Source organism: Mustelus asterias, unplaced genomic scaffold, assembly GCF_964213995.1.
Source record: "Mustelus asterias unplaced genomic scaffold, sMusAst1.hap1.1 HAP1_SCAFFOLD_491, whole genome shotgun sequence".
Taxonomy (NCBI): Eukaryota; Metazoa; Chordata; class Chondrichthyes; order Carcharhiniformes; family Triakidae; genus Mustelus; species Mustelus asterias.
Window position 1 is genome coordinate 5,888 of NW_027590443.1, and position 144,179 is coordinate 150,066.

Here is a 144,179-nt window from a genome sequence, read left to right on the forward strand (position 1 = left end):
TCAAGTCCGTGATGCGCATCAGTTCCTTGCAGAAGGTGAGATGTAGAAGGATTAGAGGTGACATATGGAAAAACATTTTCACCCAGAGGGTGGCTGGTGTCTGAAATTTACTGCCTGAATGGGTTGAGGCTGAAACACTCCACTTACTTAAAAGGTAGCTGGATCTGCACCTGAAGTGTTTTAACCTGCAAGACTACAGACAAGGTGCTGGAAAGTGGGATTAAAATGAGCAGCTAGTTTCTTTGTTTCTCTCTTTTGGCTGGTGCAGACACGATGGGCCGAATGGCCACTTTCTGCACCACAACTTTTCTATGGTTCTATGTTCTAAGTCCTGACAAGTGCATAAGCACTGTAACTGTCCAGGAAGTTTAAGTTTCCAATGGGCTAATTTGTGCTATCCTGGACTTCACGCAAATATCGCAAACTGATTTCAATGACAGAGGTGCACTAGATATGCACTATTTACCTGAATACTTAACCGAGACATGTTACACTGTTTAGCATTTGATATAACTCAGTGTTCAACAATTTAACCCAACCCACCACTCTCCCCACACGTAGGTCCTCTCACATCCCCGACCCAATTACTGCCTGAACCAACAAGAACCCCCAGCACCAAAACAATGACCAATATGACACTCCAATCCTCACTTCCCCCACCACTGACCTGAACCAACTGTCCACTCCCATTCCTCCATCCATTTGCCCACAAAAGCCTTCAAACATTTAGATGAAACGGCCACTAATGTGGTAAAAAGAGGGCGTGTCATATGCACCTCTTCTACCATTCGTCTCTAGCCTTCACCTTGAAAGGTTGCGCTGATGCATCGCCTGGTGCAGACAGGATCTGAAACCCAGGCTGGAAGAGTGCAAAAAGGTCAGGGTGCAGAGATATTTACAGGCAGCAGCAATACGCTCAGTATCGCCGCTGACCACAAGGTCTGGGTTGTGCGTTTCCATTTCAGACTAAGCCTGAATTGATATGAAAGCATACTTTTGGGGGCAAAAGTGAGCATTCACGTCTCAAAATACTAAAAGAGTGGAGACACTATAATTTTCCAAAAAAAATTTATGCCCAAAACTTTTTTTTAATGCTTCTGATTAGAGTGGACTGACAGCTACAATTCATAACTTGCAATCCTGCACCACGCGAGAACTTCATGTTTCATGCATCTCGAAATGAAACTGAGGATTTCAGATTGAGGAGCAGCTGGGCTTCACTGCTAGGCTGACAAATGGTTGAATGTTTTCTCCAAGTTAAGTTCCAAGAGATTGTCAACCCACAGTCGGACAGAGTTCAGAGCAACAAGTAGAAATGTGATTGCCAGGGGAAGAAACAGGCAGTTCTGATACCATCAATGCAAGTCCTGTATGGTACATTGCATCCCTGGTGCCAAGCTGAGAAACATCACAGAGATGGTACAGCATATTATACAGGAGGAGCAGGATGAACCACAAGTCTTGGGCCAAGTCGCGGTACAGAATAGGCTTGAGATGCTGCATTCAAGAGCTTAAGTTGCAAGTTAAAAAGCAGGACCTAACTAATCCCTATTTAACACCCAGTGTCACATACGTGAGACTAGAAATAGAACAATGTGTCACGTTAATGCGTAGCCGAAGACATACAGTATAGGAGCAGTCTTCAGACTCTTGGGATATTAACAGCAGTTTAGTAGCAAGAAATATTTGTTCAAGATGCAGAGTTGGGACAAATATCCCCATAGACAGGTTAACTTGTGCTGTCGGAGAGAACTTAAACCCTTGGCAGAGGTGTGGGCACCAAGGCAAAGTCTTAAGCAATTTCTCTTCCAATCCTCTGTGCACTGGAAATGATTCAATGTGGTCTAATTTAGGGTAGAGTGCATGCATATCAATGCCTTAAGTATAGCTAACAAGGTTGGCGAGCTGCAGCTGCAAATGTCCACATCCAAATTCAAAATTCAAAAAAAGTGACAATAACAGATAGATGGCACAAAAAAGGGGGGGATGTTTGCGCAAAAATCTTTGAAGGTGGCATGAGAGGTTAACAAAGTAGTTGATAAATCTTTTGGGATCCTTGGCTTTACAAATAGAGGTACAGAGTACAAAAGCCAGGATTTTAACGCTGAACCGATAGAAAATACTGGTTCAACCCCAGCTCATGTCAAACTTTAGGGAGGGTAGAGAAGAGATTTACCAGGATGGTTCCAGGGATGAGGGGAATTACAATTTCACGGAGAGACTGTAGAAGCAGTTATGCTTGGAAAAGGTATGGCTTAGAGGAGATTTGATTGAAGTGTTTAAAAATCATGAAGGGTTTAGAGAGAGCAAATAAAGAGAAATTATCTCCAGTGGCCGAAGAATCAATCAATAACCAGAGAGCACAGATTTAATTGGCAGAAAAACCAGACGAGCTTTTTTTTAAAGAAAAAATGAGTAGTTAGGATTTAAATTGCACTGTGATAGGGTGGTGAAAAGAAATTTCACAGCAGGTTTCAGAAGGGAATTTGATAAATACTTAAAAGAGAAAAAACTACTGGGATATGGGGAGAGAACAGTGCGAACAGGATTGAAGAGGCAGCATTGACTGTGTGGACTAAATGGCCTCCACGTGTGCTGTACAGTTCTATGATTCTATAAACGGCCACAGATTCAGGCAGTAAAATGTTCAACTCAAATGTGCTTCCGGCTACTGAAAATAAGCAATCAGTTGCATGCCAGGCTACTGATGGAGCTTTGTACTACTGCAGAATTTCTCGAAAACGAGAGGTGTGTACAAAAAACCTCAATGGATTGCTTTACAATGAAGTGGTATAAAAGTTTATTACGTTTTGGGAATGTCTGTTTAAATTTCAGGTAAAATGAAAAAGGTCATGCAACTTGTGCTGAAGTTTGCCTGACAACCGATCTGGGTGATGGGGCTGTTGAAAATTAAAGGAAAGCCCAGATTATTTTACTGGAAAAAAGGTGCAAGGTATTCACACTTGCACGCAATGTCAAAGGCAGCTGTGATGCTGCTGATGGATGGACTGAGAGTTTCCAAACCCTGGGCAAGTTTTAAGAATGTCAAGTTTTAAAAGGGTGCACGTTGAACTGCTTTCCTGATTCCAGGGCAGGATAGGGTTGGGGGCCCATACAATAGATAGTCAGCATTTCTACCTGGATACAAAGCCCATGTGATTCATGCTGCCGTGAGGAAGAGTTCAGAGAAAGCTATTTCATACATCAGGCTTTCCCAAAATATCACAAATTGTCACAGGTAGGTGGGTTAGTCTGCCATGGTCTGGGAAAGAGAGCAGCTGGAGGATCAGCTTCTCTCTTTCCCAGACCACGGCAGACTAACCCACCTACCTGTGACAATAGTTCACAGCACTGCATTACGCGTGGCAGCTCAAGCTTGGATTGGAAAGACCAAATGTGTGAGGTGTTAAAATGAAGCTGAAACATTTGCCTAGTTTACACTTGACTAGAGCGAGGATCTTCAGTAATAACCTCACTATGAATGACAGTTCTGGAGTAATGAGTTACCAGGCTAAGGAAAAAAAGTAAATCCTCAGGAGCGAAGGACCACTTTGGATTGATTTCAGGAATACTGAATGTCTACTCAAAGAACAATGCAACGCATACCTATGAAGTGTCAGTGCTGTGCTAAAATCATCACGGGGGGGGGGGGGGGGGGTATTCCATTCTGTGGTTTAAAATAAAAGTTGCCTATAAGATACTACTTAGTCATTAGAGCATTTACTTTTCAGGTGCAGTAAATGCCTCAAAGTATGAAATCTTACTGTGTTATTCTTTCAGCTATTAAGAGTCAGTTTGAATGTATTTTTAAAAGTTATCAGTCTGTTTGGGGGATTACAATTGGTACCATGTGAACAAACAGACAAGGCATAATTGACTGCATTATGGAGTAATCCATGTTGAAAAATCTTCTGAAAGGTAGTTTGTCTCAAGGCACCTTTTTGATTATAGAGGTCTACAGCATGGAAACAGACCTTTCGGCCCAACTTGTCCATGCCGCCCTTTTTTTAAAATCCCTAAGCTGGTCCCAATTGCCCGCATTTGGCCCATATCCCTCTATACCCATCTTTCCCACATAACTGACTAAGTGCTTTTTAAAAGAAAAAATTGTACCTGCCTCTACCACTACCTCTGGCAGCTTGTTCCAGACACACACCACCGTGTGAAACAATTGCCCCTCTGAACCCTTTTGTATCTCTCCCCGCTCACCTTAAACCTATGCCCTCTAGTTTTAGACACCCCTACCGTTGGGAAAAGATATTGACTATCTAGCTGATCTACGCCCCTCATTATTTTGTAGACCTTTATAAGATCACCCCTCAGCCTCCAATGCTCCAGAGAAAAAAGTCCCAGTCTATCCAGCCTCTCCTTATAACTCAAACTATCAAATCCCGGTAGCATCCTAGTAGATCTTTTCTGCACTCTTTCTAGTTTAATAATATCCTTTCTAGAATAGGGTGACCAGAACTGTACACAGTATTCCAAGTGCGGCCTTACCAATCTCTTATATAACTTCAACAAGACGTCCCAACTCCTGTATTCAACGTTCTGACCAATGAAACCAATCAAGCATGCTGAATGCCTTCTTCACCACTCTGCCCACCTGTGACTCCACTTTCAAGGAGCAATGAACCTGTATCCCTACATCACTTTGTTCTGTAACTCTCCCCAACGCCCTACCATTAACTGAGTAAGTCCTGCTAAGTCCTGCCCTGGTTCAATCTACCAAAATGCATCACCTCGCATTTATCTGAATTAAACTCCATTTGCCATTCGTCAGTCCACTGGCCCAATTGATCAAGATTCTGTTGCAATCCGAGATAATCTTCTTCACTGTCCGCTATGCCACCAATCGATGTCATCTGCAAACTTACTAACCATGCCTCCTATATTCTCATCCAAATCATTAATATAAATGACAAATAACAGTGGACCCAGCACCAATCCCTGAGGCACACCGCTGGTCACAGGCCTCCAGTTTGAAACCACCCTCTACCTTCTGTCATCAAGCCAATTTTGTATCCATTTAGCTACCTCACCCTGGATCCCATGAGATTTAACCTTATGCAACAACCTACCATGCGGTACCTTGTAAAAGGCCTTGCTAAAGTCCATGTAGACAACATCAACAGCACTGCCCTCATCTACCTTCTTGGTTACCCCTTCAAAAAACTCAATTAAATTTGTGAGACATGATTTTCCACTCTCAAAGCCTTGCTGACTGTCCCCAATCAGTCCTTGCTTCTCTAAATGCCTATAGATCCTGTCTCTCAAAATACCTTCCAACAACTTACCCACCACAGATGTGAGACTCACCGGCCTGTAGTTCCCAGGCTTTTCCCTGCAGCCCTTTTTAAACAAAGGCACAATATTTGCCACCCTCCAATCTTCAGGCACCTATCAATGTGACTATCGATGATACAAATATCTCTGCTAGGGACCCGCAATTTTCTCCCTAGCCTCCCACAATGTCCTGGGATACATTTCATCAGGTCCCGGGGATTTATCTAATTTGATGCGGTTTAAGACTTCCAGCACCACCTCCTCTGTAATATGTACACTCCTCAAGACATCACTATTTATTTCCCCAAGTTCCCTAACATCCATGCTTTTCTCAACAGTAAATACGGATGAGAAATATTCACTTAGGATCTCACCCATCTCTTGTGGATCCGCACATAGATGACCTTGTTGATCCTTAAGAGGTGCTACTCTCTCCCTAGTTACTCTTTTGGCCTTTATGCCTATTTGTAGAAGCTCTTTGGATTCTCCTTTGCCTTATCTGCCAAAACAATTTCGTGTCCCCTTTTTGCCCTCCTGATTTCTCTCTCAACCTGGATCATTTAAACATCTTTTTGCTTTGTAAACTACTTTGCGTAAATGACCTTTGAAAAATTAGTGTTAAGAAACGTTCATGCCCAAACGGATCGGACTTTATGTTTTTCAACATATTAAATAAGGGTAAAACAAAAAGGACAAAAATTGCATTTCAGAGATTTAATTTAGCTTTAGGTTTAATATCTCAGTAGTAAATCCACTAATGCTTGAGTAGCATTATAGAAGTCGGCCATTAAGCCCATCACACCTGCTCCACCATTCAATGTGATCAGTCAGGGCTAATCCTCCATCTCAATATCATAGTCCTGCTCTCTTTCTGCACCCACTGACCCATCCCTGCATCCAGTCTGATTTTTACATGTTTCATGAGATCTTCTCTCATTCTTTTAAACTCCAGTGAATACAGGTCTAATCAACTCAATCTCTCCTCATATGACAATCCTGCCATCCCAGGAATCAAACTGGTCAACCTTTACTGCACTCCTTCTCTGGCAAGTATATTTTCTTTGGTAAGGAAATCAAAATTGAACACAACACTCCAAATGGGGTCCCACCAAGGCCCTGTACGGCTGCAGTAAGACATCCTTGCTCCTGTACTCAAATCCTCTTGCAATGAAGGCTAACATACCATTTGCTAACTGCTTGCTGCACCTGCATGCTTGCTTTCAAAGACTGGTGTACAAGGACACACAGGTCCCTTTGTACAAAATTCCACAATCTATCACCATTTAAATAATATTCTGCATTCTGTTTTTCCTGCCGAAGTGAATAACCTCACACCAATCCACATAATACTGCATCTGCTATGTATTTGCTCACTCAAATTGTCTAAATCATCCTGAAGCCTCTCTACTTCCTCTTCACCACTCAAAATTCCACCTAGTTTTGTATTGTCGGTAAACTTGGAAATATTACATTTAATTCCCTCATCCAAATTGTTGATTTATATTGCGAATAGTTGGGGCCCCAAGCATCCTGTGGGTTTTTCTTCATTTCTTCATGGGCTGCGATTATCACTGGCTGGGCGAGAACTTATTGCCCATTCCTCAGGGCATCTAAGAGTAAAGCACACTGCTGTGCATTTGCAAAGCCCAGACCAGACAAGGATGACAGATTTTCTTCCATGAAAGGATATTAGTGAATCAGATGGTTTTTACAAAAGTTTCATGGTCATCATTAGACTTGTAATTCCAGATCTCTGTTGAATTCAGGCAATTAGATTTGCTAGAGTGACTCAGGAGGGTTTAAACCAGTATGACAGGGGGGTGGGAAGCAGGAGAAATAACTGAGGGACAGCTACAGACAAAGGCCTGTAAGACTAAGAGGAAGAGCAGGCAAGGAGTAGTTGATGAACACAGCGGGACTGCTGGTCTGAAGTACATTTGTTTCAATGCGAGGAGCATAACAAGACAGACAGATGAATTTAGAACGTGGATTAGTACTTGCAACTCTGATGTTGTTGCTGTTAGAGACTTGGTTGAAAGGGGAGCAGGATTGGCAGCTGAACAATCCAGGGTTTAGAGGCTTCAGGCAGGATAGAGGGGGATATAAAAGGGGTGGGGGAGTTGCATTACTGCTTAAAGAGAATATCACAGCTATACTGAAGGAGGGTTCAGGCAGCGAGACAATATGGGTAGAGCTCAGGTATAGGAAGGGTGCAGTCACAATATTGGGAGTTTATTACAGGCCTCCCAACAGCCAGCAGGAGATAGAGGAGCAGATATGTGGACAGATTTTGGAAAGATGCAAAAACAACAGGGTTGTTGTGGTGGATGATTTTAACTTTCCCTATATTGACTGGGACTCACTTAGTGCTAGGGGCTTGGATGGGGCAGAATTTGTAAAGAGCGTCCAGGACAGTTTCTTGAAACAGTATGTAAATATCCCACTCAGGAAGGAGCCATATTGGACCTAGTATTGGGGAATGAGCCTGGCTAGGTGATCAAAGTTTCAGTAGGAGTGCATTTCAGGAACAATGATCATAACTCCGTAAGTTTTAAGGTGCTTGTGGATAAGGACAAGAGTGGTCCTCGGGCGAAGGTGTTAAATTGGGGAAAGGCCAACTACGACAACATTGGGCAGGATCTGAAGAGTTCAGATTGGGGGAGACTGCTTAAAGGTAAATCAACATCCAACGTGTGGGAGTCTTTCAAATGCCAGTTGATTGGAACTCAGGACTGGCATGTACTTGTGAGGATGAAGGATAAGTGTGGCAAGTATCAGGATATCCCTGGATAATGAGGGATATTATGAGCTTTGTCAAAAAGAAAAAGGAAGCATTCGTAAGGTCTAAAAAGGCTCAAGACAGATGAAGCCCTTGAAGAATATAAAGAAAGTTGAAACGAACTTAAGGAAACAGTTAAGAGGGCCAAAAGTGGTCATGAAAAGTCCTTAGCAAACAGGATTAAGGAAAATCCGGAGGCATTTTATACGTATGTAAAGAGTAAGAGGATAGCCAGGGCAAGGGTTGGTCCACTCAAGGATAGTGGAGGGAATCTATGCATGGAGCCAGAGGAAATGGACAAGATACTCAATGAATACTTTGCCTCAGTATTCACCAAAGAGAAGGACTTGGTGGATGAGCCTAGGGCAGGGTGTGTAGATATTCTGGGTCATGTCAATATCAAAAAGGTGTTAGGCATCTTAAAAAAACATTAAAGTAGCTGAGTCCCCAGGGCCTGATGGAATCTACCCCAGAATACTGAGGGAGGCAAGGGAGTAAATTGCTGGGCCCTGGACAGAAATCTTTGTATCCTCATTGGCTACAGGTGAAGTTCCAGAGGACTGGAGGACAGCCAATGTTGCTCCATTGTTTAAGGGCAGCAGGGATAATCCAGGAAATTATAGACTGGTGAGCTTTACGCCAGTGGTAGGAAATTATTGGAAAAGATATATGAGACAGGATTTACTCACATTTGGAAACAAATGAACTTATTAGTGATAGACAGCATGGTTTTGTGAAGGGGAGGTCTTGCCTCACTAATTTGATCAAGTTTTTTGAGGAAATGACAAAATGATAGATAAGGGAAAGGCAGTGGATGTTGTATACATGGACTTCAGTAAAGCCTTTGACAAGGTACCTCATGGTGAAGTCACACAATATCAGAGGAGAGCTGGCAAGATGGATACAACACTGGCTTGGGCGTAGAAGACAGAGGGTAGCAGTTGAGGGATGCTTTTCTGAATGGAAGGTTGTTACTAGTGGTGTTCCACAGGGATCAGTTCTGGGACCTTCGTTGTTTATAGTATATATAAACGATTTGGAGGAAAATGCAGCTGGTCTGATTAGTAAGTTTGCAGATGACACAAAAATTGATGGAGTTGCGGATAGTGAAGAGGATTGTCAGAGGATACAGCAAGATATAGATCAGTTAGAGACTTGGGCAGAGAAATGGCAGATAGAGTTTAATCCGAACAAATGTGAGGTATTGCATTTTGGAAGGTCCAACATATATAGGAATTATACAGTAAATGGTAGAATCCTTAGGAGTATTGACAGGCAGAGAGGTCTGGGCGTACATGTCCACCGATCACTGAAAGTGGCAATGCAGGTGGATAAGGTAGTCAAGAAAGCATACAGCATGCTTGCCTTCATTGGTCAGGGCATTGAGTACAAAAATTGGCAGATCATGCTGCAGCTGTACAGAACCTTGGGTCTCATTTGGAATAGTGTATACAATGCTGGTCGCCACAATACCAGAAGAATGTGGATGCTTTGGAGAGAGTACAGAAGAGGTTTAACCAGGATGTTGCCTGGCCTGGAAGGTATTAGCTATTAGGAGAGGTTGGATAAACTCGGTTTGTTCTCACTGGAACAATGGAGGTTGAGGAGTGACCTGAGAGATGTTTACAAGATTATGAGTGGCATGGACAGAGTGAATAGTTAGATGCTCTTTCCTAGGGTAGAAAAGTCAAGTACTAGGGGACATAGGTTTAAGATGCGTGGGGAAAAGTTTAGAGGAGATATGCGAGGCAAGTTTTTTTTTTAATCAGAGGGTGGTGAATGTCTGGAACGCGCTGCCCGGGGAGGTGGTGGGAGCAGGTACAATAGCAGCATTTAAGGGGCATCTTGACGAATATATGAATAGGATGGGAATGGAAAGATATTGACTCCATAAGTACATATGATTTTAGTTTAGGCAGGAATCATGATTGGCACAGGCTTGGAGGGCCGAAGGGTCTGTTCCTGTGCTGTACTGTTCTTTGTTCTTTACCATCTGCCATAGTAGGATTCAAACCCAATTCCCCAGGGTATTACCTTGGATTTCTGGATCACTAGTCCAGTGATAATACCACTATACCACTGCGTCTCCTGTGGTACTGCCACTAGTCACCGCCTTCCATTCCAAATAAGACCCATTTATTCCTTTTCTGCTTCCTGTCTGCTAACCAATTTAAAATCCATGCCAGTATATCGTTGTTTCCCAGTATATTACCCCTAATCCCATGCGCTTTAATTTTGCACACTAACCTATTTTATGGGACTATATCAAAAACTCAAATTCCAAATTCACCACATCCACTAGTTCTCCACTATCTTTTCTATTAGTTGCTCTTAAAACTGTACTCTAACTCTTAAAATATTACGCTGATCTTTTGCTACACCCTATAGCTATGACTATAACACCATATTCTGCACCCTCTCCTTTCCTTCTCCCCTATGTACTCTTACGGATGGTATGTTTTGTCTTTATAGCGCAAGAAATAATACTTCTCACTGCATCCCAATACATGTGAAAATAAACTAACTTCAGTAAGCTTGTCAAACATGATTTCCCTTTCATAAATCCATGTTGACATTGTCTAATCCCATTGATATTTTCTAAGTGTCTTGTTATCATATTCTTTATAATTTACTAGCATTTTCCCTACTAATGATTTGAAACTAACTGGTCAGTAATTCTGTTTTCTCCATCCCTCCTTTCTTAACTAGTGGTTTTAAATTTTCCATTCTCCAGTCTGCTGGGACTGTTCCAGAATCTATAGAAATTCATAACAATTATCATGTTTCTTTCAACACCAGTGTGCAAGAGATTAAAACGAACAAAACTGAATAGATTTTCTGGAGTTAAGGACAGTTATATAAAAATTCCCCATTTTAAAAACAGCAGTTTTCATTACTTACTCAGATGAACGCTCCATTCTAACAAACTAGTTAGTGCAATAAAAGAAAGAAAATATCAAGCTTAATCTGGTCAAACAACAATGAAAGCACAGTTCAGTAATTCAATGTTGTACCTGTGTTGAAGTTGGACCCTGCTGAGCAACATGCATCTGGGTCTGACTTATAGACAGGGCCTGGGGTTGAGGAACTACTTGGCCTGGAACTGAGCCAGTGGGTCCTATCTGTGCAAGTGAATACTGCACAGGCTGCTGCTGTACTATCTGGGGAGAGAGGGGGAGAGAGAGAAAAATCCGATATCATACCTGCAAATACATCTTGCTCAGTGTAATTTAGCCAGAATAAACATCCTCAAATAGACTTTTTCAACTGAACTTGGAAAGATGGTCAAAATATAAACATGAAGAATTTGATCATCTTTCATCTGTATAATTTCCAAAACACTCTTCTCCCACAGCACACACCTAGTCTTTAGAACATAAATACTGAGATGCCCAAAGACCAACTGGACCACTTACTGCACTTACAAGCATCCTTTCAATGAGGCACTAGCCGTGCAGTCAGGCAACCTGCCCTTTATCAAATTAAAACGCATGCAACACCAGCCTTGGTAAAATCGCAAGATTTTGCAACTTTGAAAGCATTCTGCGGTCTCAGCTCAGTCTCCCTGACAGTGTATTTATTTAACATTTGAAAATTATCTATGGTGAGTTATGCTTGTGATAAAGTGCAACATTAGAATATTCTCCTCCTCCATTCCCTCCCACAGAGTACTTGTGGGAGCATTATTGGCCCAGATTTTGGAGTCAGCAGCAAAGGGTGCTCACCACTGACTTCAAAGCAGGCCTGAGAGATTTGGTGATCTCATGGACAAGACTTGAATTTATTTGGCATGCAACGGATTGTTGTGTTTTTTAATTGGAATTCCTAGCATCCAGCTTCAGTGATGTTGTCAAGCTATTCACACAGCTAACCAGTAAACGAAAAACGTAAGCAAATAACTTCATAAAATGTACAGGAAGTGACAAAGATTGGAATATGCACATGGGGTTAAGCTTAAAGCTGATTTATCATGTACAAACCTTAAAGAAAACTAATGTTTCATAATAAAGATATTTAGAAAATTCAACAAATATGAAGTTAATTTCTCAGGGACAGATAAGCTGTTCAGCAGGAGTTATTACTTGGATCAAGTTATACTCAGTAATTGAACAAGCTTTTTTCTAATATACAGGCTAACAGTGACATAAGGAACGTTCTCACATCATCAACTGACTTCACTGATGTTGGACATAGGTGTGTGTCTGCATGCATTATAGGGCACAGAGCAGCCTGTGGTAGAGCAGTGAATGACAGACTGCAATGTAGCATTTCCCTGTTAATGTGCACCTATGCTAAATCCTGAAATGGCTGTCAGAATGCTGACAATTCACTGTCAAAATGCTGACAGTATACTGTCAAACGGCCTGCAAATCCGAGGCCATTGTTCCAGCTTTGGATAGCAGAAGCCAATCAAATGGAACTTAAATCAAGTTGCACTAGGTCATAAGGAAATTTCATACAATATACTTACCTAGCAAATGCCCATAAATCAATACCATTTGGTCTAAGTAAAGACAGCCCTGTTAACAAATAGACAAGCTGCAATCTGTACCTACTTATAGTCTTAGTATAATAAACACAAGCTTTTGAAAACAAAGGAACAGGTATTTTTGACGAAAAGAAAAGAACTCAAACTTTAAGCATGGACTCTGCTGCATTGTTGAGTGTGACAACTGTGCATACACAACCAAAGGGGGGCAAAATGATTAAGAAGAATGAAATTCTCTACCTGTGGAAGATACGTTGGGGTGTAGTAACTGCCAAACTACAAGAAACAAACATAACAAAGTATGAGACACAGTACCAGCTGAAAGACAGTCCTATCAATCTAACTAAAAACTGAAATTAGAGAAGCCAGGAGAAATATTTTATCAGAAAGAACAAAGTGAAAAAGCCAAATTCTCATCACAAGTCTCTCTCCTGGAATTTCCCAGTTCGTTCTCAGCTATGAAAATGAAACTGGATTTTTTTTGCCAACCACACTAGCAACTTGCCAATCTACCACCAGACTTCTTGAATAGTTGTCCCTAGTACAAGACTCAATTGCAAATTTATCCTTACATGCCACTCCTTGTAGCACCTGATTATTACCTTGTTTGTCTGCTGTATGGATCCTGGTGGGGGTTGTGGGGGTGCCTGCTGAGACGTCACAGTCAGAGGAAGGCTGGTAGGAGGCGGCTGACTCTGCATTTGGACCTGCTTGATATTTAGACATGACAGAATTAATCCATGACACGAATATTATATGCAAGGGAAGTATCTCCTGAATTAATCAGGCATTTAGGTTGGATGATTATACACACTCAGATCAGCTGTACCCTACACAAATTCAGTGATTAAGTCAATTACGATTAAATAAATTTTATTACAATTTTAAATGGGAGCTATTATTTCTGAATAGAGTAGGATACCCTCCTCACTGATTCAGCTCAAACATTATAAATAACTTTATAAAAATTTCAACATTTAATTGAACTGAATAATTTCTTTCGAACACTACAGAATCTGAAGCATCTAAATTAGAAGCTTTTAGTTGAAACAAAATGACTAATTTATGCAAGTCATGGAGCAATAGAAACTACTCCTAATTTGCAGGCTGCTATGCAATTTTTCCAGTAATCAAATTTGCCTTGTTAAACACTAAACACACTTCAGCAAAAGGCATGAACACCTGAAACTCAAGTACCAAAGGTAGACTGTGCCCATCTGCAGAACTGTGATCCAGTGGCAAGTTCTGCTGGGATGAAACAGGATGGGACCAGGATCCTTCCATGACTTGAAGATACAAGCCAGCTGTTCCTGAAGTTGCTGGAAAGGGCTCAGTGTTGGTCAGCATTAACATAGGTGGTTGTGCGGCTAGTGAAACAGGCACACCTTGCAATGTTTCATAATGCATGCCATGCTTCTGCAAAACCTGTTGTTGCTCGCAATACAATGATAAACCGGAGTATGGTGCCAGGAAACCCAAAGGTGGTGGTGACTGGAACTCTCTGGTCTCTGAGGAAGTCGACTGACCAGAGTCACTTGAACACTGTGGACTAAGATTCTGAGGAAGTTCTTCTGACACTGGCTGCCTGCTTCGCAGGTGGTCACCTGGTAGTACCACAGTATCAGAACTAAAATAAACCACCTGCTCTTCAGTCACCGGCTGAAGCCTGCTGTACACTCCAGTCCCTTGATTGTCCTCCAGGCTTAGATCCATTGAAGCCCGCCGATTTCTGTAAATTCTGTGAGTTAATGGTGGAACAGGAATGTGGATATCATTACTTTCCACCTGTACTGCAGGAACTTGAAATTCAAAGATCGACCCTGTTCTGCTCTCATTTACCTGTGCAAGAATAGGAGGTGCAGAATGAGGGACAGTCAAATGCTGAACAGTTAGCATTGTATTAGCATTTTCAACAGGATTTCTTGCGAAAACACTTGTCAGCGCAGGTTCACTTTGAACATCTTTATCTTCCTTTAAGGGTAGAAACACTTTACCGGTCAGTGGAAATACTGCCTGTGGGTCTCCAACCTTCCAATGTTGTCTATGCTTCTGCATCATGTCCTGTGTCATTTGAAGATGAGAAGCTAAGTTTGAAATTTGAGCTGGTACTGTACGAGAAGTCACCTGCACCATTTGAGGCATTTGACCCATCACATTTTGTATTGGGCAGGGCAAAAAATTCTGACCACTCTGGGATTCCTCACAACTCGAGGGCTGGGAATAATTCTGTTGCTGCTGTAGATTTACTTCTGTTGGAATTCGATGCAAAGGAAATGTACAAGATGAAACGTCATTGTAAGTTACTGCCTCGTATGGATCCTGCGAAGTTTGCTGTAACTTCACACAACATGGATACATTGTTGGGTGACACAAAAGTGGAATTTCCTCAAACTGACCCGATCTTGACCTGTTTTCAAAAAAGGCATGGATTTGTTCTGCTTGCACCTGACCTTCACTGGCAGATCTATGAGTAACCAAACCCATCATGGTTGCGTTTTCAGCATTCCAACTTGCAAAATCACCAGCAGAAGGAACATTTTGACCTATGGTCTTCAGTATTGGCTGAAAATGGTGAGTGTGGGCTTCCAGGATGGAAGTACTTTTGCGGCGTTGAGCATTAGCAACGTTCAGAGAAAAACTTGGTGGTGGTGAAAAAGAAAATGGTCGTTCAGGAATAGATGGATATGAAACGGTCTCTGGTAGTGATGGAACTCCCCCACAAGGATGCACTAGAGATGGGGACTGCTTTAACATGAAGACAAAAATCTCAAATCAGAGTCGGGAAAATTAAAAATTCATCAGAAAATGAGCTTTTGTTTGAATTTCACTAATTACATTACAGAACAACAATAGCAAAAGAATTCGACAAACACAGAAGACATTTAAAAGAACTGAATGAATGCATTAAACACATCCGTGGGCACAAGTTTTACATTAAAGTGCAGCATTTAAATTCCATCTGCACGTGAAGAGATTTATTTCTTGCAAGTTTACATCTAAAACGGAATGCCAAAAGTACTAGGAATGAATGATTTGATCCAGAAGTAAGTATTGCCGTACAGTAAGTAAGAGGACAGCCGATTGAATATTTTCACCGGACTTCAGAATGAAAAGACCCATCTGTCTAACAGTTCCGGAGGACTCCACAGAAAGGAATTAAAATTTGTTGCTATTACATAGGTATATTCTGCCAACAAACTTTTGTATTCTGCCAGATGAATTATATGTATTTAGGCCAAAAACGTCAAAGTACTTATGGATTAGGCCAAAACTCTTTCAAATTAACCATTCAAAAAAAATAATTTCAGACACCATACTCTACTAAGTAGTTATAGCAGCCAATTATGTGAGGATAAAAGTTTTGAAAAAGAAAATGAATATTTTGTTCCAGTAGGAAGTAGTATTTCTCTAAATTTTATGATGACTTTGCTCGATATCACAGGTAAACTGGTAATGTGGTTATAAGCAGCATTGCTTATTCCAAGTAGTAGATAATTCCTGAAGGATGTAGAATTGCTCCAGGTGGTTTGTATAAATGTGACAGTTAAATATAAGATTTTACAACATTACATTTTCCCATTTTAAATTCTGCCCAAATGGTTGGATCATTTAATTAAATACATAAAATTGTGAATCAAGGTACATTTCAATTTCATCAAAGCTTGCCTACACATCCCACTTCCAAAAAGCAGAATTGGTAGCTAAGACTGAAAATACCAATATAACATCGAACTAAATCTCATCTTAATTGTAAAACTAAGTGCCCAGAACAGTTTGTATTTAATGACAACTTATCCTCATGAGTCACAGACAACATACAGGGTTGAAACTAATACACGGAAGGCTGGAGCGGCGCAGTTTGCGTGGAGGAGCTGAGTGCATAGGGAGGATACTTTCCAATGCTTTTGACAGTTTTTCTGCAAAGGTTTCTTCAGGGATAGTCCAAACAGGTGGGAAGAGAGGTGCAGAGAGAACTGGTGGCGGAGTGAAGGATAGTCTAGGAATGTAGGGTGAATCGGGGATGGTGGAAAGGTGGGGAACACATACAGACATGCTACGACCTCGTTGAAGCTAAAAGAAAATGAAGAAATAAATAAAAGAAAAATAAATAACACTTATCAACTGACCCACAGTAAACGGGATGTCAACATGTACACGAGACGAACTCAGCTGTTTTGAATGTAGCATTCATTATGACATTTTGTAAATGAGCGCTAGAAAGAAATGAAATGGGGTGTTGTGCACTGTGATGACGCAAATTCCCTTCAACTTCATGAAAAATGAGTTGGCTAGAACCTGAAGTCCATGTATTTGAAGAAATTTAGCTGCACAGGACACATTGAGGCAGCTATTTTACTGCTACTGGTGCAGATTAACTGGTTAGAATTAGCACTACATAAGTCTCAACCAAATATACCAACATTGATCCTACAGATGTTATTAAGTTTACTACTGGTCAGTATTAGATTGTATCCAAGAATATCCAAAAAGAGAAAAGAAAATCCAATGCGCACTTTTTGGATAGAAGAATAAAGTACTGCAAGCAGCCTGCAAACTCCGTCTGACACCAATAAAGGTACATTTCGAAATTTTAAAAATGCAAGGGTTACAGGGTGGATCACAATTTGCATGAGGGTGGATGAAAGGTTTATGCATATAAGCAGGATTGATATCGATAAAATGTCACGTGCTTCAGTCAATAATGCATTAAAATGCATCTACATGCCAGAAGAATGTCATATTTTCAGCAATAAAGCTCCACACCATCAAGTCCACAGGCACCTTATACACCTTTCAATATTGTTACTGTACCATGTTTTGACATTGTGTTTTAACTAATTCACTGCAACATTACTCTTCTAGGAGTTTGAATAAATACAGGGCATCACAATTATCACAAGGACTATATTTTACCTCTGGACATTACCACTGGTGCCTTTGGTGTTAAGTGTGCAAGCTTCAACCTCAAAGAAAATGTAGCAAATATGAGATAAATAAACTCTAGTTATGAAGGTGAAAAATAGTTTCAGGTCAGACAAATTCAAGAAAAATACTCAACAGCACCTTCGCCAGTGTACAAGTTGATGGTGGAAACTATTTAAGGTAATTTCAAAGTAAACAGAATTTCTTTTAAGTTAGTTACATAATAAAATTACATACAAACTGATATAGAAAGTTACAGAGGAAATGGTAAAAAGTATTTTGAAACAACCAAGGCTGTTCAAACCTATGCTATAAATACATCAAAATGCTCGAGTCAGTTTCATGGATTTACAAATACTGTTTACTAAGGAGCATCCAGCCCAATGTACTTACCCCTGTAGGCTGCTGAAGGCCACCAAGCTGCTGAGATGTTGACTGGGCATTTGGAGGCACCTGGCTTGATGAAATATGCTGTTCTTGAGCAGAACCATAAGAAACAGTTTGACTGCCATAGGAATCTGAAAATCCAGATGAACTCTGGCCACTGTCAAACGTGCCATCAGCTAAACAAAAAAAAATAATTAGTTTTTAAATCAAAATTTAACTTTGATAATATATCAAAAATATACACAATTTTAATGGAATGGTGTTTTTGATTCTTTAAGCATTTCTTACTGATGAAACCCACAACAAATCTGGGTTAGACTGCAGCTTTGGATTTGAACTTCTGATTTGAAACCACGACATCAAGGCATCAACAAAACCAAAAATCACCAGAAACAAATTACTGAAATCTAATCATATTCATCAACTAGCGTACTTTTCAATTTTAAAATGTTAGCATCCTTTCAGTACATAGATTCAATTTGGTTCAACGACAAACACCCATTCCGTTCTACTTGCCTACAACACTGGAGTTCAACTGTATTTGAAAACACATTATTTCTCAGGTTTTGAACTGAAAACACTGGAAAAATATCGACAACATATTCAAATAAATTAACACTATGGTTCTTTTATGCTTAGAAGGTAATTTAGTAAAGCCACTAGGGCATTTGTAACACTTGTCAATGGTCTTCTTGCATCTCTGCCCTCACATACATTCAACTTTTGGTGGAGGGAATGGGAATCTAAGATGACTGCAGTTGTAAACTACTAAGCATACCAAAGTAGATTATAAAGCTGCATTATTGTTCATGGGGTCACTTTGAAAGTTTAACCTTCTTACACAAGATAAATTTGCTGTCACCTACAGGTGAAAAATAAAATCACCTTCTGAAGTATATTACAGACCAGCAAAAGATTTGCATATGGAACTTGTGTTTTTTTGCCTCTAAATTGCTGTTGTGCCTATCTTTCCCTCTGCAAAATACAATGGAGAAGTCCAAACTGTCTTGTTTACATGTGAAAAAGCGGAGTATGGCAAATGTGTTATTTTATTTAAGTACAAAGCCAAGATTTTGCATAGCAAAGATGCAACTTACAAATAGAAAAAAAATGAGGCAAGAGATAAAAGTTTGATACTTCTTCAAATTTCAGCAATACGAATTATACTCATTGCTGCTCTGAACGGATGCTGAATCCACCACCATGCAGTACATCAATCCTTCATGTCAAAAACAGGACTTTCAAAGTAATAGCTTCAAATAAGAAACTAAAGATAATCTAAGTCTGTGTTTCAAATACTTCAGACAGATTTACTTAAACCCAAACTCGAATCTTAAAAGATAAAATATGCAACAATTTGTATGTCCTGCTACTCAACACAGGTTAAGTCGAGACAGTGATCAATTTGCTATGGATGCATTCTATAATGAAGCAAGCCAAGTAGCTTAGAGGTGGAGTGTGTTTCATATCTTTGAAAGAATCTGAGCTTCTTTCAGCCTGTTTTTCCAGGAAGGCATCTAGTCAGACAATGATGGGATGGAGTGAGCTACAGTCTATAGCACATTATAACATAGAACATAGAAAAGCTACAGCACAAACATAACACAAATGCCACCTCATAAATGGTATTGACTTCTTTGATAATATTACAATGGCCTCAGAGGAGATCTGGTCACAGCAAAATTTAGGTATCGCTAAATTAAATTGTAATCAAATACAGAACCACAAAGCATTCGAGCAATCAATGAAATACTTCAATCATCAGGATCCAGACTCAACAGTAAATCTTGCTGTGAATTTTAGGATAAACCTGTCTCATTAAAAAGCAAAGTGGCTTTATCAGATGTCTGTGACACCCTAAAGCTATTCTGATGGACAGCTGTCCAGATATAATGAGGGGAACAATCTCCAAGCAGTACTCAGAGATAACTCCTAGAACTTGGTAAAGGATCAATGGGGATCAAAATTCTCAGCACCCATATTGTACAACATTATGTTGAATACTGCTGCATGCAACAATATTCATGAAAATTGTTTGAATGGTTCAATAGCTTTCGAAAAAATATCTACATTAGATTGGAAATAAGAACATAAGAACATAAGAAATAGGAGCAGGAGTAGGCCATCTAGCCCCTCGAGCCTGCCCCGCCATTCAATAAGATCATGGCTGATCTGACGTGGATCAGTACCACTTACCCGCCTGATCCCCATAACCCTTAATTCCCTTACCGATCAGGAATCCATCCATCTGCGCTTTAAACATATTCAGCGAGGTAGCCTCCACCACCTCAGTGGGCAGAGAATTCCAGAGATTCACGACCCTCTGGGAGAAGTTCCTCCTCAACTCTGTCTTAAACCGACCCCCCTTTATTTTGAGGCTGTGTCCTCTAGTTTTAACTTCCTTACTAAGTGGAAAGAATCTCTCCGCCTCCACCCTATCCAGCCCCCGCATTATCTTATAAGTCTCCATAAGATCCCCCCTCATCCTTCTAAACTCCAACGAGTACAAACCCAATCTCCTCAGCCTCTCCTCATAATCCAAACCCCTCATCTCCGGTATCAACCTGGTGAACCTTCTCTGCACTCCCTCCAATGCCAATATATCCTTCCTCATATAAGGGGACCAATACTGCACACAGTATTCCAGCTGCGGCCTCACCAATGCCCTGTACAGGTGCATCAAGACATCCCTGCTTTTATATTCTATCCCCCTCGCAATATAGGCCAACATCCCATTTGCCTTCTTGATCACCTGTTGTACCTGCAGACTGGGCTTTTGCGTCTCATGCACAAGGACCCCCAGGTCCCTTTGCACGGTAGCATGTTTTAATTTGTTTCCATTGAGATAGTAATCCCATTTGTTATTATTTCCTCCAAAGTGTATAACCTCGCATTTCTCAACGTTATACTCCATTTGCCATATCCTCGCCCACTCACTCAGCCTGTCCAAATCTCTCTGCAGATCTTCTCCGTCCTCCACACGATTCACTTTTCCACTTATCTTTGTGTCGTCTGCAAACTTCGTTACCCTACACTCCGTCCCCTCCTCCAGATCATCTATATAAATGGTAAACAGTTGCGGCCCGAGTACCGATCCCTGCGGCACGCCACTAGTTACCTTCCTCCAACCGGAAAAACACCCATTTATTCCGACTCTTTGCTTCCTGTCGGATAGCCAGTCCCCAATCCTCTTTAACACACTACCCCCAACTCCGTCTGCCCTAATCTTCTTCAGCAGCCTTTTATGGGGCACCTTATCAAACGCCTTTTGGAAATCCAAAAACACCGCATCCACCGGTTCTCCTCCATCAACCGCCCTCGTCACATCTTCATAAAAATCCAACATGTTCGTCAAGCACGACTTTCCCCTCATGAATCCATGCTGCGTCTGATTGATCGAACCATTTCTATCCAGATGCCCTGCTATCTCCTCTTTAATAATGGATTCCAGCATTTTCCCTACTACAGACGTTAAGCTGACCGGCCTATAGTTACCCGCCTTTTGTCTCCTTCCTTTTTTAAACAGCGGCGTAACATTAGCCGTTTTCCAATCAACCGGCACTACCCCAGAATGCAACGCGTTTTGATAAATAATCACTAACGCATCCACTATTACCTCTGACATTTCTTTCAATACCCTGGGATGCATTCCATCCGGACCCGGGGACTTGTCCACCTTCAGTCCCATTAGTCTACCCAGCACTGCCTCTCTGGTAACATTAATCGTATTAAGTATTTCTCCTGCTGCCAACCCTCTATCGTTAATATTTGGCAAACTATTTGTGTCCTCCACCGTGAAGACCGACACAAAAAACGTATTTAAAGACTCAGCCATATCCTCATTTCCCACTATTAACTCCCCCCTCTCGTCCTCCAAGGGTCCAGCATTCACTCTAGCCACTCTATTCCTTTTTATATATTTATAAAAACTTTTACTATCATTTTTTATATTAATTGCTAGCCTAGCTTCATAGTCTATCCTTCCTTTCTTTATCGCTTTCTTAGTCTCTCTTTGTTGTTTCTTAAATTTTTCCCAATCACTTGTTTCTCCACTATTTTTGGCCACTCTGTACGCAGCTGTTTTTATTTTAATACTCTCCTTTATTTCCTTCGTTATCCACGGCTGGTTCTCCCTTTTCTTACAATCCTTGTTTTTTGCTGGAATATACTTTTGCTGAGAACTGAAAAGGATCTCCTTAAAAATCCTCCACTGTTCCTCAGCTATCCTACCTGCCAGCCTGCTCTCCCAGTCTACCTTAGCCAATTCATCCCTCATCCTATCATATTTCCCTCTGTTCAAACAGAGGACACTGGTTTGAGACCAAACTTTCTCCTCTTCCATCTGAATCAGAAATTCGACCATATTGTGGTCACTAGACCCAAGAGGGTCCTTCACAATAAGATCCTTAATTCTACCTACCTCGTTACACAATACCAGATCCAAAATAGCTCGTTCCCTCGTCGGTTCCGTAACATGCTGTTCAAGGAAACTATCCCGACAGCATTCTAAGAACTCTTCCTCCATTCCACCCTTACCGACTTGAGTCTGCCAGTCAATGTGCATGTTGAAGTCCCCCATGATTATTGCCGTTCCGTTTTTACACGCATCCCTTATCTGCTTGTTTATAGCCCTCCCTACCTCAACATTATTATTTGGGGGCCTATATACCACACCTACTAGTGTCTTTCTCCCTCTACTATTCCTCATCTCTACCCATAATGATTCCACGTTTTGTTCCTCAGAGCCTATGTCATCCCTCAGTACTACCCTGATATTATCTCTTATTAATAGCGCGACCCCACCACCTTTTCCTTCCTGTCTATTCTTCCTAAACGCCTGATACCCCTGGATATTCATCTCCCAGTCCTGGTCACCTTTCAGCCACGTTTCTGTAATGGCCACTAGATCGTACCCACTTGTGCTGATTTGCACCATCAACTCATTCACCTTGTTCCGAATGCTTCGTGCATTCAGGCAAAGTGTCCTTATTCCAGCTTTTATCTGGACCCGCTTTGATGAGTCGCGAACACCGTCTCCCTCTACTCCCTTATCTAAATTACCGCCTTCATTCACTTGCACCCTCTCCTCTACCATTAATTTTGTAATTCCCCTTACCCCTGCATCCTCCCCCCCATCAATTAGTTCCTTGATCCTAGTCAACTCTTCTAGCTCCCCTCCCCCCAACCTATCTAGTTTAAATTCTCCCCAGTAGCCTTAGCCAACCTACCGGCCAGGATATTGGTCCCCGTGTGATTCAAGTTCCACCCGTTTTTTGTATACAGATCACCCCTGCCCCTAAAGAGGTCCCAATGGTCCAGGAACCTGAATCCCTGCCCCCTGCACCAGTCCCTCAGCCACACATTCATCCTCCACCTCACTCCATTCCTGCCCTCACCTTCCCGTGGCACAGGCAGTAATCCTGAGATTACTACCTTTGCTTTCCTCTTTCTCAGCTGTCTCCCTAATTCCCTGTACTCCCTTTTCATGACCCCTTCTCCCTTCCTACCCACATCAGCGGTACCAATATGTACCGCTACCTCAGGCTCCTCTCCCTCCCACCTCAGGATTTCCGGGACGCGACTAGCGACATCCTGGATCCCGGCCCCAGGGAGGCAGACCACCATGCGAGAATCCCGCCTACCTCCGCAGAAACGCCTGTCTGTCCCCTTCACCATCGAGTCCCCGATTAATACCGCCTTCCTCCTCTTTTCCTTAGCCCTCTGAGTTACAGGGCTGGACTCCACTGCGGAGACACGGCCACTGCTGCTTCCCCCAGGCGGGCTGTCCCCCCCAGCAGTACTCAAGCAGGAGTACTTGTTGTGCAGGGGCAAATCCACCGGGGTGCTCTCAACCACCCTAGCCTTACCCTTCCTGGCCGTCACCCACTTGGCCTCTTCCCGTGGCCCTGGTGTGACCACCTGATGATAGCTCTTGTCTATCACCTCCTCATTCTCCCTCATCAGCCTAAGATCCTCGAGTTGTAGTTCCAGCTCCCTAACACGGTCTCTCAGGAACCGCAGCTCGACACACCCCTCACAGATGTGGATGTCCGGGAGGCCAGATGCCTCCAGGACCTCCCACATCCTACACTGGGAACAACACATTGGTTTCACACTCATACTGGACACTTTATGTCAAGTAAGACAGTGAAAAGTTAATAAGAGTGTAAGGAAACAAAAACTCACCCCTGCTCGTCCAAGCCCTGTGAGCCAAAGCCCTGACAGCTCACTCAACTTCCCACTCACTCTGCTGCCCGCTACGATGCTGCCCGCTGTATACTTTGGTGCACTTTTAAACCCTCCAAAAACTTCCCCTGGCCACTCCTGGCCTGACTTCCGGTTTTGAAAAAAACCTCCGATTTTAAACCCAAAATTAACTGAAAAAATAAATAATTAATTACAGTCAGAAAACCCACTCTCTTACCCTCAGCCTGCTCCTGGGAACAATGTCCTTGATTACCACAGATGTGTATGATATGGCTATATTAATCAGTTTCACGGCATTTAAATTTCATAATAAGCTTGGCACAAAGTAATTCAGTTGCAAGAAGCTTTTCCCAAAATTTTCTTTCAATGTTTTTCTGCAGGACTGGACAATTAGTCCATAAATGACTCTCATTAATGGGTTAACAGCATGTATAAACCAACTGAAAAGTTTAATTTTTAAAAGGGCTATTTAAAAGGGCTTTACCATGGCTATTGGAACTCTCAAATTGACGCTTATCCAGTTTTGGTAACGCAATATAAAGGAAAGATGGGTGTTTAAATTCTAGGAACACCATGTGTTGAACAAAAAAATTGGACAATAATCAGCTGCCTAAAATAGGAAGCTTAGCTTACAATTTTGGGGGCAAGTATGTTATGCTTGCCACTTGCTGACATTCTTAATTCCTTATGAAGTAGAGTGATTTGGGATTTCTGAGCAGTGGTAAATATGTAGAATTGCATTAAAAGGACACAACGTTAAAGGAAATGGGTTTTCAATATCAAACCATTTTTCTTTGGCTTTCATTTGCTGGCACTTGGGTTCTTGTGCCTTTGTGCCCAGCCTTCAAAAGAAGCACAGTGAAAATTAAAGGAATAAAACTGGCTAAAAGGCTCCACCAATGGCTCAAGTTTGCTTAGTGAACAATTTTTTTATTTAGTTTCAGAAGGTTCCAGGTTTGATCCCCATTCTATGCTGAGTTATTTCAGTAATGACATTAGTAAGGGAGCTATGATTGGCCTCAGCACAACTGTATGAAAGAGAAGAGTGAGTGTTGGTGGGGAGAAATTGCTCGTGTCCTGTTTACAGCTGATGTCCAACAGGCTTTGATGGAAGTACAAGTGGGGTTCTTAGGTGAGACAGGACAGTTTTTAGTGTGATTCAAATGTGAAACTTGCTATCAGAAGGAGTAGTCGAGGTGAAAAGCATGGATACATTTACGTTACATTAGCATGAGAAAGAATAGTTTATGCTGATAGATAGATTAAGCAGAATGGAAGGAACCATGTGGAGTAGAAATGTGGCACAGACCATCTAGGCTGAATGAAATGCTTCTCTGCTTGAAATTTTTTTTTTGCCCAGTACCACCATCATCTACACAAATCCCCAATGCAAGAGTTTAGAAGAGGAAGGATTCCAAACAAACATCTTAATTAGGAGCAGGCCATTTAGTCCCTCAAGCCTGCTCCATCATTCAGTGAGACCATGGCTGATCTGATTGCAACCTCAACCCCACATCCCTGCCTACCCTGGGCAATCTTTCACCCTATTGTTAATCAAGAATCTATCTAACTCTGCCTTAAAAATATTCAAAGATTCTACTACCACTGCCTTTTAAGGAAGAGTTCTAGAGATTCAGACCTCAGAAAAAAAGTTCTAATTTCCATCTTAAATGATTAACTCATTTTTAAACAGTGATCCCTAGTTCTAGATTCTCCAACAAGAAGAAACATCCACTCCACATCCACCCTGCCAATACTGCTCAGGATCTTAAAGGTTTCAATCAAGTCACCTTTTACCTCTTAAAACTCTAGTGGATACAAACCTAACCCTTTCACCTTTCCCCATAAGACAAATCCACTCATGCCTGGTGTTCGTCAAATAAACCTTCTCTCACTTGTTCCTAATGCATTATACCTTTCCTTAGATAAGGAGACCAATACTGTACACTGTACTCCTTTTCTTAATTCCCTCCACCTCCAGTTTCAGCTAGCTAACAAGTATATGGAGATATCTTTCTAAAAGCTTTCAAAATTTATACCCAATATTATAATGACCCCCATTTAAATTGTGCTTATCCCTTTAAATTTCATTTACGGTATCTGCAATTTTCTGCTTCAAAAAGTACTGCACGCCTACACCTGTCCAAATTTGCACCTAAAGCTATGCTAGTTGACAAAACCCGGAATACTGATTTCAACTTAATTTCATCCTCATAAAACCCACTCAATCATTTCAGTCCAAAGTGAACCAACATTGTAACTTTAGGCAATTTAATTGAGATTGTGAGGCTATGTGCAAGTTAGAAATCTAAGAGTCAGGTTCAGAAATGGTGACAACACTCTCTAAAGTTCACTGAAAGCATAATCCTAAGTGGCTAAGCAGCTGGGCTATTTTCACATGTTGGGTTTAGGTGTGTTAGTCAATAGTAAATGGAAAAAGGACCCGAAGTCCAATCCCAATTCGTGCTGGAATCTTAGAAATCAGTACTGGAATATTTTTTAGGGGGTCAGAAATGGAATAAAGAGAGGGGAGTAGTGCTATCATGTATACAAAGTGCATATGTTGGGAAAAGTTTCCCATGTCTCCAGTAGAAGAGATCTTTCAGAACATTTTTCTAAGGGAAGAATTTTTTGCTCTTCTGTGGAAGAATGCAGGTGAATAATTTGACCATGGTTTTTATGAATCAGTATTGGGTGGGACAGGAATTTTGATCGTTAACTCAAATCCAGTGGCAGACACTGAAGCATTAATAAAACACTGACCAAAGAGCAAAGTGGCATGAACCATTTTCCAAACTGTAGATTTAAATTTCAACTACCAGGAAAAACAGGACTTGATAAACATATGCAACAGAAATTCATTATTTTGCAGCATAGTTTAAAAAATCTTTGCATATGAAATGTTTGCCTATACACGTGTGGGCAAGATCCTCAATTCATGTAGGAAAGAATAGTTCAGAACAAGAGTTTGGAACAGGCTGGATGGAAGTAAGGTTAAAAGGTGTTAGCGCCTCTATGACTACACAACAAAAAAACCTATTAAGTTTACTTAACGCAACGTCTCTTTCAACATCTCCTTACTTCCACTCAAGCCACAGATCTACTCTTTTACTGCTGGTGAAACAGGAAAACTATCAGGAGTTCCTCAGGTAGGAAACACAAATTTTTTACAGAACCTCACCATTTAACTAGAGCTTCACAGCTTTCTGGACTCAGTTCAACAATTTCAGGTTGTATTCTTTGCCCCCAAGTCCTGTCCATTTTTTGGAGAGAAGCTATTGGTGACAATTTTGCTTTTTCTATTTATAGCTCCTCAAGATATCTTTACTTTCTTTACTTGTCCCACTACCATAACCTTTTGCCTTGCATTCCTTTCATTATTCAAATCCACTGTACCACAGACCTTCCCTTTTGTTCTCTCATCCCCTCCCCCTTTCCCTGCCTTTCTTAAAAACTGTTGCATATCTCAAGTTCTACAAAGAATTATCAATCTGAAATGTTAACTTTTCCCTTCGCACAGATATTTCCAGACCTGCATAGCTTTTAGAGATCAAATTTCTTTTTGAGACATCTTTTTGCGAGGTTTAATAGAAATAACGTACATGTAACAGAGTTTCCAGCCGGCTGGTACTGCAATCTATGTTGATCTGCTTCAGGCTCTTCAGGCTCAACTTGACTTGGTAGAGTTGCAGGAAGGGCAGAAGGAACTGCTGTGGTGGGTAACTGGGCAAGATGCCCTCCTCCAGGTTGAGAGATACTGGCTCCTTGCTGAGCTTTCTGCTGCTGCAGTTGATCATGCTTCTTCTGCTGCTCCTCCAGCTTCTCTTGTTTTTCCCGAACCAACTGCCGTTGCTCTCTTTTCCGTTTGATCAGAGACACACGATCTTTAATGGCTTTTGCCATAGTTTTGTGATCTCCTTCGGATACAAATCCAGATTCCACCTGCATGAAGTACAGTAACACACCAAGTCAAAAATGTATTACCACTTTTTCCATTCAGAGAAAATGGCGATCGAAATCCTTCAATATTGAAGATAAATTTGTGTTTGGTATGTTTCTCAGTGCAACTTACACACCTTGCACAGGAACGGTTTACAGGTAAATTATTTCACTCTGTTGGTGAGCAATGACAACTACATGGTTCAGTTTCTGAATTCACATTTTTTTTGTGTGAGCTGCAGTCACAAACATAGCTGGGACTCAAATACTAGCACATAAGTTAGGTTTAGTATTAACGCAATGACTTACCATTTCCTGAGCCACATCCTCCGGAACATCTCTTTCCAAGTCAAACGAGAATTCTATGGCTTCATTATCCTTATACTTTCCTTTAAGTTTCTTAATGTCTTCAATTCGTAGCCAAAGCTTAATTGCAAGCTTTTCGCCATCATCTTCTTCTGCCAACTCTACACGAACACCAGTATCTTCTTGAAAGAAAGCATGACTCAAAAGGTCCTTAATTGCATACCTACAACCAAATACAAATAATTAAACTCACTAAGCTAACAGTGATGTTGGGGAAAAGAAATTGCATCTATTTCAAGCGATCAGCAACATTATCAAGTAAATGCAAATCAGGTACAGCACAAACTGATGCAGAGTAAAACTCCCTCTGGTCACATATCTCATTTCCAACTATAAGAGTAGGAGGCTTTTCTGCACAGGTTACACTTATTTCCAATACCAGTGAGTCTGTAGTCTCTTACATGATATTGCCAAACAATAATAATGAACCATTCTGCACTCGGGTTCTCTGCCTATGAGATTGAGGTTACCCATTTGTATGGTGCATGATCCTAGAGCCAGCAGATGAAGATGTTCATTTCATGTCAGGAGTGGATTAAAATTCACGACCTTGAGGTCAAAAGTTTTCCAAATAACTAACATTTAAAACTTTTCACAACTATCTTATACAAATTCTTATCTGGAATTTCTATTCCCCATCCAAACTTTTCTTCCTTTAGATCCTGAACCGAGCCAGTGACACCCACATCAATGAACAAATTCACTTCATGGCAATGTTCTCATTACTTTCAGCACCAATCTACTTCTCATCTGAGAAGAATGTCCTTTCTTCTCCCCAGACCTCTCAAGTGAACTACAATGCCCCAATTGAAAGTTACTTACTCTTGGATCTCTCTACTTGCATTTCCTGTTATCCATAACAATGTGGTTCAATTAACTTTTGATTTTACAACCTATCATGCCCCTTATTTTGAAAACAGCACCATAATTCGGTTTGGAACCTCCCAAGATAAAGCACCAAGATTGCTCCAGACAGTGAATTCACTCTCATTGCTAACGGCAGCATCTACCTGTGCTGCATGCTATTCTGTTTGAATACAAAGATCACTGATGAACTGGCAAACAAATTTCACAACATAAAATTGAACTTGAATGAACTTCTTCTGAACCTAACTTCATGACATGTGAATTCCAGTGAATTCACTGCTTCTGGAAAATAAATACACTCTCTCCAGGGCATTAACTTGTATTGCAATTGTAAAAAACATCACATGTGCAATTCAACTTTTAAATCCCACATCACTTTAACAGCAGCTGTCAAGACATTCACCGTTCATCTTTATTCTGGCGGATACATCCTTCGATTATTTCTTTAACTTCAGGGATTGCTACCTTGTCAAAGCTGGCTGGTTTCACCCCCTAAGGAATAAAAGGAAATAAAACATGAAACACAAAAATGAAAATCAGTAAAAAAGAGAGAAAATCTTTGAATGCACATCAGATCAAGTTTTCAGTATAACATGGATAAATATGAAGTTATTCACTTTGGAAGGAGAAACAAAATGGTAGAGTATTATTTAAATGGTGATAGAATGGGGAATGTCGAGGTACAAAGGGACCTGGGTGTCCTAGGACACAGTACTGAAAACAAGCATGCAGGTACAGCAAGCAGTCAGGAAGGCAAATGGTTTGATGACCTTCACTGTAAGGGAACTTGAGTACAGGAGCAAGAATGTCTTACTGCAGTTGTACAGGACTTTAGAGAGACCACACCTGGAGTAGTGTTTGCAGTTTTGGTCTCCTCATCTGTGAAAGTATATACTTGCCAGAGAGGGAGTGCAACAAGGGTTCACCAGACTGATTCCTGGGATAGTAGGATTGTCATACGAGGAGAGATTAGGTCGACTGAGCCTGTATTCACTGGGATTCAGAAGAATGAGAGGGGATCTGGTTGAAATGCATCAAAGTCTGACAGGGTTGAACAGACTGGATTCAGGAATGCTGTTTCCTTTGGCTGGGGTGTCTATAATAAGGGGTCACAGCCTCACGATATGGGATAGGGCATTTAGGACTGAGATGAGGAGAAACCTCTTCACTCAGAAGGTAGTGAACCTGTGAAATTCTCTACCACAGAAGGATGTGGAGGCCAAGTTATAATATATTTGGGGCAATAGATAGGTTTCTAGACTCTAAAGGTGTCAAGGAGTATGTGGCGAGCGCAGGAGTATGGTGTTGAAATTGAGGATCAGTCATGATCAAATTAAATAATGGAGCAGGCCTGAAGGGCCGAATGGTCTACTCGTGCTCCTATTTTCTGTTTGTTTCAATATACATCAGGTCAAGTTAGCATCTAAAAACATATATAGATTAATTCTGGATATAAACTTTCACTGCAACCCAAAATGTTAACTTAGCTTCCTTTCATCAATGTTGACTTTACCAGATGCATACTTTCAAGAATATTTTTTCTAAGAGAAAATAACCCATGTCCTTCAATTAGATAACCACTACAAAACTACTTCCTTATTTTAATTCTGTATGCAAAATATTAACTTGTCGGGTAAGAATAACTTTGCCAAAAGTGGTAATATTTCTTGTTTGAAGTATATTTGAAGTTGCAATATTAAAAATGTAATAAATTTTAAAATTGGGCGTGTGCGTGCACGAGGAGGGTACACACGTGTGTGTTTGGGGGAATGCACACTAGAATTGTACCAAAGGAGTGGAACGCAATTAGTGCGATTTCCTAGTTCAAAAATGTTAAGGATAAGTGAGACTACTTTGGGCCAGTTAACCTCACATTTGTAGTAGAAAATCTTCACCCGAGGGTAAACATGAGTGAACATTTGAAGATGCGGGTACACTGCGATTAGAATCAGTGCAATGTAACTCATAGTGCAAATTAGAGATAACGCAAAATGCATTAAGGGACTGGGCAGATAGGGGGCAAATGCTGTACAATGTTGATAAATGCGAAACTTCCTACTTGCAAAGGAATTGTATTGCCTTTTTCTTTCTGCCATATTACTTAATGAATTAGGATAGATACATTAATACGCATTAAGGTACAGAATTTAGTTTCTCTTCGAATGAAATACTATTGCACAAATGGTTTTACAATACTTTTTTGTATGACTCGAGGATAGTAGTGTACAGCTTCACTGAAAAAGATGGTGGTATACTCCAGGCAGGAATTCAAAACCAGCTGAGGCTAATGGGCGAGAAGCTTATTCACTGTTGGCTCACCAAGGCTCCTGAGACAGCACTTTCAAAACCCACAACCACCAACATGTAAAAGGACCAGGGCAGCAGATACAGGAGAACACCACTGCCTGGAAGTCCCTTCCAAGCCACACACCACCCTGATTTGGAAATACATCACCGTTCCTGGGTCAAAATCCTGGAACTCCCTCCTTAATAGCACTCTGCATGTGTTTACACCACATGGACTGCAGTGGTTCAAAAAGGCAGTTCACACCATCTTCAAGGGGAATTAGGGATGGGCAATAAATGCTGGCCTAGCCAGTGAAGCCCACATCCCATGAATGAAGAGAAAAAAAATCACAGAAAATCTATCTTGCATTATATGGCCTTTGGTCTTAGAAGAGGTGCAATATATAGGTTCAGTGCACAAATGACCATTAACTGTAACGCTTGGTCAGGTCACAATGATGCTAACTGTGGCAATTTTAGAAGTTTCATGGTAGGGTTTGCTCTATCAGGTTTGGGCTTAATGTTGTTCGAGAAGCAGCTAAACATTTCTGGATTGCATGATTGAAAAATGTTTATCAGCACAGCGAGACCCATCTCACCAATATTGGCTCCGGACTAGAGTTCCTCTCCATAATCTCAATCTGCTGCCTTTCCCTTGTCACTCATTTATGTTCATTTCCAAGTTTTTACCCAATTCCTTCTTAAATGCAGTTTGAACAGGGGAGCATCACAAACTGTCGAATTCTCTCCCCTCATGCCAAAGGATGGGCAAGCTTCCCAATCCTAGAACCCAACTCCCCAAATTCTTCTCCACCCTAGGACCCTCTTCAGTACCAGCTGGCCCCAAGTCTCTAATTCCTCTACTCTGCTGTGGCTTCCCACCCCACAATTGACAACAAATCCCATGATCACACTACCGAATTTTATGATATGCTGGTCCCAGTCATCTACCCAGTTCCAGCATACTGATTTGCATACAAATAGAATAGCCAAAAGAGCACAGAAGCGGCAAAGACTGACCCTACATTCACGAGATACTCACATACTTTTCCACCAGTGGATCACCGAATTGAGTAGGAGCAAGAATTATTGCAAAAATAACTTTCTCTGGACTGTAGTCAGATACTACCATTTGCCTAAACACTCTCTGGTCTGAGAGGATATTTAGGCAAATGGTAATATCTGACTACAGTCCCGGTTGGGTTCAGCCAACTGGGAATAGATATGGAGATGTTTCATTTCGGCGGCATGGTGGCACAGTGGTTAGCACTGCTGCCTCACTGCTCCAGAGACCTGGGTTCAATTCCCGGCTTTGGTCAGTGTGTGTGGAGTTTGCACATTCTCCCCATGTCTGTGTAGGTTTCCTCCATGTCCAAAGATGTGCAGGTTAGGTGCATTGGCCACGCTAAATTGCCCCCTAGTGTCCCAAGATGTGTATGTTAAAGGGATTAGCGGGGGTAAATATGTGGGATTACAGGGATAGGGCCTGGGTGGGATTGTTGTCAGTGCAGATTTAATGGGCCGAATGGCCTTTTTCTGCACTGTAGGGATTCTATGATTTATAGACCTTGTTCTCAAATTGAAGACGTCGCCCAATGTGTTACTGTCAGTGGAAACCCATAGATTCTATTTTCACTTTTCAACTGCTTTTATATGTGCATCTACTAATTCACTGTTCATCTCTAAAGTATGGTCACGTTGAGAGAGAAGAGTCATACTAAGCAATTAAAATTCTGTAACTGGAAGATCTCTCCACGCCCCACCCCCCTCCCAAAAAAACCCATGCCTGGGGGAACCATTTAATACTCCAATTTAAAATCAGAGACTTCATATATTTCCAACTCACTTAGCAGGCAAGTTACCCAGGAAGAGCTAGGTCTAAAACCACAACCCTGACGCCACACCCTCCAACCTATGGACATCTTTATATTGTCTTTGAAGATAAATTGAAAGTTAATTTTCCTATATCAAAAGCAGATTTAAGAGAAAGCGCTTTTTATTTGGTGCCACAAAGATACAGCTGTAGACCCGTCCAAAACACCAGCACATGCACCAGAAAAACCGACCTTGTTGATTGTGAACATACAAGTACTTTTGGTGCATTTCTAATAAACAAGGCTTAGTGCATCATGACAAAATGCCTGCAGTTTCCAGTTCTGGAACCAAATGTCCATACGATAGTGTAGGACATGGAATAATAATAAATTTACTTCCCATTTTGATGTCATACATCAAACATGCCCCTCAATATAATTATTTGACTCTATTATTTAGGTAATTCAAAACATTTTGGGAAGCAAAGAATTAGAGTTGCTCAGATCACAAGTTTCACAACAGCACAGGTTAAGGAAGTGAAAAGGGTAGGGCCAAGCTCGATTGTATATATATCATGTGTCTTTAGGAGGTTCCCAGACACACTAATGATGTGTTATCAGTGAGGTAATACACAAACGCAGCAGCCAATTTGCATACAGTAAGATGCCATAAGCAGTAACATGACAGTGACCATATAACCTGATTTCATAATATTGGTTGAGGGATAAATGTTAGATAGGTCTTCTTCGACCAGTGGAAAGGAGTCTTTTACACCCATGTGAGGAGGCACATTGGGTATCAGTTCAACCTGTAATCTGAAAGGGTTCCTCCAATTGTGCAGCATCCTTTCCTTCTCTATGTACAGTATACTTTGTCTGTATAGAGACCACAATACTTTTCACTGTATACTAGTGCAGGTGACAATAATAAATCTAATCAAAATCAAATAACTTTTCTCAGCACTCCATTTAAGTTATCAGCGCTACCGGTGTGACTGAAGAGATACGCACACAAAGCAGGGGCAAGTGAAGTGAGGTGCATTCCAATTGTATACAACATTACGTGGAGATGCCGGCATTGGACTGGGGTAAACACAGTGAGTAGTCTCTCAACACCAGGTTAAAGTCCAACAGGTTTATTTGGTAGCAAAAGCCACTAGCTTTCGGAGCGCGCTGCCCCTTTGTTCTGACGTTGAGGGATTTCTTACTGTGTATACAACATTGACAGCGAGAGGTGTGCGCACTGCACCCGAAGTATAAACATTTTTTTGTTTTTACCATTTGAAGTTGATGATCACTCTATTGATATATAAATGATTAAGAATTTTCTATAACTCATTGTGAAATATTCAACATGTATTTAATTTTATTCATGGGGTCATAGCAATTGAACAAGCCAGATCAAACAGGTGCTGGAGTGTGTCGACCAGGGGAATTTCACAGTAACTTCATTGCAGTGTTAATGTAAGCCTTACTTGTGATTAATAAACTTTAATTTCAGTCTTGCAGCCCACTGAGGTGAAGAAGGGCCACTCATGTGGCTCACTCACTGGCCTAGGTTTATCTCCCTCAAGTGCCAACCAATTTCTTTTTAAAATCATTGATCACCTCGGTTCCCATCCCCATTTAGGCAGTGGCCGCCATGTCATTACCATCTGCTGTGTAAAAAGAAACTCTTCCTCAGAGCTACTTTCCCTAAACCTTTCATAATTTTGTATACCATTATCAAATCTCCCTTTCTTTGCCTCAAAGAGAACCCCAGCTTCTGCAACCTAACTTTTTACATAAAATCCCATTCTAAAACGAACCCACTCAAAAATCGACATATCCTTCTCAAATTTTGGAGACCAAAAATGGGCACAATACTCTAGTTGTGGCCTAACCAGACTAAGATTCAGCATAATTCTCTTGCTTTTGTACTCCATACCTCTATTTATGAAGACAAAATCCCATGTGCTTTGCTAACTACTCTCCCATTGTGCCTGCCACCTTCAAACATCAATCACATGAACCACAACTCCCTGTTAATGGCACTGTTTTAAACTGTGTACTAAGTCTATATTACCTCTACCTGTCCCTTCTAAATGTATGTGCATCTGGCAGAAATATGGACAAGTGAGCTTACAAATGGTAAACATAAACAAGGATAATGTTTTATAGACAAGTGTGCTCAACTATAGGATCTAATATATTAATGACAAATACAAATATAATTTTTAATGCTACAAATGGTCTTATGCCCTTAAAAGAGCAACCTCTAGAATACAGCTGTAAAAAATTGATTACTCCATGTCGCAATTTACAACTTGTGATCTTGAATTAAATACACATGTAGTGCTAATTTCATTCAAGACATCCAATTGGATTCCTGTTTTCCTAATGGTGAAACTGGTCAAGTGTAGATTCTGATGGAAAGAAAAAAGTGTGCTTGGTTCAAACAAGACATTCGTTTCACGGTTTGCTCACATTCATCTTCAGGACAGCTAAGAGTTTGAGAGAATACATCGATTCCAGCTGGGTAAAGGCAACCTCAAAAGAAAGGGATCCCTCAAGTTCAAATTGCTATTCCTCTCCCAAATTTCAGCTCTGTCCACAAATTAAAAATGACTTTGGTTGAAATAGTGCCATTTCACAGCTCAGCAAAAGTTAATTAAAAGCTGGTTAGAATTTTTAAATGCTTGATTTTTTTTGACTGAATGCCTGCTATCAACCTCTATCAAAATTTGTCTCACCAAGTTCTTACTATAATTAAAGAAAATTCTTGCATGACCTCAACAAAGCAGTGTTTATTGCCTATTCTGACTTGCCCTCATGGCCTCAACTTTAAAACTGTCACTCCAGTTTTCAAATCCCTTCATGACCTGATCTCTCCCAGGCACCCGAGTGTGGTGACTAGGGGATTTTCACAGTAACTTCACTGCAGTGTTAATGTAAGCCTATTTGTGACACTAATAAATAGATATCTGTAATTTCCACCAGTATCATTACACCCCACTTCAGCCTCTCCAAGATATTTGCACTGCTCCAATGCTGGCCTCTTGGAACTTCTCGAATTGGTGGCATGGTGACACAGTGGTTAGCACTGCTGCCTCACAGCACCAGGAACCCGGATTCGATTCCTGGCATGGGTCACTGTCTATGTGGAGTCTGCACGTTCTCCCAGTGTCTGTGCTCCGGTTTTCTCCCACAGTCCAATAGACATGGTTAGGTGCATTGGCCATGCTAAACTCTCCCTCAGTGCTCCTGAACAGGTACCAGAGTGTGACGACTAGGGAATTTTCAGTTAAACTTTTAATTGCTAACCACTGACAACTGTGGCATTTCCTCCCAAGTCACTAATATTGGGAAGTCCTTCTCTACATCCCTGAATCACACTTTCCTCCTTTTAGGCACTCCTTAAAGCCTACCTCTTTTCAAATCTTTTAGTCATCTGTCCGAATATCTCAAGTGCCTTGGTGTTAAATTTTGTTTGATAGTATTCTGGTGAAGAGCCTATCCTAAAACCATACACAAGTACAAGTTTTTCTTAAGAGCCAACGACAACATAGGACTGAAGTCTCGTATAGCCAGATTAAGCAGTGGCAGCAAATCATTTCCTTTGGACATTAGAGTTGAGTTTTTATGCAAATCAGAAGTTTTCAAGGCATTTTTTCTTGTGCCATTCCAGAAATTATCTTTTATGAATTTACTTGCACAACTCGTCACCATGAGTTCTGAACTCAATCTCTGGCTTGCTAACCCAGTACCACCATAATTGTTCTATCATACATGAAGTAATCATATTAACACAAGTCTGCAAAAGCTTTTGAACAGAATGGCAACGGTACTGGCGAAAATGTCTGTTGGAATTTCTAAACTGCACTGTCCACAGAAATACAAATCAACCCAGTGTGCCTGAATCAAATATCACTAGAGTTAATCATATCTCCAACACAGTTTTCCACAACATACTAGTTGAGCCAAAACAATGCAAAACCTCAACACTCAAACAAAAATGAAGAAAGCAAATAAATCTACAAGTTAATCACAATTCTTCAGATTATTTTTAGACAGGTATCAATAGAGCTACTGCCTTTTAAAATGGGCTTAACTGAATTCAGACCAAATAAATTTTACTATCAAAAACAAAAAATTTGGAACTTAAAGCAAAAGTTAACTAAAGGTTGAGTAAACTTTTTTGACTGATGGCTTAGGATGGGCAATGCTGGCTGAGCCAGTGACACTCATCCTGTAAATGAATAAAGAAAACTTCCGCTACATCAAAATTTGTCTCACCAAGTATTTATTGGACAAATAAAATTGTTCCATGACCCCAACAAAGCAGTCTTTATTACACATTCCAAGTTGCCCTCATGTGGCCTCAACTTTGAAATTCTTACCCCAGTTTTCAAATCCCTCCATGGCCTGATCCCTCCTTATCTCTAATCTCCTCCAGTCGCACAACACTCCACAGACTGAGTTTCAAATTTGCAGTTCGGAAATACAGCAAGAAAATATTTATCATGCAAAACAAGACTACCTCAAATGCACATTGATTACCCTCCAAATGACAATTCCTTTTCTGTCATCTGTAACATGTTTGGAGTAAAAGTAGACCTAATAAACTCATCAATATCACAAAATCTGGGGTTTTTCCTCAAATATTTGATCGTCAGCATAGTTGACAGAGTAGGAGTTTCAGATTAAAAATAAAAGAGGCTTTTAAACAATACGCCCACTCTCCATTTACCATATAAAGTTTTTCTCTGAAAATTATGAACCAAATGAAAGTTTGAACTCTCAAACTGCCTTGCAAAGTAAAATTAATTTTTAGCTTTGCATAGTTATTAGGCATCATCTAACATGTCAGTGAACAGTGACTTTTAAACCACATTTATAGGAAAGCGAATCAAACTTCATAAATGTAACAATCACTCACCTCGTTAACATGGACATGATCATTTTGATGTGAGCAGCAACAGCAGTGGGAATTAATAATAAAAAACACTGGGGATCTCTCTCTATTCTCAGAATCCATCTGAGAACTTGCAATAAAGTCTAACGGGTCACAGAGGGCATTTTGGCAAAAGAGACTTGCCAATATGTGGCAAATCAATGGATACTGGTTTCTACTTTGCTAATATTAGAGTTCTTTATGCCCCCTACACTAGTAAAAGAATTTTAAAATTTCTCTCATCAATGCACCTCCTTTTCTTTGTAACAGCAAGGAGAACATATCCACTGTTTCTCCAGCCAAGTGCCTAGTACAATCCTCTACACCTCCTTTAAGGTTGTTCAGTCACATGAACAGATTTCATTAGCAACTGAAATGCGTCATACCTCCTGCAGGGTATTTCTGTCCTGTAGTCTTTCAACTATATTTTCACAAAGGCAGGAACAAATTTTGAGCAGCTTCTTCAATAAAAGGTTCCCTTAAATGCATAAGGCCTTAATTTTTGAAAAACCTAGAAGGCAAATGATGATCTATAATTTCTCTCCACGACAGAGGAAAGTTATTAAAATAATTCTCAGAAGGGTTTTTGTGATTGGCCCCTTATTCAGTTCAAACAAACAAATTTGCAACTCCATTATCCTTGAATAGTTGTACAGCAATCATTTTAATCTCAATTATTCCTGTACATATTTGTTCCTTCTAATGATTGTAGTAAATAAAGACATCTGGCCAAAATAAATGAATTCAGTAGAAAAATGCTTCATTTCATGTGACAAATTGTGATAAGAACATTTTTTTAAAAGTGAAAAAAAATTATACCTCAATCTAACCTTCCAGGTTTAACATGAGACGTGACAAAGCGTGTGTAATTATTTTCCTCTCCTATTCCCAAAATTACTTAATTCTTGGGTATTGCTCCATGAACACTTCAGCGTAAATGTCTGGTATCTCAATCAAGTGATCACTATGTGCATTTAAGACAAGGTGCAAGGATCAACAGGGAATTGAAATATATAGACCCTGATTTGATTCTCACCCAGTGTCTACACGCAAGGTCCAGCAAGCATCACAGACTACGTATCCGTAATTGGTTCTGAACTGGGATAATCATTATGGCACCAAAGGATTCCATGAAGCTATTTGGCCCAGTCAATCCCATTTCTCCATTCAATCCCAGTAGCTTTGCAAGTTATTTCCCTCATGTATTGAAGTCTTGACCCCAAGAGCATCCGGATATGTATCAAAGGCAACAGTCATCGATCACAGCAATAAGACAACATTTAAAGTTGACTAAATGTGGTTTAAGTGGCACTTCCAATCTTCAACAACAATTTTCTTACTCCTTTTCAGCTGGCCATTGTTTGGAAAGATCATTAATTGCAGTGCTAGCCAGGATACAAGTATCCACTAGCACTTTAACCAGTAGATTGACAGGTTTCTCAGCCCCATCTCTTAATAACTACCTTTCATTTCTTTGTTGTTGCATTCATTTAGTCTGAAATAGCATGGATTGGAAATTAGATCAAATTTCCCTTAATCAGTCATTTTGCAGTGTTGCCACAAGACTTTTTTTTTTAAAAGCGCATTGGCATTAATATGTTATAACTGAAATTATATGCAAGCCTTGCATCTTTTTTGAATTACGCAGAAGCACGTAGTTCAATGGCAACATCTCAGCCAAAGTTGACGTGCCAAACAATCAGCACCCCTTTTGTCCTGTAGTATAAATTGTTGTGATCATTTGAAATTTGGCATTCTTCGATTTGTCCTGAGTGCAAGATGAAAAGCCTCAGTATGTATCTTTTTTCAACAATATTCAAGTTCAGTACTACCAAGTGACTCAAATTCTATTTAAACCAATAACTTGATATAGTACTTGCATTTATGCAACTTCAGACAACTCAATTACTTTCACCATCAGATATATTTTGTATTTTGCGCTGGAAACGCACCTTTCGTGTACTTCACAGATATAGCCAGGCATTTATGACAATGTACTGGATGTGACTTCTGAATTAAACAGGACACTATGACTGCACACTGCTGGGATCACACTGAACAAGCAGCTAATATGGGGAAAAATAGAAGCCAAGATATGCAGTTTCTGACAGGAGCCAAACAAGATGCCCTCAGTCTGAAAGTATGAACTGATTTTGTTTTATTTCAATGCGATTTATGGGAGGTGATTTTCCACATCTCTGTAAATGGTGGGGTGAAGAGAGCAAAAATATGGACAAGACCAGAGTTGGAGTAATACAGTACTTCGGGGGTTGCAAAGGTACAGAATGTTAGGGAGGGAGGGGAAAAGACAAGAAAGAATTTAAGCACAAGAATGTAAATTGTAAAATGGGAAGAGTGCTTCAGAAGCAAAAAACCGAGAACTGATTTAGAGTACATGCAGATCTTGCTTTATTTAACACAAGGTTTGCATTGTTATGATGTACTGGTCACCTTCACGAAAGCATGACATCTTTCCAAAGGTCAAAACTTCAGAGTAATGGTTGTAACGTCACTGTAATTTGTTATTCCAACAGGTTGTTTGGAGAAAAAAAAACAATTCAAAACAGCTCTTTTTACCCTCTGGCCTGTTGCTTACCATTGAAGCATTTCACTTTATTGCTATAAAACACTGCCTCATGACACAGAACTGTACCCACCTGAAGCTATTGCTGAGAAAATGCAAAAATCTCACGTAAAATAGCCCCTTTAGGATCAAAGTCATTAAAGTTATAACCCAACAGTTCACTCAAACGTGATTTTGCACTGAAACAGCATTTGACAAATAACCCATTTGAACTTCAAAACCTTGGTTGAAAGCTAAATCAATAAGTCAAATGCACAACACAAAACTAACTACAATTAGCAATTGATCTTGTATCCAAATCTCAGTGCACAAAAAGGAATTTTCCAGTCCATATGGAAGTTTTTCCACTAGTGTTAAACTCTGCTGAAACTATTAAATGGTACTGAAAACCCCCCAATAATAATAGTCAAGAATATTTTTTGAAAAAGACAAGAGAACAAACTGGCTTTCAAAAAGGGAACTGGACTGAAGAAAAAAAAAGTATAACAGGAAAAATGATTCGCTGAGTTGCTTTTGCAGAGAGTCAGCACAGACGGCCGAATGGCTTTTTTCTGTGTTGTAACCAATTTATGATTCTAAACAATCAAACTTATGTGGATAAATAATTAAAACTTGAACTTTGTTTCAGAGGGTTGGCAGAGGTAGAAATGAAATCAAATCAGCCAAAAGGTGGTTCAAGCACATTTACACTTGGGCCTTTTCCCTATTTTGGATTAAATATTTGTACAGCAAAACACAAGACATCAAGGCTCGAACACAAGAAACCAACAAGATTTACTTTGATTGTCAAAGACCACTTCTGGATCATGGAGACAGGCTGGCAAAATGGCTGAGTAAAATGCACATGAACAGAGATTATACTTCGGTTTCTTTAATGTGAAGACAAGGAGGAATGCACTTTTAATAGAATAGCCATGAAAACAGATTTTGTAGGGTTGGAAATGCTGAATGTCATACTGGTCAAACTTCTCCTTCATGGATATTTGTACCATTGGCTTTATGGTCAATTAAACTGAGAAATAATTACACACTGAAATTTCTGACCTTGAACTGAACTCGCTAAACGACAGTTGTTAGTAAAGTAAATCTGATGTAAATGCACGCTGGACTTATTTTACTGAAGATTCCCATAAAGTGTGACAATACAAAATGGTTAGGACAAGTGATGGAAAGAGGAGAGGTCCTTAAGAGGGAAAAGACAATGAGTTGAGAAGCAAAAAGAGAATGATCAGGTTTCTTGGGGTGTTCTATAGGCCTCTAAATAGCGAGGGATGGCCGAACAGGTCTGCAGAGAAATCACATTGATGTGCAAGAACTATAAAGTAATGGCATGGGGCACTTTAATTATCCAAATATCAACTGGGATAATATCAAGGTTAAGGAGGAGAAGGAACTTCTAAAATGTGTTGAGAACTTCTTTGATCAAGACGTTCTTGGCCCAATTGGAAAGGAGGCATTGCTGCATCTGTGAAATGAGATGTGTCAAGTGGATCAAATGTCTGTGGGGAACATTTGAGTCAGTGTGATCATCATCATCATATCATAAGGTTTGGATCAGTAATGGAGATGAGCAAGGAACAATCTTGTGTAGGATTTCTAAATTTCAAGGCAGCTAATTTCAATGCGACAAAGGGACCTAGCCAGAGCAAAACAGAACCAGAATCAGGGAAATTTTCAATTAAACCGTGGCCGATCTTTAAGAAACAAATGCTTCAAATACAGACTAGTCACGTTTCACCAGAGGAAAAATTGAAAGGGACCCTGGATGACTCGGGATATTGAGGCCCTGGTCAAGAAGAAAGAGACACATGACATGAATAGGCAGCTGGGATCAAGTGAATCACTTGAAGAGTATAGGGGGTGTAGGAGTAGAGTTAAGAGAGAAATCAGGAGGGCAAAAAGGGGACACGAAATTATTTTGCAGATAAGGCAAAGGAGAATCCAAAGAGCTTCTACAAATACATAAAGGGAAAAAGAGTAACAAGGGAGAGAGTAGCGCCTCTTAAGGATCAACAAGGTAATGTGCGGATCCACAAGAGATGGGTGAGATCCTAAATGAATATTTCTCATCAGTATTTACTGTTGAGAAAAGCATGGATGTTAGGGAACTTGGGGAATTAAATATTGATGTTGAGGAGTGTACATATTACAGAGAAGGTGGTGCTGGAAGTCTTAAAGTGCATCAAGGTAGATAAATCCCCGGGACCTGATGTAGTGTATCCCAGGACGTTGTGGGAGGCTAGGGAGGAAATTGCTGGTCCTCTAGCAGAGATATTTGAATCATCAATGGTCACGGGTGAGATGCCTGAAGATTGAAGAGTGGCAAATGTTCTGCCTTTGTTTAAAAAGGGCTGCAGGGAAAAGCCTGGGAACTACAGGCCGGTGAGCCTCACATCTGTGGTGGGTAAATTGTTGGAAGGTATTTTGAGAGACAGGATCTACAGGCATTTGGAGATGCAAGGACTGATTAGAGACAGTCAGCATGGCTTTGAGAGTGGAAAATCATGTCTCACAAATTTGAGTTTTTTGAAGGGGTAACCAAGAAGGTAGATGAGGGCAGTGCAGTTGATGTTGTCTACATGGACTTTAGCAAGACCTTCGACAAGGTACCGCATGGTAGGTTGTTGCATAAAGTTAAATCTTACGGGATCCAGGGTGAGGTATCTAAATGGATACAAAATTGGCTTAGAGGGCGGTTGTCGAGAGTTGTTTTTCAAACTGGAGGCCTGTGACCAGCAGTCCGCCTCAGGGATCAGTGCTGGGCCCACTGTTATTTGTCATTTATATTAATGATTTGGATGAGAATATAGGGGGCATGGTTAGTAAGTTTGTAGATGACAACAAGATTGGTAGCATAGTGGACAGTGAGGAAGGTTATCTCCAATTGCAGCGGGATCTTGATCAATTGGGCCAGTGGGCTGACGAATGGCAGATGGAGTTTAATTTAGACAAATGCGAGGTAATGCATTTTGGTAGACTGAACCAGGGCAGGACTTACTCAGTTAATGGTAGGGCATTGGGGAGAGTTACAGAACAAAGAGATCTAGGGGTACAGGTTCATAGCTCCTTGAAAGTGGAGTCACAGGTGGACAGAGTGGTGAAGGCGGCATTCGGCATGCTTGGTTTCATCGGTCAGAACATTGAATACAGGAGTTGGGACGTCTTGTTAAAGTTGTACAAGACATTGGTAAGGCCACACTTGGAATACTGTGTGCAATTCTGGTCACCCTATTATAGAAAGGATATCATTAAACTAGAAAGAGTGCAGAAAAGATTTACTAGGATGCTACCGGGACTTGATGAATTGAGTTATAAGGAGAGGCTGAATAGACTGGGACTTTTTTCTCTGGAGCGTAGGAGGCTGAGGGGTGACCTCAGAGGTCTATAAAATAATGAGGGGCATAGATCAGCTAGATAGTCAATATCTTTTCCCAAAGGTAGGGGAGTCTAAAACTAGAGGGCATAGGTTTAAGGTGAGAGGGGAGATATATGCCCCCCCCCCCCCCCCAGAGGGGCAATTATTTCACACGGAGGGTGGTGAGTGTCTGGAACAAGCTGCCAGAGATAGTAGAGGGGGTACAATTTTATCTTTTAAAAAGCATTTAGATAGTTACATGGGTACGATGGGTATAGAGGGAATGCGGGCAATTGGGATTAGCTTAGGGATTTCAAACAAAAAAGGGCGGCATGGACAAGTTGGGCTGAAGGGCCTGCTTCCATGCTGTAAACCTCTATGACCCAAAATCAAGGCTCAAATGATGTGGGAAATAGGGATTACGACAAAGCAAAGAAAAGGATTGTGCATGTTAAATGAACTCCTCAAATGAGAACGAAGTAAGTTGAGAGGGGAGATGAACAAGAAAATAAGACTAGTAAAGAGAATGTATGAGAACAGAATGGCAGTCAACATGGTAGATAACCCAAAAATCTTCTACCAGCATGTAAATAGTAAGCAGGTGGTAAGAGGTGGAATGGTTGTTAGGGACAAAGTGTAATATATTAAAGTTTATTTATTAGTCACAAGTAAGGCTTATATTAACACTGCAATGATGTTACTGTGAAATTCCCCTAGTCGCCACAGTCCAGCGCCTGTTCGGGTCAATGCACCTAACCAGCACGTCTTTCAGAATGTGGGAGGAAATTGGAGCACCCAGAGGAAACCCACGCAGACACGGGGAGAACGTGCAAACTCCACACAAACAGTGACCCAAGCCAGGAATCGAACCCAGGTCCCTGGTGCTGTGAAGCAGCGGCAGTGCTCACCACGTGCTACCGTGTCACCCATGTTTAGAGGCACAGGGTCAGGCCAGAAAACCCAACATCTTAATTAAAATGTTTACTAAAGGGGAGTCTGGCAAAAGCTAATAGAAGTAGAGATCATGGAGGCAATGGGTAGAGTAAAAATTGAGTGGGAGGAAGTAATAGAAAACTGCCCGAAGCATCGCCAGTCTAAATTACCTGGCCCAGGTGGCTTGCATCCTGGTTTACTTTAAGAAGATATGAGTGTGAAGAAAGTGGAAGGGTTTGTCTTAATCTTTCAATCTTACTGAGATATGGAAAGATGCCAAAGGATGAGAAAATGGCAACTACAACACCCTTATTCAAGAAAGGGTGTAACTGTATGCTAGTTTGTCTATCAGTGGTGGGTGGGATAAGGTTTTGAAATCCATAATCTGGGGGAGGAGATCTTGGAATAGAGTAAAATTTCAAAATATCAATGTACAAACAGATGAAGTAGGGGCAGGAGTAGGCCATTCAGCCCCTTATTCCTGCTCCATTCGTCAATAAGATCATGGCTGATATGATGGTGACCTCAACTCTTTTCCTGCCTGCCCATTTAACCCTTAATACTCCTGATCAAGAATCTACTTAGTCGTAAAAATATTCAATGACCCAATATAAAAGATAACAATTTGCCAGTGATACAAGGAGTGGTAAACAATGAGGATGATATGAATTGCCTGCAACAGGACATAGGTTAGCAGAATGGGCAGACAAGTGGCAGATTGAAATTTATACAGAGAAGTGTGGTGTGATGCATTTTGGCAGAAGGGATAGGGAAGGGATAGGACTTAATGGCACATTCTGTGAGCAGAAAGAAGGGCCTGGCAGTACAAGTGCATTAATCTTGGAAGGTGCCACACTTGAAAGAGTAGTTAGCAAAGCATATGGGACCTTGGGCAAATGGATAGGCACAACTAAAAGTACTTAATCATCTTCTCTTCATTGGCAGTCCCTCAGGATCAAGGATGATTTGCTTCCACTCTGATTCGATGGGTGTTGAAATAGCAAACAAGTCCACTACGCAATCTGGAGATTGTGCCACTTGCAAGGCAGGTGGTGTTTGAAAAATTGGATTTGGTGCCCTCCCTCCAATGCCTCAACTTCACCTCTGTACATTTCTGAAGTCTCTCAATGTGTCCAGTGCCGTGGTAAATGAGCTTCTTCCATTTAAAAAAATGTATTTATTCACAAGATGTGGCTATCACTGCCTTGGCTGAACATGTTGCCCATTCCTAACTGCCCTCAAGGAGGTGATGGTGAACCACTTTCTTGTGGCTATAGTCCACAAGGCGCAGGCACACCCAGTGCTGCTAAGGGAGCTCCAGGTTTTGACCCAGCATCAGCAAAGGAACTATGAGTCAGCATGGTGTTTGGTTTGGAGGGGTGCTGTCAGGTGGTAGTGTTTCCATGCATCTGTTGCACTTGTCCTTCGAGGTGGGAAGAGGTTACAGGTTTGGAAGGTGCTTTCGAAGTAGTCTTGGTGAGTTCCAGTAGTGCATCATGTAGATGGTACACACACTGGTGTCACTGTGGTGGTGGTGGTGGGAGTGAATGAGGGGGGCACAGATTTAAAGCAATCAGTTGAATGATGAAAGGGGACCAAGAAAAATGGTTTCACACAGAGGATGATTCAAATGTGGACCTCGGTGCCTGAAAGGGTAGTAAAGGCAGAAACTCTCGCCCTGCATTTAAAAAAATACTTGAAATGCCATAATATATAGGGTTTATAGACCAAGAGCTAGAAAGTGGGATTAGGCAAATAGGTCTTTTTCAGCTGGAACAGACATGGGCCAAATGGTCTCTTTCTGTAAATTTCATATGCTTCTTCATTTGTATCCTCATCATTCCCAATCGTCTAAAACCATTTCAAGCTCAATCCAGCATCTATATCCAAATCACCTGTTATCTCTCCACCCTATGTCACGTACCTGCCTCATTTCTTACTTTGCACCTGCCCCATCACACCACCTTCTCACTCTCTACATCCTCCCATCCCATTCACTCCAGAGATCTCTCCTCTGCCAATCCTTTACCTTTGCCCTGTGCTTCCCCGCCAGGTTCAAAGGTTTTTGATGTTTTACACAAAGGCTTTTATTTATTTTTTTAAATACTTAGGCAATAGCCTACAGTTTCACTGAAGAGGGAGAAGCAGCTTCAACTCTGGGAAGGCTGGTGAGTGTTGGACAAATATTTTTTTTTACTGACTACCTCGAGAAACAAACCCAAGAGATATTAATGAGTACAACAGCACCACATAGCACAGAAAATTGAAAGTCAAGTATGCATATCTTATAATTGAAAGTAATACCCAGGTATGACGAAGAAACCATAACAGGGGAATTGAGGCAAACAGGACGTGCATGCCACTCAACCTTTTAATACATAGCTCCCTCTGTTGCTGTCTTAGTGAGTTCAAAGTTACATAAAACCAAACTTGCGGGGGGGTGCGCTCTGGTAGCACTTTCAAGTCTGGAGGGATTTTGAATGATAGCAGGGGCTCCAAGGGTGGGGAGCACTAAGAGTAGGGCGATGAAACTGGATCTTGAATCTGGAAGCCTGGCAAAGGAAGGTCCCCAATATCTGGTAGCAGTTCTGCATCAAGGATCTACAAAGTTGTGGTCATGAGGATTTCTAAGTAAAACTGTATCCCGGGACCCGAGAGAGCAAGAGGGAGAACTGAACCTGTTAACATGGTTTAGTTGTCATTCAGATCTGGTACCATTAGAGAGGCAAGATCAAGGAGCCTTAAAGGAGAATGCTGGGCGAATAGGACTCAAATAATCTTTGATCCTTTTGAATCAAGCGTCACATTACCCAGAGCAATTATGCTGCTAAAACACTAATTGCCATTGTTGTTTCCATCATCAATGGTCCCAATCTATAGGCTATCTTAAAGCATTAATATACTTAGTGAATATGCCATCTTACAATCTTTAAATGGATTAGTAGAAAAAAGGACCATCTCAAAACACTAGAAAAAATAGTGTCATTACTTCTGTATAAAATCTGCACTTGAATGTCAGAAAAATGGTTCAGCAAAGTTAAGTGTTTCAACTATATTTTCACCTGAAATACAGGGTGGCTTACCATGACTAACATGTACGCAGCAAAACAGATTAAACTAGAACTGCTGCTAATCACAGCTGTGTTAATCACACTTGTCTGAATTACCAGCTAAATTAACAGTAAAAGAGCAATATTTTAAATTATGAAACTTGCCTATAATAAATGCATATTTTGGAAATGGTGAAGAAACCTAATGGTCAGAATTGTCAACTCATATCTACTGATGCATGCTAGGAAATCAGAACAAAATACCATAATCCTAAAATGACAGCTCAGAGTGCGGAGTAAATAAGGAGTGACATCACCCCTAGGCTATTGGAACTCTGGAACATTCTTCCCCCAAAAAGCTGTGATACTGGTACAATTGAACATTTTTGATATCAAGTGTATCAAGGGATATGGAGCAAAGCAGGTAAATGAATGGAGGTACAAATCAGCTGAGAGCTAATGAATGGCAAAACAGACCCAAGGAGCTGAATGGTCTCTACCTGTTCCTGTGTGAGTATAATATTTATCTTTCGATTAGAAAACTCAATCTTTCACTTAAAAAGGTCCCCAATAACTAGATTAGGATAGACGCTGTACTGAACCAACTGAATACAGTATTGCATAGCATGTGCACATGTAACGTAACAGTGTGCAAGCAGCTGAATAAAATGTCTGCAAGGTTGAGTTGAACAGTGACTTGTGAACATTCTCCAGCACCTCTCCACCCCCTTCAAGCTCAAAACAATTCAACCTGTATTTGAATCAAGGTCAACAGCACTCATGCTGAGGAGTCTAGTCAAAAGGTTAAAGGGTGGTCACAGAACATAAAGCTGCTTTCTACTAAACAGATCACTACTTTTTGAAAATTCATCTTGCACGAACACTGCGGCAACACCACTTGAAGATCTTTTTGCAGCATTGCCATGGATTCAGATGACCGTGGATTTTATAATTGAGAAAAATGAGCCTGTAAGTAAAATTCAGAATTAAGTTTTGAAGTTCTCTCAGCCTTGTAATCCAAGACTAAAATTGCAATCAGGAAAGATGCTGTTTGATGAACAAAATTTGGAATGATGGAACTGAATTCACAAGCTAATGTTATGTGCCTGAGTGGGGAAGAAGCAGGATCAAGTCCCATTCCACTTTGTCAGTCTGTAACACGTAAAAAAGGACACATCAAATGCAGAAATCTTAGGATGTGGGAGTGATAGGTGTACAGGAAGGCAAAAATCAACAATCAGTTATGATCACATCCCAATTCTTATTTGTGTAGTAAGTTGTGGAAACTCATTTCCTCAAATGCAGGCAATATGTCAGGCAAAAGAAAGGGATTTCAATGAAGTTTAAAAACTTCCAAAACACTATTCTAATGTTTGCTGTGATATGGAACTCCTATTAGCTCTGACAGATTTCTAAGTACTTGAGTGATTATATTATTTGTTTCCTCGTTTGTTGGGAAAGAGATGGGAGGGCAAGAAACATTAAGCCCCAATCAGCATTTTCACTCAAACAGGAGGCTTTTTGAGGAAATACAAAATATCAAAGTGCATTTAATATCTTAATGTATTAATAAATTTTAAAGGAAAATCATGAGCAATTTGGAAATCTTGGAAACATTCAAAAAGGTTTACCGGATACCAATGCCTGATTTATATCAAATTAAAACCACAAGACTTGGAGATTGTAATTAATCTGAAACAATTACATGGAACATACAGCACAGAAACAGGCCGCTCATCCCAATTAGTCTGGCCAGGGTTATGCTCCATGATATCCTCAAATTCTATCAAATGCATTCAGCTTTCCAGTGAATCTTTCTATTCCCTTCTCACTTGTGAGAAGGGAGAGGGTGGTAGTGGAAGGGTCTTTTTCCAGTTGGATGCCTGTGACTAGTGGTGTTCCGCAGGGCTCTGTATTGGGACCTCTGCTGTTTGTGATTTATATAAACGATCTGGAAGAAGGTGTAACTGGGGTGATCAGTAAGTTTGCAGACGACACGAAAATGGCTGGACTTGCAGATAGTGAGGAACATTGTCAGAGGCTACAGAAGGATATAGATAGGCTGGAAATTTGGGCAAAGAAATGGCAGATGGAGTTCAATCCAGATAAATGCGAAGTGATGCATTTTGGTAGAACTAACGTAGGGGGGAGCTATACGATAAATGGCAGAACCATAAAGGGTGCAGATACGCAGAGGGACCTGGGTGTGCAAGTCCACAGATCCTTGAAGGTGACATCACAGGTGGAGAAGGTAGTGAAAAAGGCATATGGCATGCTTGCCTTTATAGGACGGGCATAGAGTATAAAAGTTAGGGTCTGATGTTGCAGTTGTATAGAACGTTGGTTCGGCTGCATTTGGAATACTGCGCCCAATTCTGATCGCCACACTACCAGAAGGACGTGGGGGCTTTAGAGTGCGGAGGTGGTTTACCAGGATGTTGCTTGGTATGGAAGGGCTTAGTTGTGAGGGGAGATTGGGTAAACTGGGGTTGTTCTCACTGGAAAGACGGAGGATGAGGGGAGACGTAATAGAGGTGTATAAAATTATGAAAGGCATAGATAGGGTGAACGGGCTTTTTCCCAGGTCGGTGGTGGGGGGGGGGGGCCTGGAATGCGCTGCCGGGCAAGGTGGTGGAGGCAGACACACTGGGAACGTTTAAGACTTATCTAGATAGCCACATGAACGGAGTGGGAATGGAGGGATACAAAAGAATGGTCTAGTTTAGACCAGGGAGCGGCACGGGCTTGGAGGGCCGAAGGGCCTGTTCCTGTGCTGTATTGTTCTTTGTTCTTCCATGGGATGTGAGCATCCCTGACAGAGGCCAGCACTTGTTGCCCATCCCTAGTTGCTCGAGAAGCTGGTGGTGAGCAACATTTTTAAACGACTGCAGCCCATCTACTCTCAGCTATACAGGCAGTGCTGTAAGGGAGGGAGGGAGTGCTAGCTTCTGGACCCAACGGCAGTACGGTTCCAAATCAGGATGGTGCTAACTTAGAGGAACATGCACGTGGTGACATTCCCACGAGTCTGCTGCCCTTGTCTTTCTAGGTGGTAGAGGATGTGGATTTGAAAGGTGCTGTCGGAAGAGGATTAACAAGTTGCTGAAGCACATTTCTATATGGTATAGACTGCTGTTGCTGCGCACTGATGGTGGAGAGATTTATTCACCTTGTTTCTTTGCATCCAAGCTATTTGTCTGAAGCAGCAAATCTCTCCCTGTGGATTTACTAGCAACTATTTTGGATTTATTTATGACCTCTGGTTTTAAATTCTCCCTTAAATGGAAATATTACCTCTACATATACTATGTTCAACCCATTCATTCATAATTTTCAATACCTCTCTTAGATCTCCTCTCTGAAGAGGAGCCCAAACTCTCTTCCAGTTTTTCCAAACAGTTGTAATCTCAGTTCTAGGTACCATCCGTGTAAATCTTTCGCTCACTTTCCTCAGTACTTCAATATCATTTTTTAGTATTTGAAGGCCAACAGTATTGCAGGGAAGGAAAATTAGAGGCAGTTTGCATCCACGACTGTACATCTTCCTAACAGCAATGGTGAAGAACCTACCATGTATGGAAAAGTAATTCTCGTGTAAAAGTCGACCCGTGATTTTTGACTCAAAAAAATCTTAAGTTCATGCAAACGTCAACCATAGTTCTCCAAAGATCAAAGCCTAAAAATTTAATTTTCCTTTTCTGTGGATTCTGAATTTGCACGAACCCACACAATGAGCTGTCCTAGTGTGTCCAACTCTGTCCCTTGTTGTGAGTTCCATGCTTGTATCTCCTGCAGCTGGCTCAAGGGGGCGCCTGTGTTACATTTGTTTAACTTTTCTCTGATGGTTTCTGAAAATCTTCGAAAACGAGGTTTTGTCGGAGAAGTGAAATAAGTTGCCTTCCAGAGTGGGGTGGGATGTGCAGCACACAGCGAGGAGCTAGACCACCATCCTGCTGTTTAATTAGAAAGTAGACTACACTGGAGTCAGCATTTTATCAAAAAGGTAAGAATTAGTCAGGAGTGCAATCATTCAAGGAATTTATTAAGGCATAGATCCTCTTTCAGCGAATGCAGAATGTTTTTACAATGCGTTCAATTGTCCAATCACTCGTGCCCACAAGGTGGGGTCCACCTTAGTGCTGTTTGTTGAAAATAAGCCTACGACTTTGCCCTTAGTTGATGGATCCGCAGTCTTTTCTGGATTTCACTCAAGACTTTGTTTTGGTCTATGTGAGCCCAAATCAAGCATGCATGTCTACCCCTCAAAATTATGTCAAAGATGATTCTTAATTTTTGGCAAAGTCATCTCAAAATTGTGACATTTACATGGGTACGCAAGCAAAGTTAAAAAAACTGCACCTGAACATGTATCTTATGTCCCGAGTATGGAAAAGGGGAATTAACTTGGACAAGCTTCAATAAAACTCACTTTTATTCAGTACATAGGTACACTTCATATTACAGAAATGGCAGCTATTGTTTTATCTTTTTAGAACCATAAATAGTTAGAACACAGAAAGAGGCCATCAGCCTATCATGCTTATGAGAGTTCTCTGCAAGAACAATTCACCACCCCCACCTTTTCCCCTGTCTTGCAAACCTCCTCCCTTCAGATTATCCAATACAATACCTTTTTTAATGTCACTAAATCTACCTCATTACACTGACTGCGAAGGCAAAGTTGTATTTATTAGTCACAAGTAGGCTTACATTAACACTGCAATGAAGTTACTGTGAAAATCCCCTAGTGGCCACACTCCGGCGCCTGTTTGGAAACGCAGAAGGAGAATTTAGCATGGCCAATGTGCCTAACCAGCACGTCTTTCAGACAGTGGGAGGAAACCGGAGCACCCAGAGGAAATCCATGCAGACACAGCAGTGTGATCCAAGCTGGGAATCAAACCCAGGTCCCTGGCGCTGTGAGGCAGCAGTGCTAACCACTGTCACCATGCCGTGTATTCCAGATCCTAACCACTTGCTGAGTAAATCAACTATTCCTCACGTCACCCTTTTCTTTTGCCATTAACCTTAAATGAGTGGCCTCTGGTACACCAACAGGAACAACTGCTCCCTACTTAGTCTGTCCAGACCCCTCAATTTTGAACAGCTCCATCAATCTCCTCTCAATTTTCTCTTCTTTAGGAGAACAGCTTCATTTTCTCCAATCTATTCTCCTAACTCAAGTCCCTCTCTCCCAGAACTATTATTGTAAATGCTTTCTACGCCTTCTAATGCCCCAAGTCCTTCCAAAAAAAATGTGATGTCTAGAATTGAACACAATACTCCACTTGAAGCAAAACTAATGTTTTAAGAAGGTTCACCACAACCTCCCTACTTTTGTTCTCCATGTCTCCATCTATAAAGCTCAGGGTCCCATCCAAAGTCTCTGCCTGCCTCACCATCTTCAACAGTGTGAGCACATGTACCCAGGTCCCACTGCTCCTGCACCCACATTAGAATCATCACCCTTTATTTTATATTGTCTCTCCCCAGTCTTTCACTTCACACTTCTCTGCATTGTCATCTGCCACACAATCCACAACCCCATCTCCATCCTTTTGACGTTTAACACTATTCTACTCACAGTTCACAATACTTCCAGTTTTGCGACATCTGCAAATTTTGAAATATGCCCTGCACATCCAAGACTAGGTCATAAATATAATCAGGAAAAGTAGTGGTCCTAATAACAATCCCAACGATACCACACTATATAACTTCCTCCAGTCCAAAAAACAACTGTTCGGCACTACTCTACATTTCCTGTTATGCAGCCAAATTCATATCTAGACTGTCACTGTCCCTTTTACTCTATGGGCTTAATCATGCTGCCGAGCCTGTTACGTGGCACTTCATCAAAAGCCTTTTGGAAGTCCACGCAAACCACAATCTCCTCATCAACCTTCCCTGTTACCTCATTAAAAAACAAAGTTGGTTAAACATGATCTGCCCTTTAATCTGTGCTGGATTTCTTTAATTAATCCACATTTTTCCAACTGTTCATTTTCTCCTGCATTATTGTTCTAAAAGTTTTGTCATTACCAGGGTTAAACTGACTGGCCTACAGTTGTGAGGCTCATCCTTACACCCTTTTTTGAACACTTTTGAACACTGAATAACTTTGCAATTTCCCCATTCTCTGACATCAACTCTGTATACAAGAAAGTTTGCAAGATTATGGCCAGTGCTTCCTTCATTTCCACCCTTGCTTCTCCTCAGTATCCTAAGGAACAGGAGTAAGCCATTCAACCCATCAAACCTGCTCTGCCATTTAGTACAATCATGGCTGATTGGACACTTCAATGCCATTTACACCCGCTATCCACATAATCCTTTATGCTGTAAAGCAGAAGTATATCAATATCTGCTTTAAACATACACAATTACGGAGCATCCACAGCCTTCTGGGGTAGTGAATTCCAAAGATTCACAACGCAATGTGTAAAAAAATTTCTCCTCATCTCCGTCCTAAGTGGCATCCCCATTATTTTGAAATCGTGCCCCCGGTTCTAGATTTCCCAACTAAGGACAACATCTTAACTGCATCTACCCTGTCTATTCCTTTAAGAATTTTGTAGCTTTTAATCCTCGGATGTTTCCCACCCAATCCTGGTGGCTTATCAACTTTAGATACAGCCGGCCTAATATTTCCTCTTCATCAATTTTTACCTCATCCGGTGTCTGAGCTATCACCTCCTTCCCTAGAACTTTGGCAGCATCATCTTCCTTTGACAAAGGCAGATGCGAAGTACGCATTTCGTAACTCAGCCATGCCCCCTACCTCCATGCGCAAATCCCTTTTTTGGTCCATAATCAAACTCACTCCTCCTTTTACCCCTTTTTACTATTTATATGCTTATAGCAGTCTTTCAAGGTTCCCTTGTGTGTCGGCCAGCAGTCTCTTCTCATGCTCTCTCTATGCTGTTCTCATTTCTTTCTTCACTTCCCATACGCAGTGTGATTCTCACTTGTATTATCAACCTAACGGGCACATACACCCTTGTTCTGCTTCATCTTACTCTCTCTCTCATTGTTATTTGTTTATCCTGCTTTCCCCTTTCAGAAATGCATCGCGACGTTACCCGAACTATCTTTTCTATAAAGGCAGCCACTGTTCCTCAATTCTTTAAGTATTTATCATATCCATACTTCGACCTATATTTAGTAACTAGGATGTTATTTAAAACTTATGGGACAAAATGGAGGAGCAGCATCTACTCATCTTCCAATTGGGCACATTGCAGCCCTCGGGACTCAATGTTGAATTCAGCAGTTTTATATTGTGACCTTCCTCCTCCATCATAAACACAGTTTTTTGTTAAATATCCCATACATGTAATGCCTCAATGCAAATCCCCCCTCCCACAACAGGCCATCTGTCTTCTGTTCTTAAAGTTACTACATTTTGTTGCAATCTCTCACAGCTACACTTTAATATCTAAACACATTCTCCCCCTCTTCAGTTCTGAAGAAGAGCCAAAACGACTTGAAGTGTTAACTCCGCTTTTTCCTCTGCCAGACTTGCAGCATCCTGATTTTGTTTAGAATTTCACGTTCTTGAAGTTTTGCATCTCATCCTATTAACTAAAGAAAAATGAAGTACTTCCCTGGTGGAACAAGGAGGTACTGCTGGATAGCAGGGACAAGATGGATGAAAGCTCAGTGATTGGACAAAACGCAATAGCAAAACACAGATGGTAATTTATAAAAACTAATCACCTAGAAGGGGAAAAAAACCAAACCTGGGAACAATTGGAAATATCTCAGCATTGGAAAACCTGTGGAGTTTGAAACTGATCAAATAGACCACCTAGATAGACCACCTGAGGGCAGCATGGTGGCAGTGGTTAGCACTGCTGCCTCACAACACGAGGGGCCTGGGTTCAATTCCGGTCACTGTGTGGAGCTTGCACATTCTCCCCGTGTCTGTGTGGGTTTCCTCCAGGTACTCTGGCGTCCTCCCACAGACCAAAGATGTGTGGGTTAGGTTGATTGGCCATGCTAATTTGACCGCGTCAGGGGATTAATAAGGTATATATGTGGAGTTGCGGAAATAGGGTCTGGGTGGGATTGTGGTTGGTGCAGACTCAATGGGCCGAATGGCCTCCTTTTGCACTGTAGGGATTCTATGAGATTTCACAGTCTTGTTCATATTGTTTGAGGGGTCTGGAAAGGAAATGGAATAAATGTCAAAGCTAAGCTTCTTATATATCATGGAAGCATCTTGATGATCTACAAGTTGAGATAAATAGCAAAGAACTAGATATCAGCAGCATACACTTGGAATTCCAATGACTGAATTATGTCAGATTCAAGAAACAGCATGAGGAAAGAAATGGCCAAAAAAGATCTAACAGATAATCGTGAAGAAATGTTATGGGGCTTGGAGATAGACCACTTGGAGTACCTTAAGGAAAAACAGAAGGTAGAGATGCAGTGAAAATTGAGCAGATAAATCGGCCCGAGTTTTGTGACAGGAGTCAGGGGTGGGGTAGATTATGGCACTTTAAGTGAATATCCAAATATATAAAAATCATAGTACCCCCTCAGTGCAGATGGAGGTTATTCAATGAAAAAAGGATTTCTGTCTCCGCCACCCTTTCAAGCTGCGTGTTCCAGGTGTCCGTCACACTCAACACCCCTCAAATCCAGATCTGTCCTCTCCTTATCTGGGCCCCTCACTATTTATACGCATCAATTAAGTCTCATCCCAGCCTTCTCTATGACAAAGAAAGCAATCTCAGCCTATCCAATCTTTCAAGTTAAATTCTCCAGCTCAGGCAATATTCTTGTCATCTCCCCTGTACGCTCTCTCACATTCTTCTTGTAATACAGTGACCAGAATAGTACACAATACTCTAGCTATAACCTAACTAGTATTTTATTCAGTTCTAGCATCACCTCCCTGTGCTAATATTCCCTGCCTCAATTAATAAAGTATCCTATATGTCTCCTTAACCACCTACTCTACCCACCCTACCTTCAGGGCTCTGCACTTCAAAGAGCTCCAGTCCCTCCCATTTGTCAGTTTCTTAACATTTAACGTGTTTTCTCTTGTTTTGTTTGTTTTCCCAAATGTATTACCTCAAAACTTCTCAGGACTGAATTCCATTTACCACTTCTGCCCACTTGACCAGTCCATTGATACCCTTCTGCAGTAATTTCTTTCCTTTCATTGACAAACACCAAAAAAGCAAAGTACCTAATAGAACGTGGAACCAGTCTTCCAGTCACAATACGCTCAACCATTTTCCTATGCGCCTGTCACGGAGCAATATTGCATCCAGCTTGCCCCTGTCCCTGGATCTCATGAGCTTTTACATTTCTGGCCAATCTTCCATATAAGACTTGTCAAAGCCTTCAAATAAATTGCTCACCACCAGTGCGAGACTTACTATCCTGTTCATTTCTTCCTTTTAAAGCCATGGTCCATTAGCAACTCTCCAGCATCATACTGATAACCAAAGGGGATTGGAAAATGGTCAGGACTTTTGCTATTTCCTCTGATGCGTCTCTTAGCTGCTTAGAAGCAATTGGCTATCTACTTTCAAAGATCTTTAACCCCTTAATATTTCCCCTCTATTGATCCTTCAAATATTTAACACTTTTTCCACAGTCTGCATTTTCCCCTCTTTTGTGAAGGCAGACAACAGGCAGCGAGGACACACAAGGGGGTGAACGACAGGGGCCAAGTGAGAGGAAAAGTGATTTTGGATGGCTGAAGTCACTGCAACCAATTATGGCAAAGGAGAACAAGAAGCAAAGGTCATAGGGAATTAGAATTCTAGTGAGGGGAGTCTGGAGGCAACGTTGAAGGGTTGGAAGAGATCATGAACAAAGGGGTGGGGAAGTGGACGACAAGGTGATGAAATTTGAACACAAGGGATGGTGGGAGGTGGGGAGGCTGTGGTGGGAGAGAGACATTTTAATATCTTAACCTAACGCCCAGCAGGAAATTCTCAACAACAGATTTGCCCAGAATTAAACACGATAATTAGATTCTTAAATTTGCAATGACAGGAACATACTGGTGATGAGTGGGGGACCTGGTACAGAATAGTCATCTGCAAGAACACTCAAGTGTATTATCTTTGCACAAAAACATAAGCCAGAGGCCCAGGCTAATGCTCTGGGTTCAAATCCAAGGTTCAAATCCTACTATGGTAACTCTTGGAATTTAAATTCAATTAATTATTGAATCCAATTTTTTTTTAAACCTGGAACTGAAAGCTACTCTCAGCAATAGTGACCATGAAACTATCCTTAATCGTCAAACCCCATTTGGTTCACCAATACCCTTTAGGAAAGGTAACTTGCCATCCTGAACTGATCTGATGTACGTGACTCCTGACCTATCATGTGGTTGACACTGAACTGCTCTCAAGGGCAATTCAAGATGGGCAACAAATGCTGGTTTTTCCAATAACGCGTACATCTCAAACAAATAAAAATGATTGCAATTCCCCAAGGATCATACTCTTAATATTGGGGGGTGGGTGATGTGGAGGATTATCATTTCTCTCCAGAACATTTTCCAGTTCAGAAAATATCCCAAGCTGCCCATTCAAGTTTTTTCTTGTCGTAAGATAGCACTTAAAATTAACCTTGTGTATCTGTGTTTCCTTTATTTTTAACAAAATACATTACTTAGTTCAATATCACTACTTCAAAATAATGCTCGAGATCAGAAACTCGCCACGTGAAGCACTTCAATTATTTCAGAATGTATTTATTCCAACTGTGTTTCTGAGGCACAAGAGAGCGGAACACCACAAACAGCAGAAGATCACCCAGAATTCTTGATCCGCAAACAGTTGTAGCAGTGTTGCTAAAAATCATATTGCTTCACTCAAATGACAACTACTGCTAGTCCCACATTTCATCACACTAATTATTTTTAAAAAGGAGAACTGAAAATCTTGCACTACCATTAGAGTTACCCCAAGTCTACAAATCAAGCATGTACTTACACTGGTTACTCTACGATAGATCTGAGCAGCATTCTGGCATTCCGAGTATGGGTATTCTGAAGTTGCCATCTCTAGCATACACATCCCAAAAGCGTAAACATCAACAGATTCATCGTATTTTTCTTCGTACATCTCAGGAGCCATGAACTCAGGGGTACCTTAAATTAAAAGAACGTTTCAGACTCTAACAGACTGTCTCAGTGAGTAGAGGCTGTCGGTACTCACCGATGGATGACGATGACCTGTGGGGGAAGACAAAGCGGAGGCGAAGGAGAGCCCTTCTCAGTTACTCAGTAACCTACCAACTCAAGCTTTCTTCTGCAAGGCATCCTACATGGTGTTCAGCAGAGTTGATCCAATTAATCCTTTACAACTGAACAAACACTCCTGCAATTACTAATAGGATCCAGTTTACCCAGAAAAAAGTGCTCAAATGTCAAATGCTTTTTGTAGTGGAAACACATCAACTACGTAATGGTTAAGTGAAATCTCATTATCTTTTTTGTTCCATCTTACAATAATGGAAAAAAATCACAAACTGCAATCTGCAAAATTCATAACTGCTTCAAACACCTTGGACATCTAAATTACTTGTACTGCAAATTACAAACTCAATATTGTTAAAATATTTAAAAGGTGCAGAGTTTTCAGTTTGAATAATGGGTCAATCTTCACAGACGGAATTAAATTTAGTTAAGGAAAAAAGGTAACTGGGCCTGAACATAGCTGGTTCCTGACCAAATATGTATTTTACACCCTGTATTAGTAACCAAGTTGCCTTGCAAATGAAAACTGGCACATAATTGATCAAGTTGAAACATTCAATAATTTTGATCTTCAAATCATCAGAAAGGCAACTCACCACAGCCTTTATCTATAGCACTTACCGTTCAACTGCAGTACTGTTAGGTCTACTGCAGCTGGGAAAAGTAGATGTCCTACAGTTGAAAATACTTAGAATACAGAAAATTGAGTAAAGAGGGCTCAGCATTATAACCAGACAAGAGACCCTATTTATAGTTTCAGGTATTCTGAAACTGGCTTTCATAACAAAGATTAGAAAGCAGATGAATATTATAGCACAGCAAAGTAGGCCAGTTTTGTTCAATCCAATAATGTACACTAATCTATTTCAAAGAAACATCTGTAAAAAAAATTCTTTCATTTTCCAAAGCCAACAGCTCACAAAGCAAACTACACTTAACGATAATCAACTTACCTATCACACTTTTAGCAAATGATGCTCTTTTTAGTGTAGCAAGGCCAAGATCCCCAACTTTAACTGATCCAGTAGGGCCTGTAATGAAGATGTTGTCACATTTCAAATCTCGGTGGATAATGGGTGGTGTACGAGTATGAAGAAAATGAAGACCCTTCAAGATTTGACGACACCAGCTTCGAAGCACCTTGATTTTCATTACCTTGAACCGCTTCAAATAACTGAAACAAAGATGAAGACATAGATATCACAAGAAAATGCTATTCCAAATTAACTGACAATATCATAGTTCTGACAATGCTGTTCTTTTAAAATCATAGAATGTCTACAGTTCAGAAGGTGGTCATTTGGCCCATCGGGTTTGCACCAACCACAAATCTTGTTAAACCTAAAGCTCAACTAACAAAACAATATTTTGATTCATTATATGCATAGGATGTTATACGCGGACCAGCACATGACTGCACAGGAGTTTTTAAAAGGCATAAACAGAAGTAGTTCAAAATCTCTCTTCTGTTAATGCAATGCTTTCCTAAATGATGGGGCACTGGATGGCAAAGTGGGTTAAAATACTGTATTTTCACTTCTGGGTTTATATCCATTCCAGAACTCTTGTTGGATTTAAGGATCAAAATGAATTTCACTAGTTCAGAATTAACAGAGAAGGGGTCACACAACCTACCGATTTAGTGCCATTAGGAATTACATGAAGTCTCAAGGATGACTGGTGGGTTTAACTGATTGTTTTGCTAAACATGACCCAAGAATGCCTTAACTGGAAATATGTTTGAATCAAGTGCATGGAATAATGTGCACACTTTTCAGTCTTACGCCTTTAATAGAGTCCCCATGAAAGTTTGCTCTCTCCCCCACCTATCCAAACAAAAGAGAACATTCAATCAATAAATACAAACTGATCAACTTCTGGGATGAATTCAAACCCAGGAAGCAAAATAGCAAGGCTTTAACCCATCATGCTATCCTGCCCTCAACATCTGCATACAAATTTATTTAATGAGAAATGAAAACACTAGCTGCAAGTCCAAGTAATTCAATTTAACACACAAGATGTTTCAGAAGCCGTGTCAATTTTTTTACTTAGTTCTTGGGGATTGCACATTAATAACTGTGAACGTTAGCTCAGTGCAGCACTATTTCCCCAAGGTGAGAAGATTGCAGTTTAAGGATAATTACACAAGTTTTATCTCCTTGCTCTGTACAGGACCTTGCTGTGCCCAAGTTGGCTACCATACTTTCCCAACATACAAAAGTAACTGTACTTCACAAAATAGTTCATTGATGGAAAGTCCTTTGGAATGTACTGGATTAGTGAAAGGCACCATATAAATGAAAGCTCATGCTCAGTTTTGCCAACTGATCACCCACTGTTTCAGTCTGAAGGTTTTAAACCCATACTGCAAAGAGATATCCTCTGATTAAATGCTTCATTTTTTATCAAATTCTGAATTTATGAGCTGTCAAAAGACAAAAGGATAGTTCCACATGACCAAGACCATTCCTTCCATCTTAATTCATCAAATCCAGCAAGATCCTGAAGTGCGGTTGTCTCAAAAATCAAATTGTTCCACAATTTATTTTAGCAATTATGCTATTTTTGGCAGGCCATTCCACACGTTCATCAATCTCTGTTAGAAAGCTTCTTGCTATTAGTCCTCAATTATGTTTTTTTAAAACTGTTGTGAACCTTTGTTTTCCCCCTACCCAACATTACTCTCAAATTTGTTTCTTTATTCTGATTTTTTTTTCATCCATCTCCTAAAACTTGTATCTAAAGATTCTCTCACAGACACCAGCTTTCTAAGATTTAAAGCCTAAGTTTTTCTTGTTTTTATCACTCAGACTTTAACACTAGGGATCAACCTCATGGCTATTCTCTGCAATGCCTCCAGCAATTCAATCTAATTTGTACCCCAGCAACCAAAATTAGACAAAGGCTCTAATCAGAACACTAGTTTAATCACATTTTTTTATCACTTAATGGTGTGTGGTTCAACATTTTATTGCCTTTGTCCAGAATTTTGGTGACTCTCTAGAAATATAGAAGACAGTTAAGTGAATGGATGAAGTAAACCCAGACTACTACTTTATCCAAGAGGACATGTACACCTGGATTCCAAAATGTCAAAAAAAAAAATTATAATGAATTAAAATATTTTTCAGAGTTGTACATATTGAGTATAAAAAGATAGAGGTCACTTTCAGGTCAATTCTCAGCTTTTGGACACCATTCATCAAGTAGAAACGCTACCTATTGTTCCTTTCAACATGCAGTGCTTCCTAACATTCTACTTTTCAACATTTTTCTTCCCAGTTATGTATTTCACTTCCCAAGGAAGGGAACTCATTTCTTCCCTTGTGAATGCTTGGAAGTCATGATTCAGAATATTATTTTTGATTATCCTCAGTTGAGTGCAGCTATACTGGCATTTTTAATACTCATCAAGCTTATGGCTGTTCTCTTCAATCTCTCTGCAGACTCTGTTCTCCTCCCATCCGACTTTGTACCACCAATTAACTTGGATATTTTATGTTCAGTTCCTTCATCTAAGTCAGCAAAAAGCAGAGGACCCAGCACTGATCCTTGTGATACTCGACTGGTAAAGTATGCCAATCTGAAAGTGATCTATTCATTCCTACTCCTTTCTATCCTTTATCCAATCTTCTATCCATGTGAATATATTAACCAGTATCTCAAGAGTCCTCACCTTGTATAATAACATTTTGTTAACTTATCAAATGTTTTTTGAAAATCCATATATACTACATACACTCGTTTCCTTTTATCCACCTTGGTAGTTACATCTTCTAAAAATTCTATGAAATGGAAATAATGTTTGACAAGTTTATTAAAACCTTGTTGACTCTGCCTAATCAGGTTAGGATTTTCCTGTACCCTTTTAGTAATGAACTCCATCCAACATTCCCCCCAATGATTAATGTTAAGCCTTCTAGTCAAAAACTGTCTGTGCAGAGACATGTTGAGCTCAAAATTCATTATGTTGGTGGTGTAAGGGCTTCAGAAAACAACAGATTGTTCAAGGTCAAGTACAAAGAGATCAAAGGGAGTGGTGAAAATATAACAAAGGTTCAATTGGAAGGAGCAGGTGGGCTGCAAGGGGCTGATCAATAATGCGACTGAAAGAGTTGTTGGCATTCTAGAGTCATGAGAGATTGTTCTTGCTGTATGAATTGCTCAGATAAATTTGTGCTTTTTCAACATAATCCATTCGAGGGCTCCTCCAAGTGATCTTTAAAGATTTTGCAGCACCACTTATAACCTTGATCAATAAACTACAAGGTAGAATCCAAATTGGAGCTTAAATTTGATTTTTCAAAGGAACTTACTGGCAATGCCTAATTCATCAGGAGCAAGAATCGCTAACTTGGGTTTAAAAACTTAGTTTAATTTTATACATTTTACTGTGGAAAAATGATCGTGACTCTATATAATGTGTTTGCAGTTATACAATACATGAAATTCACCCAAGATTTCCCTATGTTGACGTAAATATAAACCCAAGTTCACATTTCTCTGAGAACTTGTATTCTATTTTTCTTTCACCAAACATCCTGATTATCAGTTGTTTTTATTAATTGCTTCACCACATGGCCCAATCACTGAACCGAGATATCTTCGCTCCTCAAATCCTTTCCTACTTTTACTTAGCTAGTTCAATTCCATTTCTTCAATATTTGACATTGTTACAACTGTAATTGTTTATATGTATATATGTTATATATATGGGCGGTACAGTGGTAAGCACTGTTGCCTCAATGCCGGGGCTTAGGCTCGCTTGCAGCCTCGGGGGACTGTGTGGAGTTTGCACATTCTCCCAGTGTCTGTTTGGGTTTCCTCCGGGTGCACCAGTTTCTTTCCACAATCCAAAACTGTGCAGGTTAGGTGGATTGGCCATTCTAAATTGCCCTTTATGGTGTCCCAAGATGTGTAGGTTAGGGGGATTTGTGGGGTAAATGCACGGGGTTACGGAGATGGGTGGGGAACTTGAGTAGGATGCTCTATTGAAGAGTCGGTGCAGCCATTACAAAGACTTGGCTGCAAAATGACTATGGCTGGGAACTAAATATTCAAGGGTATCTAACATTTCAGAAGGACAGGAAAAAGAAAAAGGTAGTTAGCCAAGCTAATAAAAAAACGACCACCACAGGAATGAAAAACTTTCTTGATTCAGAGGATCAAGATATAGAATCAGTTTAGGTGAAGAAATAGCAAAAGAAAGAAGTCACGGGTATGAATAGTTTATAAGCCCCTTGACATAGCTACTAAGTAGGAGAGTATAAATCAAGAAATAATAGGGTCTAAGAAAGGTACTGTAATAACCGTTGGCAATTTAAATCTTCATAGAAATTGGGCAAATCTAATTGGCAAAGGTAGCCTAGAGGATGGAGTTCATAAGAGTTGATTTGAGCCACTTTTTTAGAACTGTATGTTCTCGAACCAACCAGGGAACAGCCTATTTTAGATATGGCAATGAGTATCGAGATAAGATTAATTAACAACCTCAAAGTAAAGCATCCTCTAGGTAAGAATGATCAAAACATTATTGAAATTCTGAGAAATGTGGATCTGAAACTAGTGCTTAAACAAAGGCAATTACAAGACAGAATTGGCTAAAGTGTAATGAGTTAAAAGCTAAGATGATGCAGAAGCAGTGGCACACTTTAAGGCGATACTTATAACTCTCGGCACGGTGGCACAGTGGTTAGCACTGCTGCCTCACAGCCAATTCCAGCCTCGAGTCACTGTCTGTGTAGAGTTTGCACATTCTCCCCAAGTCTGCATGGGTGTCCTCCGGGTGCTCTGGTTTCCTCCTACAGTCCAGATGTGTGGGTTAGGTTGACTGGCCATGCTAAATTGACCCTAGGTGCCAGAGGGATGAGCAGAGTAAATATGTGGGGTGACAGAAATAGGTCCTGGGTGGGGTTGTGGTTGGTGCATACTCAATGGGTTGAATGGCCTCCTTCTGCGTTGTAGAGATTCTATGATTTTCAGTACACACTTGAGAATGCATACATATTCAACTTGGTCCACTTAAAGCACCAAGTTCTATTTAAAGAGATAGCTCCACCGGTTATTTCACATCTAGGTCTCTGGACTCATGCTCAAGTAATTTTTCCTCACTCACTTTCAAAAACTTACATAAATTGATGACGGTATTAGGGATAGAAAAAAAAACAAATACTGAAGAGGTAAAGTCACAACAGAGAAAACTAGCAATGAACATTAGATCAGTCAACATCAGAAACATAGGACAATATTTTAAATGAGATCCTGCATCCCAAATGATTTCAGCGGCTGTTTAGTGTGCTGTGCATTTCCAGCTTTGAAATGAAGATACTTGGAAAATACGTAACAGTTTAAAATGTATAGATAACTCAACTTCACTTACGTTTTCAGAGTACCTGATGTCATCAATTCCGTCACCAATACTATACATTTCTTTCCCTTTAAGATCGATTCCCAAGAGTCATAAAATCTGACTATGTTTGGATGCTGCAGGCCCTTCAACATTTCAGCTTCTTCTTTAAATCTTTGCCTTTCTGACTTTGACAACTTTCGATCCTGTTAACAAAACAACAGTGGTAATGATGGCTGTGCTGTCAAGGAAATTAGCTGCATTTGTCTGTAGATAAAAATGTTTATAATTTCTAGTGCTAACATGATAAAATACCATAATCCTGTTCTTGGACAGGTTCATTATGAACTTCCCCATTCTTATAATAAGTAAATTCAATGCTTAATGAGTGAATGTATTCATTAGTACGGAACAGAGGACAGTACTGCAAACACTAAGGGAAGGGAATCAAGGGTTATGGGGATAAGACAGTTGAGGATTACATCAGATCAGCCAAGATCTCATTGCATTGTGGAGCAAATTCAATGGGCCGAATGTCCTACTTCTGCCCCCAAGTCTTATGGTCTAATTGTTTAAACAGCCCCACATTGAATAAACTGCAACATGAAGTACAATTGTACATCTTAACTGATTGACAAGTATTTCCACCACCATAGGAACATAGAGTTAAGAGAAGTGGGCAAATACAGCCCTTCGAACATGCTCTGCCATTCAATCAGATCATGGCTGATCACTCCCTGGTCTCAAATCCACCTCCCCACCTGTTCCCCATACCCCCTTAACCTTTGTTTTTTTTCTAGAAATATATCTATCTCCTTCTTGAAGTAATTCAAAGATTCAGACTCCACCGTGCTATGAGACAGCGAGTTCCACAAATTCACCACCCTCTGCGAGAAGTAGCTCTTCCTCATCTCAGTTATAAAGCTACCATCTCTCAACCTACACCTGCGACCTCTTGTTCTAGATTGTCCCACAAGGGAAAACATTTGGTCTACATTTACTTTACCAATTCCTTTTAGTATCTTATATACCTCGATCAGATCTCCTCTCATCCTTCTAAACTCCAGAAAGTATAAGCCCAAATTGTTTTACCTCTCTTCATATGTCAACCCTTTCATCCCCAGAATCAATCTGGTGAACCTCCTCTGAACTGCCTCCAAAGCCACCACACCACATCCTTCCTCAAATAAGGAGACCAAAACTGGACACAATACTCCAGATGTCAGTTTCACCGACACTCCTACACTTTTATACTCGAGTCCCTCTGCAATAAATGCCAACATCCCATTTGCCTTTTTTATTACATGCTGCACCTGCATACCAACTTTGTGATTCATGAACATAAACACCCAGATCCCTCTGCCCAGGCGCATTTTGAATCTGCTTTCCATTCAGATAGTAATTTGCTTTTCTATTTTTTACTTATCCACATTAAACTCCATCTACCAAATTTTGGCCCATTCTTCTCTCAATATCCAACAGTAAAATCTTTATATCCTCTTCACTGCCTGCTTTCCCACCTAGTTTAGCATCATCCACAAATTTTGCTGGGTTACATTCTGCCTGCGCTTGCAGATAATTTTCGAGATTGTAATCAGATTATATACAGATTAAACAGATTATATAGATTGTAAAATGGGGACAGTAGTCATCTCAAACTATTTTGCATACTTCCTACTTAATATGGAAATGAAGTAGCCTCAGCAATCACTGAAGCACGTATCCTTGGTCTTGCTGTTTCAAAATATTGAGACGTTAAACTAAATTGCAAATATTGCATAGGACACAAATATCCTACATATAAACCTTACTTTGAGTTATCACAATATCTGTTCACACTTTTCTAACATTTACACAAGGTCATTACATGACACCTGCTAAGTAATAAAACAATCCAAGGCACTTGGCAAGAAAGTGTTATCCAACAAAATTTAACATGGGTTACATAAAATATTGGGGTCAACAACTAAAGGTTTGGACAAAGTAGTAGGTTTTAAGGAGCATTTTAAAAGTAGGAAAGTAAGGAACAGAGGCAGAGGTTTAGGGAGAAAGTTCAAGGCCTGAAGGCATTGATGTCAATAGCAGAGCGATTAAATTCAGGGATGAACAAGAGGCCAGAATTGGAGGAGTGCAGATAAGGATTGCATAGCTAAAAGATATTAGAGATAGGCAGAGTTTAAAAACAAGGATGGAAATTTTAGAATTCACGTCCAGAGTAGAAGCTGATGTTGGTCAGCCAGCACAAGAATGATGGGTGATCATGTCTGGTATGACTTGACTAAAGACAGAGTTTGGGATGAACTGAATTCTATGTAGCAAGATGGAGACCAGCCAAGTCTGTAAGTAACAAATACATGGATGAGGATTTCAGCAGCAAAGCTTGGGACGGAGTCAGGGACCTGGGTTCAATTCCCAGCTTGGGTCGCTGTCTGGGCGGAATCGGCACATTCTTCCCCTGTCTGCATGGGTTTCATCCAGATGCTCCAGTTTTCTCCCACAGTCTGAAAGACGAGCTGGTTAAGTGCATTAACCATGCTAAATTCTCCCTCTGTGTACCTGAACAGGCGCCGGAGTGTGGCAACTAGAGGATTTTCACAGTAACTTAATTGCAATGTTAATGATAAGCCTACTTGTGACACTAACAAACTTTAAACCTGGAAGAACACTTTGAAAAGAGGATAGACTATGAATGGCAAGGTTTTGAGAAGTTCAGATTAGCAAGGAGATAGTGTTCATATGCACAACTTCTGAAGGGTGGCAGGGCAAGTTACTAAGGTGGTTACAAAAGCAAAGAGATCACACTAGAGCTTTATAAATCATTAGTTCGGCCTCGGCTGGAGTACTGTGGCAAATTCTAGCCACCACACTTCAAGAATGCTCTTAGAAAAAGTACGGAGAAGGTTTATCCAGGATGTTATAATGCACAAGGAAAAGCAGTCATGATTGGACAAGTTACAGCTATTCTCCTTTGAACCAAAAAGATTGATATATATAACTGAGATTTTCAGGATGACAGGAGGTCTTGTAGAGCAGAGAAAAATTCTCAGTTACCTGGGGTTATAGAATTCAAATCATGAGGAAAATTGAGATGAGGAGAATTTTTTTAACTCCGTTGTCAAGATCTGGAATGCTCCACCTGAAAAAGTGATGGAAGCGGAGTCTAGAAATAATTTATAATAGGAAACTGGAGAAGTACTCAAGAATGAGGAACTTGCTGGGTTTTGGACAAATAACGGGAAAATGTGACCAAACACCACAAGACTTTTTCTCTAAATCAATGGGCTTCCATCTTAACATGCCTCCTGTGTGACAGTTAATGGCTTCCAAAAGTTCATTTATGAAATATTTACTGCACAATGAAGGAGGCCATTTGGACCAGTGTTGTTTCTATGATTCAGAAATCACTAGCGATTTTCATTTCTGCATATTAACAGGTAGCTATATCATGCAAAGTAAGTCCCACCTCCATGTGTCCATTTAATTTAAAAGTGAACCAAATTTTATTTGACTTTCCCTATTTTTATAATATAGGATTCGTTAATTTATTTTTCCTTGTGTTTCCACAATATTTCCTTCTTCAACTGATAATCAGATGGTTGAAGGTAAAGTTCTACTACTTAAAAGTTTCCAACTTTCTACTGAGATGGATTCAGGGAATTCAGCACAAGTTATTTAAAACCATGTTTCTGACCTACAATCTTAGGGAAAGGTCCACAGACCTACAACATTAAAATTGCATTACTGACAGGCAAGCAGGCAGGGATCAACCAGAATAATACTGCAGCCTTCATGATGCTTTAAAGGCTCCTCCCTTTCCTTTTGAATGGTTGCACTGGTACACCTATATAGCACTGTTGTCAAAGTCAAACTGATCAACAGTAAAACCATACAATAAGACAAAGGACACAAATGACTTCTAATAACAGCCAAAGTAGTCATCTCACTCCCTTTGTTTATACAATAGCGCTCAGGTTTGCTTTGCAACTTGTTAAAAAGTTGTAAGTTACCAAAATACTGTAGAGATTTTTGAACACAACACCATTTGTTTACAGGATACTGTTTTTGATGACTGGAATACAGTTATATATAGAGATGTTACATTACCAGATGCACTAATGATAGTCACATTATTACATGAAATCCTATAATTTGAAGCAGACTTCAAACTAAATAATGCTGAATAGATTCAAAAACTGAATTTTGATTAACAATCTGGAATTTTATAGCCCTGTTCCACAAAGCTGCATCTTCAGATTTAACAAAGTTACAATCAATAATTCTTAATTTTAAAAAAAAATTGAAACACTAATGTCTCCAATGGCTTAAGAGGCAACAGCCACTTCACCCTGAGGCACATAAAACACAACTGTCCCATGTTCCGTTAGCAATCTGGTTTTCTCAGCCTTTCCCTTTTGCTCTTGCTCCCCGTTTCCACTTTCTCAAAACCTATTACATTTCTACCTTACCTCAGTTCTGATGGAGGTCATCCCGAGACATTAACTCAGTTTCTCTCCACAGATGCCTGACTGAAGTATTTACAGCATTTATTTTATTTCCAGCATCCACAATATTTTTTGTACCAATCCCTGCTGTTGGCTGAATTCAAGCCCAGTGCTGCAATTGGCCTCAGCATCCCTGAATTAAGGGAGCGAGGGAGGGAAAGGAGGGGGAAAAAAAACAAAGCCATGGATAACACAATCAGAAAGAGACCAAGTCTAAATCCATATAGAGGAAGGAATTGGACAATGACATGGTCAAATAATCTGTTAATACTGTGTGGGCAAAATACTGGGGGTCAGCCAGTATTTAGAACCCAAAGAGAGAAAATGCTGGAAAATCTCAGGTCTGGCAGCATCTGTGAGAGAAAAAAGCTGGTATTGAGTCCAGATGATTTTTTGTCAAAGCCAGTATTTAGCCAGCACTTTCAGCCAGTATTTAGGCTTGCATCCAAGCATGAAGCAGCACATTTATGAAAACAGCCTTTATCAATATGGTTGCCATTTTCTTGTAGGAAAAAGACAAATTCCTTATGTTATTTTACAAACAGAGCATTTTAAAAGGTTTGATATTCAGCTCCTAATCAAATCTCCAACTTTACAGAAAACAAAAGAAAATCCTACTGTCGTCTCTGACCATAAATAACCCAAGAATTCTTGGTCACCTTTCAGATTACAGAGTATTTCAGCATTTCTTCAGATTAAGTTTTAGCAATGACTGCTGGCATACAAATGTACATGGATATTAACAAAGATAGGAACCAGTTTAAACATAGATGGAATCATAACATTAGTAATTATAACAGATCAAATGGCTGGACAACAACTGTGGCATATGGATCTCAACTGCAACAAGTGGACTCTGAACCTGATCTTTCCCAAAAGGGAAGAGATCAAAGCACTTCCTAAATGGTGAAAAGTTCAGAGGTCCAAAGAGATTTAGGGGTCTACGAACTAATTGAAGTGTCATGGACAAGTACAAAGAAAATAGAAAAGGTTAATGGAATTCAGGCTCTGCTATTTAGAGAACATTGTTGAAACTTAAGTCATGTTCAAGCTGTAATCCCATACATCTGCTGCCCTTGTCCTTCTAGGTAGCAGAGGTCATGTGTTTCAAAGGTGCTGTCAAAGAAGCCAGAGTTACTGCAGTTCATCTTGTAGATGGTACATACTGCTGCCACTGTGCATCAGTGGTGGAAGTGAATGTTGAAGGTGGTGGATAGGTTGTCAAATCAAGTGGGCTACTTTGACTTGGATGGTGTTGAGCTTCTCAAGTGTTGGAGCCACACTCATCCAGGCAAGTGGAGATTATTCCATTACACTTCTGATTTTTCCTCCTTATTCCCATTGATTCCAGTTTTGCTCAGGCTCCTTGGTGCCATACTCAGTCAAATGCTGCCTTGAAGTCAAGGGCTGTCACTCTCACCTCTTTTTTCCATGTTTAGACTCAACCTGTAAACGAGGTTAGGAGTGGATTGTTAGTGAGTAGATAATTGCTGCTTGATAATCAGATGGTCAAGTGTTCATCATTGACTTAGGTTTAAACATGCGTTTTGAAGGACAGAAGTGAGGTAGAGCATTGGAGAGGTGTTGGAGGAGTTTTCTAGGGTGACCAACTCTCAGGAAATATTGTGAAGAACACTGACTATAAGGAGGTGGTGGGGTGGGGTGGGATTGGATTGAGCTGCTGGCAAAGCTGGAGACCCAGAGTTCTAGTAAAACCAGAAATCTGAAGTCTGCCTCCTCAACCCCTTCATTGCTCCCTCAGTGCTTCACACCGCTCCCCAAATGGTCTAAAATGCCAATACACCACTTTCAAACTCCAGTCCCCCCACTCACTCAGCAGCTCCTCTTCTCAACACCCCCAATCCAGGGCTGCCTCCAGGCCCAGACTCAGGCCTAAACACCGCCACCCCAAGTCTCGAGCGCCAACACTACTCTCCACCCCCAATTGCACCTACACAGCCCGGGACTGTGGGATCCTACCAATAGATAAATTTCAATGAGCTCTACCCTCTACTTCTCCCCAAGAAACATTGGCTCTAGTAAATTCAGTGGATTGGCCATACTAAATTGCCCTTCATGTCAGGGGGATGTCAGGCTTGATGGGCCAAATGGCTTCCTTCTGCACTGTGGGGATTCTACGATTCTTCCAACTCGAGGCAGATCTCCTTCTGGGTTGTGCCCAAGTGGCTGACATCATAGCAGCACATCATACTGTGCATATATGCAAACACCAAAGATACAAAGGCAGCAATAAAAGACTCCCCAGCAGTCTTACATTCACTGCCCAAGGACAAATGGTGCTCCATGTGACAAATGGTGTCCTGGCAGTCAATGGTACAGGACACACACAAGCAGCAAACAACTACAGGACAATCCCACAAAATACAGGATGGTTGATCCTGAGGTAGTCCAGAGCTTGGGGCCTATGGAACTGAAGAAGCCAATATTAGAGCACAAACATCTGAGAATTGAGGCTGAATGGGGTTATAGAGTTATGTACAGCTACAAAGATTTGACACAATACTGCAAAAACTGATGGAGTGGACTCTGAAAGACTTTTAAGACAGTTGGTACCTCAAGTAAAACTTGACAGACCCTTTTCCTCTTCCAATTAAGTGATGTGAAGTTGGAGAGACAGCGAATGAGTGCTCAATTACTTAAAGCTCAAACAAGTAAAATTTAATACAAATCATACATGCAATAAAATCTAAGTGGGGTACATAATGAATTGCATTAATTAGCTTGTGGTGAGTCTGAGAGAGATCCAGAAATGATCGTAAATCTAATACTGATTATATCCAATTGATAGAGAATAGAAGCTTACAAAGCAAACATAATTGATAACTGTGTTGTCATATCAGTAGACCTATGTTTTAAAGGAATCATGTTGAAGCTAACCAATGCTCTGGTGAGGTCAAATGTATGTTCAGCTTGTGACCAAGGCATAAGTAAAACATCCGATTGCCACAAATCTGTTAGGTTGAATGGCTTTCTTCATGCAATTCATTTAGCGAATTCTTTCCCATTCCAAAACTGAACATTGTAATGCAGGCTTGCCCAAGCCATGGGTCACAGGCCACAAGCCTGTTTCCCCCCAAACCTCTAGATGTAAAATTAGCAAAGCGAGTGTTCAAACTACAGGCAAGAATCTCAAAGGATTTGCTCCTCCAATCACGGGTGGTTTCTCGCCAAAATTTGGGGCTGACTAGTAAGTCTACCAGCAGCAAATTCGAGAAAGAAACACTCTCATTCTCTCACTGCTCCTCAAATCAGAGTCTTTGCGGTTTCCATACAGTATGAAATGCTCGAATACTGTATGGGCATTTGGCAATTAAAAAAATGATTGTATTTTATGTATAAAACTGTGCTGATAGTCAAGGGAATTTTGGATTTGTATTCAGCATAGCAAAAGCAGTATATTTTGAAAAGCTGCTCAGTACCCTGCGGAGACAGGCACTGGAAATAGTTGCTTATGTTTTGTGAGAGGCAGACATGGCTTGTTTCTTCCCCCCTCCAGAAATGTAATAGCTTAAAGATCAAATTGATAGTTCGCCAGGAATATACTAATTGGGTGTTTGGTTACAATAGTTTTGTCCAACTTTTCAGCTTGGGAAGTTGCAATCCATTTTTCTTTCCACTCGAGGGGCCATTGAGCAAATTTCAACAAAGTTTGATACAATATTCAACATGAATTTTAAAAAGTCAATGCCAAAGCAATAACCTGATGATTTACAATAAAGAAAAATTTTTAAATGACCAAAAACGCCAAGCAGCAGTGTTGACCAATAAAGCGAAACAGAAATGCTGGAAAATCTCAGCAGGTCTGACAGTACCTGTGGAGAGAGAACAGAGTTAATGTTGAGTCTGGATAACCCCAACGCTAACTTTGTTCTCGCTCCACAGATGCTGTCGGACTTGCTGAGATCTCCCAGCATTTTCTGTTTTTGCTTCAAATTCCAGCTTCTAAAGTGCTTTCTTGCCTTTTCACTTAAGATGCAGAACCAGAGAGAGCCAGACTAGACCCCAAGTGCTGGCACCAGGGAAGGATTGGGGACTGGAGTCATGCAAGAGAGTTGGGCTTAACCTTATATTCATCACTGGTGTCATGCACTCTGTGCTGGTCTCAGCAGAATTCATCAAGGTATGAAACAGATTACCTTTCAGCTTGGATTTTTCTCCCCTCCTGACCTGCTTTGTTAGGTTTCTTTTGGGCGGCGGGGGTAGAAAGAGGCGAGGAAGGAGGCAAGGTGTGTGTGTGTGTGTGTGTGTGTGTGTGTGTGCGCGCTGTGCGCGCATGTAACTCACTCCCTGCCTGAGGCTTCTCACTGTCACCTGTTCACCCACCCAGACTTGCTCACTCACACCTGCCCAAACTCACTCTCTCTCAGACCTGTTTGTTCACGCGGGCTTGCTCACATGGACTCACTTGCTCACTCATGTGGGTTTCCCACCTGGGCCTGAGTGGTTTGGACATCTAGCTGTAGCATTTCATGTTTACGTGCTTGATTGTTTTCTGCCTAAGCCAACTGTAGTGGTGCTAACAACTCTTAAGTACAAAGATAAGTGGAAAGCTAATGAAATGTCAGCTAAGATCACCATTGTACAAAGTTATCTTGCCTCAATTTACCTATTAAAAATCAAAATACACATTATAAACAATTTCAGCAGCACTCGAACACTATTATCCCACTTGCATCCAGAACTCCACTCTAACATACATTATGAAATCCGTCTCAAGGGCAATTAGAGATGGGCAACAAATGCTGGGCTTGCCAGCAATACCCACATCCCCGTAATAATTTAAAATACATGTGGAATCAAATGTTTTCAAGTATTACTCAATCAAATTCTGCTTCAACTTTACTTGCCTCGGCATTAGATTGCACCTAAAGCAGCACAAAAAAATTGCTTGCCAAAAGCAAAACTGCATATTTTATGACCTTTTCTTTACAGGGAAGCCCTTACTGAAAATAAATGTTTGGATCATCCGTTTTGCTTCATAGGGAAAACTGAAAGAAGATATAAAAGCAGAACATGCTGGAAATGTTCAGCAGGTATATTTGTACATCAATCGTCATGCACAACACAGAAGTATCTGCCTCTTCCATATTGAACCTTCGTTAGTTCCCCTTCAATTAATAGTTTGCTCTCAAGTGTGCCTAACTAAATATAAACCAAAATGCTGTGCTTGTACCTTCAGCCTGGACTTTGATAGAGACAAATTCATTGTAAACCACTTTACACTAAAATTAAATGCATTTCATAGAAATCAATCATAGAAACCCTGCAGTGCAGAAGGAGGCCATTCTGCCAATCGAGTCTGCACTGATAGCAATCCCACCCCAGGCTCTATTCCACACATTTACCCTGCTAATCCCTCTGACCTATATATCCCGGGACACTAAGGGGCAATTTAGCATGGCCAATCAACCTAACCCACACATCTTTGGAGCACCTGGAGGAAACCCATGCAGATACGGGGTGAATGTGCAAACTCCACACAGACAGTCACCCAAGCCCCAGGCACTGTGAGGCAGCAGTGCTAACCACACTGCTACTGTGCCGCCCAAACTGTTTTTATCTTTACAAAGTAACCTCGCTCTCCTGCAGATTTAAACCCTGTATTAATGGTTAATCTCTCTCTCTCAGGCAGACCTGTGTCAACATAGAACCAGGTACAAAATGCAACAACAGTGCAAAACACAATGCTGAATTATCCCCCAAAATATTGTGGATGCTGAATCAAGAAAATTAAGAAGATGATCAACATAAGGATATATAGTATGCGTTGATGGTAGGTAAATAGAGTTGAGGCCCAGATAAGCCTCAGTTGATTGATTATACTGGAGGGTCAAGATTGAGACCACAATGGTTGTGTGTGTAGAAAGTTGCTATGTTCTTTGAGGGATGGGTTTAGACAGTAATATTGTCCAGTGTACCTTCAGCTTATTTATCCTTCTATTTGGCCACCATGCCATTGGAGCTAGTGGGAGCGCGCTCTGTGTAAACTGGATACGCGCGTGCACACGCAGGGGCAATAACTAGACCAAAATGGAAGCCAAAGACAGGGAAAAAAAATAATTCTCACCATCACCATACCACTCAAGCCTCTCATCACTGTCTCCCTCTCCAGACTCCATTTCGGCTTCCCACTACCCCAACACTACCTCCAGCCCCAGTACTTCATGATTGTCCATGATACTTCATGATTGTGACTGTATTACGTTACCCTTTCTGAACCTGTCCACACTGCCTCTCTTCATCCCCAGGTATGGCTCTGGATTCAAGTACATCCCTCCAACTTTACCATCAGTGCAACCCAAAGGGACTCCTCAGTTATAAAATTCCTACTGTGCAGGAGGCCATTCAGCCCATTGAGTCTGCACCCCCCCCTCCCCACCAATCTCCCTAATCTACACATCTTGGGACACTAAAGACAATTTAGCATGGCCAATCCACCTAACCTGCAGATCTTTGGGACTTGCTCCTTCAAATAAAAAAATCTCAAAACTCTTATTCAACAGAGCTCTGGCTGTTCCTCAATTTCTTCTTTCCTGCTAAAGCAGCCATTTTCCATTGGTTGTTCAATAACTACCTGGAGACATTTTCATGCTGAAGGTGTTATATAAATGGAAGTTGTAAGCAGTCAATATAAAGACAGGATACATTGGTGTTTAAAAACCAATATTAGGTTGCAACAATAAATGACTTCAGTTCTTTATCCATTCCCTCAAGTTAATTTAGTTTAAAATGCCCTGACGAGACACAAAAGAGAGAGATTACTTCACCTAAAGCAACACAGGTTTTGTTCCAGTGCTACATTAAAGTGGAAGCTAAAATTTTCCTACGGAGATTTCAGGCTGTTAATTGTTATTGATATAATCACAACAGCATTAAAGCTAGCTGGGGTCTCAAATATTGATGATCTTCAGTTATGACATGGATGAATGGACCAACAGTATTATAGCCAAATTTGCTGATAAACAGACAGGTAGGAAAGCAAGTCATGAAGCGGATTTGAAGAGCCTGTAAATAGATATAGGTAACTTAAGTGAGTGGGTAAAAAATTGATAGATGGTGTAATATGTGGGAAAATGTCAGATTCTCCAGTTTGGTTAAAAAAATAGAAAAACAAAATATTAAACAGAATCATAGAACCCTCCCGCACAGTGTAGGAGGAGTCGGTTTGGCCCATGAAGTCTGCACTGACTCTCTAACACGAAACAATTTCAAAATAAGGGGTCTCCTATTCAGGATGCAGGTGAGGAAGAATTTCGTCTGAGGATCATTGATCTTTGGAATTCTCTTCCATGGAGAGAAGTGGAGGATAGGTAACTGAATATATTGAAGGCAGAGTTAGAAAGATTTTTGACTGACAAGGGAAACAAGGGCTATGGGGGTTAGGCAGGAAAGTAAAGGCCACAATCAGATCTGCCATGACCTTATTGAATGGTAGAGCAGACTCAAGGGGCAAAACAGCCTACTCCTGCTTCTATTTCTTTTGAACTAATTCAAACTTCAAATGACCAGATCACCGGGAAGATTAAATTAATACAAGTGCCTCTCTATAACAGAAGCAATACTCTCCAACCTTAAACTGTAACATTCACCACAAATAAAGGGGTCAAACTAAAAAAACCAAAAGCTGGACATTAGTTTCAAGTAGTGCATACCCACAAATGTTGGCTGCATCTGTGACGCCAAATATTTTGAACTCATGGCAATATTTTTTTATTTTTCATCTGTTAGGTCATATGCTCAATCTCCATTGCAGGACATGGGTACATAATCTAGATTTAGGCTTGTGCCACTGTAAACAGAGGGTGTGCTACATTGTCAGAGCTGCCATCCTTCACTTGAGACTTTAAACCAAGGCCTTGTCTCCCCATTCATGTGGACTTTAAAAAAGGAGCCCATGGCACAATTTAAAGTTCAGAAAAGTTCTCCCAGTGTCTGCGCCCACATTTATCCCTCAGCGAACACAAATTAACTGGTAATTTATCTGTGGTTTGTGACAACATGCCACCTGCAAACTGGCTGCCAATTTTACCTACAAAATAACTGTATATTTCAAAAAAGTAATTCACTGGTTGTAAAGCACTTTAGGACATCTTGAGTGTCATAAATGCAAGTATTTTTCTCTTGGAGGCAAAAAGAGCAAACACAATTTTTTCATATGAACAGTAAAGTTTTTTTTTGACAATGACTGCCCACTCAACAGTAATTCAGTTACACAAAGGTTCTGAGCTCTAGTTCAAGGATATCTGATATTTCTTCAGTTCCTCAGCTCAGCAGCTGCAGAAAATCATCCAATACATAACCTGTGTCTAGCAAGAGAATGAAGAAGAAAAAAAAAACTTTCCCTTGCAATAAGAATCTCATTTCTGCAGGCTTATATTCCAGATAGTACAGTAGCCCAGCTGGAGGAGCTTAACTTATACGCTTAAATTTTTAAATCTCTCAACTCCCTGCAATAGCATTGAAACCATAGTTTTTTTTTACAAAAGTGGTTAAAGCTCCTAATGCTATTCAGTAGCTGCAGGTGGAAAGGTTTGGGATAATACAGTATTTGGGGAAGCACCTAAACATTTTTCAATCATCCAAAACACAGTTGGTGTGGAATTCATTAAGTGAAAATTTTTATCCAGCACTAATACTGGATCATAACTTCCCATCAAGCATTGGAAAAAGTTGGCTTGCTGAAATTACCAGACTTTAAAGCACACTTACCGGCCTCAACAATTGTGCTGAAACCTCCCATGCGAGAGCTGCTAGGGGCATTCAAAAAAGAGTTCCCATGGACGCAAGCATAGTCCAGTTGTGTCAGAGTCAAGGTGGCCACACCCACTTTAGCGCAATGGCTGCAGTAAAGCAGCGAAGTTTGAAGGGCCCAGTAAAACTGATGTCTATGTTACGCAGATGGGATTTGGGTTGTCAGCATGACAACCTCAGGACTTTGTAATTTTGGCTCAACAACTGAGCCAGACAGTCCAAGACCATCCTCGGTTTGATCCCTGGTCTGTGCTGAATTCACATATCACAGCTTACCAAGCTAAGGAGAAATGAACTTGTGGAAATTTCTACACTTATCCCCATCAGTTGCTGAAATTACAGCAGAAACTATATCCATGCATCTATTCAAGGTGCTCCTATAAAAGTTCCAGTGACTACTCAGGAGAACCTCAAAAGAATCTTCCAGCAGTTTAAAGAAATAAAAGTCCAGGCCTAAATGTGCACCAGCTGGTTGAGCAGTTTTGATTTTTGCCTTGAATTTCTGTAGGGTTCCTAGTGAATTTACAATTGATTAGAGAATTTGCGATTTCTTTCCTGCATTCATTTTTCTATACAAACTCCCCTCCCCCTTTCCCAGTTCCTTCCCTCTTGCACTTCCTGTGTAAGACCCCAATGTTTACCATCACCACCATGAGTTCCTTCGACGGCTCCAGCACCAACACCATCTTCTGCTGCTAGATGCAGCCGGTCACTCTAAAACCAGGCAGCTGAGTGAACAAGCGCCACAAGCATCACCGGTGAGTGTTACTTTATTTACATTTATATTTCTTTTAAAAATAAAATTTATAAATATAAAAGTTACTTCATTTCAGAATGTACATAATTTCAACTTTCTGATGGTAACGTACAAGAGAACGTAATTCTAGTTTGAACATGAATTCTTAAGGGAAAATCTGGTTCGTTTAACATTGTTTCGCTGAAGGTCGCACAACTCAACAAAGCAACTACAACCTTAAGTGAGGAATACTTGTATGTAATTTTGCCACAGTTTCACTGGAAATACAGCTTTGAAATCAAAGGTGGGGTGGGTGTGGAGTGGGAAAATCACAGATACAGTTCGAAAAAACAAACTTTGGGAGAAAACAAGGAGATGGGAGAGGAGATTTTATATTTAAAAATTGAGTGTCACAACTTGAAAATGCAAGATTTTAAAATTAATCTAGTGAAAGAAGGCATTTCAATAATAACTGGCATTTAACTCGGCACAAAAAATGTATATCTTTGCTTATTTGCTCATACCTCTAACAGGTTTCACAAAGCAGATCAATAAGACACCAAATATTTTAGTAACATGTTGTTTCCATAATACAACTTCTTCTTCCTTGAAATATGTAGAATACAATGGACAATTATTTGGTGACGCTGGTTGAAGGAGGAATGCTTGCCAGATCTACAGGCTTTTCTTCAAAACAATGTCGTGGAATTGAAGCCCACCTGAGAATTCCATCTCAAAGACACCTCCAAAAATGCACCACTCTCCGAATACGGCACTCAAATGTCAGCTTAGACTGGCATTGCTGAATCTAGGGCCCACAGAGACTTTCCAGGGGGCCTGTAAAATAGTCAAGCAGTGCAAAAATAAATGGCAGCTCGAGACAGGTTTGTTTCAAGCCAGGAATGGACTGTGGCCACCATCTGTGGAGTGCAGAATGGAACAGCTGTTGCACTTGAGGAATAGAGAACAGCAGTCAGATTGCTAAGACGACCCATTAAACACCTGGAAAATTAAGATTCTCTTCCAACCAGTTCAATTGGCAAAAACTCGCCCATTCGATCAAGCTCAACAGCAAGATCCTGGAAATGCCGTGGACCATTTTCCATTTCTTGGGAGCCTCATTTGGATGAAGACAGCCATAGACAGCAAAAGAAATCATCATTTCCAATATGGCAGCTCAGCTTTCAACCTACTGAGAGAAAGATTTGACAGGAACTCGAACACAAGACTAAAGTTATGGTTCTAGGCAGTATGGATCCCCAAGTTCCTATGTATTTCAGAGACATGGACTACCTACAGCAAGCACCTCAAACTATTTTTTTATATCTAAAGCCTAAATTCTGTATATACAGTAACAAACTGTCTACAAACATGTGATACCTTAAAAAAACAGCTACTAGCTCAATACTCAGAAAATCATTGCTAGTTAACAACCTCCCAACATGAGCAAAGCACATTGTGACATTATTGGTTCAAGTTCTTCAAAACATGTATGTGCTTTTAATAGTTGGTTCCCAGGTCATGGTCATGCACATGTGGTGCTTTTCTTGGGCGAGAGTCAGAAATGAGGGAGAGAGGAAAGGCGTCCTTTGTGGCCCACTTAAGTAGGGCAAATAAAATATATACCTATGTTGGTAAAAAAAATAAATCTTGATCTGAAGGTTCTGTATTCAATATACAATCTGTACAGAGACAGAAGATGCTCTCAGACTCCAATTTATAGCCATGTCTCAGCTTAACAAATGGTTGTAATACAAAGTCTGAAGAAAGTTGTTATATAATTTTACAAAATGCATCCACTTTACTCACTATCAGCCTTAATGTAATCCAGGAAAATTACACTACGCAAGAAAATATATTTGAATCAGTATGTATTTTGGATGTCTAACAGCTTAATGAACTAAATACAAGTTGAGACTCCAACTACTGTTGACAAACTAAAAATATGATCACGGACAAAGATTGTTTGGCAACAAGTGCTGATAGGTCATGGTTTTAATTATGATTATGAAATTGTCCTGCCATACACTTGATTAGTTTTATTTGCTAAAGCCATAATTTATGCCCTTGTTACCTTTGGATGCAACTATTGCAAAGCTCTTTGGTCTGGACTCCTCAAATAATTAAATTCCCAAAACTCTCGCTCCCCCCACATTTCTGTAGTCTCCAACCTAACAATCAACATTCCCTCTAAATTGCACTTGTGTGCAGCAGAGAGGTTCCTGCACAGGCCAAGCTCAAGTAGGCTTCTAGATTAACAATAAGTGCATGGTTGCACATTTTATTTATGTACTTAGCATCAGCATCATCAGAGAGCCAAGTAATAGCCTCATCAGTCCTAAATGGAGTTCCTGAGGCTCACCAAGTTAGTCAGCAGTGGCAAATGTGAATTATTTGTTTGGATTGCACCACAGCTACAGCCTGGATGGTCTTGGTGACCTCACTGATGTTGGGTGGTTTCACAGAGGTCTTGATAATCCAGAAATGGTTCAAAAGTGCCCACTTTCATTGTGGAAAATCAAAGCAAGGTGGACAAGCAGGAGGTCTATGATGAGAAAGTAGTTTCTGGTGGATGTTTTCCTCTAGCAATCTTCCTGCCATAGGTCGTTGGCATGGTGAATTTTATGATATGGAGTGGTGTGAGGGAAGGCAGACTCCTTATAGTTGGAGGTCATCAAATAAGGGCAGCTTTGAATTGGAGTAGATCTTCACCAGTAGCTTGTCTGGTGCAATTACCCTCCTGGAACACTACTGATCAAGAATATTTACTCCAGCACTTAAACATGTACTACTGTATATTTGTTCAAAATAATGAATTTAACAGCTTGGAAGGGAGATTGAAGCTAATAGTTTATTACAAAGATAGGAATGATATCCAGACAATAGCCTGTGCGCTAAATTCTAAACTACATTACTAAAAGCTGCATGGTGCACATTCAACCTCTGCTGAATTAACTTTACCTTCACCAAATTGTCAAAAATGCAACAAGTGCTATTGACCAAAACCTGACATATGCTAACTTGTAGCGCAAGGGATCTAAACAATATAACTAATCTCGCTCATTTCTGCTCCACACGTCACTAAGTAATTTTAACCTACAATTGTTCCTCACCCATTTACAAACAAAGCCAAACAGGGGAAAATGTACTGTTAGCACATTTTCAGGAAATTCAAGCCTAAATGTTCTTGTCACGAGGGAGCATGACAAGATTATTTAAAAACTTAGTTTAAGCAATGCAGCTGTTGCAACTATGCAACAGAAATATTTCCCAGCACAAGTGCGTGAATTTATAAGCATGGAATTGAGAACTGTGAAATATTTCCAAACTTCGTATACCGAGAAGCAAAAGATTTCAGGAGAGAAATTTAATCTTCAAGTTTCATTAAGATTTCCCAAAAACTAGGCCATATGCATCTTAAGTCTAAAATTCTGCTGCAGAGTGCAATTTATTTTTACAACACTTGAAGCAGCTATCTAAACTGCTGTGTCAAAATACATAGTCTGTAAACAAACAAACCTGGGCTGCTCACATTAGTGGTTATTTTCACCAAGACTTTTTACAATTTCTACTGGTTTACATAATATTATCTCAATTTCATGTTCATTAATCACAGAGTTCCCAGAGGTATAATCTTACAATATAAACTTCTCCATACCAAACAACAGGCAAAGATCACAAAAAAGGTCAAACTAAATTTTTAAAACCTAGCTTCAATTGTTTAAATATAATGATTTGCAATCTCTTCCAACAGCTTTTAAGCTGTTTCTAACTGCAAACATGTGCTTGAGGCACCAAAACACAGCCAGAAATTTCAGTGGCACATTAGTTAATCTATCCCATTACAGCAATATACCGCTTTGCCAATACACGTATATTACTGTGTATTTTGTCAGTAATGTGTCAACAAGGTTCTCATTTCACCATCCTATCAGAGTTGCACCTTAGGTCTTTGTAAGACGTGCTGTAATCGCATGTCAAAATTTATTTGCAATTTCTTAGTTAATTGGAGTAGTTCAGATGTCATCTGTGGTATGCATATCTCTTCCATACAAATAAATTACTGCACCAATGATTAAGCAATAATTGGCACGTCCTTCCAATATTATTTTCACCAATTGAAGATATACAAGATTTTGTATCAGTTTTTAATTAACAAAGCCCACAAATCATGCAGTAGATGCAAACATGGAACAGGAGATCACAACACCAGGGACCCAGGTTCGATTCTCCGTCTTGGATACGGTGTGAAGATTGCACATTCTGTATCTGCATGGGTGCTTCAGTTTCATCCCACAGTCCAAAGATAGTTAGGTGGAATAGCCATGGTAAATATAAAGCGTTATGGAGATAGGGTGGGATGTACTTTGAGAGTCAGTGCAAACTCGATGGGCCAAATGGCCTCCTTCTGCACTGTAGAAATTCTATAGTTCTATACAGACTTTTTAAAGCTTGTCATAGGGTTACCTTGGTTGATAGGTGGCAATCATTATTTCAGATACCTTAAGGAAAATTACTCATGTCTAAACTAAGAGTTGGTAGGCTAAGCCATGCCAGAAAATTATACCCAACACTTATATATATTTAACATAGATGTGCGTGCACAGTTGAAAGGCAGACTGAAATCAACAGACACCCCAAAACCATAGTTACTGCACTATACAACATAGAATGCTACACTGCCATTTATTCTCCTCCATGAAAGGCTTACCACTGGCAGAAAATAATTATATTCTGCAGAAAATGTTAAAGAGCAGAGTGTCACAAGGTCTCAAAAAAAAAGAGCAATTGTAGTACTGTTATTTTATATATTCTGGGTTTCCTGTCAAGCTTCTACATCCTACTCAAATTTCTGCATGACACTAAAAGAATTGTTTTTTCAATGTACCATGAAAGTTTAGAGATTTAATTGTCTTATCTACAACTTTGTTTTTTTTGTGCAAGTGGCTGAATCACATTGAACTCTGAACTCAGCTATGAGCCTTTGTGGCCTTAAAAAGATCAAGCAACATAATGCATTGTGCATCACATTCCATAATGTTCGTGGCTTTATAAAACAAAACAAACGAAGGAGCAGCGCTCCAAAAGCTAATGGCATTTGCTACCAAATAAATCTGTTGGGACTTTAATCTGGTGTTGTTAAAACTCTTACTTTATAAAACAACCCAGTGGCTTACTATCAGAAACACCATTGGGTTCATATTTTAAGTGTGTCCACAACAATTGATAGTTATATGTTCACAATTTGGTTCCTGAAAAACCAGAGCCATCAAAAATCACTTCACCATTATCCACTTATCCTGATTAACTGGCTGTCCACTACCCACTTAGTTCAATGTCTCTCACCACATTTTAAAGTCCTACAGCATCCTCTGACTCATCACCTTGGGTAACACCAGGGGAAATCAGCTAGTGTTTACATCATAACTACTCCTTGAAGATTTTGAAAATTGACACTTGGCCATAGGAATTTAAAACTTGTATTTATATAGCACCTTTAACATTATAAAATGGCCCAAGGCACTTCACAGGAATGTTATAAAGCATAATTAGATACCAAGCCACCCAAAATGATATTAGGGCAGATGCCAAAACTTTGATCAAAGAGGTAGGTTTTAAAAAAGAAATTGAAGTATAGAGTAAGAGAAGTTTAGGAAATGATTTTAAGACCTTAGGGCAGATGCAGGGTCACCAATGATGGAACTACACATCGGAACTACTATTATCAGGGATGCTCAAAACATCAGAATTAGATGAGTGCAAATATCCTGGGGTTGAAAGCCTTCAGGAGATTAGTGATAGCAAAGGGAAAGGTCAGGGAAGAAAGAATTTTAAAATCAAAATGCTGCTCAACCAGCAGCCACTGTAGATAGCAAGCACAGGTACAGGTGAACAGGATACGGGTAGAGTTTTGCATAACCTCAAGTTTATGGGAAGAGTTTGAGTAAATTGCCTCAAGTGTGTCGGAATAGTCAAGTCCATAAGTAACAAATGCCATGGATGATGGGTCATCAGCTGTCTCATGAAAACTAAACACTGGTTTGGATGATCTCACCAAGAGGCATGTACATGAGAAATTGGAAGACGTCAAGGATGGATCCTTGGGGAACACCAGAGGTAATTGTGTAGGTGTGGGAAGAATAGCCATTGCAAGTGATAGTCTGGCTACAAGTAAATAACCAAGAACTAAGAATTTACTGCATTCCTAAACCATTTCACATTTTGTCTAACATATACATGGGCCTTACTTTCAAACTTTGTATCCATTTTGATCTTTCTGATCCAAAATTCCATACAACTTATTTTTCACCCAGATTGAAACATACTAGATTATAAGCACATTGGAGGACAAGATCAATTTAATTACACAGAACCCTGCAAACTACAACTAGGTTTGTTTTAAATGTTAGTCAAAGAGCAAAATACACAATTAACAAAGTAGAAAAATAATTCATACTCCACCCCAAACTGGCAAGGGTGTTTACGTCCAGACCACCAGTAATTTGGTCAGCTGACAAGTGTGCACTAGATGAAAAATGTTAGTGGTCCTACCAAGTAGTTCGACAGGACACACGTGCACAGTCTGGTCAGGTTCTTCAGGCGTTTTTGGTCTGCCCCAAATCCCCCTCTTAAAATATGAATCAGAAGTTGGTGGGGTTAAAGTGCCACTCCAGAGATTTGACATCATAATCCAAGATGACACCTCAATGTTGTACAAGTAGAGTGCTACACTGTTTGGAGATATTGTCTTTCGAACAATGTTAAATGGAGGCCCCGTCTGCCCCAAGGCGGTTTCAAAAATTCCCATGGAACTATCTATTCCCCGTCTGCCCCACAGTGGTTTTAAAACTTTCCATGGGACTGTTTGGTGAACTATTCTCCCCAGTTTCCTGACAAATATTTTCCCCTAGGCCAACATCACAAAAAAATTACCTTATTGCTTTTATGACATAAACAAGTACCTCACTGTCACTTGTCATTTTTCACCATATACACTAATAACCCAAAAATATGTAAATATACACATGAACAAAGGCACACAACACAATCCCTGACATGGACTGGTACATTAATTGTGTAAGAAGTCTCACAATACCAGGTTAAAGTCCAACAGATTTATTTGGTAGCAAATACCATAAGCTTTCGGAGCACTGCTCCTTCGTCAGATGGAGTGGAAATGTGCTCTCAGTGCACAGACGCAGAAATCAAGTTACAGAATACTAATTAGGATGCAAATCTCTACAGCCAGCCAGGTCTTAAAGGTACAAACAATGTGGGTGGAGGGAGCATTCAACACAGGTTAAAGAGAAACACATCTCTTTAACCTGTGTTGAATGCTCCCTCCACCCACATTGTCTGTACCTTTAAGACCTGGCTGGCTGTAGAGATTTACATTCTAATTAGTATTCTGTAACTTGATTTCTGTGTCTGTGCACTGTTTAAGAGCACATTTCCACTCCATCTGACGAAGAAGCAGTGCTCCGAAAGCTTATGGTACTTGCTACCAAATAAATCTGTTGGACTTTAACCTGGTGTTGTGAGACTTCTTACTGTGTTTACCCCAGTCCAATGCCGGCATCTCCACAACATTAATTGTGCACAGTGGAAACTAACTGCACAATCAAAAACGTATGCTGAAGGAGAATATCATTCATTTCGGACTCAACAACTCCGTTATAAAGGAAAAACATCAACCATACCAATAGGAAGACTCTTGGCCTAACAGTTAATTCCATTAACTAATTTCAACAGTGATAGCGGTAAAAAAATGGCCCCAACTTTCTACAACCAAGGCAAAAATCACAAGAGGCTCCCAATGAAGACTATAATCTAGACATCCCTGTTAGAATTGAGCAGACATCCAATGTAATGCACCAACAACCATGGTCAAATCTGCCAGTGGTCATAGGGAAATATTAGGAGGCCATTACTACTAAAACGAAGTTTGATCTTTTAATGGAATGCAAGTTGTCCAAGTACCTTGGTAACCAAACCTTCTAAAAATAAAACCTGCAAGACTAGTTTATATTTTTAAAACGATGCTATCATATGAGAAGTGCCAATGGATTAACTGTCAGATTCCAGTTTAAGTTCGCCCTATATGTTGCATCACCCTTTGGTACCAATATAATTCCTTCGACAGGACCAGCACTCATGCAAGATGGAATTTAAGTAAAGTGGCCAATCTTTCTAATTAACACAAATGTAACCTCCAGCAGAAGCACGAAACTTACCTGCAATTCACACCAAGCTACTTCCACTGTCGTTTCTGTGTCGAGACCTTTATAGACGGTTTTGAAAGATCCTCTTCCAATTTCTATGTCAAACTTCAAAAACCTCCCATCAGGGGAAGTTGCCACAGCCTTCGTCTCTATTTCTTCATTATCCTCCTGCGCCTTCCTCTCAAGATTTCTTGCCTCCTCCGCACTGTCATCTTCGCTGACTTTCAATTCGGCTTCCTCTTTGATTGGGATAGTTTTTTGCTTTTTTTTGCTGACGATGCTGCTGCCAGTTGTACTCCCGGCATGATTGCAAACATCGACATCGGGGGAACGGACGGTGGCCTTCGGTGGTTCATCGCCAGTTCCAGTGACTGTGCTTCCCTCTTTCGCACTGCCATCAGTGCACTTCTCGCATTTTTCTCCGGCAAATACAGGAACTGCAACTGTGACAGAGGCAACAGTCGTTGCTTGTACTAGAAGCTGCGCTTCATTATTATTGGTGATACTGCTAATTAATGTAGCTGCATTATCCGATTCGGGTGGAGAAACGATAATGCAGGTCTTACTGGGCAGATGATCCAACGCAGTAACGTTGGAATCGCAGATCACACTCCTCCTGATAAAACGTTGGTGCTCTGCTTTACTGTCCTTGTCCATAGTATGTCTCCGTCTCCTGAGAGCCTTGAACTCTTCCTTTTTTCTCAAACTTACTCCAAAACGTTCCCCAATTGTCGTATCCGAACTGGAATTGGTACCATTTTTAGGGGGGCGCAGTAAAGACCCTACATTGTCTGCGCTTTCCGACATTGCCACAGAAACTCGATTCCCGAAAGGCTTTAAAAACAAAAATGCACTGGCTTCTCTTTAAACAAGATTCCACGCAAGACAAAGCCAAGCGAATGATTGAAATGCAAAAAAAGTACCAACTACGAATAGAAACAAATGCAAACCGATTTTCTTTAAAGAGTCAAAATAATTCCATACTATATTTGTGCAAAGGGTCGGGTCCCTGGAACAGAAGCGTTCCTTTATAAAAAATAAAGAGACACACAATATTGTCCAACTCAATCAGTTGAGATGCAGCGACATAAACGTGGACCAAATGATGTGATCCATCCATCCTTAATTAAAGTCTCCGAACAATTTTCATCCAGTCTTCATTTCTCAAAAGGGAGATAAAGAAATTTAAAATGAAAAAAAAATCCAACCGTGGAAAGAGCCAAAAGTAGTTCCTTATTCTCGCATAAACTCCAAAAAAAAATTTAAAAACGTCCAGAAAAAAAGGCAATCAACGCAACAATCCGTTTCACATCGATGTTGCTAGCGTCCGTCCCCTCGACAGCAGAACAATTCCACAGTTACGGGAATATGTGGAGTCGTGTTTTAAACACAGATAATGTACAGCGCCACAACTGTTCCGTCAATGGCCATAAGATTCGGCTCTTCCAGGCTTTCAAAATGGATGCGATGCCTATAGTTTTTTTTTAAAAAGTCAGCAAAATTCAAATAAGCAAAAAAAAAGTCCGGGCTGCCAAATGGAGTAGGCCTGGAAGCAGCAACAATAGAAAACCCCAGGGTAAGGTCGAGCTGCCCGGGGAGAGGCGCTCACTGCAGAGCTGTCCACATACGTAACATCCCGGGCTTCTTCTCTTCCTCCCTTACACTGGAACCGATTTTTCAACACGAAATAAAACCCATCAGCTCTTCTCCCCTCCGGACAACTACCATGAATGCGAGCCCGAGCCCCCCACGCAGGAGGTGAAGAGGGGGGGCGGCGGCGGCAAAGCTGGCTAATTAAGCGGCTATATCAGCTCCAAAATAGACACGCTCTTCCTCCCAACTGTAAATGGCGGACACACTACCTTTCGCTCACTGACTGGCACTTACCGAGAAGCTCAGCGCTCGAGCTCAAGGCAGTCCATTCACACGCGCGACGCACAGCGCGCAGCTCGCTGGGAAACGTAGTTTTTTCCATTTCCATTGATGACTTTGGCGCCCCACTCAATTTGAACAACGCAGGAAAAGGAGAACTACAACTCCCATCATGCAGCGGGCGCTTTTCAGTTGGTTGGCGTTTATTGACCCCGCCCATTTTGCGTAGCTGGGGGAACGTTGAGCGGAGCACGTGATTTGGACAATAGGCGGACGAAGAAGAATGAGTGCGGGGCATCGAGGTTTCTTTTTCAATCCTTAGTCACTCATCTCTCAGTCTTCATTCTTAAAGGGAAGATGCTCTCCGTCATGAAAATATGCCACAATCGTTCTCAAATACACAGGGTTTAAATAATTCATCGTCCAGAAATCGATCGTTACGTGGTGGCGTGGTAATGGAATTCGCTCCTGAATGTTGTACCCCCCCCAAATTAAATACATCTTTCTAAGTAACCTTAGTTGACCATGGCAGACCAAATTCGAATCTGAAATAATGATGCGGTATGTTGGTAATACACAACAGAGAATGCACCTGTTTATGGCATTTAGGTTTCATGTCATTTATCTGATTTCAACTTTACCCTAATTTCTGTTTGTTACTGGGGACCTATTAGGCCTCATTACAACCAGGGCACTTGGGTGTTGCACCATCACAGTGGAAAAAATTAAAATACACGTTTAAATGCTGAAAACTCTTATCTTTCTCATTAATTTTCCTCCGACTTTGCTCATTTCTTGCTTTAGCTTGTTGAAGTGGTTACACTGACCAGCAGTTGCGCAAGATTATGGATCAACATTTGAAGATGGCCATGCACCCAGGGTGCATGCAATGTAAATATATGAACAAAAATACATTGCAGTGAGAAAAAATGAACTTAAAATCCACTTTTTTGGCTCGTTGTGTCACTGTCATAAAAGTCCCAGTCAAAGGGATGTACCAGTGTCCAATACTGTCAGCACATGACAGTAGTCCATGCTATGTGATATATGTACACCCACCGTGCTATTAAGGAGGGAGTTTCACAATTTTGACATGGTGACAGTGAAGGAACACTAATATATTTACAAGTCAAGATGGTCAGTGGCTTGGAGGGGAATTTCCAAGTGGTGGCATAACCATGGGTCTGTTGTCATCCTCATCATTTGCTTTCCCACCTATTTTAGTGTCATCCGCAAACTTGGCAACAGTACATTCGCTTCCCTCCACCAAGTCATTAATATATATTGTAAATAATTGTGGATGTGAAGACATTGGAGAGAGTGCAGAAAAGATCCATGGGACTGGTTCCTGGGATGAAGGACTTCCTTTATCAAGTTAGATTGGAGAAGTTAAGACTGTTTTCCTTAGAGAAAAGAAGGTTAAAATCAAGCTATTAAAATCATGAGGGGTCTAGACAGAGTAGATAGGAAGAAACATCCCACTCATGAAAGGATCAAGAATGAAAAAACACAAGTTTAAAGTAATTAGTAAAAGAAGCATTAGTAATATGAGGAAAAACTTCTTCATACATTGGTTAGGTTTTGGAATGCTCTGGCCAAGTGTGTGGTGGAGGCAGGTTCAATTGAAGCAATCGAAAGGGAATGAAACTATTATCTGAAAAGGAAGAATATGCAGGGTTATGGAAGGAAGGCAGAAAAATGGAACTCGGTGAGTTGCTATTTCAGAGAGCCAGTGTAGACACAATGGGCCAAATGGTCTCCTTTTGTGCCATAACAATTCTGTGATATCTAAAATATAAAAAATCAGGAATGATGTGGCCATATACCGAAATAACTTCTATGTGATAAACTGGTCACTGGGTTGTGATATGTTTCACAAATGGAAACAGAACACAACTGGAAGTTTAAGCATAACCCAATGTGTCTCTCTGGAGAGGCTATCAAAACAATGCAGCAGCTGGTGAACCATTGCTGGCAAAGGTGATTCTCCCATATCACTGGAAATCATAGAGTGGATGAGCAATTGGAGGTTGACATTTAATTTTGTTTTTGAAGCTGCCATACAAAACAAGAACTGTGTAAATCATAAAACAATACAATTTAGCTCTTTATTGACAAGTTTGAAGGCAGTGGCACAGTGGTGTTGTCACTGGACTAATAATCCAGAGACCCAGTGTATTACTCTGGGGACCTGGGTTTGGATCCCACCACAGCAGATGGTGAGATTTCAATTAAATAAAAATCTGGCATTAAAGGTCTTATGGTTCACTAATGTCCTTTAGGGAATGAAATTTGCATCCTTATAAAGAACAAAGAAAATTACAGCACAGGAACAGGCCCTTTGGCCCTCCAAGCCTGCACTGACCATGCTGCCCGACTTAACTAAAACCCCCTACCCTTCCGGGGACCATATCTCTCTATTCCCATCTCATTCATGTACTTGTCAAGACGCCCCTTAAAAGTCACTACCGTATCCGCTTCCACTACCACCCCCGGCAACGAGTTCCAGTAAGAAGTTTAACAACACCAGGTTAAAAACCTGTTGGACTTTAACCTGGTGATGTTAAACTTCTTACTGTGTTTACCCCAGTCCAACACCGGCATCTCCACATCAAAAAATCTGCCTCATACATCTCTTAACCTTGCCCCTCGCACCTTAAACCTATGCCCCCTAGTAATTACCTGGAATGCATGTGACTTCGGACCCACAGCAATGCGGTTTACTCTTAACTGCCACTCAGTTCAAGGGGAATTAGGGATGGGCAACAAATGCATTGCTAGCAGCGCCAATATCCCATGAAAGAATAAAGAAACACAAAGCGCATAAATCTCATGTTGTTAGGGAAGAGGAAGAACATACATCAATGCAATAATGGACATATTTCTCAGATTAGAGTTAAGGAATGGTGATGGGGTAGAGCAGAAGAAGCACTCCTCTACATCTGACCCATCCTTTTTTTTGACCTAGAAATACTTAGTTTGCATACTGATTGCAAATTGCGAAAATGTTCTGTTCTGCAGTGTGGGATTTCTTGGCTTGCAAAGCAGAAAACTGTTTTTAAAAACAAAGAGTCTCATTCTAAACCATATTTGTTACTTTGAAGTATTTTATGAGCAAACAAACTAGATAATGGGGGGGGGAGTTTTGAGCCTAAACTCTCCACATACAGGATTGGTGCCTTGGCCTCAAAATATGGATACTTGGAAAACATGAATCTCGCCGGTGAGATCCTGATTTCTGATTTTCAACCCCCCACCCCCTCGCCAGCAGTGTAATTTCTGGGAACCTCATTTTAATACATTAGCATATTATAATCAAACACTCACTCAGGATATACTCCTCACTGAATATTCAGCGGCTGGCGCAATTTACAATAGGTCTGTATAAACGTGAACCTAGTGGACTCATCTTCAAGAGGGAATTTCGGAGGTGACTGCTCAGGCAGCGATCAATCTTAAGTATGTTCAATGCTCAGGGGTAGCGAAGAGGGTACACGGGACACATTAGCTCACCTCGGGTCACTGTCGCGATCTCGTGGGGAGGGGTACCTTGCAGACTTGACCCTTCCTGCCATGTCACCCACTGCTTTAAGGGGACCTGGTGGTTAACAGGCATGCAACACTTTTCGTATCCTCCATGCTGGGCTTGCTGAGTGGGCGCCCTTCCTTGGAGGGAGAATAAAAGTGGTTGGGAGGAGATTACAGCAGACGGGCAGTACTGGAGGTGGCTATAAGGTCCCTGATTATGGATTTGTGAGAAACCAGGCTGCAAGAGCAGAATGGGGTCTCAATAATGGGGTGTCTCATGAAGCATGAGACCCTCTCATTTGCAGGGTGGGGGGGGGGGGGGGACTCCTGTATGTCCTGAACGCCACAGGCAAGAGTGTCAGCCCAAAGGGGTATAGTAGCATGCAAGTTTGTATCCACTTATCAGTGAAGAGTCAAGGAGAACTGTTCATGATCATGGATTTGTCTCATGGAAGGGAGATTAATTGTACAGCGCTTGTGACTTGGGAGGATGAGGAAGCCCTCCAGGGAAGTGCTGGTCATGCTAATTGCAGTCTTCTCAAGAATCAGCTGTGCGTTGTCAACCAGAAGAGGAAGCCAGTTGCCAGAGCAACAACCTTACCCTCCCTTGACTAGTTAATCCTGCCAATTAAATCTCCAGAGTTAAACATTAATGGCACAGATTGGAGCCAAGTCGTTAACCCTTCTAGCATCAAGCGCTTGGCACTTGGGTTCCAACTCTTAACAAAAGAGGATGTTGAAGAGGGTGCCGGGAGTGAACACACTGAGGAGGAGGAGGAACACCAGGTGGTGGACAGGACCCGAATGGGCTGGGTTGCAAGGGATGCCCTCATAGCCTCTTGGTTCAGGGATGAGCAGAACTAGGGAGTGCAGCTCTCTCACCATGGGGTCTAACATCTAACTAGTTATGGTATGTGCTGCCAGGATTATGTTCTCGTGATGTTGCCAAATTCATGAGCAGGGGCCTGAAGCCATGGGCTGGACTCTGCAGGAGAATGATGATAACTTGCAGTGGGGACAGAGTGATGCTCATCTCATCCTCAGCAATATGTCTGACCTGTCTGACAAAGAGCTGAATGTGTCCTGCCCATGAATGGGCTGCTCATGAGGTTCAGATAAGCTGGAAGATTAGCCTCAACTACTGCAGGCCCTTCCAAATTTAGGGCTCCTTGTGTTTACATGCATCTTACACCCCAAGTGTGTAGGCTGTCAGCACCTTGACAGCCCCTGTCCTCTTCATCACTGGAGAAGAGTGGCACAGATGAGCGGGGGCAGTTCCTTCTTCCACGGAAAGGGTTTGGGGGAAAATCACTGAGGAAGAGGGCATGCCAGCAGAAGTGGTTCGTTCTTGCGTCATCAGTGTGGAAAAGAAATAGCTCTGCCATTATCACACTCCACAAGAATGAAGCACCAAGTGTACACAGGTGTTCGCTGAGCTCAATGGATTGAATGGCAGGGTGGAGGGTCTGTGGGTGAACAAAGTGATTTTTAATTGTCGAACTATATTACAATGGTGGCCTATCTACAGTGGTGCCTACATTCACCCGTGCCCACTAGGTGCCTACCTAGTTTAAGAATAAGAGTTTCTTACTCTTCCTTACCCTCCCGCTACATCTAGGTGTATCCCCAGGATCCACAGCTGAGGTTGACATGGCCTGCTGACTATCTTGCCCTGGTGCCTGAGATTACCTTGATGAGTTTCCTTTGGGGGGCTTGGGCTTAGAGGTTCCGGGCCTGCTTTCGAGTTTTACAGGTGTTGCAGTGCTACCATCCTCAGTGTGCAGGGCTGGAGATGGGTTGCTCACAGGGAGGGAGGTGTCAGATGGCTGGATCCACCTGGGTCTTCCTGGGTGATAGGTCCTGGGCTGTGCTCCTGCTGGTCCTCTTCCCTTCAGGTACCCAGAGGATGAGATCCAGGAAAGCCGCTGTCCTCTGGCGCTGACACGCGTGGATCCCCACTAGTGCCTGTACCATGTAGTTGAAACCCTGCACCATGAAGTTCATGCCCTCAGCCACAGAGGTCATGAGCTGAACCATGGCGCGGACATCCCCTGCCATGGAGCGAATGTCCTGCATCAAGGACTCCATTGTGGACACCACCCTCACGGTATTGGCCTCATTGCTTTGGAGTGATGGCACCATCTCCTCAGACAGAAGGCAATGGGACTCCTCCAGTCAGCCTTGCAGTCCAAGGAGGGCTGCTATCATATCTTTCTGATGCTTGCGACTCTGTCTTTGTAACTCCATCAGCTCTGGAATGACCAGATCCACAAGCACATCATTGTCCAGGGACACAGTAGAGTGCGGAGCCCCAGCATCCTTCTGAGTTCCCGGGGACGTCCCTGCCTCCACCTGCTGTGGATCTTCAGCCGTGTGATGCTCACCAGTGTATGCCCAAGAAGCCTGCCTACTCAGTAATCCCAGCGAGGTGCGGGTATCTGCGCTGGTGGAGGGTGCAAGTGACAGCTGTGACACTTCTTCAATGGTGGAGTCCGAGAAGTCACCCTTGGAGCTGCTCGTGTCCGTGGGCTCCAAGGGGCATGAGGATGGTCCTTGCTGCTCAAGTGGGTGGCCTGCAAGGGAAAGGAAATGGCATTAATGCATCACAGGGGAGAAATTAAGGGACAAAATTTACTTATTGATGCTTGAAGAATGACTGTATATCTTGAGGATTCTCACTTTTGTCTGATGCCCCCAGTTTGCCATCTTCACAGGTGAGGTCTTCCTCCTCCTTGGCTAGCTTAATTGATATCTTCTCAAAGGGCATGAAGGTTCTGAGCTCTGATGTGATTCCACCAGTCTGCTCCCGCTCAAGCCTGTTGCGATGGAGTTCGTCATGCAATGAGACAGATGGGGAAGAGTGTAGGTGGGAGTGCTGCCAGTTCAAATGGTGATGATATGTGGCATGTATGGCACTTAATTGGGAGCAGGAGTGTGAGGACCATATTAGCTAATGGGGGGAACATGAGGATTGCGAGGGAGTTGGGGGAGAAATGGGGATGGGGTGGGGATGTCAGAGGGTCTTGTGAGAGGTGTGGCCAACGTGCAAGGTGGCTAGGTGACAGATCAACGTGGAGGTGCAAGGGGTGTGTGAGGGGGTACAGCAGGATACATGAGGAAGCAGACTTACCCTGGCCATGCAATAATGATCATTCATCTTCTTACTGAGCGGCTGGCCCGTCCACTTCTGCAGTAAGCTGGCACTGACTAAGGCTGCCACAGCCTTTCAAGCAAAGGTGGCCACCTTGCTGGAAGGAAGTCTGTGTGATTATGGACAGAGGACATCCCGCCTCTGCACACCATCTAGGGGTCTGGTCAGGACACCCTCCCAGAAACGCAGTGCTGTCTTCTGCGCAGCCATCCCTTTGAATGAATCTGGAATAAGTGCTGGGAAGACATTTATATGGAGCTCCCCACTGATTGCAAAGATCTATGTTGACCCGGGGTGAGTGAATCAGTGAGAGGCCAGTGCATGGTGTGAATCTCGTGGAAATAGAAAGTTTGTTAATGAGACTTAAAATTCCGAGAAATCCTGCCAGTGGGTTTCACACTATTTTTCTCACCGGAACTGACAATTCTGGTAAGATTTCCCACAATATTTTATTATGTTTATTATTTTGGTGCAGTTAAGTAATTGTTAAGTTTCTGAAATTCATGCTAGATTAGTTCAGCATTACTGGTCACTCCAGTAAGAGACTCTTGGTCCCATATGCTCTTAAATGCGCCTCTAACTACCCAATCTCTTGATAACAAGACTCAATGGTAAAACAGAGAATATTTGCTACATTACACAAACTTACTGCAATGTATTGTGGACTACTGTCATAGTCATAGAATCATAGAGGTTTACAGCATGGAAACAGGCCCTTCGGCCCAACTTGTCCATGCCGCCATTTTTTTTAAAACCCCGAAGCTAATCCCAATTGCCTGCACTTGTCATTGGTGGATTGATTGAATATACGCTCCAATGACTGAAGCTCAGGCTTTTATTTAAAATAAACAAATATACTCAAAAGTGTATTCAGTTTGAACTAGTGGGGTCTGATTTTATAATCATAAAATGATACTATCACATTTAAAATGAATAATAATCTAGGTTTACACATTACCGTAATTAAAAACTTTTCGAATCCCTTTGATAGAGAGCAAAACAATAGTGGATAGCACAGTGACATGGTGGTTAGAACTGCTGCCTCACAGCACCAAGGACCTAGGTTCAATTCCGGCCAAGGGTTGCTGTCTGTGTGGAGTCTTCACATTCTCCTTGAGTCTGCGTGGGTTTCCTCCCACACTCCAAAAATGTGTGGGTTAGGTTGATTGGCCATGCTAAATTGCCCCTTAGTGTCAGGGGGTTAGCAGGGTAAATATGTGGGGTTACGCGGATAGGGCCTGGTTGGTATTGTGGTCAGTGCAGATTTGATGGTCCAAATGGCCTCCTTCTGCACTGTAGGGATTCTATTATTCTATGAAATAGTTCCTGCAAACTATCTTTCAGTATAACTAAATGCCACAAAATGGCTGCACATTTCTTAGCTGGTTAAATGTTGCCTTAGAGTTATTGACTTAGCACAGTCCCTTTGCTGGTTCCAGACTGCACACTGGTTGAAGAGCTAACCACAGAGAGCCCAATAATCAATAACGACAATATCTAATCATTTAATTGATTATTTGTCACAGATGCAGTATCAATCAAACCACCACCTCATTCTTTGATCCAAATACCTTTACCAATCCTTTGAGGATATATAAAGTTCTGGAGAGAGGCTTTGCAGAATTAGGGGCCAAATAGGTCAATGAAGACTGGAATGATGGGCCAGCAGAATTTGGTACAGGGTATGGTGCGGGCAGCTGAAAGAGCTGGAAGAGAGGAGAGCATGGAAGAGAGGAGAGCAAAAAAGGAAAAACCTACATTTATGTAGCACTTTTCACAACCACCAGACATCGCAAAGCAAATACTTTAAAAGTAGGAAATGCAGCAGCCAATTTACACGCAGCAAAAATAATAATGATAATGTGATAATAACCAGATCATTTTTTGTGACGGTGATTGAGGGATAAATATTGGTCAGGACACCAGGGACAACACCTCTGATTTTCCTTGAAATAGTGCCATGGGATCTGTTACATCCACTCAAACAGGCAGATGGAACCTCAGTATAATGTCTCAACCAAAAGACAACACCTCCAAAAGTGCAGTGTTATCTTAGTATTGCACTGAAATGTCAGTTTTTTGTGCTCAAGCTCAAGCCTTGGAGTAGGACTTGAAATTGGAACCTTGTAACTCAGAGATGAGAATTTTACCAACGGAATCACAGCTGACATTGGTCATGCATTGGAATAATTGAGTCTGAAGGTATCAGAGACATGGAAACATCATCAGCACATGCACTGACTGAGCTGGGGTGGAGGCTGATAATGTTATACAGCAGTCTTCATGACAGAAGGGATAGAGGTTCAAAACTTCATTTTGAGGTCAGATAGGACTGCAATGCAATGAACAGTCGAGTTCAAACTAAGTTAATTGCCGGGATGAGGGTTGGAACCACAGGAACTTATACAGAGTTTATGACAATGATGAAACACTATAGTTGCAGTCTTGACTATTTGACTGGAGGAAATTGTGGCTCATCCAAGTCTGGATGTCAGACAGTCAGACAACACAGAGGAAATGGAGGGATGAAGACAAGTGGTGAAAGATGTTGTCAGCATCTATGTGGATGGTGAGCTCATGTCAGTGAATGAGGTCATCTTACGGCAGCATGTCGATGTGGCTTTCCGCTTGTATCACAGTTGGTATGGCTCCTGCTCTGTTCAAGACCACAAGAAACTACAAAGGGTCATGAACGAAGCCCAGTCCACCACTCAACCAGTCTCCCATCCATTGACTCTGTCTACACTTCCTGCTGCCTCGGAAAAACAGCCAGCATAATCAAGGACCCCACGCACCCCGAATATACTCTGATTCCACCTTCTTTTATCGAGAAAAAGATACAAAAGTTTGAGGATACGTACCAACCGACTCAAAAACAGCTTCTTCCCTGCTGCCATCAGATTTTTGAATGGACCTACCCTGCATTAAGTTGATCTTTCTCTACAACCTAGCTATGACTGTTAAATTAAATTTTGCACCCTCTCCTTTCCTTCCCTATGTACAGTATTCTTTGTCTGTCTAGCGCGCAAGAAACAATACTTTTCACTGTATACTAATACGTGTGACAATAATAAATCAAATCAAATCAAGTTGAAATCAAGTCAAAAATGAGGAAAAGGAAAGGAAAGTTGTCCTACAGGAATCTGGAGATAGTTGTGTAGAGATGGGGAAAGAGAGTCATTGCTGGAGATGCACTGGCTACGACCGGATAGCTAACAGTGGAACCAAGTGAGGGTAGACTCACTGAGTTGGAAAGTAGAAGAGGCCTGTCGGAGGAAGATAGTGTCAATGTCAAAGGTTGCAGAGATAAAGCAGGGTGAATTGAGACAAGGCACACAGTCGCATTGACAGAGGATGTGACTTGTGGCTATGGTTAGTGGGGTTTCGGTGCCATGTCAGGGCAGAAACCTCAATATAGAAATTCAAACATAGATTTGTGAGAAAGATGAGCACAGATTTGGGAGCCCCAAAACCCTCCATCTAGTGCTAGTAGCAATAAGATTTAAATCAATAATCTCAGACAGATAAAGCGGTATATTTTTATCATGGGATTGTTTTAATACAGATCTCTTATGCTAAGCTTGTTCCTCCTTGAGCTACAAGTTTTAACAACTAAATATTGTTGTTTTCAATTTGAATTGGTTGTTGCAGTTTTCAATTAACTTCCCGAATGCTATAACAGTAAATTGAAGCAGTAGCAGCTGTTACACCATTAGAGGACTGACTGTATGTGAAATAAGGAGAAAAAGCTTATGGCATTCATTCACAACCATTACAATGTCCCAATATGAGCATGCTCAAAGTATCACAAAGAAATCCAGCGAGAATGAGAACTGTGTCAAATCACAAACATTGCACAATAACAATGAAACAAAAGCCATTGTTCTAAAGGAAGTAAAAACAAAAAAGCTGAACAGACTAATACATATGTTTGAACCACATACTTCCTGTGTAGAGTATGGCAAAAGACCATCCACCATCTTGCAGCAAAACATTACAGTTAGTCTAAGTTGCTACACTATATTTCCTAAAGGAAGTGTGTACCTTTTATGTTATTCAGCTTAGTTCTCAGGCAACTTCATAGATCTGACAAATTATTTTACTGATAATGAATTGAAACACCAATTTGGTATAATGAATTATGTAAAACTGCCTAGTTTATGTCACTAACCCTCAAATTTAAAAAATGACTTTTTATGTTGTGCTGCCTGTCAAATTAGTCCTGGCAAAATCTACCTCAAAGGATAAAAAGAACTAAGTGGTGTCGAGGAGCAATAAAGATTTGAGAATTAATTGGGTGGGTGGTGGCATAGTGGTATTGTCTCTGGACTGATAATCCAGAGACCTAGGTAGTGTTCTGGAGATTTGGGTTCAAATTAAGTTAAACAACTAACCGGAGGATGAGGCTCCACAAATATCCTCATCCTCAAAATTGGGGGAGCCCAGCACATCAGTGCCAAAGATAAGGTATTTGCAAAAATATTCAGGCAGAATGCTGAGTGAATGATCCATTTTGGTTTCTTCCAGAGGTTCCCAGCATCACAGCTGACAGTGTTCAGCCCATTTGATTTGCACTGCATGATATCAAGAAATGGGCAAAGGCACTAGATATGATGAAGGCAATGGGCCCTGACCATTTTCTGGCAATAGACTTGTGCTCCAGAACTTGCTGCGCCCCTCGCTAAGCTAGTACAGCTACAGCCCTGGCATTTATCTGGCAATGTGGAAAGTTTCAGCTTTTTCTGTTTTAATGTGGAAAGTTTCCCTGATACGCCCTGCCTACAAAAAAACAGGACAAATCAAACAGCCAATTACCACCCTATCAGTCTACTCATGATCATTGGTAAAGTGATGGAAGGGGTCATCAACAATTCTATTAAGCAGCAGTTGCTTACAATAGCCTACTCACTGACACTCAGTTGGGTTCCACCAGACTCACTCAGCTCCTTGACCTTGGTTCAAACATGGATAAAAGAGCTGAAATGCAGGAAGTGAGGTGAAAGTGACTGCCCTTAACGTCAAGGCAGCATTTGACCAAGTAAAGTATCACAGAGCCCTAGTAAAACTGGTATCAATGGAAATCAGGAGGAAAACTCACCACTGGTTGGAGTCATACCTAGAACAAAGGAAGATGCTTGTAGTTGTTGGAAGTCAATCATCTCAGTTACAGGACATCATTGCAGGAGCTCTTCTAGGTAGTGTCCTAACCCCAACCATGTTCAGCTGCTTCATCAATAACCTTCCTTCCATCATGTCAGAAATAGGGATATTTGTTGTTGATTGCACAATGTTCAGCACCATTTGCGACTCCTCAAATACTGAAGCAGTCTATGTCCAAATGTAGCAAGACCTGGCCAATATTCAGGCTTGGGTTGGCAAGTGGAAAGTAACAGTGAGTACACACAAGTGCCAGGTAATGACCACCTCCAATAAGAGAAAATCTAATCATTGCCCCTTGACATTCAATGGCATTACCATCACTGACTCCTCCACTATCAACATCCTGAGGGGTAACCATTAACCAGAAACTGAACTGGACTAGCCATATAAATACTGTGGCTACAAAAGCAGATCAGAGGCTAGGTATCCTGCATCTAGTAACTCACCTCTTGATTCTCCAAAGCCTGTCCACCATCTACAAGACACAAGACAGGAGTGTATATATGGAATATTCTCCCCTTGCCTGGATAAGTGCAGCTCCAACAACACTCAAGAGGCTTGACACCATCCAGGACAAAGCAGCCCATTTTGGCACCACGTCTACAAACATCCACTCCTGCTACGACTGACACACAGTAGCAGCATTTGTGTCCTATCTACGTGATACACTGCAGATCTCACCAAGGATCCTTAGGCTGCACCTTTCAAACCCATGACCCTGCCATCCAGAAGGACAAGGGCAGCAGATGCATGAGAACACCATCACCTGGAGGTTCCCTTCCAACCCACTGACCATCCTGACTTGAAAATATGTCGCCATTCCTTCACAGTCGCTGGCTCAAAATTCTGGAACGGTCTCCCTAACAGCACTATGGGTTTACCTACACCTCAGGGACGGCAATGGTTCAAGAAGGCAGCTCATCACCACCTTCTCAAGGGCAATTAGGGATGGCAGTAAATGCTGGCCTAAACAGTGATGTGCACATTCCTTGAATGAATTCTTAAAAATACATAAAATCTCTAAAAATAGTATCACAAGTTCATGCAGCCGTTAAGTTATAAATTAAGCTTATTTCTAAAGGAATAGAATAGAAAAGGGAAGAAGTGTTGTTAAATTTGTATAGAATCTTGGTTCAAAGTCCACAGATATGCAGATTAGGTGGATTGGCCATATAAATATGCAAGGTTACGGGAATGGGGGGAGGGGGTGAACCTGGGTCAGATGCTATTTTGCAGAGTTGGTGCAGACTTGATAGGCTGAATGACCTCCTTCTGCATTGTAGAGATTCTATGGTTCTAACTGCATTTGGAATACTATGCTCAGCTCTGGTCACAGATTACCGAAATAGGATATTGAAGCACCAGAGAACATACAGAAAGGATTTGTAAACACTACAAAAATTGAGAGAACACAACTTTGCAGAAAGATGAAGCAGCAGGAGAACATTTCTTTGGAAATCAGAAGGCTAAGAGGAGCGCTGTTAGTTGTGTTTGACTGGGTGAATATTAAGAAATTGAATATTTCCAAAATGAGGGCTTTTAAATATGTGATAGCCATTAACCAAACAAATAAATGAGTTATTAGAAATTTCCTGAAGAGAATGCAGAACTTGTTGAAGTTGGAGTTGTTGAAGCAGATCATGTTAACGTATTTAAGGGGAGGTTTGCTATATGCAGGAGGGCGATGGGAATGAGGGATGCAGGATGAGAGATAATCAGTGTTGGAGGAGACTCTTTGGACTATCAACATCAGCATGGACCTGTTGGACTGAAAGGCATGTTTCTGTGCTGAAGGTTCTATGTAATTCAAGGCAATAATAATCCTATGTCAAAATATGTTCACCCCTCTCCTTGACCCAAACATTAAATATGGCTGATGTAGTTGCAAGACCATCTTTGGAACCCACAATAGAATCATAGAATCTACGGCACAGAGACAGGCCCTTTGGCCCAAATTGGTCCATGCCAAACAAAAAGCCCATCTAAGCTAACCCCATTTGCCTGCATTTGGCCCATATCCCTCTAAACCTTGCCTATCCATATATCTGTCCAAATGTCTTTTAAAAGTTGTCAATGTCCCTGCCTCAACCACTTCCTCCGGCAGCTCGTTCCACAGACGTACCACCCTCTGTGTAAAAAAGTTGCTCCTCAGGTTCCCATTAATTCTTTCCCCTCTTAACTTAAACCTATGCCCTCGAGCTCTCGATTCCCCAACCCTGGGAAAAAGATTGAGTGCATTCACCCTATCCATGCCTCTCATGATCTTATACACCTCTATAGGATCACCCCTAAGTCTTCTATGCTCCAAAGAAAAAAGTCCTAACCTGTCCAATCTCTCCCTATAACTCAGTCCCTTGAGTCCTGGGAACATCCTTGTAAATCTCTTCTGCACACTCTTCAGTTGAATAACATCTTTCCTATAGAATATGGAATAGAATATACAAAGCTACTTCAATCCAAGGTGCAGCAGTATGCATGATTTTTCCGTTGGGCTGTCACATGAAAATATTTGCTATCTATTTGTTGCTTTTCATTTAACCTTCATCTTATTTAGGAAGTGAGTTCTTGCCTCACATTGTGAATCCTATCCATTATCTAATTTCCTCAGTTAAAGTAACAAATAAACAGAGCATCCCAACCAACTCAGTATTTATAAACTGTATAGATCAGAAATGTTTTTTTTGGTCTCTGATTTGTTTAATGTAGTCAATTTCTACACTGCGAGAAGGATTAGCCTCACCATCCCTCAAGTCATAGTCATAGTCATACAGTGCAAAAAAGGCCCTTTGGCCCATCGAGTCTGCACTGACAATAACCACCATTAAAGTCGCACTATTCCCATTTTCCAGCATTAGTCCCATATCCTTGGATGTTATGATATTTCAAGTGCTCATCTTTATCTTTTAAAGGTTGTAAAATTTCTGGCCTCCACTACCTTCCCAGGCAGTGCATTCCAGATTTCCACCACCCTCTGTGTGAAAAAATGTTTTCTCAAACCTCCTCTGAATCTCCTCTCTCTTACCCCCTTGTGATTGACCCCTTAACCAAGGAGAACAGCTGCTCCCTATTCACCCTATCCATACCCTTCATAATCTTATACACCTCAATCATGTCCCCCCTCAGCTTTCTCTGCTCTAGAGAAAACAATCCGAACCTATCCAGTCTCTCCTTATAGCTCAAATGCACCAACCCAGGCAGCATCCTGGTGAATCTCCTCTGTACCCCCTCTAGTACAATCATATCCTTCCGATAGTGAGGTGACCAGAACTGCACACTGTGTCCCAACTGTGGCCTAAACAATGTTCTGTATAGCTTCAGCATTAATTCCTTGCTCTTATACTCAATGCCATGGCTGATAAAAGCAAGTGTCCCATATGCCTTCTTAACTATCCTATTCACCTGCTCTGCTGCCTTCAGAGTTCTGAGAATAAGTACCCCAAGATCCATCTGTTCCTCTGAGCTTCCTAGTGTCTTGCCATTCATTAAATATTCCCTTGTCTTGTTACTTCTTCCAAAGTGCATCACCACGTACTCATCAGGGTTAAATACCATCTGCCACTGCTCTGCCCATCTGACCAACCAATCTATATCTTCCTATAACCTATGACCTTCTTCTTCACTATTAACCACACTACCAATCTTGGTGTCATTTGCAAACCTGCTTATCATTCCCCCACTTTATCATCTATATTATTTATGTATATAACAAACAATAAGCATCTCAGCACTCAACCTTGTGGTATGCCACTGGATATTGGCTTCCAGTAAAACAGCCTTCTACCATCACCCTTTGTGTCCTATTACTAAGCCAGTTTCAGATCCATCTCGCCAAGTTTCTCTGTACTACATGTGCTTCAACCTTCTTAATCAGTCTCCCATGTGGGACATTGTCAAAGGCTTTGCTAAAATCCATATAAACTACATCAATTGGAAGGAAAGGGAAACAAGATTTATATCCAGTAAGGGCTACTGGTTAGGATATAAGTTAGCGAAGCATCTGAAGAATTATGCCTAGCTGTGAAAACCTAATATTATCCCCTGAATTTGTATATGAACAGAAAATTTGATATTCTAAACTATACTGTGATGCACTGTTGTGGTACGGTGGCACAGTGGCTAGCACTGCTGCCTCCCAGTGCCAGGGACTTGGGTTCAATTCCAGCCTTGGGTGTTATGTGTGGAGTTTGCACATTCTCCCCATGTCTGTGTGGGTTTCTCCCAGGTGCTCCTGTTTCCTCCCACACTCCAAAGATGTGCAGGTAGGTGGATTGGCCATACTAAATTGCCTCTCAGTGTCAGGGGGACTAGCAGGGTAAATACGTGGGGTTATGGGGATGGGCCTGGGTGGGATTGTTGCCGGTGCAGGCTTGATGGGCTGAATGGCCTCCTCTGCACTGTAGGGGATCTATGACTTGCTGTGCAACAAATGGTTAATCCTTGAATTTTGCAAAATGAAACACTAACAAAGGACCTACACATCCTGTTGTTATCTGAAGGTCAATGGAGACAATTTGACGATGGTTGTAGTCTGAATGAGACCTTTCAAGGTTGTAGAACAGTGAAGCGAATAAAATGTGTGTGTCTTGCAAAATAAGCAGGAAGAAAGTTGCAATGAATTGGTATAAGGGAACCTAGTAAGGAGCAATGTAGCCTTAATCAAATTAAATTATCTGGGGCTAGATTTTGAATTGCTGGTGGGGGTGGGAACAGATAAGGGCACAATTTGAAAATTGTGTACCTGGAGGGCAGCACTAGGTCACATTGCCTCTGAGATAGTTTGCAACTTTCAAACAACCTGCATGGGGATGAAATGTAAACCCACTTGCTGCAAATTAATGGCCTCTTAAGCTCCTTAGGGAGCTTGTTGAGGGGTCTGCCCAGAACAGAATGGGATTTTCAATCTTTTTTGGGGTAAAGCTGAACAGTCTGGTGCACGATAGTGCACAGTTCTCAAGGTATCTACGGGGCAAAATAAAGTTTGTTTCCATGTGTGTTTTTTGTAACATTTAAAGGATCAACAAGTGCCAGACCAAGTGCTGTATCTCAACCTGGAGTCCATGGCCACTTTGCACCACCGTTTTCCTTCTCACCCATTCATGAGTTGCCTGCAGTCCTCAGCAGGGCAGCAATAGCGCCCCACATGGCTGCTGCCTGCCTTTGCAGCTGGCAATGGTTTCCTGCCACAGTCCGAAAGACATGCTGACTAAGTGCGTGGCCATGCTTAATTCTCCCTCAGTGTACCTGAACAGGCGCCAGTGTGTGGCAACTGGGGGATTTTCACAGTGACTTCATTGCAGTGTTAACGTAATCCTACTTGTGACACTAATAAATAAACTAAACTAAACTAAACAGGCAGGCAGCTGCAGCCACCTGAAGGTACTCGGCATTTCTAATTGGGCTGAGTTCATCTCTTGCCCAATTAGCTCATTTGCATTTCAAAATAGCACCATAACAGCAATACAGTTCAGGCGCAGAGTCATGACCAGGATCCATCTGGGTGTCAGGTTCTCACGTTCTCAATCCCACTTTGACAACCTGGCCCTTGAAATCAGAGACTGACTATTGCTGTGCAGGGTGGCGATCATTTGGACATGAGGGGAGCTCTGCAAAGGGGACAGTCGGGATGGGGGGGGTGTGTCCCAATGTCCATGGTGGGGGGGGAGATGAGCACAGGGAGCAATTGGCATCAGGCAGCAAGAGATCTCCCAGTACACTGGGAGATCAGGGCATCTGCGAAATGGCACCCCAAGAGCACAGCAACCGGCATCACTGGCGAGATTAGGCTCCACCCCTCCCTTCCCTACTGGTGAGAATCGCATCCTGGTTTTCTTTTGCACTTAGAGCCATACGATTGCGATGTGCAGCTCGCCCAAAAAAAAGCGCAATTCTCTCCCGTTTTCTCACTCGTTGGCACTTTGACTTATTTTTTTAAAATTCACCCATTGTGTTTTCTCCACCTCCAGTGAAGTTTTACAAGAAGATTCAGGAGGAACAGGTGGTGATTGCAACCATGGACACTGATGTGAACTCCCCAGTTCGAAGTGCCGGATGCAGTGGACATCATCTGGGATACATCTCCTCTTGCTCCCACCAGCTCAGGCCTCCGGTTGGCACCATCTATATCAGACTTGCTGTCACATTGGCAAGAGAGTTCAGTGCCAGCCAAGGAGGCAGAAGCCACTGCAAAGGAGTTGCTGCCACTCAGAGAGGGGCTTCAAGGATACCTCTAGCTAGGACCAGCACCAATCTCCTTAGACTACACTTCTAGGAACAGAGAAATAAAGCCTCTTGTAGATTTCTCTAACGAGGTAGTAAAAGAAAGTCCATTTATTGGAAATGTGAGGCAATACGACATATGAATCAGTAGCAAATCAAAGGTGGCCGAGTGCATGTGGGAAGGCTATGACTATCTGGGGACAGAGAACTCCCCAAAACACTGCATTTGCCTCATCTCCATTCCCCTCAACTACACCATCAACGTCTGGTCCAAGAGACGGTCTTGGGGGAAGACCAAACCATATTGTTAGGTCCAGTCTAGACAAAGAACAAAGAAAATTACAGCACAGGAATAGGCCCGGCGGCCCTCCAAGCCTGCACCGACCATGCTGCCCGACTGAACTAAAACCCCCTACCCTGCTGGGGACCATATCCCTCTATTCCCATCCTATTCATGTATTTGTCCAGACGCCCCTTAAAACTCACTATCATATCTGCTTCCACTACTTCCCTCAGCAGCGAGTTCCAGGCATCCCACCCCCTCTGTAAAAGGTTTGCCTCCTACATCTCCTTTAAACCTTGCCGCTCACACCTTAAACCTATGCCCCCTAGTAATTGACTCTTCTACCCTGGGAAAAAGCTTCTGACTATCCACTCTGTCCATGCCTCTCATAATCTTGTAGACTTCTATCAGGTCGCCCCTCAACTTCCGTCATTCCAGTGAGAACAAACCAAGTTTCTTCAACCTCTCCTCATAACTAATGCCCTTCATACCAGGCAGCATTCTGATAAATCTTTTCTGTGCCCTCTCCAAAGCCTCCACATCTTTCTGGTAGTGTGGCGACCAGAATTGAACACTATATTCCAAGTGCGCCCTAAGGTTCTATAAAGCTGCAACATGACTTGCCAATTTTTAAACTCAATGCTCCGACCGATGAAGGCAAGCATGCTGTATGCCTTCTTGACTACCTTCTCCATCTGCGTTGCCACTTTCAGTAACCTGTGTACCTGTACACCCAGATCCCTCTGCCTATCAATACTCTTAAGGGTTCTGCCATTTACTGTATATTTCCTATCTGTATTAGACCTTCCAAACTGCATTACCTCACATTTGTCCGGATTAAACTCCATCTGCCATCTCTCTGCCCAAGTCTCCAACCGACCTATATCCCCATTGGATGTACCTGTGTCAGGCAGAGACACTTTTTTAAAATTCCAATTCAATCAAATCAAGTCCAATTCAGAGTCTCAATAAGTTGAGACATTCCCGATCCAAGCTGACAAGACAGAGTCTGCAACCCCTGTCTTGGGCCTGATCTACATGAGCCAAACTGATTGGAGTAGGCGCAGGTCTTTCTCCTCCAAGGCTTGATCTCATTTGCATCTTAGCCAAAAGGCCGAGATGCCGCTTTTAAAAATTGCTTCATATGAAAATGAAGCTTAAATGTAACCTAATGACCTCAACCAAGTGCAGCATCCGCATACTACACTTGATCTTAGCCAAAAGGCAGAGAAACTTTTTTTTTTAGACACTTAATCCTATTGAATCAAGCAGAGGAGGGAGCATGCATGTGTGTCGGCATGTCTGTCTGCCTCTGTGTCTCTCGCTGTCTCACTTTTTGATTACAAGATGGGATTGCACCGTGGTGAATTGGGATTTTTACATTGCTGATGTAATTTATCTTTCTCATTGTTCGTTATTAATTGATCTGTGATTTTTAATAAACAAGCAATGTACCAGCAACAAATTTTTGAATGGGCAGTAGAATTTGAATTGATTGCATTAAGTTTCAGGAAATGCAAGGATTTCCATGAATGTTTCCACAAGACTCCAAGAAAGTATTGAAAATTTCTAGAAAGGGCAAAGTTAAAATAAATTATAAAGAAAATTGGAAGCAATTCTGCAAAAAACAGAGACTGGTCAAATCCAAAGTTTCAAGATTAAGAAATGTGTTTCATCAAATAGAAATAAATCTTTAGCATCTGAAAATCCATGGCAGTTCTGATAAAATGAACTAAATAAGATCATAAGAAATAGAAACAGGAATAGGCCATTTGGCCCCTCATACCTGATATACAATAGGATCATGGCTGATCCAACATTCCTTACGTTTACTTTCCCTGTAACCCTTGATTCCTTTACTGATCAAAATCTATCTATCTCAACCTTAAATATACAAAATGACTCTGCCCCCATAGCTCTCTGGCAAGGAGTTCCAAAGAGTCACAACCCTCTGAGAGAAGAAATTCCTCCTCATCTCAAATTGGCGCCTCTTTACTCTGAGACTATGCTCTCTGGTCCTAGACTCTCCCATGAGCAGAAACATCCTCTCAGCGTTTACCCTGTCAAGCCCCTTAAGAATCCTATATGGTTCAATGAGGTTGCCTCTCATTCTTCTAAATCCCAATTAGTCCCAACCTGTTTAACCTTTCCTCATAAGACAATTCTTCCATACCGGGGATCATCCTAATGAACCTTCTTTCAACTGCCTCTAATGAAATAATATATTTCCTTAAATAAGGGGACTGAAGCTGTTCTCAGTACTCTCGGTGTGGTTTCACCAGTACCTTGTACAGCTGTAGCAAGAATTCCCTACTTTTATACTCCGGCCCTCTTGAAATAAGAGCCAGCATTCCATTAGCCTTCCTGATTACCTGCTACACCTATGTGCTAGCTTTCTGTATTTCATACACAAGTACACTCCAGTTTCTGTGTGTTGCAGCTTTCTGCAGTTTTTCTCCATTTAAATAATACTCTGTTCTTTTGTTTGCCCTTCCAAAACGAACAACTTCACATTTTCCCACTTTCTTCTCCATTTGCCAACTTTTTGCTCACTTATTTAACCTATCAATATCATAGAAATCATAGAAACCCTACAGTACAGAAAGAGGCCATTCGGCCCATCGAGTCTGCACCGACCACAATCCAGGCCCTACCCCCATATCCCTACATATTTACCCACTAATCCCTCTAACCTACACATCTCAGGACACTAAGAGCAATTTTGAGCATGGCCAATCAACCTAACCCGCACATCTTTGGACTGTGGGAGGAAACCGGAGCACCCGGAGGAAACCCACGCAGACACGAGGAGAATGTGCAAACTCCACACAGACAGTGACCCAAGCCGGGAATCGAACCCAGGTCCCTGGAGCTGTGAAGCAGCAGTGCTAACCACTGTGCTACCCTGCCGCCCTTTGTATATCTCTTTGTAAACTGTTTGTATCTCTCTCGCAAGTTGGCTTTCCACCTATTTTTGTGTCGTCTGAGAAGGAATTTTTGTCCATGGGGGATACTGCTAAATTGGAACAAATAGCTAACTGTTCAGAATTACACTTTGTCATGTTTAAGTATTTTAATTAGTAAAAGCTATACTAATTCTTCTTGTTATATTCTAATTGTGCTCTTAAATAAAGTTTGTTTTACTAAAAGCATCCTAGTAGGTCAATTGCATCATACCTGAAGCGAAACACCTTATACTCACCCTAATGCCAAAATCAAATGCAAAAGTTGGGGTCCAGGCAAACTGCATAATATACCTTGAAGTTTCTGATCGGGTCCCTAACATTATCTAGTTGGTCTTAACATTGAAAGTAATCCATGTATTATTACATATATAACTCTTTGCCAATGTTCTGGGGACCTGGATTCGAATCCCGCCAAGGCAGATGATGGAATTTGAATTCAGTAAGAAAAAATCTGGAATTAAGAATCTACTGATGACCATGAAACCATTATTGATTGTTGTAAAAAATCCATCTGGTTCACTAATGTCCTTTCGAGAAGGAAATCTGCCGTCCTTACTTGGACTGGCCTATATGTGACTCCAGACCCACAACAATGTGGTTGACTCTCAACTGCCCTCGGGCAACTTGGGATGGGCAATAAATGCTGGCTATCCAGTGACGCCCATTTCCCACGAATAAAAAAATAACTATTTTGTCTGTAGAAATGCACTTTCCTTCAATATTCAGTATTTTACATCTGTCCCTGTTAAATTGAATTTATCTCTTGTTCTACCCCATTACATTCTAGATCTAAACTAATTTGATCTTATTTGCACCCTTGCAGCTCTTGCTATTCAAATCAGCAGCATCCTTCAATCTGTATAAGATGATGAACATGGAGCAAATCAAATCCATTGGGAATTGGGTAGCTTCATATTGGTAGCTTGCTGATGGCTGAAGCGACCAACCCATGAGAGGCGAATTCTTCACAAGAGTCGCATATGAAGTAGTTACCAAGTGTCATTTTTGGATGCTATTTTTGGTATTGATGCCCGTTGGCAAGCCACTGTAGCCACTCATTGTCATGGTGGTGCATGCCAGCCCACAATTGATCGCCATTTTCCTGTCATCAGCTAGTATCTCCCAAGTACAATATTCGATGTTTAGGGCCTTCATTCACACTTGGAAGCATCCTTGAAGCTGTACTTTGGGTGTCCTACTGGTTGTCTGGCTCTGGCTACTTCCGACATCCTCAGGTATGTTGCTGCCTTCCAACATACACACATGCCTAATCTGCAGTGAAGTTGTCTCTGCTTGGTGAGCCTAACATGCTCTGGAGCTTTGCCTTTTGAGTGGACTAGTGCATCCATGATCTTGTCCTCTCATCAGATGTCCAGAATGCACTGCAAATAATGAAGTTGAAAGTTGTTGAGCTTCCTTTCTTGATAGCTCACAATCATCCATGTTTCACATTCATTCAGTAAGAGTTTTAACAACACCAGGTTGGAGCAGCGCTCCGAAAGCTAATTGCATTTGCTACCAAATAAACCTGTTGGACTTTAACCTGGTGTTGTTAAAACTCTTACTGTATTTACCCCAGTCCAACACTGGCATCTCCACATCATCACATTCATTCAACCAAGTTCTGAGAACACAGTTCTCATAACCAGCACTTTGGTCCTGAAGATTAGCTTGATGTTAACCCATGCACATTTTGTGGTAGCTGCTTTCTTTATGCATGTGTCCATTTCTGCATCAAGAAACAGGCTGTCTGATATTTGATAACCACTTCCAGCAGGGTGTTATTTAATGTGATCAGGGACAAAGATGTGAAAGTTGTTCTTGATGCTTATGGTCATGGGGAACAAATGCAGGCATCAGAGAGAAAATCCATGAGTCTGTGTGGCTGTGTTTCTGTGTGTGCAATGAGCACAGCATCATCAGTGTAATGGAGTTCTCTGATCAAATCTTGTAGAATCCTACCCTGTTAATGGACATGCTACAGGATATACGTGATGCAAACATCATCACATTATACAAAAACAAAGGGAACAGAAAGGAGTGTGAAAGAAGAATTTTGCTCTTTAGTTTTATTGGATCATGCTTAAAAGACGAAGTATATCGAGAAGTACAGCATGGTTTACATGCTGGAAGATCTGCAGTATACTCGCTCTTCTACATACCCCAGCTACAAGAGAAGTGTAGGGAACAGGCTTTATCTCTTTACCTTTTGTAGATCTCACTAATGCATTTAACACCTTATTCATATGCAGTCTGCGGATTTAACAAGATTACAATTGTTTTGCATTCTGTTATTAATGTAGTTGAGTAACAACAAAGATCTAAGCACTGATGGCTGAGATATTCCTCATCAACTTCTCCCAGTCTGAGATAGTGCTTCTCATGAGTACTCTGTTTCATTTGTAATCAATTTTCTTATCCAGAACTAGATTCAACCTTAGATTGTATTGGACCTTGGTGTAATTAATAGTCTACATGTCTACATACCTTCTAAAAGTCCAAATAAACTATTGATGCAGGTATTTCTATTATTTATTTTATTCATGATATCCATAAAAAAGCCAAATAAATTGATCAAAAGGACCTACCTTTTTTAATATTATGCTGTTGCTTATGAGTCAATATTATATTCTATGACATATGCTATATAGTATGAACCTTCGGGGTGCCTTTAACTTAAAAACATTCTCATTGATTTCAGAAAGTTCTATCATATTCATTGTACCACAGTAATTGGATCCATCTCAGGCAGGTGGGTTGAATTTAATTGGAATTAGATGTGCCGTGCTTAAACTTTCATTCTGCCACCTAATTAGACAATGTCGGTAAGGTTAAGTTTATTTATTAGTGTCACAAGTAGGCTTATATTAACATTGCAATGAAGTTACTGTGAAAATCCCCCAGTCGCCACACTCCGGTGCCTGTTCGGATACACTGAGGGAAAATTTAGCATAGCCAATGCACCTAACCAGCACATCTTTCAAACTGTGGGAGGAAACGGGAGCACCCAGAGGAAACCCACGCAGACACGGGGAGAACGCGCAAACTCCACACAGACAGTGATCCAAGCCAGGAATCGAATCCGGGTCCCTGGCACTGTGAGGCAGCAGTGCTAACAACTGTGTCACTGTGCCACCCCTAAGTTTTATAAGGCATACCTAATAATTATTAATCCCTTTCAGATCTGATAGGATGATTCAAATCATGTGCTCCAGACTATTTCTGCCTTTCAGCTGAAGTATGATGCAAGCTGAAGTATGGTGTTGAAGTATTTTATTACATTTCTAAGAGATGCAATATAATGCTACATAAATGTGAATCTTTCTTACAAGCAATTGGTGACCCAGGCTGTCCTTTCTTCCATCTCTAGGAAAAGTGCATGGTAAATAGCACAGGCCATTGCATTGTCCTGGATAGAGTATGATAGGTGTTAAGAATAGCTTGGAATGTCTCACTTACCTGACTGTAAACCATTAATGTAGAATGCTCTGAAATGGAAGATGCTTTTGGGATCCTATTTTAAATTGGAATTCTGCAGCTCAATCATTCAAATATTTGTGTTACAGTTTACTTAAACTTAATTTCCAAACAAATGAAACTATCTGAAATCTCCTGCAAATTTTCACTAACTATATCTCTAACATTTCTTTCAGTTCTATATCCATTTATAGCTTTGAATTACAGATAAAGTTCAAATCATTAATATTTGATTTCAGCGGTATTGGTGTACAAATGGATGGGACAAGAAGGTGCTATCTTAATGTTTGCTGAACCCTCCTGCTGGTGGTATTGTGAGTAAATGCTGCCAATCATAAGTACATTAGTCATACAGACCTGAAAGTTGCAAGTTTAATCCTATGTGCTGTGTTAACTGATCTCAGCTGCGGCACTGGGAATTCAGCCAAGCTTCCTGTCTTTGGTGCAGAGTGAAAACTTCATTGTTCTTATAGGATAAAGACAGCTGTGCTGTAATTGTCTAAACACAAAATCTAAACTGACAATCCAGTGCACCACTGAGGGAGTACTGCACTGCCAGAGGTGATACCCTTCAATTGGGATGTTACACTGAAACCCTATTTGTTTGGAAATTAAGTTTAAGCAAACTGTAACACAAATATTTGAATGATTGAGCTAATTACCCTCTAATTCCATGTGAAAAGGAGGGTAAATATGCTTGATCAACATTTATCCCTCAATCAATATCACGAAAGCAGATTATCTGCTCTCATTATATTGCTATTTGTAGAGGCTTGATGTATGCAAATTGGCTACTGGAAAAAGAAGTGACTGGCGTTGTCTTCGTTCGGCTGAGCAGAAGAATCAATCGTGCGTTACTTCATAATGCTCTTTGCAAGTTAAATAACAGTGCATTTGGACGCGTTATGTTAAATATCCGTAAACGAATGGAAAGTTTTTGCAAACGCATGTTGTCCTTTAAGTCTTAACTTTTAAGCCTAAGCAAGCTGTTGAGCGCTGTATTGGTTCGGTGGATAGTTTGAGACACACCCTGAATGGGCGCATGAAAACGACAGAAAAGTTGGGAAACGTTATCCCAGCTTGTAGAACTTTATGGTGGGCCAGATGTTTCAAACTATTTTAACCGAACACTGAAAGACGCCAAAGGGGGCGGGGGGAGTGGTAGCATCACTTTGAAATAAAAAAAAACTCACAAAAGTGCCTCAGGGGCACAACTAATAATATCCAAATCATACACAAAAATGATATTTTGCATATTAAATAATCTTTTACACGTTTGGCCCGCTGATGTTTCTAAAGCACGGTGTATTCATTACATCTGAATTAACCGTGAAATGTTTGATTTCGATTTATTTCAATAAAACGAAACCTTTGGTCAGAAATTGTACTTATTGCTGTGGGACCCCCTCCTCTTCCTCCCGAGAATCGCCCCCTATTGACACTGGATCCCATTACATCAATCACAAAGACACTTGTTCACTCGCCGGCTTTTCCAGCCACCGCCTGGAAGATCAGATAGATTGAACGGAATTTATTGCCAGGTCTGTTGACCGATCACAAGAAAAGGAGAAGAGGGAAAAATATCAATTAACGTCCGGAAGAAATCATGAGCACTTCGACTGTTGGGTCCCGTGAGCCCGCCGTGAGTAACCGCTGGATACACATTTTAATTCCATGTGTTTGTTTGCCCTCTCGATCTCTGCCCTGCAACTGTTGAATTTATCACAGATGTGGCAGTCCCAGATGTGTAATTTGCATGGCTCCGCCATTCTACCAGGTTTCACCCCAGGCTGGCTGCCCGGGTCTCAGGGAGATTCGGGGACGATGCTAAGAGTGGGAGAGGGTGAGCAGCCACTGGATTACACAGTTGCCAGTTTTCACTGGGTTATGGTCTGACTACGTGGCAATAATTCCCCCCCTCAACTTCAGCTGTCATTTAATGCCAGTATATGTGGTAAGATTGTTGAAGGAGTTTTTTTGTGTGTGCGTGGCGTTAACTGTAATTAAGAATTCCTCCTTTTTCCCCAAGTTCTAAACAAACCCCATCAGACGAGCGGATAATGTCAATGAAATCTTTCCCTTTGCACTTGGCCGCGCTCCATTGCTTGGGTCTAACTGCAGCTTTCTCACCGATAAGCAAAAGAACAGCCTGTAGCTGGTGACAGCATCATTTAGTCACGTCCCGAGTAGTTTGGGCACACTGGCCCCTATCCTGTCATGTGCTATCCATCAGTGCCTTGAGTTCAGACGTGGGAATTTGCCACGATGTGAAGTTATGACTAAATCGATTTAAATTTGAGATTAAATTCCAAAAGGAACTGGTGATCAAAGCTTTGAAATGTGTGTTCAAACTGACAGTGATTGCCAGCTTTATCATGTAGGTGTGTAAGCGCACGATTCACCTCTTTGAGCCACTTTGAACTCAATATTCCATCGTTGGCATAACAGAGATTTCCAGAAGTGAATCGGGCTCCCTTAATATTGAGTCCCACAAAACAGGAGAAATTCGGATCCTCACTAAATTGCATAATCATACAATCCTACAGTGCAGAAGGAGGCCATTCGGCCCATCGAGTCTGCACTGACCATAATCCCACCCAGGCCCTATCCCCATAACCCCATACTTTTACCCTAGCGAGTCCCCCTGACACTGAGGGGAAATTTAGCATGGCCAATCCACCTAATGCGCACATCTTTGGACTGTGGGAGGAAACCGGAGCTACCCGGAGGAAACCCTCGCAGACACGAGGAGTACGTGCAGACTCCGCCCAGACAACGGCCCAAGCCGGGAATTGAACCCAGGCCCCAGCATTGTGAGGCAGCAGTGCTAATCACTGTGCCACCGTGCTGTCCATAATAGTCACTATCTGGAATAATTGTATAAAGGACATACAAAGGGGGTAGAAACATCTGAAGAGAATTTTGTTGCCTCATACTTCGCCACGTTTCGCTATGCTATTCATATAGAATGGGATCAATATTTGTTTAAAGCGCGCTCTTCAGGTTGTGATACTGTCAGGTGACATTAAGTTAAAGTTTATTTATTAGCCACAAGTAAGGCTTACATTAACACTGCAATGAAGTTACTATGAATGAAGTTACTGTTATACAGCACAAAAACAGAAAATGCTGGAAAGTCTCAGCCGATCTGACAGCATCTGTGGAGCGAGAGAGAGAATAAAGCCAATGTTTCGAGTCTGGATGACCCTTTGTCAAACCCAGCTCTGACGAAGGGTCATCCAGACTCCAAACATTGGCTCTATTCTCTCTCCACAGGTGCTGTTAGACTTGTTGAGATCTTACAGCATTTTCTGTTTTTGTTTCAGATTCCAGCATCCGCATTATTTTGCTTTTATATCATTATCCAGCACTTTGTTTCTGCAGCAGCGGAGGCCAGAGTTAGGAGAATTCTGCTGTGCACAGAGCCAAACAGAACACACCTAGGGACTCATTGGCCCCTGGGACTTCTGTTGACCTGGCTGTATTGCTATGTTTGTGATGTGCATCTTCACTGAGCCATCATTTTGCAAAGCATTTGCGAGAGTCTTGCATCTAATGGTGATGCTAATGTCCAAAATAAAACATTTCACTGGCTATTCTAAGGAATCGTATAGTAGTTTAGCCATATCTGGAACACTGTACTCAGTTAATTTGCCAAATGCCTATGTTACACTCAGGAGTAGACCAAATTTCCCTTAAACAGACTTCAAGCTTCATGACGAAACCTTTGCATTTTACACACTACCTTGATAGGAGTTGGTACAACTCTGATCAACCTTACAGCATAACAATTATTTAATGGAGAGTATGTAAGATTGCCAGCATATTAAAAGACATAAAAATCAGACATTGCTAAGGTTATTTGTCCAGATTTATTTATGTAAAAAATACAAAAGCAAAGTATAGCAATAATTTATCCAATACAATAATCAAGCTTATATTATTTATGAATTGGGTTGAATGTTTAGCACAAAACAAAATGAGCCAAAAATTCCAGTAAGTGCTGGCAATAAATGAGATGAGACAAATTCTCTGAGTTTGTTTCACTATGTACAATGCTTAGGAAAATGAAAACCACCAAGCAATCTTGAATTTTTAAAAATTCTTTCATGGGATGTGGCAAGTCAGCATTTGTTGCCCATCCATAACTACCCTCGAATTGAGTGAGTTGCCATACCATTTCCAAGGGCAGCTAAGTGTCTACCACATTGCTGTGGGTCCGGAGTCACATGTAGGTGAGACCATGTAAGGACAGCAGCTTTCCTACTCCAAAGGACATCAAGTGAACCAGATGAGTTTTTATGATAACCAACAATGGTTTCATGGTAACCATTACTGAGACAAGCTTTTCAATTCCTGATTTTATGAATTGAATTTAAATTCCATGGTGAGGTTTGTATCCATGTCCCCAGAGCATTCATTTGCTTGGCTGTCTGGAAGACAAGTCCAGTGAAATTACCACCATACCATTGTCTTCCCCATGACTTATTTTAGAGTTACTTTTTTTAAATGTAAAATCACACTCTTGCCAATTACATTGTCTGTCAGTGCTGTTGCTTTGATATTTTTCTCCGTTTGAAAAAGTACTCTTGGCCCTCTGACCCTGTGTTAACTGGCATCCCGTTTAGAATCATAGAATTCCTACTGTGCAGAAGGAGGCCATTTGACCCATCGAGCTTGCAATGACAACAATCCCACCCAGGCTCAATCCCCTAACCCTATGTATTTACCCTGCTAATCCCCCCCCGACACTAAGGGCAATTTAGCTTGGTCAATCCACCTAACCTGCACATTTTTGGACTGTGGGAGGAAACCGGAGCACCCGGGAGAAACCCACACAGGCACAGGGAGAACATGCAAACTCCACACAGTCATCAGAGAGCAGAATTGAACCCAGGTCCCTGGCACTGTGAGGTGGCCATACTAACCACTGTGCCTCCCCTTTACAAACCCCTTTCCTCTTCTCGACCCTCAGATCAGTTGTTGCATTCCTAATCTTTGCCCTTCTTGCACAACTTCTTGTTTGAATCCTTCCTGCCAGGTTCCCCTGAAAGTCTCTGCTTTTATACCTTCCTTTTACACCCAGCTCTTTGACCAAGATGTTGTCACTCTTCCTATTAACCAGCTTGATATCCATTTTCTTGCACCTCATGAAATACATTGCAACATTTTCTATCTTAAAAGTACTACATAAAATACAAGATGTTGAGACAATGGTTTTTGAATTGCTATATTTATCCTATGGAATTCATTTCCTAGACAAATATCAAATGTTTTAAGATATTGTTTCACAAATTGGTAGTGGCTTCTGGATTACAAAAATCCAATTGTTTTTCAAAGTAATCCAAAATAAGAAGTCTCACAACACCAGGTTAAAGTCCAACAGGTTTATTTGGTAGCACGAGCTTTCGGAGCACTGCCCCTTCATCAGGTGAGTGGGAATTGGGTTCACAAGCAGGGCACATACAGACACAAACTCAATTACTAGATAATGGTTGGAATACAAGTCTTAACAGGTAATCAAGTCTTTACAGGTACAGATAATGTGAGTGGAGAGAGGTTTAAGTAAAGGTTAAAGAGGTGTAAATTGTCTCAAGCCCAGGACAGTTAGTGAGATTTTGCAAGCCCAGGCAAGTCTCACAGCAAATAATCACTGAAACAACTATATGATGACATCAACAAGTTCCATCCCATCATCAGACTCACCATGGACTACTCTCCAGAATCGGTTGCATTCTTGGACACACACATCTCCATCAAGGACGGTCACCTCAGCACTTCACAGTAGCGCAAGCCCACGGATAACCTCACGATGCTCCACTTCTCCAGCTTCCATCTTAAACACGTTAAAGAATCCATCTCCTACGGACAAGCCCTCCGTATACACAGGATCTGGTCAGATGAGGAGGATCGCAACAGATACCTACAGACACTGAAAGACGCTCTTATAAGAACAGGATATGGTGCTCGACTCATCGATCGACAGTTCCCACGTGCCACAGTGAAAAACCACAACGACCTCCTCAGAAGACAAACACTGGACACGGCGGACAGAGTACCCTTCGTCGTCCAGTACTTCCCTAGAGCGGAGAAGCTACGACATCTTCTCCGGAGTCTTCAACATGTCACCGATGAAGACGAACATCTTGCCAAGGCCATCCCCACACCCCCACTAGTTGCCTTTAAACAACTGCGCAACCTCAAACAGACCATTGTACGCAACAAATTACCCAGCATTCAGGAGAACAGTGACCATGACACCACACAACCCTCACACAGCAACCTCTGCAAGACGTGCCGGATCATCAACACGGATGCCATGATCTCATGTGAGAACACCATCCACCAGGTACACAGAACATACTCGTGACTCGGCCAACGTTGTCTACCTGATACGCTGCAGGAAAGGATTTCCCAAGGCATGGTACATTGGCGAGACCATGCAGATGCTATGAAAACAAATGAATGGACACCGCTCGACAATCACCACGCAAGAGTGTTCCCTTCCTGTCGGGGAACACTTCAGCAGCCAAGGGCATTCAGCCTCTGATCTTCGGGTAAGTGTTCTCCAAGGTGGCCTTCAAGACACACGACAACGCAGAATCTCCGAGCGGAAACTGATAGCCAAGTTCCGCACACATGAGGACGGCCTTAACCAGGATCTTGGGTTCATGTCACACTATCTGTAACCGCCACGACTTGCCTGGGCTTGCAAAATCTCACTAACTGTCCTGGCGTGAGACAATTCACACCTCTTTAACCTGTGCTTAACCCTCTCTCCACTTGTATTGTCTGTACCTGTAAAGGCTTGATTACCTGTTAAGACTCGCATTCTAACCATTATCTTGTAATTGAGTTTCTGTCTATATATTCCCTGTTTGTGAACACAACTCCCGTTCACCTGATGAAGGAGCAGCGCTCCGAAAGCTTGTGGCTTGTGCTACCTAATAAACCTGTTGGACTTTAATCTGGTGTTGTGAGACTTCTTACTGTGCTTATCCCAGTCCAACGCCGGCATCTCCACATCATAATTCAAAATAATTTATTTCCTTATGCCCAGGAGGGATAAAAATAACAGATTCCATTGAGTCAGGTTTGGTAGCTGTGCACTGCAGAAACATTTTTAAAACACTGCTTGGACTTCGTTTTTGTTGCTGTCTCAAATGTGGAATGATCTCTATTGAATGTCATGAAGGACAAAAACTCCCCTGTTATATCTGGCTTACTAAAAATGTGACTAAACCTTGGGTTCAGAGTCCAAGTTTTAAGCTTTACAATCCAATTATTTATCCTTAACTGTTGTGCAAAGTCAGATACAATGAGAGCACTATTAACTGATCATCTGATATCCCAGAAGCTGGAATGACCGACTAGCTTAAGCCTGTTGTCCCATGGTTTATTTAAAAATACATTGATTATAATTCATTTACCATAATTCTGCCACTACCAATTTGTCAAACAATATTTTAGAGATTCTAGTTCTCTAGAATCCCCACAGTGCAGAAATAGGCCTTTTGGCCCATTGAGTCTGTATTGATTCACTAAAAGAACATCTTACTCAGGCCCCCCCCATTCCCTCTAACCATCATTTACCATGGCTAATCCATCTAACCTGCACATCTTTGGACACTAAGGGGCAATTTAACATGGCAAATTCACCTAACCCACAGATCTTTGGACTGTGGGAGGAAGCCAGAACACCCAGCAGAAACCCACATCGACACAAGGAGAACATGCAAGCTCCACACAGAATGTCACCCAAGGCTGGAATTGAACCCGTGGTGCTATGAGGCAGCAGTGCTAACCCCTGTGTCACTGTGCTGCCCTAATTAACCTTTCAATTAACTTTTCCAAAAAATGTTTCCAAACTTATGACTTACCACTTTTCTTAAAGTGAGAAGTTTGAAGACAGTTTGGAAAGATACTTAGCAAACTTGGTAACACATGTACAATTCCAATATGCTACACCATGAAGTAATAATTCACAAGAGGTTTTCAAACACACTGCATGGTTTGACATTTCATTTTCTACCAGGACTTTGGCTTAATAATGTAAGATTAAGGTTGTTATTGTAATGAACATTCTTTACACGAGAAAGTGTTTTGAATGCAGGTTTAATAATTGGTTATTATAATTTGACAGGTTGCCAATAGAAACATACATCTCCTTATTTTACCTTGATGCATATTTTGCATGTTGTTTAATATTATGAGTTAGAAATTTTGGAACAAAAGTTCAACCCAACAATTTGTGTTCTTCCCACTTCCCATTTAATTGGACTAACAGCCATTTCCTTCTAGGATTTTAGAACAACTTGCAGGCTTTACTGGAGTCAAATGGAAAAAATCCCTGTCTTGCATGACAGATCTTCACTTCTAGATTCTGTTACTGAACTGGTCAAACATCAGCGCTGCTCTGGAGTATTGTGGACCCACCTGAGTCGGATATCAAATTAGCAAGTCTGTCACACTGGATTGAGTTGGTTCTAAGCTTCTAACTCCTCTTGTCATCTTGACTTGAGACCCTACTTACCTCATTCTCTTTCACCTCCCTCCTTCAACAACCAGCCAATATTCATAAGTGTGATTACTCAACAACTGACACGTGCGAGGTTGTACCCTCACAAAACATAGTAGGTACCATGGATAGATGAGTGCATCTCATCAAGTACAAGACCCTCATCCTCTTAACCGCATTATCGACAGTTGGAAGTGTGAAGCAACTGCTTCATTTTTGCAACATAATCCCCACAGATGTCAAGCCCTTCAAATATGTGCATTTGCTCTCTGAGTAATGTCTTTGAATAATTGTTTACCCAACAGTCTCTTGACTTCTTGACTTTCCTCATCTGTGTAGTGGCATGACAACCACTTATCTGATTTCTTGGCAGCAACTCTTTAGTCCATTGCAACAAGATGTGCCAGCTATGATTGGTTAGTGCAGGTTTTCTTGTTGTAACCATTTTCTCTTTTTGTCACAGATCCATCTCACTAGATCGTTTAGCTATTTGAAGAGAAGTCCTATTATATGCTTGGAGTCCTAAACTATGATGGGGGACTGTTTAGCACATTTTTATTTGTCACTGGATTAAACTTCATTGGCAATTTACAATTGCTAAGAAAAGGACAGAGAGATCAAAAAAATGATTTTTTCAGCTAAAGATATCTCTGCAGGACAGTGTCTAGACTGATCTTGACATCTTCCAAGGGCCAATAAAATCAATTATTGCCTCAGTGATTAATTCTTTTGAGATTTTCTCCTCTGTTGTCTGAAGAAATTACAGCCCATTTGTTGATGCCCACACTAAATTCTATTATTTAAGACATTGATTGGCTAATGCAATAGATCCCCAGGCAAGCCAATCAATAACAAAATATAAGCTATAAAAAACATGTAATTAAAAAAGGCTGACCATAGATGAGAATCTTCAATAAAATGTGAAGATATTCAATTTTTTAGAACAAAATGTCTGCAAACAATGGCTATAAATGGGAACAATTCTCTCAAAAAATGTAACTTTGATGGTTGAGGTGCTAACTGTTCATTAAGTTAAGGGGAAGGAAGAGATGAATTCAATTCCCATACTACTTAACAATATGCTACTGACGGTGCTTCCAAAGTCAGGAATAAGCTGAATGTAAATAAGATGGTGATTGCATTGCTAGACACATGATGCAGTACGAAATTAAAGACTTCAACTGCAACACTGCTGATAGTACTGTCCTCAACAGAAGCGTTCATGCCAAGTAGCTTGAAGTTGGATGTGAGGATGGAGAGATACAAATTGCCTGTGAATGTTGGTTACCAGTGGGCTGAACAGTTGAAATGTCTCTGCTCACCTTTGTGCTAACCAATAAAGTTATTTTGTGATCATTGACAATTGAATGACATGCGAACCCTTGAGGAAGGCATTGACTTCACTGTTTATGGCTTTTGACAACAAATCATCAAGGTGTATCAGCAGTAGGAACATTATCTAGATTTGAGAAACAACTTCAAAAGGTGTATTTCTAATCAAATGCACAATGTTTGCTCAAGGTGTTACTGCCTCTTGATGTCTTCCTTGGAGTATTGTTTTCAGTTTTATATTTGCCTGTTAGGTTGATTTTTTCTTACTAAGTGTTGTAATGCAGTCAGATGTTTGGACTTCCAGTTTTGTTTGAGGGTGTAGAATATTATTCATTCTAGAATTATGTGTCATAAGGGTGTGACTACCCAAACCACACCTGTAAACTGGTCACCTAACTCTGTTCCACGCTGCATGCTGATGATGTAATGATATTTGCAATATTTATGATATGATTAAGACAAAATGATATAAAGTGATTGGTGACAATGACAGACAATTATAATCTCTCAAGCCTTGCTTTGCAATCTGACTCTGAAAATGAAAAAGGGGTGGGGACGTTTGTGGTAACACAATTGCTCAAATAATCAGAAAGCAAATATCCTCAACTGGATAACACGAATCTAAAAAGGGAGGCTCTCTGCAGCTGGATTAAAATGTCACACAGCTTAAACAGAATGCAGTGTGGCCTTCCAGGTTCTTTGTGCCTCCAGGTTGAAGCCTGTGATGTGGATTATATTGTCCTGTGAGACTGTGATTCCTGCACCTGTTTGGTGAGGTCACATGGAGCACTTACGTACTGCACTACCAGGACAGCTAACTATTTAATTTTTATCTCCTTTCTGTCACTTGTTTTTAATTTTTATTTGTTTAGCATTAGCATGTGCAAGTGAAATATATTTTATTCCTGTTTACTTGAAACTGCACCTCTTGCCTATTCTCAGAATGTTCCTGACCACAGTATTTACAATCTGAATCTTGTCAACAGGAGCTGGATAAATAAAACAAAATCCAATCAATTCTGTGTCTTTGACAATGTGCTGATTTTGTATTAATTTTGCAAGTTAAAGTAGCTTGGAAGTTAGAAATGTCACTGTCAGTATATAGCATTACAAATAACAAATAGTGACCCTTTGAATCTTGTTGGTATTTATTTAGGGTGATTTAAATAATTTGCCTCAATTCAGATTTGGCAGTGTCATGTAGCTTTGGCTGAAGCTTAACAATCTTTTGTGTGAGAGATAGCAGGTGCAGTAGAAAGCCTCAAGCAATCAACTAATGCTTCTTTGTCACAATTATAGTGTTTGTCTTGATAAGAAAAGCAGATGGTAGGGTGTCAAGACATAACTGTATGTTTGGGATATCACAGTTAAGTTATGATGTCTCTATGAATAGCTTACTTTCAGATGACAATTTTCAAGAAGCTAAAATTGTAGCCAGCATTAATTCCTGTGGATATTAAAGTCAATTACATCTCCCCTTGCCAATAATATTCAATAAAAAGCTTTATTTTTTCAAACATTCATTCGATTGAGATATGTGCCGAAAACTGCCGACCTTGTCCGTGGTTGGGATTCTCTGGTGTCGCTGCAGTGAATGGCATTTTGGCTGAGTGCCAAATTCTCCATTCTTGCTGACAGTGGGGCAAGTACGATGCAATCGGAGAATCCCGCCCATGGACTTAATGCGGGTGAGAACTGGTAGGAGTCCTGCAATACTTTCCTCTGGGAGGCCTGACACTGTTATATTCCATCAAGACACTTGGGCCTCCCATCCAATTAAGCTCCCAAGTGGAGATATCTCACCCATGATAGCTGTTGGCCAATCAGAGAACTACAGATTACCAGCACCAACAACGCCACTGGGAGAAGTGGCCACTGATGGTTTTACAGTGGTATCTTCACCAGGATCACTGATGGATTACTGGAAAGAGGTTAAAATAGGAAAGTCGAACCAAATGCTTTTTAACTTTACCTCTGACTTCTCATTTCTGGCTATTTGCTCAGACTGAACTAGGTTGTGCACAAGATTTGTGTTATGTTTGCCCCACAGTTGAGCTTTAAATTTCATATCCTACTCAGCATTAAAACTGCCAATTTTCACATTTTCAACATTACTGTCTACCCCTAACCTACTTACACTATCATTGAAACTCTTCCTCCAACATTCATGAGTTCTGGATATAATTTCCCCAAAGCCCTCTTTGCTGGCCACGTAATAACCAGTTCCCATCCAAATCTTTGCCAATGATACCACGTCAAACACTTCAATGATACCACGTCAAACACTAAGCCCTGCTTGCTAATAACCCTCACCCTTGCTGGCCTGCACTGGCTTTTTGTACTGAATTAAATTCAACACCTCCTCTTCTTCTAAACAAGCCTTCCCAAGTCGTGCTGCAGCCCACTTTTGCAACTTTCTCAAGTCTTTGTTTTGTCCCATTTGGCCTTCTGACTCTGACCTCAAGAACAACTTGAAGGTATATTGCGCACTTAATGTAGAAAAATGTTCCAAAATGCTTCGTGGAAATGAATGCTAACTTAAAGAAAAAGAATTAGAAGGCCTGCTCAATTCCTCTGCTCTATTTTGGGCACAACCATCATCCCTCTCATCTATACCCTTACATCTCCATCTGTAAACTCTTCTGTTTCTCTACCTCCTTACTTCTCTTTCCAAAAGCCTCCATCTATTTCACTGCTTTTTTTAGCAATTGCTTCTGGGCTTCTAACAAGGCTTGTCTTTTTTTTTTACTTCACTATGAAGAACCATAGGACATTTTTCAACATTAACAGTTAAATATAAGTGAAGTGAGATTCAGTTGAGCACATACCTCAGTCATGCTGTGTTAACTCAACATTATTACAATTACACAGCTTTTCCTTGAGGATTTTCCCTGCATGCTTGATGCTCTGTAACTACAAAGCTGAAAAAATAATCATATTTTTATCAAGAACTTTCGTCTCATTTAGGAGGCTTCAGGCCAATCCACATCCAACAACCTGCCCCATAAATTGTACACATTTTGTTAGCTGTGACAAGTTCCACCAAGCAGTTGAGACAATCCACAACATTCTAAAGCAATCAACAACATTCTAAATAAAACAACAGACAAGATTCTTTTAAAAAATGTCAATTAACCCATCTCCCAATGTTAAAAGGTTCCAGGATCTGAACTGGGATCTGCATTTTTGCCAAAAATTAATCAGCTCTTCATTGGACCATATCATGCTTTGGTGAAATTTGTCCATTCATTTTTGAGAAAGATTGTTTGTTGACAAACAAACGGGTGAAAATATAACCTCGCCACCCTTCCCCGGCCTTCAGTGGCAGGGGTAATAAGTGTAAGTTGTTGTTTTATGAATTTTATGAATGCTCTAGAACTTGAGCTTTAAATTGAACAAATAGAAATTCTGATATATAATTTTAAACACAATTTCATTCAAACTGTTGGGAGATAAAAGTCAGCTTCCACAGATGTGTGTGTTTTCTATGAACTGAAACTTGACTGTGTGCAATGTATCTGGGCTAGCAGATATTTGGGTGAACCATCTTTAACCATGAAATATACATTGGAAATAATACAGTGAAGCACTTTCTATGCTTAGGTTTGGTGAGTTGCAGGTGCAGATTACTATGTGAAAGTTCATGTTGTGGCCACAACAAAGACATGGCTCAAAGAAAGGCAGGGCAAGGTATTGAATATTTATCGATACAAAATGTTCAGAATCAGAAGAAAAGGGGCAGGGTGGTGATATTGATCAAGGCGAGCATTGCATTGCTGGAGAGAAAGGATATCCCAGAGGGGTCAAGGACAGAATCTATTTAGCTAGAGCTAAGGAACAAATAAGGTGCAATTACATTGCTCAATGTACTCTATAGACCACAAACTATTGGGAAAGATGTAGATTTGCAAGGAAATTACAGAGAGGTGCAGGAATTATAGCATTGTTATTGCGGAGTACTATAAGTATTTGAATACAGACTGGGATAGTGTTAGTGTAAAGGTTAAAGAGGGTAAAGAGTTCATAGAGTGTGTTCAGGAAAAATTTCAACAGCAATGTTTCCTGTTCAAGGAGAAAGGAGGCACTGCTCAACCTGGTTCTTGAGAATGAGCTGGGTCAAGTGGATCAAGTGTCAAAAGAACATTTAAGGGACAGTAATGAACAAAGTTTAGTTTAGTTTAGAAAAGGACAAAGAACCATCCAGAGTAAGAATAATTAACTGAGGGACAGCCAATTTCAATGGGAGTAAGAATGGATCTGGGACAGATAAATTGGAATCATTGCTTGGCAGGAAATATGGTAATTGAACCACTTCCCTCAGTATCCTTTAATGCATCTCGGGTGGTCCTGGAGCTTTATCCACTTTAAGCACAGACAACCTATCCAATACCTCCTCATGAATTTTAAACTCTTCAAGTGTCTAAATTGCCTCCTCTTTCACCATGACCTTTCTTGGTAAAGACAGATGCAAAGTATTCATTTAATATCTCAACTATCCACTGAGCTCCACATATTGGTCCCTAATCTGTCCCACTCCTTTTACCACCCTTTTATTGTTTACATGCTTAAGAGGAATTTGGAATTCCTTTTTATATTAGACACTCATCTCTTTTCATTCTCTCTGATTGCTTCTCTTATTCGCTTTTTCACTTCTCTCTCTGCCTTGGATAATGTTAGTGGACTACCTTCAAAGAAGAGATAGCTCAGGCATAGTCCAAGTCTATTTTTGGTCTATGGGGAGAGATACAAAAGTGTCCAGAGGGACAATGTTTCCACACAGAGGGTGGTGAGTGTCTGGAACAAGCTGCTGCCAGAGGTAGTAGTAGAGGCGGGTACAATTTTTGTCTTTTAAAAAGCGTTTAGACAGTTACATAGGTAAGATGGCTATAGAGGGATAATTGGGACTAGCTTAGTGATTAAAAACAAAGGGGCAGCAAGGGCAAGTTGGGCCAAAGGGCTTGTTTCAATGCTGTAAACCTCTATGACACTATGACGCTATTTCCAGGAAGGGGAAAGACAGGGCAAACAAATCCAGAGTACCCCAGATAACAAAAGAGATAGATATTAAGGTAAAGAAGAAAAAATGTGCTTCGGACAGATGTTGGGTGAAATCGTCCAGCTCATCACATTACCGGATTTAAGGTCCCACTGACGATGCATCCCTGCCGTGGATTTTCCAGTGGCATGGGGTGAAATCAATGGGAAATCTCATTGATAGCAGTGGGACCAGAATATCCCGCTGGCGGCCAGTGACATGCTGCCTCCTGCCATCAAGAAACACACTGCAGAGAGGCCAGAGAATCTCGCCGTAAAGTGGATACTACAACTGAGAGTCTGGCTGAATAGGAAAGGCAAAGAGGAGAAGTGAAAAAGCAAATAAGAGAAGCAATCAGAGAGAATGAAAAGAGATGAGTGTCTAATATAAAAAGGAATTCCAAATTCTTCTTAAGCATGTAAACAATAAAAGGGTGGTAAAAGGAGTGGGACAGATTAGGGACCAAAATGTGGAGTTCAGTGGATAGTTGAGATATTAAATGAATACTTTGCACCTGTCTTTACCAAGAAAGGTCATGGTGAAAGAGGAGGCAATTTAGACACTTGAAGAGTTTAAAATTCATGAGGAGGTATTGGATAGGTTGTCTGTGCTTAAAGTGGATAAAGCTCCAGGACCACCCGAGATGCATTAAAGGATACTGAGGGAAGTGAGAGTGGAAATTGTAGAGGTGCTAGACATGGGGTGGGATTTTCCGGTTGCACTCACCCCAAGACCAGAAATGTCCCGCCCAGAATGATTCCCATGATGCGGAGGACTGGAAAATTTGCCCCATAATCTTTGAGTCTTCCTTAGACTTGGGGTGATGCTGGAGAATTAGAGATTTGCAATCAGTTTAACTTTGGTTGTTGGGATGTTTTGGAAACTATAATTGGGGACAGAATTAAAGCCACTTTGACACATGTGGGCTAATTAAGGAAAGCCAGCATGGATTTGTTCAGGCAAATTGTGTTTCAATAACTTGCTGGAGTTTTTCGAAGAGGCAACAGAGAGGGTTGATGGGCAATGCTGTTCATATGGTGTACATGGACTTCCAAAAGCATTTGATGCAGTGCCACACAATAGAGCAAAGTGAGATTTTATTGAATAAGGTTCAGTAACAACATGGGAGTGTGTATTGTTTGGATCCCCTTTGCAAGAATTGGTTGCCTAAAAAAATGAAGCCTGCCTTGCAGGTATAACATGCTCCTGGCGAGCTAAACAGGCTGAGAGTGGGACTTCTGCCCCTCAGTGGGAAAAAGTCCTGACTTTGAGAGCTTTGGCCAAACTGATTGCCCCACAGCTCTTGCAGCCCCAACAGAGAAAGAACTGAGTAGTGGGTGCTGATCGAACTGCAGGCATTCACACGGAAAACTTTGTTGGATCCCAAAGCCAGGTAAATCCTTTGCTTTTAGGGTGAGGAGGCATTGGGCAACCTAGGGAGGGGAGCGAGGTGGTGGGATTGCAGGAGATGGGTTTTGGAGGCCAGGCGAAATGAAACAAAATGGGAGGGGTAACACCTTGGGAGCAGATACTCCCAATATGCACAGTGAACCCCTTAAACAATGTCCCAACCCTGTCCCCCTCTTTATCCTTAACCACCTTTTAAACACATGTTTAAAAACAGCCTGCCCATTCCTTCCCAATTGTATTATGGCACAAATAGCATAATATTTTGGTCAAATGGCTTGATTAAAAAGCCCAATTGACCATTAATTATTTTTTCAAAATGCCGGGGAGCTCATGGAAAGAATGGAAGATGGCGGGCTTGTCACCTCTGGTATTTTACATGTCTCCATCCATGGAAAAAATGCCAGCAGGTAAGCTGAAACATCTGCCCGTGGGTACAAAATTGATAAGAGTGACAGGAAACAGAGAACAGTGGTTGATGGATGATTTTCAGACTAGAGGAAAGTTTGTAGCAGAAATCTCCAGGGATCAGTGTTGGAACCTTTGCTTTTCCTGATATATATTAATTACTTAAATCTTGGTGTACAGGGCACAATTTAAAAATTTGTGGATGATATAAAGCTTGGTAGTATTGTGAATTGTGAGGAGGATAATTTGGAACTTCAAAAGGACCTAGACAAGTTGGTGGAATGGGAGGACTGGTAGCAGATGGAATTCAATGCGGAGAAGTGTGAAGGAATCAATTTTGGTAGGGAAGATAGGAGAGACAATATTGAAATAAAGGGTTTAATTCCAAAGGCAGTGCAGGAGCAGAGAGACCTGGGTGTATACATGTATAAGTCATTGAAAGTGGCAGGACAGGTTGAGAGCATAATTAACAAAGCACACAGCATCCGAGGCTTTATTAGTAGGGACATGGAGTACAAGAGCAAGAAGGTTATGTTAACAAAGAACAAAGAAAAGTACAGCTCAGGAACAGGCCCTTTGGTCAACCAAGTCTGTGCCAACACAGATGTCTCACTAATATTTTCTTGCCTCAACGTGGTCCATATCCTTCTATTCCCTGCCTATTCATGTATCTATTCAGATGCCTCTTGAACGTTGTTGTAGAATCTGTTTCCACCACCTCCGCCAGCAGCGTGTTTCAGGCATTCACCACCCTCTGTGTTGAAAACTTACCCCTTACATCTCTTTTAAACTTTCCCCCTCTCACTTTCAATCTATGCCCCAGAGTAATGGACCCTTCAACCCTGGAAAAAAGACTCTGACTATCCACTCTATTCAAGTCTGTCATAATCTTGTAAACCTCTGTCAGGTCCCCCCTCATCCTCCGACGCTCCAATGAAAAAAGTTTGTTCAATGTTTCTTCATAGTCCATATTCTCCAAACTAGGCAACATCCTGGTAAATCTCTTCTGTACGCTTTCCAATGCATCAACATCTTTTCGGTACTGTGGCAACCAGAATTGTACACAATACTCCAAATGCAGTCTAACCAAAGTCTTGTACAGCTGCAACATGATTTTCCAATTCCTATACTCAATGCCCTGACTGATGAAGGTCAGCATGCCATCTGCCTTCTTGACCACCTTGTCCACCTGGGTTACCACCTTCAGGGAACTGTGGATCTGCATGCCTAGATCCCTCTGTATGCTAATATTTCTAAGGGCTCTATCATTTACTGTATACTTTCCTTCTGCAGTCGACCTTCCAAATTGCATCACCTCACATTTGTCCGGGTTAAATTCTATCTGCCATCTTTTGGCCCAGGTCTCCAGCCGATTTATATCCTGCTGTATCCTCTGACAGTCCTCCTCACTATCCGCTACTCGTATACTTGTATAAAACACTATTTGGTCCTCAACTGGAGTATTGCGTCCAGTTCTGGGTGCCATACTTTAGGAAAGATGTGAAGGCATTAGGAAAAGTGCAGAAAAGATTCATGAGAGTGCTTCCAGGGATGAGGAGCTTGAGTTACTTAGGTGGATTGGAAAAGTTGGGATTGTATTCCTTGGAGAAGACAAGGTTGAGAGGAGATTTGATAGAGGTATTCAAAATCATGAGGAGTCTGGACATAATAGAGAGGAAACACCTATTCCCATTGGTAGAAGGATTGAAAACAAGAGGACACAGATTTAAGATAACTGATAAAAGAAACAGTTGTGACATGAGGAGAAACTTTGACACGCAGTGATTGATTAAGATCTGGAAAACGCTGCCTGAGAGTGTGGTGGCGGCAGGTCCAATTTTTAAAAATTTATTTGTTCAGTGAATGTGGGCTTTGCTGGCTAGGCCAACATTTATTGCCCATTTATTGAGGCATTCAAGAGGAATTGGATTATTATCCAAAAAGGAAGATTGTGCAGGGTTACAGGGGGAAGGTGGGGGGAACAGGACTTGAAGAATTGCTCAGTTGGAGAACTGGTGTAGACATGATGGGCTGAATGGCCTCCTTTGTGCTGTAGCATTTCTGTGATTTAAAAAAAATTAATAATTGTAATGGACTAAGTATAGGTAATAGTTAGCCTGGTGATCTATATTAATAATTTTCATCACTTGAATGGCCTTTGTAGCTTCTAACACTTGCTAATTAACATGCATAAGTTTTGTGATCCGCCAACCTTTTGAAGCAGGTATTTGCATATGATATTGGATTGTATATTCTCCTCATACAAAAACATGACGATCACAGAAAATTTTTCAAAAGCCATTTTGAACATTATTACACTGGAGTAGCTACAAAATATGATTAAAAATCCATACTTTCAATGTTCTGATGGTCTAAAACACGCTGAATTCTCTTTGCCCATCACGTTAAATGGAATCTAATTTTGTTGATATGATTGATCTTGGGGGCGATTCTCCCAGCTCGAGCAGCGGACTGGGAGACATCAGCAGGGGCCGGGAGACATCAGCAGGGGCCTGTAGCAGGACTCGTGACAGGATCGTGAGCCCCCAAGCAATGTTTTTCAACATGATCAGTCTTGCGCCGGAAATCGGTGCCGGGTTGATTACCACAAGGAAATCTCAATTTCAATATGATTAGCTAGCCCGGGACAGTAGACCCGTTAGCGTCCCCCACCGCCCCTCCCACCAGAAGAGGTTTCCCATCAGCAGGGTGGGAACAGAGGCCTTTGAGGCTCCCGTGGGAGGTTGGGACGGGGGGGGTGCCCCTTGAACAGTGCCAAACATCCTGGCACCAAGGAGGTGGGGTCTGAGGGGTGAGACTACTGGGAGCAGGGCCGATCGATGGTGGTTAGGGGGACACACTGCTCAATCTGCAGTGGGATTGGTTGGAGAGGGAGGGAGGAGACAATTGGGGCTGCACATGGGTGGGGGGGGGTGTGGGGAGGAGCAGGGGATCAGGGTTGGCCATTGTGGGCTGACGATTGGGGCTGGCCCAGGGGACATGGGGTTGGGTAGGATGACGATCGGAGGGCAGGGGGTTTGGGTAGGCCGGTGATCAGCTGGGGGGCCTGTAAAAGAAATTGGGAAGCCAATGATGGGGGAGGGGGCCAGTGTGCATGTGCCGATCGCCCTGCTGACAGATTGACGCATGCGCAATGGCCCGCTCAGCGCGCTGATTTTAGCCTCTCCAGCGGGGTGAGGACGAATCTCTCTGAGGCACTGTGTGGAGCACAGAGTGCCGGACATTCATGAAACTAAGTACGCCCAAAAACGGGCAGAGAAATCTCCCCTTTTCCTGCCCATTGGGCAGTTCATTTTTTTTGGTCAATCGCCTCCACCCTCTTATTTTTACAGCCAAACTATTGGATATTGAAAGTTGAGAATAAATTGCAGAAACAAGTAAGTCTTGTTTGAACGAAGAAACGACATGAAAGGAGGAGGAGAGAGGAAGGAAAGAGGAGACATAGAGACTCCAGCATTGGATGCTTTATTTATTTAATCATATTGCTGCCGACAACATCCTGACTGGGACACAACTCAGTGCAGTATTGCTGCTTTTAGAGATGTTGAGAAAGCCTTCATGATCTAACCTCAGCAAACATTTAATCTTTGTAATAAAGGTTATTTTTCAGTGCATCGTTTAAGTGATGATTTCTCTGCAATCAGAGCATCAGTGGCATTTTCTCATATTACAAGGGCTGATTTATTTCACATCTACAAAATGTTCCTTCTTCTTCACCCTCCTCCACCTGAACTTTCCTCCAGTGGAAGTGATTGATTCCAGAATCGTCACCTAGCCTCATACACCACGATGACTCTTAAAAAAGCTATGCTTGTAGCTGTTCGCTAGCTTTCCGAGTAGCAGTGCGCTGCCTGACAGATTGGCAGATGGGTTTTTGACCCCTCGCATTTCTAGAGCAGAACTTTCCCTAAAAATTACTAAGTGCCATTTTGGGCGAGAAAACAGGTGCCCGTACTGGCGCAAATCATATCGCAATTGTCCTACACTTAGTTCGTTGAAAGAACCCCCATGTGAACCACACCAGTATGGAATCCCCAGACATGTGACTCACCCAAAATGGCTCGCAGCTGTGCACGGTTAACAAGGGGGAACTGCATTTAAACACTCCCTCTGCACCCACAGCCAGTTAAGCCAGGAGGATGGCAGTGCAAGAGAGCTGCCCCAGGCTTCATGGAGGCAGAGTTTAGAAGGCTTCTGGATGTAGTGGAGGAGAGGCGGGCAACCCTGTACTCCTGATTGAGTAGACGACCTGGAAGCAGTGAAGTAAATGCAGCCTGGGATGTGATGGGTGCGGCAGTCAGTGCCAGCAGCCTGAATCTGAGGACTGCCGTCCAACGCCGCAAGAAAGTGAATTACCTCATTCGAGCTGCAAGGGTGAGTGTCCATCTGTCACATCCTGGCAGCAATCCTGTCTATCACACCCTATGGCCTCCAGCGCCCAACACCCCAGCATCTTTCTCAAATCCTTCTGGCTTTCCTCCCCACAACCCTTCCAGGTACAATGCCGATGAACGCCTGTCCCAGCATGCCTCCCCCCCGCCCCCCGCCCCCGCTCCCCTCCTCCCCCCTCTCCAGCCATCAGGAACTCAATCATCTCTGTTTTTCCCCGCAGGAGAAGATAGCCCATAATAAAAGGAAGAGAAAACAACTGGTGGGGGAATTCCTGAGTTGCATCCCCTCACTACCTATGAGGAGTGAGTGATGGAGATCTCAGGGGAGCCGCATGAGAGAGCCGTGAGGCCACCCTGCACCACTGAAGGGAGGATCCACAGAATATTCATCCACATGACTTGTCTCAAGTAAGTTCCAAGCTGCCCAGACTCTTGTCCCTCCCTTGCATTGAACCATGTTTCTTGTCTTGCAGGACCAACACCTGATGAAGCCCGTCCATCAGGAGTCAGTGTTCTCCCCATGACTCCACCAGCACATTGGTGGAAAGCTCTGAGAAAAGCAGCGACCAGGCATCACCTGCACCTTCCACCAACGCACAGACTCATTCCTTGGTGAACGGAATTAGCAGACAGAGTTCGGGGTCACTATCTGGTGAGCACCTTACCTGGGCCACACATAAGATGGAGGAGCACCGAGAGGGCACAGGTGAAGACAGACACTGTAATTAGGGAAAGGGTAATTGGCACCATAAATAATCAGTATTAAAGAATATTGTATCTCAAAGCTGCAACTCCTTGTCTTTGTCCCATTTCCTACAGGGCTTTTATCTCTCCATCTGCACTCAGGATCTCTTAGCAGTCCCCCAAGCAATCCCAACAGTGAGAGTCATGGAGACTTATAGTGAGAGATGTCCTGGAGTGACAGTCTTGTCACTCATTGAACTCTAGGCCTTGATCCCCCCTTCCCCCCTCTACCTCCAGAGCGTAGGGCCAAACAGTGGTACCCCTGACCCTCACAGACATGAGCCCAGATATCTGTGTGCAGTCAGTAGATAGGCAGCAGTCAGTCTTCGGCATCACCAGAGCAGCATTTCAGTGAGTCATCATCAGACTCACTCCCTGACAAATCATTCACTAACACAGCCAACGTAGGTGTGATGTCATGAAACATTTGGAGGGGAGAAGGGGGAAGTGCTATTCTGGCAGCAATCAGGGCCTCCCTGGTTCTCCTGTCATGATGGACCTTTGCTGGTGCCTGTACTATTTCTTTGGGTCCTCCTCTGGCTCTCCTTCCACTCCTTCCTGGTCTGCCTCCTCTCCAGAGGAATACACATGGTCCTCCTCCTTCAGAATGTTACCCTGCTGCTGCACAAGTTTGTGGAGAGCATAACAGACCAGCATGATATGGGAGACCCTCTGGGGGCTGTACTGAAGAACACCACCAGAGCGATCCAGCCTTGCCAATGCACAGAAGCTGGTGTTTGACCACTTCCTGAACATTATGCACATCTATGCGCGCTATCCTGGGAGGACGCATGACTCCTACACCCTGGGACAGTCGGAGATACCCAACATGTTCGAGAGTCATCCTCGGCCGAGGAGTTGGCTAGTGGGGATAAGGGCAGGATAAAACTACAAAAAATATAATGGTTAATGAGAACCAAAACAGCAGGTCATAATGTGAGGGGAAGGTAGGAGGATGGTAATAGGATGAACAGGCAGGGCCAGTCTAATGACTACGGAGGGGAAAGGAAATGTAAAAAATCAAAATGGAAGGTGACTGTGGGAGTGAAAGATGGGGATGAGGGCCGGAATTTTACCGCCTCGTCCACCCTGAATTGGGGCAGGCGAGGCTTCCAGAACGGAATTCTCCATTGGCCTCGGGCAGGATTTTATGAGCCTCGTCCGAGCACGGTCGTAAAATCCCACCCGAGATTGAGCGTTATTAGAGATTAATAAAGGAGGTCAAAATTTGTGAAAAACGTAATGCACAAGAAAATCCTGCAAGGGAAAGACAAATCAGTAGGACATATTTTAAAACCCTGCACCTGAATTCACTCAGTATTTGGAATAAGGTCAATGTGCTGACAGCACAAATAGAGATGAATGGGTATGATTTGTTGGGGATTACTGAAATATGGTTACAGGAGGACCGGGACTAGGAGTTGAATGTCCAAGAGTACTCAATATTCCGAAAGGATAGACAGGATGGAACAGGGGATGGAGTTGCTTTATTAATTAAAGATGACATCAAGGCTGAATTTAGATTGGCACATGTTGGAAATAAAAAACAAAGGAAAAAAATATCATGGTAGAAGTAATTTAAAGGCCCCTGAGCAATACTTCCTAAGTGGGGCAAAGTATAAACCAAGAAATAATGAGGACTTGTGAAAAGGGCACAACGGTAATCATGGGTGATGTTAACATTCATATTGACTGGATTAATCAAATTGGCAAAGATAGCCTTGAGATTTCATAGAGTGTATGAGGGATTGTTTCATAGAGCAATACATTATGGAACCAACCAGGGAGCAGGCTATTTTAGATTTAGTATTATGTAATAAAGAAGAGTTGATAAATAGTCTTGTTAAAGATCCTTTTGGAAAGAGTGATCACAGCATGCTAGAATTTCAGATTCAGATTGAGCAAGAAGACAGAGTGCCATACTAGTGTTTTAGCATTGAGCAGAGGTAATTATACACGCCTGAGGAAAGAGTTAAGAACATAAGAACATAAGAAATAGGAGCAGGAGTAGGCCATCTAGCCCCTTGAGCCTGCCCCGCCATTCAATAAGATCATGGCTGATCTGACGTGGATCAGTACCACTTACCCGCCTGATCCCCATAACCCTTAATTCCCTTACCGATCAGGAATCCATCCATCCGCGCTTTAAACATATTCAGCGAGGTAGCCTCCACCACCTCAGTGGGCAGAGAATTCCAGAGATTCACCACCCTCTGGGAGAAGAAGTTCCTCCTCAACTCTGTCTTAAACCAACCCCCCTTTATTTTGAGGCTGTGTCCTCTAGTTTTAACTTCCTTACTAAGAGTTGGCCCAAGTAAACTCAGCACAAATAATTGAGAGTAGGACAATTGAGGAACAATGGCGGGTGTGCAGGGAAATGTTAAATACCTCTCAATTAAAGTATATTCCTGAGAGGAAGAGTAATTGTAAAAGGAAGAAAAACATTCTATGGCTAAGCGAGGAAGTCAAAGGGGACATAAAGGCAAAAACTAGTGGTAAGCTGGAGGATTTACTTTAAGGTATAGCAAAAGGCTACTAAAAATAAAATCAATAGAGCTAAGATGAAGTACGAAAGGAAACTAGCAGAAAACATAAACACTGATACCAAAAGCTTCTATAAATATATAAAGAGGAAGTGAATGCTAAAGTAAATGTTGGTTCTTTAGAGGACGATACTGGTGAGGTATTAATGGGGAACATAGTGATGCGGAGGCACTGAACCAATATTTTGCCTCTGTCTTCACAGTAGAGAATAATGTATGCAGTTAATGCAGAGGAACTTGGTGCAATAACCATCACTAGGGAAAAGGTATTGAATAAACTGATGGGATTAAAGGCAGATAAGTCTCCTGGACCTGATGGACTGCACTCTAGGGTCTTTAAGGATGTGGCAGCAGAGATGGTGGATACATTGGTTGTGATATTTCAAAATTCTATGGATTCTGGTAGGTCCCGGTGGATTGGAAACACGCTAATATGATGCCCCTATTCAAAAAGGGAAAAAGGCAAAAAGTAGGAAAATATAGGCCAGTTAGCTTGACCTCTGAGGTGGGGAAGTTGCTGGAATCAATCATTAAGGAGGAGATGACTGAACATTTGGAAAGACAAAGCTCAATCCACTGTTGTCAGCGTGGTTTTATGAAGGGTAAGCCATGCTTGACAAATTTGCTTGAGTTCTTTGAGGACATAACCAGCAAGGTGGATAATGGGGAACCTATGGATATGGTATGTCTAGACTTCCAGAATGCCTTCTGTAGGGTGAGAGGCGATAGATTTATAACTGAGATGAGAAGGAACTACTTCTAACAGAGGGTGGTGAATTTGTGGAACTCACTGCCCTGTGGTGTGGTGATAAAGTGCCACATTAAAAATTGATCCAGAAGGTGAGATCACAGGGGATTGGGGGTAGTGCACTAGATTGGATTAAAGATTGGCTGATTGACAGAAAGCAAACAGTTGGGATAAATGGGTCCTTCTCTGGCCGGCGAAATGTAACTAGTGGGGTGCTGCAGGGGTCAGTTCTCGGACCTCAGCTGTTTACAATCTATATAAATGATCTGCAAGCAAGTTCAGAGTGTAACATAGCAAAATTTGCAGATGATACTAAAATAGGTGGGAAAACAGGCAGTGAAGAGGAGATAAGATTTTACAGATGGATATAGATAGCCTAGGAGACTGGGCCAAAATTTGGCAGATGGAGTTTAATGTGGATAAGTGTGAGGTTATCCATTTTGGCCCCAAAAAATAGAAAGGCAAATTATTATCTAAATGGAAAGCAGATTCAAAATGCATCTGGGAGGGGATCTGGCTGTCTTTATTCATCAATCGCAGAAAGTTGGTATGCAGGTACAGCATGCAATAAAAAAGGCAAATGGAATGTTAGCATTTATTGCAAAAGGACTGGAGTATAAAAGTAGGGAAGTGTTGTTGCAATTATATAGGATGTTGGTGAGACCACATCTGGAGTATTGTGTCCAGTTTTGGTCTTCTTATTTGAGGAAGAATGTGGTGGCATTGGAGGCAGTTCAGAGGAGATTCACCAGTTTGATTCCGGTGGTGAAAGAGTTGACGTAAGAGGAGAGATTAAACAGTTTGAGTTTATACTCGCTGGAGTTTAGAAGGATGAGATAGGATCTGATTGAGAAATATAACATACTAAAAGGGATTGATAAATTAAATGTAAACCAAATGTTTTCCCATGTGGGGCAATCTAGAACAAGAGGTCATAGGTATAGGATGAGAGGCGATAGATTTATAACTGAGATGAGGAGGAGCTACTTCTCACAGAGGGTGGTGAATTTGTGGAACTCACCACCCTATAGTGTGGTGGGGTCTGAATCGCTGAATGGTTTCAAGAAGTAGATAGATACATTTCTAACTTTAAAAACGGATTACAGGGATATGGGGAACAGGTGGGGAGGTGGATTTGAGACCGGGAAAGGATCACCCATGATCTGATTGAATGGCAGGGCAGGCTCAAAGAGCTGAATTGCCTCCTTCTGCTCCTAATTCCTACCTTCCTATCTACCTGCAAAGGTCATGGCTGATGACACTTATGCAGAGGCCCCCAGACCGAGGGAAACCTGTCACTTAGAGGTTCACTCTGCCACCAGGACCATCATTGAGTGGTGCATAGGCCTCCTCAAGATGCGGTTGCGCTATTTGGACCGCTCTGGTGGGACGCTACGATATAGACCCCAGAGGGTTGCACAGATAGTGGTTGTTTGCTGTGTGCTGCTCAACCTCGCACAGCAGCTTGGCGATATGGAGGAGGGGGAGGAGGAGGGACAGGCAGCCTCATCAGAGGAGGATGAAGAGGACTAGGATGGCGCAGATGAGGATGCCAAAGGGCTGAGCAGGCGGTGGCCAGGGTCCGACAGGGACGTATGACCAGGGAGGCTTTCATTGCCTACAGATTTGAGGTGTAGAAGCTTCATTGTCCAGCAGATCAATCCTCCACCTCCCTAATCCTCAGACCCTGCCTTGCCCAGTCCTTTGTTCCTCCCTTTCCATCATACTGGCCTCCTTCCCATTCTCCCTCTCCCAATCCTTCTGTCCATCTCCCCCTCCCCCTCTCCTACAACATTTCTCAGCATAGCATCACACCAGGGTAATGGGTCTGGGTTGGCAGTGTCAGCGGGTCTCTTCACAAGGCTGGGGGATGATGATGACTTGCTGAGGAGAGCTGAGATCCTCCTCAGAATCTGAGCTCTGACTCCAGCCTTTCTGGTGACAGGTCATTTCCCTCCTGGTTCATCACTTTTGGAACGATGAATTCACTCAATTCCCCGTAACCTTAAGGGGTTGGTGATGGGGAGGCTCAAGGGTCAGATTTTCGGGGTCATGGACTAGTGATGCTGTCAAAGGCGGACACTTTTGCCCTCAAGGACTACCAATTAGAAATTAATGGGGAGGCCCTGTGCAAGGTCAGAGGTCAGAGGTCCAACCAGTTGACATAACCCCCTCACTGATTCACCCCCCTTAAGGAACAGACGGAACATTGATAGGCCAGTTGGTATGGAGGTGACATGTGTTTATTAATAACAATGTACAAGTGGTGTCCCCTTCCCCCTAACTGCAACTGTGAAACTTAGTGGTCTTCTATCTTCCGCTTCTTTTGTTTCCTCCCACTCCTACGTGTATCCCCAAATTGCACATTGGAGGTGGAGGTGGCCTGCTAATGACTGCCCCCTTTGGAGGGTCTGGACCTGGAAGGACCCAGCCGACTTTCGGGTATCACAGGTGACAACGTGCCATCCTGTTCTAGCCACAAGGTAGATGTCGGGCCTTTGGAAATGTTCATCCCAGCAATGGTCGATATACAAAAGCAGAGCCAGGCTTTACAGGAGGGGGTGTCAGTGATCTTCCAGCAGATGCAGGCATAACTGGAGGAGCCTGGGATTCAGGTAGGGGGGATTCAGAAGAACTGCTGACAGCCTGAGTCTCCATTGGTGAAGGCCCCAGGCTGAGCTCCAGCACTTCCTCCTCCCTCGGGGTGCCCCTTGGCCCCCGGGTCACTCTTGGGATGGAGGGGCAACTGGAGTGAGCTCCAGAAGCTTTTCCATTATCTGGCGCTGCCAGTCCTGGAGGCCCACCATTGTCTGCACCATGGTTCTGATGCCTTCAACCTTGGCCCTTAGCGATTGGACAATGCTGTGGGTGCCCTCAGAGCTTGGCCCAGTCACACAGGACCACGGCTGATGCAATTTCTCTCAATGCCAGCGACATGTCTCTGTGTGACTGAGCCCTGGTGCCTAGGACCACAACCATGGACATCACTGAGTGGGCCACATCTTGGAAGTTATTGGTCATGATATGGACATCTTGGCACAGGCTTTCCACTACGGACACCACCCTTGCAGTGTTGGCCTGAGTGCCACTCAATGTTGGCACCATCTCCTGCGAGAGGAGACTCCCTGACTCCTCCAGTTATGCCTGCATCTGCTGGAAGATCACTGTCACCCCCTCCTGTAAAGCCTGGCTCTGCTTTTGTATATTGACCATTGCTGGGATGAACATTTCCAGAGGCCCGACGTCTACCTTGTGGCCGGCTGTTCTTGGTGAGCCTCCGACTGGCTGCTCCCTTGGGTTCCAGCCTCCACCCAATGAGCAATAGCAGCAGTGTGGTGCTCACTAGAGAGTGCTCAGAGCCTGTCCACTAATGTTTCAAACTGAGGTGAGAGTCTCTGTGCTGATGCTGGTGAATGCAGTGACAGGATGTCAGCGTCCTCCCTGGAGATGTGGCTTGGGGTGCTCAGAGGGGTTGGATGGCAGGAATCAACCCTGGGTGACCCGGCCTCATCTGATGGGAAATCTTGCAAGACAAAAGACATGGGGTCAACTGGTGAAAATGTCAAGGGTTTGGAGGACGACAGACTCACTTGTGATCGATCATCTGGATCATGGTGCTTTGTGCTATTACCTGCTTCGGGCTGACCTCGCAGTAAGCGACAGGTCACTCTTGGGTCTCACCTGCAATTTCCTGGGCCCTCTCCTCAGAGCAGGTGAGATCTTGTATCTTGGGGATGCCCCTGTCCATCTTCACTCGCTCCTTCTTGTTGAATGCAGTTTTTGCCTATGGGGACACAAAGACTACAAAGTGAGAGGGTGGCCTGACTAGAATGGGGGCTGATAGCTGGTGGCATGCGCATGCATGGGGCCTGGCCAATCAGGGGGTGTGATGAGGTCTGCTCAAGGGAGGGGGCGGGATCTGATGGGGATTCTGTGTGACAATGTTAGAAGGTGGTGCGGTGAGATAGAGGGGGGGTTTAAGGTGAGATGGCAGTGGTTTGGGACATGACTGAGGGCAGGGGCAAGGGAATGGGCACTCACCCTCCAGACCAGAGCAGGTCATTCATCTTGTTGTGACATTGCATACCTGCCCTCCTGGTAAAACTTCTCATGCTCACTGCCTCGGCCGCTGCTTCCCAAGCTTCCGCTACCTTGGCTGATTGCAGCCTCCTGTCAACTCTCGGGAAGAGAGTGGTTCTCCTTTTCTCCACAGCTTCCAGCAATCTCTCCAGTTCTGACTTAAGGAATCTGGGTGCTGAACTTCTCCCATAAGACCATAAGGCATAGGAGCAGAATTAGGCCATTCGGCCCATCACGTCTGCTCCGCCATTCAATCATTTGATATTTTTCTCATCCCCATTCTTCTA

General features: G+C 41.7%; 1 protein-coding gene across 1 annotated transcript; it reads right to left on the reverse strand.

Moving 5' to 3' along the window:
• Positions 1 to 11,076: 11,076 nt before the first annotated feature.
• Positions 11,077 to 89,893, reverse strand: LOC144486848 (uncharacterized; the record flags this gene model as incomplete). The annotated part of the gene is made up of 12 exons (XM_078204868.1): positions 88,025 to 89,893; positions 65,814 to 65,986; positions 60,385 to 60,605; positions 59,166 to 59,323; positions 29,644 to 29,732; positions 28,317 to 28,536; positions 27,671 to 28,010; positions 17,868 to 18,037; positions 13,749 to 15,296; positions 13,154 to 13,261; positions 12,792 to 12,827; positions 11,077 to 11,223 (listed from the first exon to the last, which is right to left on the reverse strand). Coding segments are annotated over exons 1-12 (4,005 nt in total), but the record flags the coding sequence as incomplete, so codon positions are not given.
• Positions 89,894 to 144,179: the final 54,286 nt, after the last annotated feature.